Source organism: Centruroides vittatus, unplaced genomic scaffold, assembly GCF_030686945.1.
Source record: "Centruroides vittatus isolate TY-2023 unplaced genomic scaffold, ASM3068694v2 contig_337, whole genome shotgun sequence".
In the NCBI taxonomy this organism is placed as follows: Eukaryota; Metazoa; Arthropoda; class Arachnida; order Scorpiones; family Buthidae; genus Centruroides; species Centruroides vittatus.
Window position 1 is genome coordinate 733,482 of NW_027122161.1, and position 144,179 is coordinate 877,660.

General features: G+C 31.9%; 5 protein-coding genes across 11 annotated transcripts in view; 4 read left to right on the forward strand and 1 right to left on the reverse strand.

The window, feature by feature from the left end:
* The window catches only part of LOC136974034 (patched domain-containing protein 3-like), a 14,306-nt gene extending 7,192 nt beyond the window's left edge, over positions 1-7,114 (forward strand). The window contains exons 2-5 of one of the 2 annotated variants that reach the window (XM_067268809.1): positions 2,229-2,710; positions 2,793-2,933; positions 3,012-3,128; positions 5,818-7,114. In XM_067268809.1, coding sequence (XP_067124910.1) covers positions 2,229-2,710; positions 2,793-2,933; positions 3,012-3,128; positions 5,818-7,112 — 2,035 coding nt within the window. In that variant the 3' untranslated portion in view covers positions 7,113-7,114. Of the gene's footprint in view, positions 1-2,228; positions 2,711-2,792; positions 3,129-5,817 lie in introns of both variants that reach the window. The other variant, XM_067268808.1, reaches the window with a different exon arrangement.
* A 12,570-nt stretch (positions 7,115-19,684) lies between these two features.
* Positions 19,685-45,131, reverse strand: LOC136974036 (patched domain-containing protein 3-like). 2 transcript variants are annotated; one of them, XM_067268811.1, is made up of 5 exons: positions 44,873-45,131; positions 24,026-24,560; positions 22,770-23,248; positions 22,292-22,624; positions 19,685-20,933 (listed from the first exon to the last, which is right to left on the reverse strand). In XM_067268811.1, exons 2-5 carry the CDS (start codon positions 24,541-24,543, stop codon positions 19,687-19,689), a joined length of 2,577 nt encoding a protein of 858 aa, XP_067124912.1. In that variant the 5' UTR covers positions 24,544-24,560; positions 44,873-45,131; the 3' UTR covers positions 19,685-19,686. The 2 variants fall into 2 exon arrangements, with proteins under 2 accessions (XP_067124912.1, XP_067124913.1); XM_067268812.1 differs by lacking the exon at positions 44,873-45,131 and adding an exon at positions 44,586-44,690.
* On the forward strand, positions 36,942-38,363 carry LOC136974020 (uncharacterized). The gene has a single exon (XM_067268788.1). The coding sequence runs from the start codon at positions 36,942-36,944 to the stop codon at positions 38,361-38,363; it is 1,422 nt and encodes a 473-aa protein (XP_067124889.1).
* A 9,800-nt stretch (positions 45,132-54,931) lies between the features above and the next one.
* On the forward strand, positions 54,932-57,344 carry LOC136974049 (patched domain-containing protein 3-like). Of its 2 annotated transcripts, none has more exons than XM_067268825.1 (3): positions 54,932-55,360; positions 55,437-55,769; positions 55,978-57,344. In XM_067268825.1, the coding sequence occupies exons 1-3, from the start codon at positions 55,006-55,008 to the stop codon at positions 57,270-57,272; spliced, it is 1,983 nt and encodes a 660-aa protein (XP_067124926.1). In that variant the 5' UTR covers positions 54,932-55,005; the 3' UTR covers positions 57,273-57,344. The 2 variants fall into 2 exon arrangements, with proteins under 2 accessions (XP_067124926.1, XP_067124927.1); XM_067268826.1 differs by having other exon boundaries at positions 55,473-55,769.
* An 11,317-nt stretch (positions 57,345-68,661) lies between these two features.
* Positions 68,662-98,616, forward strand: LOC136974032 (patched domain-containing protein 3-like). Of its 4 annotated transcripts, XM_067268804.1 has the most exons (6): positions 80,639-80,678; positions 83,806-83,923; positions 94,437-94,952; positions 96,323-96,810; positions 96,883-97,215; positions 97,288-98,616. In XM_067268804.1, exons 2-6 carry the CDS (start codon positions 83,904-83,906, stop codon positions 98,589-98,591), a joined length of 2,661 nt encoding a protein of 886 aa, XP_067124905.1. In that variant the 5' UTR covers positions 80,639-80,678; positions 83,806-83,903; the 3' UTR covers positions 98,592-98,616. The 4 variants fall into 4 exon arrangements, with proteins under 4 accessions (XP_067124906.1, XP_067124908.1, XP_067124905.1 ...); XM_067268805.1 differs by lacking the exons at positions 80,639-80,678; positions 83,806-83,923 and adding an exon at positions 68,662-68,942; XM_067268807.1 differs by lacking the exon at positions 83,806-83,923 and having other exon boundaries at positions 80,559-80,678.
* The last annotated feature ends 45,563 nt before the right edge of the window (positions 98,617-144,179 follow it).

Below are 144,179 nucleotides of genomic sequence, written 5' to 3' on the forward strand. Positions count from 1 at the left end.
GCAATTAGCAGGGTTCACCCCAGGCGAAGAATCATTGCCGCTCAGCGGAAGGCACTTCTCATGATCACTAAGGCGTACCGGATGACTGCTACTGTTAACCTTCAAGTTATTGCCCGCCGCCCCCCAATCGACAAAGTGATTAACCTCCACCAACAACTCTGGAACCTAAAGTGGGGAAATAACACTGTATCCCACGGTGAGATCATCTCAGCAGATATAATTGAAAGGCAGATTCCTTTTAGCCAATCACAAAACCCTAGTGTTCCTCTTCCAATCGTTGAAGATTTCACAGATACTGAGCCATCGTGTACCATCTTCACAGATGGTTCTGGCATTGACGAGCAAAAAGGCTGTAGCTTTGTCTGTTATGTAGACAACAGCGAAGTGTTCAGTAAGCAGTATCGCCTGGATCACTTGTGTTCTGTCTTCCAGGCAGAACTTTTTGCGATAACTCAAGCTATTAAATGGTGCAATGATACCTATACAGGATATAATATCACAATCACCTCTGACAGTGCCTCTGTGCTGAGTCTCATCAAAAGCAACAGCCCTATGATTGCTGAGGTGCACAAGCACTTACATGATTCTGAGAACCGTTACTCTTTAAAGTGGACTCAAGCTCATGCCGGAACTGCTGGAAATGAGAGGGCAGATGTCCTTGCAAAGAAGCAGCTAGAAGTGATTCCCTCCCTTTCTCTTATAATAAAATTCCTCTTAAGAAAGTTAAGAAATTACTATTCAAAGATCTCACCGATTGGCAACATGAATGGGAGGAAGACAATCATACCATCACATACAGCTTCATCCCAGATACACAACAATATTTTCTCAACAATTGGATCAATAACGACCTTTACAGCGTACAATTTTATACAAATCATGGCAGGTTTAACGCTTATAAGCATAGGTTGTCCATTGGAAATTGTAACAAATGTAATTTCTGTGATAAAATCGATGGGAGCTACCATTATATTTTCGATTGCCGTATAACCGAGACCGAGCAAAACGAACTTAAATTAACTGTTATCAGGAACGGTGGTAGTTGGTCTTGTCAACCCTGGGAACTTCTTAACACGCAAGAAATGTATGACCTCTTTTAAATGATTATCAAGAAATATATCCGGGCCACGACCGTCAGGTAGGAGTTGCAGCAACCAGGTTGATTGATCTACCAACTCTTTGCATCTTCTTTATGTTAACCTTGTATTTATTTTCCCTTCGCGTCTCCACATATATCCTTGTAATCACACTTGTTGTTGTGCCTTCTTCTCTTGCCAGCGCTGAGCACGCTACATGTAAAACAACATGAACTTGTTTGTAAATAGTTTAACTCTGTTAACTCAATTCACACAATTGAATGTCTTTTCTCTACCGATGTACAAAATTTGTTATTCTGTTACCTCTAGTCTTCACCTGATAATGCATATGCGGGATCAGGCTATGTATGTTTAATACATTAATAAAAGATAAAAGTGAAGTATATCTGAGGTACGAACGACTGACGCAACATATCGCTGTACACGATGCCTATGACTGAGATTTTCATGCAGGAGGATGTACCGTAAATGTTGCATTACATGCTCCAAACGGTGTAGTTTGGAACCAGCGGCGGCAAGGAACTATTTGCATAAAAACGTGTGGAAACAACGCATAGATATACATCAACACAATGTCGATATATTCCATGTATTCCTTCAATGAAATTATTAAATCAGGGCGTTATTTTTGAATAACTTTCCATTTCGCAATCATCATTTAAAAATTTCTATGAAAAGGATATTTTTGCGATATAGTATAAAGTGTCAGTTTTTCCTTACAGATAAATCTACAAAAAATAAACTTAAAATCTTATTTTTAAATTTTCAGTCTTTTTTGAAAGAAATTATTCTGTAAAAGTTATTTTAAAATATCAAGTACAACTTATACCACTGACTAAATGATACCACAAAGATAATTATACCTCGTGTATGGATCTACTGATATAAAAACAATAGTCCAAAACAATTCTTTATATTGAAGCAATGATACTGTAGTACTACTCTCTGTATTAATCTCCAATCTTATAACGACGAAGAAGACCATGTACAATTATGGTACCTGTACATAGTTTTGATTATTTGCGAGTTCGCTAGCGATGACATAACAATAAAATGATAATATATTTTTCACCAGAATACGTCTATTTGAATAGATTAACAGATTCAATATTCCTATTTCTTTTGAAACAGGTATCCGATGGATATAAATCCATCGCAAATTCATGTAGACGCTATCAATTTAGGAGGAGTTTCAACTGACGAAAACAGTTTTATGACAGATTTTCAAGCAGTTCGTTTGCTCTATTTCGTCGATTACCATAATTCCAGCAAACAGGAAATGGCTCATAAATGGGAAGAAGAATTTCTGAAGACACTTGCTCAAAATTCCTTCGTTCATATCTGCGTATCAAAAATGAGTGGAATTAGTATCGACAATGAAATAAATAATATATTGGTAAATATTGTATGGCATCTTATTATTAGTGGAACGTGTATGACAACATTTGCAAGTGTAACTTGTCTGACGAAGGACTGGGTGACAAGTAAACCGCTGATTGGTGTTTCCGGGTGTATCTCATCTCTTTTTGCAGTGGTAACTGCTTTTGGCGTTTTACTGCTGTGCGGCATGAAATATACAGAAGGAAATATGGTTGTTCCGTTTATAGTTGTAGGTTGGTGTATAAAATACATTTTTTAAAATAAATTGATTATTCAATATAAATAAACTCTCAATTGGTTGAATGTATTTTACAGGTATCGGACTAGATGACTCATTTGTTCTGCTAGCTGCTTGGAGAAAAACCAATCCCAAAGATTCTGTTGAAAAGAGAATGAGTACAACGTACTCCGAGGCTATTGTATCGATTACCATAACGTCTTTGACTAACGTTGCTTGTTCGTTAATTGCGTTAACCACTCCGTTCAGAATTCTGCATATAATTGGAATTTACATGGCTTTGAGTATTTTCATAGATTACATCTATCAAGTTACATTCTTCGGCGGATGTCTTTCACTGGATGGTTATAGAGAAGCCAAGAACTTGCATGCTATACTCTTCGTTCCTGTTAAGTTGGAAGAACGACCATCAGGTAACATAACATATAGTTAATCGTTAAATAGTCAGTTAACTTTCGTATAAAGAATGGTGTTTTACGTTTATGTTTATCGTTATAATGTTTCCTAAAATTGTTCTCAACCACATTCAAGACTTTTTGGAAATTTGAAGCTAGTTGATTTATTTGAATTAGAAAAAAGTATTCTTTTTGTTATAAAAATACTAAAAAATGAAAAATAGACTTTAATCAAAGAAACAACTAACGTTTGTAACTAATTGAAAGAATGAAATCTTTATTCAAAGATATATTTTAATGACTAAAATTCATTTAATTTATCAAATTAGAAATTTTTAAAAATATGATTATTATTCAATTAGGTTATTAATATAGCGCAAAGCGGCCTATGTTTAAAAATCATACTTTTAGTAATGATATTGGTAATCTTGTTTGAAGTATTTTGTATCCCTTCGTACTACGAATGTCTTTTTTTACACTTATTTGAACTCTTAACAACGGTCTTGATTCCTCAACGTCTTCCGTTAATTACTTCTTTTAGTGAAAGCTGAAATATGCAGCTTGGCTTTAGTTATTTAGTTATTTAGTAATTCTGGTAGATAAAGGATTTCCCATCGAAAATAACTGATAGCTAATCAGTTATTTTCGATGGGAAATCCTTTGTCTACCAGAATTAGTATCGAAAAATCTGCATTGCTTTGCTAACTTTTTCAGTAGGTACAGAAATTGTTAACGCATGCTGCAACAGAATCATTAAAGCATGGAAGGCCAGTAAAACATTTTTTTCTCTCCCCATCTTTATCATGAGGTAAAACTGGATGTAAAGTATTGACTTGTAAACAAGGTTGTAAATAGAGAGAGAACAAAAGAAATGCCAATTTTGCTAATTGTATCCACGTGTGGTCCGGTGATGACCACTTGCCAGGTGGTGACCACCTGGACGTAAACAAGTGAGTCGGAATATTGGCGGACGTAAATGTAAACTTCACTGTCATACGATAAAAGTGGACTTGGGTGAAAGCTGTTCGCACAAGGAAGGTTTTTTCGAAGATAGAGTCGTTCGAAATATGGGTACCACTATAGTTCTTTCTCTATCCTAACTTTCTCTAGAACAACCGTTATTTGATATTTCATTTGTACAAAGCATGTATACGTTCATATTTCAAATGCTTTTAATTTCTTGATCTCATGTATTTACTCTTTATTTTGCTAATCCTATCTTTACATCAGAAAGTTTGGCCACAGATTACATTTCATTATACATTATCTCACTTGAAGTATTTACCTTTGAAAATATCTCATATTCTAAATATGTCGTCTAGCTGTTTGTATGCATGCTCTTAATTCCAAAATTAAATCACTACTAAATCGGTGTTTATAAACATTTAAAGTGGATCATTCTTTACTATTCGATTTCGAGTTATTAGATAATATGAATCAAAGAAAGATAACTAATTACTAATTACTAATAATTAAAAATTTAACATAAATGTTTGTTTACATTTATGTTAAATTTTTGCCCTCTATTATCATATTGAAAAATGTTAAAATTACACAAGCCTGTATTATATGCTTACTGTAATTAATTAATTACTGTATACTTCAAAATATTTTCAGTTCTTGTGTGAGATATTTTGAAGATTACACTTAAATATAGGCTAAATAGAAGTAAGGATATTACATAATTCTCCCAATTCTTTTATCAATATTGACATTATTGTATTATCTAGTGAAATTAAAGACGTAATTTTATCCAAGGTTTTTCATTATTCTGATACCGTCATCATTAAAGTAATACGCCTATTTAAAAAGTACTTAAAAACTACTTACTAAATACTTAATCGTAATGGATAAAACACATATTATTGTGATTTTGAAATTTTGCGTGAGTATTCCCACTGAATACAGAGAGAAGCCTTGCTTGTTCCAAGCTTCTTCTATAATTAAAAGTAATTAATATAAAGTGCCTTCATATTTTCGATTACGTTTAGAAATATTATTAGCCATTACACTAATGAATTTGAAATTATAAATATTTTAAAATAGCAGTTAAGCCTGGCGTTGCTCAGGCAAAAAAATAACAACATCAAAATTAAGATTACTATTTTATTTCGTACTTTTAACCCTCCTAATATAATATATTATAGTGTTTGATTTATAATTACAAAGGTTACCTTACACAAGGGTTTATCACTCAATCTAACACATTTTAAATATTCTTTAAATTGTGTATAAAAATTTCTAAGTTAATTCTAAGAAACTGTTCCATTCACAGCAAATATCGAATGGTAATCTGCCAACCAATCAAATTTCGTGAAAAACGGACTGAATATTTAAACTCCACCGTGGAAAACCACACTAAAATCATATTTTGTGCAGGAGTAACCTTGTATTATGTAATTTTTCTATTCGAATGCCACCATAGCACTGGTCCGATAGAAAGAAGCAGCTGTTTCGTAAGGGAGTCGAAATTAATTTGACCAAAAGTAGTGGTTGATCTCCTCACGGAACAGAGGATGGTCAGCGACTACTACTTCATACTGGTCTACTATTAATCTTTGAAAGGCGATTCGTGTTGAATAAACAAATTGAACAAATAAACAAACAAAAGAAACATTTTCATTTATATATATAGAAAATAATCATATTTTTAAAGTTATTAAAACTAGATGAAAAACTTTATCTTGTTTTATTATTTTTCTAATAGGTATTCTGGGATTTATAAAGTACGGCTGTTATTCAAGCAAAGATATTGAAGACAATACAACAATGACTTGTTACAAAAACCATTTAGGAAAGATTCTAACGTTCCCAATTGTAAAAGTCACTGTTATTATTGTTTTTCTATTGTATCTCGCTGGAGGAATCTATTTTACGAAATACACACGACCAATGACAGGTATCTATGCAGCATTTAACGACAATTCTTATATAATAAATTTCTACCGTGATGAATATACGTTCTATTCTCAATATCGACATAGAGTCCAGATAATTGTTACATCATCATTAGATTATTCCAATCCAAACATCCAGAATAATATAGAGAAATTAACGACAGAACTGGAGAATTCCCCTCATATGGCCGGAAGTAATTTCACGGAATCGTGGCTGAGACTATATCTAAAATTCATTAAAAATCCACAGTTTTGGATATCTCTCAGAGGATACAATTTGAGTCGACCCGAAGACTTCACCGATGCTTTACGCAAAGTATTTCTGAAATTCAAGTGGGCCAAACGCTTTAACGAAGACATTGTATTCAGTGAAAATGGCACCAAAATATTAGCTTCCAGATTTTTTATTCAGACAAAACTGACTGATGATTCGCTGAAAGAAATCGAAGTTTTTACTAATCTGTGGAATGTAATAGATAAATATAATCTTCCGGTATATTGTTACAATTATCGATATATTTTCTTTGATTCTATCTTCGAGGTAACTCCCACAACCACTCAATCAATAGTCGTTAGTTCTTGTATGGTAATTTTAATATTTATCATTTTGATACCAAATGTGTTTTGTGCATTTTGTATCGCTCTCACAATTGCTTGTATTGAAGTAATAACTATAGGATATATGTCTGTATGGAAAGTTGAATTCCATCCAATAGGGACAACTTTTTTAATATTGATCACCGGATTTTGTACGGATTACGCAGCTCATATATCGTACGCGTATGCAAAGAGTAAAGGAAAGAATCCGAATGAAAAACTACAAGATTGTTTAGATACCGTTGGTCACGCAATTGTGCAAGGTTGTCTTTCTTCACTTTTGGGAGTTGCTCCGTTAATATTTGCTCCGTATGAATTTTTGAAAGATACGTTTAAAATATTTATCATATTCATTGTTTCTTCCATAATTCAAGGGTTGTGTATTCTTCCAGTTATGCTGTCATTATGGGAGAGTTTACTGTTATTATTATATAAAAGTCACGAGAAGCGGCGTTCAGACAAAGAGTATTCGAATCTTCCGAATACGAATGAAGAATTGTTAAAATAAAAAATAATTATTTAGTCATACTTAAAAAAAGTGCGAAAGAAATGAAATAATTTTAGAAAAATTTTTTAATGAATTATTTTAATATCTTATTAATAAAGTTATATCGGCTTCGTTATAATGAATCGATTGAACAGAAGCAAACTTCTCATAAAAAAAGAAATGATACTGGTGATGTTACTGTGGCATTCAAATTTGTATCTATGGCCTGAAATACTCCAACAACTCACAATTAGCTAGAACGGCCCGGATAAAGGCAATTCGGCGAACAGGCCGTTATGCTTTTCTCAGTTGATGTTACGGCCTGTATCAAACTCCGTCAGGGTGCTTAGTATCTTTCGATATGTTGTACTAGTGTGCGTAGTCTTGGGTTCGCACCCAACGAACGAGCTGGTGGAGTGAAATTTTTCTAGTTTTTCCGTGTGTAACACTTTATATGGAGCCCAGTTTCTCACGTAAGTTAAACACGGTGGCCACAACAGAGATGGTTGCGTTGCCGTATCCTATCAAATCTAACCTGGTATGCCTAGAGTTCGAATGCTCTAAGGAAAACGTATTTCACCGATCTGTGGAATTTCTATTCGATCTGAAAGATTTTTAACTTTGCACCGAAAATCTTCGTAGGCCTAATATGTAGCAAATTGCTTATATTATTGCTATATTGTGGATTGATTTACGAATTTTCTCCATTGCAGCTACCGAAATTAATATTTTGCTGTTTGTCCTTTCTATTGTTAGTTGCTTCATCAATAGTAACTCCTTCTTATATAATTGCGAATAATACTTAACGAATGATTTTCTTATTTTCCATGATATTAATTTAAGTTTATTTTAAAAATGACGTTACTGAAATTTATCAAAATGAGTTAAATTGTTTTATTAAAACGATGAGTTTTAGGAGTCTGTTACAAATGTTTCGGATTGAGCAGATCTTTATAATAATAAAATTATCGGGTTGAATAAATGGCTTTCGTAACGCTCATTGACCTTGGCAAAACATGGAAGATCTGCTAGGTAATGATGTCTCCCGGAATGATTTTCTGTGGGAAACTAGTCCTTATTTAAGTGTTGTACACGTGAATAACACCCAAAAAACTCTACGTTGCCAGCTCGTTGGGTAAGAGACGAACTCACGTTCAACCGGTGTTTAGTGGATGAAACTCGGATACCAATGGGCTGGGAACTGAAGATCGAAAGTTAAAGTTAGAAGTTAATCAACAAGCCTTCGCGTTCTAAAAATAAAGTAAATGGTAATTGGTTAGCTTCTAACTATGACTCTTCATCCTTGGTTATAAATACGGCTATACACTACATTACTTCATAGCAAAGATTGTGAAATAAATTTATTATTATTATTGTAACTTTCAAAGTGTTTTGTATAAAAAATTCTGCATTATTTACAAAATAAAATCTATTTGATAAAAAAAGTTTTTAAACAATAAGTAAATGCATTGTAAATGATGATTTAAACAATAAAATTGATTAATGTGTCTTCTAAGCGAGTGAATAAACTCGCTTAAAAGGTACAGTAATCTATGTGTTCTGCGTCATCAAGAACTAAACATCGCATAATAATAAGATTTATTCACTACTTATTCTATAGTAATAATTAATTATTTATCCATTATATTATATTTTGTATTTATAGTCACAATATTCATATACCTGCCTAAAAATTTACATGTAATAATATTATATCCTATTTAATATAATTACTACAATGTTGGATATACATTACATGTACAGTACATAGTATATAATGGTGTGTATTGTGAAAAGAATATTTTAATGTTATATTTCCTATTGTTTCATAGCGTTGGAACACTACTGATTTATCAATGCTGGTAAGAGTGTATACTTAAAAGTAATTGTTAACAAATTTTAATAAATTAATCGCCCCTCTTTTAGATATGTATCTGGTGTCAATCAATTTATATCACTTCGCAGAATTACATTAATGGTCTTCAAACACGAGCATTTTCATATTATTACATATTAAATACGTTATTACAACAACTAATTCACAATGAAACGTTTTATATTACAGAATAAAAACAGAAAATGTCACAATATCGTCTAATAATATTTTAGTTTCAAAAAGTCACGTGACTTCCGATCCAGGTCGGACTTTAGTATATACAGTAGCTAATCGGTCTCTGGTGGCGGGGCCGATTCGACCCATAATGCAACGCGTGCGTTTTTACGGCGAGGCAGATTATAGACGGCATAAACCTTGTTTAACATAGCGGTTTTTAAAATTCCAAACGTTAATTTAAAATTGGGGTAGGAATGCAAAGTATGGAATTGCACGGATACAAATTTATAAAATCTATAATTTTTTACATCATTGGTGTTAGTATACAGACTGTCAGATATTATGATTAAAATGAAAATCATCACAAAAGTATTCCATCTGAAAAACAGGAAATACAGTAAAACCTGTCTATGGCGACCGCCCACGGTTCCTTCAAAAAGTGGTCTTTTAGACAGGTGGTTGTCCAAACAAGTGGTGCCGTAATATCGTCCGTATTTCGTGCTCTTTTCTCATTTCTGCTAAGCAAAACTCGAGGTTAGCAAAAAGAAGCGAATTTTTTCAACGATAGACCTATATTGGTATTGTATTTTATTCTTATAGGATAACTCGACTTACAGGAGTCGTAGTGATTTTATGACAGATTTAATATCAATATTTTAAAGATTAATACAATACTCGCATTTTCTCGATTATAATGCACACTTTCTTTTTTCCGACACAATTAATTCAACTCGGTTCTTTTCGTTCGCTCCTCAGTTACGTGTATTACGTCTTCGATATACAAGCGTGCCGTATCTCTCCATCACTATGGTTTTCGTTAGTTTAATCTTATTTTAACTTTAAAAATACTGTATTTTTTAATATTTAATATTTTCTTAAGTACAACAGTAAAAATGATTAATTAATAATAGAACGATTTTATTACTTTTTCTCATAATACGATTTTATTACATTCCGCGATTGTCCAATGACAATGGCGGAATCGAAAAAGGAAGGTTGCCTGCAAAGCTGATTTTTGCATTAATGCGTTTATTGTTTTCGAATATTTCGCATGCGAAAATTACTTGGGTATTATTTTTTTTATAAAAAATACCGCGGAAATAAGGTAGGTTGAAACAGAAACTATTTATCGCATATGTACTGTATATGAGCGTCAAAATAAATAAATTTTATCAAACGATGAGATCTGCCGATTAATTATAATTGTGTACACTATTTTATACCCTTAAGTAAAATACTGTAGGTCTACGGTAAAATAAATTTCGTTTTCCCCACAGTTAAACTTCGCCGCTAATTGCCGTTGTGATAAACCATTTTCACTTTCTCTGATAACTTTAACCCGATCTTTTAACGACAGCACTTTGCATTTCTGTCATTTTTCGGACAATTTCGAACAAACTGAAATGAATTTTTTTTGTTGCTGACTAATTCATTAACACATGCACCTAATTTTAAGGGTGGGAGAAGTGCCAGAAGTGGGTTCGAACAATAGTTTACACTAGATATATTCGCGGAAGTAATCGCTTATTACAGTTGTTGTATGTTGTTTCGGACCAAAACTCGATGCCCGCGTTTGCGTTACACAGATGGTCGTTTAATACGGGCAACGTATACGAAGACTCTATGTATAAACTATTCCGTGCCAGAAATTTTTGTCCGTTTTGACAGGTGCCCGTTGAATGCAGGTGGTCGCCTAAGCAGTTTTGACTGTATTCATTAAACGAGGAATTTTTAAGGACACTTTTAGAATTCTCTCTGCCTTGATTGAACCCATTGTCTCACATGTTAAACAACAAGCAATATGGTTACAATATCAGACATGAAAAAACAACACAGTTTACATTTTGTTTATATTTTGACAGTTTACAGTTTGGCCTAGACAGATGCAAAACACTTTATATAGAAAAAGAAGTCCTGAAGAAAGAAAATTTTGCACTTGAAAATGGAGACGTTATTGAATCCATGGAAGAGGGCGAGTTCTACAAGTATTTAGGATTCCAACAGGCCAAACTAACAGAACATGCACAAATAAAGCAAAGATTAATTAAGGAATGCCAAAGCTATTCTTATATAATGTTAAATGCTATTCTCAGAACACAGTTAAATGCAAAACACGCAGTTAAAGCAATAAACACATATGTCGTCCCAGTACTCACTTATTCTATTGGACCACACAGATCTTGAGCAACTCCATAGGAAAACAAGAACACTTACGAAGCATAAGCAACATCATACTGAATCCACCATATAAAGATTAACCCTACCACGTAAAAATGATGGACGTGGCCTGACTGACATAGTAAACCTAAGAGGAAGCAGGCCACGATTAACGTTCGATGCAAACTGGAGGTCACGTTATTTCAATACAAAATATTTTTCCCTGAAAGGAGTTAGTTAGATGACCGGCACACCTCCGTTGCTAACGGAAAAGTATGATGTGTAGGGGCAAGACACAGCAGTACTGATTTGAGGGGAGAGCATATACTGTATTTTAAATTGAATAAATGAAAAATATCATAAAAAACTATAGCCTGACATTGTGACGACGTCACAATAAATAATTGCTTATTTTTAAAAAAGTTCTCCTTAATTAGCCTATTCTGTATTCTTATGTTTTATTTACTCTTATTAAACTTAATAATATGACAAAACCAATGACTAATTTTTTCATTCATACGGATACATAAACTGGTAATCGATGACAACAAATTGTTTTGGACTCTGTTTGGTTTTAGTGATCTTGTTTAACTAAAAAGAAAAGATAAATCGGGTGTAAAAATAAATCTCATCAAAAAATTTAAAACAGAGAAAGCAAATACTTATTTCGGGTTGTTTTAAATCAAATACTTAAGATTGTATGCATTGCGTGTTCATGTACAGTTCGTAGAACTATAACCGACAGCAATTTCTTACATAATAAGGTTATTGGTAGCTATTACGTGGGTCAAATCTGTATATTAAAGAATACATTTTTCAAAAAATTCTTTGTTTGAGCTCTTGGTAGTAATGGAGTATCACCCCTTTAATTTTAGTAGAGGTGTTTATGAGCTAGTCTAAAAATTAAAGTAAGTGACTAATTTAAAGGTGTCTTAATATTTATCATTTTCTAGTTATTATTACTGTATATTAATAGCTTTTATTAAAAATTTAATATCCTCACCAGGAAATACGAGATAATTAAATTTTTAATAAGTTATTTGTATTCCATTGTTAATTATGCTTTCAAACAATTTTTAAATTCAAAATTAGTTGTTTTAATAACGGTATACTTATTAACGATAAGTTAATTAGTAATAATTAGTAATATAAAGTATGAAATAGTGCTTTTTTCCTCTTTAAGAAATTATATCGTTCAATTCGGAACCCTTGTGTCGACAAACTTAAATTTGCCTACTTCAGGTAAAGTACGAAATACCTTTTGGAGTTTAATTGCAATAAATATGGACAAAATTAGGTGTGTCTCAATCAAAACGTTTTCGATAAAAGTTTATTATTTTGTAATCAAAATCTGAAAACGTAGAAAAATTTGGGCGTTGCATTTGAAATTTCGAAGTTGTCTCTCGCCTCACGTAAGATAGACCAGAGTTCATTTCTACGGCATTAAAAAGGTCTACAGGAAATATTAAAGTTTTATTCTTATCAATTTTTTAGTTAGAAGAATATTTTTCACTAATGACTCGTAGCATTTTACGCGGAAAACCTTGTTCAATATCTGCGTATACAAATACGAAAGTCTTTTGTACTTTTTTCATTCTAAAAGTATTGCGATTATAGTAATTAATTTTGTTACTGTGTAGAGAATCGAATGGGACGTATGCTGTTGGCCATGAAAATCACTCTCGAGGTTACTTATATTGTAACATTTTAATGAGTACAAGTAACGTAAAAGTTCCAATTAATCTAAAGTAATTTTTCTGATTCAAGTAAACACATTTAGGACTGCATAATTTGCAACTTCAAAATCGTGAGGAATAAAAACCTTACTTGATGAACTTTTCGTTCTTGCTATTATTCCTATTTTTATCGACGTATTTTTTATTACAGATTAATGTACTGTGGAGTTGAGAATATAAATAATAATAATAATAATAATTACTGTTTTTTTCCTATTCGAAATCTAATTTTAGTTTCTAGAATCCGTTTTTTTTTGTTTTGCAAATAATTTAACAGGACAACTAACTTAAACGGACATCTGTTGGAAGCTCGCCCCCCCTGTTGGCAAAGTGGTTGTCGAGTTAAAGTCGTTAAACCCGTGATTTATCCGGTAAACAAGATCGAGATGGTAAAGAAATGGGTGCGCGAGACGATTTAATTGTCACATTCCCGACCTAATTGACAGATCCCCGATCGTAGATCGTGGGAGCAACTGAGGGATCGACCGACCGGGGTAAGTTTGGGTCATCGGGTTGCACCGAGTTCAAAGCGGAATCTGTCCGGCTTTCCATCGAAGGAGGCGGTATTCGGAGCCGAGTGGTCCCGGCTGCGCCTTCTCCAAGTCAGGAAAACACATTTAGATGTAATTTACGGGACCGTCGTCCGGGGAAGGGCTTGACCCGACTCGGACGGGGAGCGGCCCGGGAGGGGGAGTTCGGGGATCTTCGGCGACCCCGCGGCCTGAATCGCGTCCCTGGGAACAGACCAGGGACCAATAGAGAGAAAGAAGACCCTCGTTCGGACCAACCAAAAACTCGGGATTTCGGGAAAGAAAGGTTATAAAAAGCCCGAGACTCCCGGGGCACGGAGAGGCAGAAGTGAAGGTTGAGAAGAGAAGACCAGAGTCGACGGATATCATATACCGGACTTCGAGGACTTCGAGCGTTTTTTCACCCGTGAGTGACTAAGATTAAGGGATCCAACTTCCCATCGTGGTTCTCCGAGGGACTTTTCTCCCCAGCTAGCCTCCAGTGGGAACTTTCCTCTACGGTAACGGACTCCAAAACGGACGGCGAACCACCTACCAAGAGGAACGGACCAACGAGACGACACTACTCTTATTGTAAGCATGTTTCTGTCAAAATAAACGCGTTAAAATGGAAAACACGGTCTCAGTGTGAGTCGTCTTTGCGTTCAGCAAACCACTACCCCCATACGGTAAAGGCCCTTTCGAGGCATCCTGACCTAAAGCGAGTCGGGTCAACTTCGCCCCTTTCACTAAGAGGCGCAAATCCTCACAGTACAATACGTGCAACGATTTTAAAGTACAACTTTCAAAAGTCTCCTTTACTTAAATACTTTCAGCTTTACTTTGCGATCTGGTTTCCCTACACTTTTACAGGAAAAGCAATTATTCTCCCATTTTCAGAATTTTTTTTTATTTAAACAAGTTTTATATCAAGTCTTTCGTACGTTAAGAATAGCAACTTCGATCACACGCGGGGTATTACCTGTCTAAAACGGATGACTTTTCAAATATTAATAGTAGACGAGTACTAAGTAGTAGTCGTTGACCGTCCTCCCGGAATAGAGAAGATCAACCAGTAATTTTGGTCGAATTACTTCAACCCCTTCCGCAACAGTCCCATCTTTCTATCGGGTCAAGAGGTATGGTGGAATTCGAATAGGAAAATTACGTAATGTGAGGTTGCCAGCCCACATAAAATAAGTTGTTTTCCAAAGTTAAGTGGTTTTCCAAGATTCCGAGTTTAAGTATTTAATCTATTACCATTTGAATTCGGGTATGAGTAAAACAGGTTGTTAGTTCTAACATTAGAAAGTCAGTTCTAATGTTATATATATATATATATATATAATTAGTTACGTGTAAAATTTGAAAATAATGACGATTAAGGATTTACAAATGGAGTTAGTCGATTTGGCCTGTAAACGGCTCAATTATTACAAAAAAAAAAAAATGTTTTTAGCCGTTGGTTTTATTAAATTAATTAAATATCTACTAATGTGGAGTAGATAATAAGGAAATATCACACCTGTGATAATAAGCACAAACACTCAGATATCAATGTAGTACTGTACATTTAATAAAACAAAAGGAGTGTACATTAAAAACTCGATTAAATGAGTAATTAACATGAAATAACCAAAACGCATTTCGGACTATCGGAATAGTCCCTCTTCAGATGGTATTAATATAAGAAGGTTATAATGCTGAAAATTATACAAACAAACAAACTGCTATAAAGATATGATCAGTGAAAATTAAATGGGTGCAGAGGAGACAGGCTTCATAATGCTACAAGGTAGCTTGACGTAATAGTAGAAAAATGGAATTTGAAGGTGGCAATACTACAAGGGGCAGCGTTATGAAGGACATGTGGTACAGGCAACATCTGGTGACTAACTTCTTAATGGCCAACCTTCATTCCATCACCTCTTAATTAGTTTGCACGTGTTATTACAGTTAATTTTATGTTATAGTGATATAGAACGCAGGAACAAAATGGAAACCTCGAATGTTTTATCTAAAATAATAAACGAAGACAGAAAGACATATTAGTCACACATATAGAAAATAATAAAAATTTGACAACGAATTTACCAGAAAAAACATTTCGATATGTGGAAAGAATCAGTTCAAAAATTAAATGCGTATGTTGGAGCTAAAAAATCCGTTGTGGAATGGAAAAAAGTAAGTACAGTGTTTTAATTTAATCCTTTCTTCAGTTTTCTTCCTTGATCTATTTCTGAAAATGTTCAATGAACTTAACACTTCTGATTAATATATAATCCGAATATAGTGTCTTTGCTCTTGATTAATAATTTATAATAATTATAATAATATAATTTATATTATATAATTGGTCGAAAAATTCGTTGCCTTCTTAAACATCGTCTTTCGGCTATTTCTAATGCTTCGATTGCGACAAGAATAGCATATCTGTCAGCCATTTTCAATTTCGTGTAGCGATCTCACATGCTCGACTCAACGTGAGTAACAACTCACACGGTGAGATGGGAAAGCACGTGAGTTATAACTCGAGACTACCAATTTGACGTCAGAGTGTGAGATGGTACCACGTGACACCTTCAACACGTTGGGAGTTGTAACACGAAAAACTCGAGACTAAGGGCCCTGGTGTTTTGTGATCGTGTCCAGTAGTCTAAACCCACGACTTTCCCGCCGGACCGCGTAACAGCGCTCCCACACGCCAAGTTTTCCTCGTATCCGGTGTTTTGTGGTCGTGTTCGGTTTGAGTCTACACTGCTATATAAAGGAATATAAATTATATACAATTTTAGTACTTAGATGTAACGTACAGAGTAAGGTTCGAAATAAATAGTGAGAGAATTATGTGGACGATAATCATTTTTGCATAATTTGGCCGCGTAAAATGAAAAAATAGACATATTTATACCGAACGGAAAATTTAATTCGGTTTTTTTTTATTGTTGTTAAGCAATTGTTATCATTGTTACGAAATACATTGTCGTTTGCATTGTACTTGAACAGTGGAAAATTTGGCAACGAATTTACTAGAAGGCTAAATGACGAATTTTACAATAAAAATGGAAATTTTAGGGGGGGGGGTTGGAAAGGGATTACATTGTTGTGGAGCAGAAAAATTGATTGGGAAGTGCAGGAAGTGCGTGACTGTAAGAATAAATGAATGGACGCGTGTGCGATGGACTGGAACACGGTCCGGTGCGTCGTTCATATTGATGATATTTCTATTTTTGGTTTTTTGGTGGCCCAACGGGGTTCTTCCAACGGGACAGTGGGCCCTAAGGCCGCCGATAAAGCGAAAATCCCAAAGGGGACCCGGAGGGCGGCTCAAGAACAGGATAAGCCCGGAGAGCGGCCCAGCTACAAAAGAAGTCTGCAGGGCGGAACCTGAATTCGTATCTTAATTAGGATGTAATCGACAAACTGCGAACCCGCTGTTGGTCGATTACATCCTAATTAATATACGAATTCAGGGCTAAAAGCGCAGGGCGCCGGATCCTCCCAACAAGCAAGCAGTTGACCCGAGAAACCCCCCGGACGGGTTAGAACCGTGTTAGAATGAACCCGTGCTATAAAAGCACCGTGTTATAGGGGGATGTTCCCAATTCTCGAGCCGTGTTAGAGCGAATCCGTGCTATAGAAGTACCGTGTTACACGAGGGTTACCTGTATATTAATGGTCAAATATATTAATGGTTAAAATAAAATTAAAAGGCAATCAATTAGATGAACAATATTTATTCATAGTCTACTTAATTATAAAAAACGGGGTTAATGTTACCCTAGATATCGAAGGTGACGGCTCGTCTCCGATTCCAGCGATCAGAAGACAGGAAACAGTGGGGACGTACGTTCTAACCTAACCTAACCTATTCTAATAAATTACCATAATTATTAGCAACCAAATTATTAGAATAGGTTAGAACGTGCGTCCCCACTGTCCCTGTCTTCTGATCGCCGGAATCGGAGACGAGCCGCCATCTTCGATACCTAGGGTAACATTAACCAAAAAATGGTATTAATTAGAAGTGACACAACACTTGTACAAAACTATAAAATAAAAATAAGCTAATCAGTATTTATTAGTTTGTATTCTTTTTATTAAGCCATGCACTTTTAAAGGTAATTAAATTTCGAAAATATATTCAAAAATTCAAACGAAATAATAAAAATAACTTTTAAAATCAAACTAAAATTAAAAATGAACTTATTTGTGTTTTATGATGAACTTAAATTAACCATTAATATACTTGAATAATAATTCTAAACTAGTTTGGCCTGACACGCTTACGCCAAACTAGTTTGGCGTAAAATCGGGTTTTGCCGGTAACTGGTCTACTGTATATAAAATATCGAATGATGAAGTATCACGTTTAAATCTTTGCTCTTTTACACTTAATTGGTCGTTTACGGGCTGGACAAGAGATATTCTAAAAACATTTTGTATTAAGAGAAACCGTCAAAAGGACTTCCTGTAAAAACGTAACACAATTCCATTGTTCTATTAAAACTACAATACAGGTATCCCTTGATTAACGCGGTTAATTAATCCCTCGATCCTACGCGTTTATCAAAATCCGTGATATCTTATGGGCATAAAGGCATAGGATAACATGTCACTGTTGAAACGTTTAGACCTACACTTTTTATCAAAGAAATAAGCATAACGTGTCTGTGTTTTACACTAGTAAAAATTAACATATGTAAATAGACGTAGTATTTTCATACAGTATTGTTTCTAATTGTGTAGGCCTAATGTTTATTTTACCTGACCAATAATTCGGACCTACCAAAGATAATTTCACTACACTCGGAAATGACATCATATTATAAATTTTGGGCCGAATATCTAGCGAAGAGAGGTGTGTATGATCATGATCTTTATTAGTTCTCTAGGGGCAAATCTTAGAAGGTCGCTACTCCCCTCATTCAGAGCTAGAATCCGACGCCTATTCTTATTTATTTATTTTTTCATTTTAACTCTCTCCGCCCTGTGAGCACTAAGATGGTCGTTTTTAATTACGGGTACGGTCCAAGCCCTCAATGGGACGGCCGGGTGACGATCTTGTGCGTAACCAAAGGTTAAAATCAGCATTAATTAATTCTAGCTGTCTTTAAATTGTATGGCATTCTTCGTGGAGGAATAGAGGACGATGGGCGCAAAAATTGAGCATATCGAAAACATAATTCTCCATATTCTAACTGACGAGATTTTAAAGAAAACTTTGCATATATTTTGTTCCTCACGCATTGTCGCAGGAGTAACAATTGGACGGAGATGTTCAGCTCAAAAAACAAGGCTTAAGATTAGATCACCCAATGTACTCGTCTGATTTTTCACCCCTTTATTCCCAAAATTTAAAAAATTGAAATTGAAAGGCCAAGGATTGACGACATTTCCGAAATTGAAACTGCTTTAGCCAACCAACTGAACACTATTACAAAAAATTCAGCAACCAGCAACTTTTTAAACTTTATTTTAAAACTTTTTATATTAATCAATTGTTATAAAATAGAAAAACTAATTTTGAGAGTAGGGATGAGTTTTAATAAAATTGTAAATGCTAATTACTAGTAAAAGTTTCATTAAGTCCGACCCTATTCGAGATATGACACACCTCTATCTCCCACCTCCCCGACCTTTAACCACCAAAATTTAATAGAATCAATGTCTGAAAACTTATAACTGATTAAATTCGTTATTATAACCGTTTAAATGTAGAAGCGTATTTACATAAGCCATAAAAATAAGTATATGATAAGTCATTTGTATCCAATATTCATCTCATAAGTAGAACTTTGTATTTTACACATAAAAATATCGATTGCATCTTTAAATAATCAAGTTTCTGATCCTTTCCTACACTGATATTTAAAATTTATTCTATTTTTGTAAGGACAATAATAATACTTTTTCTATTAACTATAAATCAAAAGTCAAAGTCGTGTGTTAAATTAATAAAATTATAGATGATGTGGATGTTTATGGTGCTGCAGCGCCCTTTGATATCAAAGCAATATGACTTTGTTAGTTTAAAATAAAGTTAATAATGTATATCGCATGTCTTCATTTTTGAAAATATGTTATAATAATATACGAACAAGAGAATTTACTTCAATAAATTATTTTAAAATTAACAATTATTTAAAATAATTTTTTATTGACGATTTGAAATACAACCGAAAGTCATCCCACAAAGACAATAAAACTGGTAAAATAAATAAACCGTAAAATATCGCAGAAATTATTACAATAAGAAATATCTTAAATACGCTTACAAAAAACTCATAGGGAGCAGTTACCAGTAATGCAACTCCTATAATTGTCGACAGACATCCTTGCACGATAGCATGACCAGCAGCGTTTAGAGCATCCTTAATTTTCTCATCCGAAGTGTTTTTCTTGCTGTTTACATACGCATACGATATGTGAGCCGAATAGTCCGTACAAAATCCTGTTATAACTATTAACAATATCATAGATACTTGATTTATACTTATTCCCCATATTGTCATGTAACCCATAACAATGACTTCAATTGAAGCAATTGTGAAACCAATGCATATTGCACAAAATAGGCTGGGAATGAAAATAAGAAACACGAGAATAATTAAGCAGGAACTGATAGATATTGCTTGAATTACAACAGGAAGCGACGTAAAAATCTGATCGTAGTAAACATATCGATAATTAAAACCCTGAATGGGAAGATCGGATGATTCTGTTAACATCCACATGTTAGAAAACATTCTATTTTCAGCACTTACACTGTCGAGTAGACCCGTTTGAACAAAAAACCTCGAAGCCAATATCTTTTTGCCATTTGCACTGAAGACAATGTTTTTTCTTAAAGCTTGAAATTGTTTAATTTTTAAAAATACGTTAGACAAAGCATCTACAAAATCTTCAGGATTACTCAAATTATAACCATGAAGAGATATCCAGGAATTCGGATTTTGTATAAATTTCGAATATGATCTTAACCACGAATTAGTAAGATTTGATCCAGCCATGTAAGGAGAATTTTCTAGCCTAATCATAAATTTTTCGATCTTATCTTGTACTTCGGGATTTGAATAATCTAATGGTTTGTTAATCAATAATTGAATTCTATCGCGATAATTTGAGAAATATTTAACGTCGTCCTGTAAGTAGTCAATCATATAAGATTTCTTGGAGAAATAAATCTTCAAGTCGGTAGAAGTGTGTATATATTTTAAAGAATAAATAGCGCCACTAAGATAAGCAAGAAAGATGCAGATGATAGCAAATTTTACTATTGGTAATGAAATAATTCTGCCTAATTTTTCTTTATAGAAATTTGTTGTGGTCCTCTTTTCTCTGATCTTTTCCGGAAGAAAACTACACGTCATGAGTGCTTGAAAGCCTGTAAATAAACAAGGCATACGTTTTCATTATAAACATTCTGTTATTTTGGATTAATTAATCGTGATTAACGTTAAATTTAACAGTTTAATTTATGACTAGTTTTTTAAAGTTATAAAATCAATATTATAAACAATGTCTGGTTTTAAGCAGTAATTACAATATTCATAGTACATTATGCAATTAGTTTATAATATAAGCGATTATGGCATGAATGGTGATTTGGCACAAGAAAAGAACGAGTGGGCCGAACACTGTTTGAAGTAGAAACTGCTTTCAGCAAGAGCCTCAATGAGCTTTCGGTATTGCACATCCAGAAGTATCATCCATGATCACAATTGAAGAAGGTTGACAAGGCTCTAGAAACGTGAAAATCTAGAATACGGGAGCGAACGATAAAATATTAACAGCTTTGAGAAGAGTCGGAAGAAAACAGGAATCGGACCTCACGTTATTTTGAGTTCCTCTTCCTCCAGTAGTGACTCTGAGAATTTAGACTGTGGCAGTCATCTGAGCAATGTACTTGCTGAAGTGGAACTCACATCTCATGGCGAGCCTTATTGAAAAAGAGGAAGAAAGGAGTTGTCCTAATCGAAAAATATGACCAAGACGAATAGCAAAACCAATTTCTTCCGCAGGTTGTTAGTGATCACAAGAAGAGAGATCCAGACTTTAAGAAGAGAACGAATGCCAATTACAATTAATATTCCACTATGTGAAATTATGATGTTCATCTTTGGCATAGAAATTACCAACTGTGAATTTTAAATCCTTAATTCTGTATTATTTTGTACTTTGCTTAAAATAAAGAAAATTTAATGTTACAGACTTTGGTAACAATGTCTAAATTTCATATAAATTTAGCCGAATTTTGTAAATATTACTTTTTCAGTAATGAAAAAAGTTAGACAGGCCCCTTCTGAAAACTATGACTTTTGTTTTTAGCCCCGTTATAATGATCACACTTATATATATATTATGTAATATAGAAAAAGAGAAAAAGAATATATAAAAAAATATATATAATATTTTTCTTCGAAGAAATAACTTTTACTTATATTTAAAATTAGTTAAAATCAAATTAATTTAATTAAAAATAATAAAAATATAAGCAAAAAACTAATTGCATAAAATAATCTACTTTTTAAATTCTCTGTCCATCCTATGGCTATTTTAATAAATTCTTCAATAAATTATAATTGAATCTTCTCGAAAAGATCGTTCTTTAACACACAATTTACCAAAATTGGCCAATTTTAAATAAATTTAATTGCGAATTTCTAGCCAGGAGCTTTGCGTGCTATTTTCCTCGAATTATTAAAATTATAATAAATTTTTAAAATATTAAAATATAGCTACCTGAATTTTTATTCCATCTAACAGGAGAATAAGACACTGATTGTCGAATTTTAGCTTCAGCATAACCGCTAATTGCAAGGCATCCACCAAAAAACGTTACTTGAAATATATAATCCATTAACATGCTTAAGGCCATGTATGTACTCATAATCTGAATTACTTTATAATTAGTAGTTAATCCAATCAACGAGCAGATTATATTAGTTAATGACGTTATAGTGATAGATACTGCTGCTTCAGAATATGCTAAACTTAGCCTTTTCTCTACAGGATCTTTATAATCAGTCCTTCTCCACGCTGCTAATAGAACAAACGAGTCATCTAATCCGATACCTAAATAATAATATAAAGTTACTCTGTAAAGATTCAAAAATTATAATGGTGTTCACGCTAAAATACTAAAGGATCAAATTATATACAGTACACTCTCCCATGTGAGCGAGAGTTGTCCGGATATGAGAGAGTCTACCGTACTTACCTAAGACAATAAAAGGAATAAGACTATTTATTTCGATAAACTTCATTCCACAAATGAGTAAAATACCAAAGGCTGATATAACTCCAAACAAAGAAGAGGTACATCCACAGACACCAACTAGAGGTTTACTCGTTGCCCAATCCGTTGATAAACACGAAACCATCACAAATATTGTTGTTATGATTCCGCTGATGATAATATGAATTATGATGTTCTCAATGAAATAATTCGTTTCTATGTTGATGCTTAATCCGGTCATTTTAATTACATTAATATATTTGAAAGTAAAATGAGATTCAATTTTCAGAAATTTCTCTTCCCACAGTTTGGAAATTTCTTGATTAGTAGAATTGTTATAATTTACAAAATATATTAAACGAACCGCTTTAAAATCTGTTACAAAATGGTTTTCATCCGTAGATACTCCACCCAAATTTAAACTATGCCTGACAATATTGGAATTCCATTCTATGGGATATCTGTAAAGAAATTCAAAAGGAAAAATACTGTTAACAGAAATAAATCATAGAAAAATAATAAAGAAAACTTTAAATATTTAACGTTGATTGCACTCTATTTCTGGCAGATGGTGTTAAAAAAATAATGCCGTTTCCTATGGGCAAAATCGTTTTTGAAAAATTGCCGAAAACGAAAGCAAATGAAACCAAGCAGTTTTTTGCATTCAAATCTTATTTAATTTTTCTATTAACAGACGGTTGAGAATTTTGAAAATTGTATTTGTTAGTTTTCTATGAATTTGTAAAGTCGTAGATATTCGCTAGCGATCCCCTACAACTTTCCTTTCTTTCCTATTTATACCCTCTCTTCCAGTAATTATGACCCCATTTGCAACCCACATCTTTGAGAAAAAGTTTCTCATCGATATCTACACCAAAACAGAAGAGAAACATTCCCTTGAACTTGAAAATCATTTAATTGTGTGTATTTCGAATACAGAGCCCAGATTTGAGAAACAAGTTTCTGAAAAAAAAGCACATGTTCCACACTAATTTTTTGCTGTAATTATAAGATAAAAGCATATCAGTATCGCTGTTTTTGTTTTATTGTGTAAAACCTCTGGTGAATTCCAACGCGGTCACCACCCACACTTTGGGATCCGCGGTTCTAGTAGATTAATTAATTGACCCGGCAATTTGGTTTCTTACTTTCATTCAAAACGAGATGATATTATTCAAAGATTACATGGGACCAGCAACTTAAAAAAAGTAACACAATAAACTGAAAAAATCACCTACCTGATTTTAAAGTTTTTACTTTTAATTTCTTCTATTTTATCTTTTAACGACAAAACATTATTTTTAATGCACTTTCCGTTGGATTTTCTACATATATCCAAATATGTTAGAGTTTTTCCTTTCCACTGAACAGATATATTGAAAATTATTTCATTTAACGTCGTCAATTCCTCAAAAATCGATTCGTTGAGCATAGATTCTCCATATTTGGGTGTGACTACAACAACGCCACTTCCTCGGTATCTCGTTATGTGTGAAACATCAAAATCAGTGACATTTTCTGGAAATAATCTTTCTATTTCCGATCTGGCTTTTACGGTTTTTCCGTCAAGTGGAAGAAATAAATATTCTGTATCATCAAACACCTTTAATCTTAGGATTCCCAAACACATCAGTGCAGTGAAAAGAGAAGGAATGATTATAAAGTATAATGGATGCCGTCCAATTTTTAAGCCCAACCATTTGAAACTGGATGATACAAATCGATTAACAGCATATAAATCACCTTCACATGGCATCTCGGAATTTTATATTTCTACAAAAAAAAACAATATTAATTTAATAAGTTCGGTTTATTTAATGCTTATCATTACTGTTTGGTCGCGCGAAGAAGACATTAGACAACAATGCGATAACGTCAAATGGGAAGAATCTATTTTTAAAAAGGGGTGTTGCCTTGTTAGAAAACCGAAATAAAGTTACAATTCCAATACTTTTTTACCTTTATCGAATTTAATTTGATAAAGGGCGATCTACCAAGGAGTAATGCCTTCCGGGAGAACTCTCTAAGGAAAACTTTTAGACACGTAAATAAAACCCGGGAACACCAGGCCAGCTTGTTGATGGGAACGCGATATTCTCGTATATAACAGCAAATAGAGACTAGTTTCGCATAGAAAATTATCCTGGTTGATCTCACTTGTTGCATTGCCTTACCCCACATAACTAAACCAATCTTCAGATAACGAAGCTACTGATAAATCGTTACAATCAAAGGTTTAAGTAATTTCGCGCAAACATGTTTACGTGAAATTACTTCCTCAGGTTTACGAATAACAATGAATAAAATATTTATACTAAATTATGTAAAAAGTAATAATAGAAATTACATAATTTAAAATAATACCAAACAGTACATTATAATTTTGAACATAATTCATTGTTCCTATCATTTAAGCCGGATTAACGAACCTCTAGAGTATTAAAAATGACTTATTTCTCCTGTAAATATTCTGCATTTAGACAATAATAAATTCTGATGATAATACAGCAAAGTTTCTATAGGATACAAGTAAAATTACTCATGTTTATTTTTTATTATAAATGATTTAAGATGTGATTTATATATTTATACAGAATTTGATAAGGTAGTGTATATTTAGAATAAACTATACTGTCCTAGATAATTAATAATTGATAACAGATAATTCACAACCTTTCAAACAGAATAATTCGGACAATATCAATCCTATTACAATTAAGTTTGAACCTTTTATTGTGTTAATTTAAAATTCATTGATTTCAAATATGTAAACATAAATTCTTTCTAAAAATATATTTTTATCCACCCCAATCGGGGCTTTTTACTTTAAATACCGGTATAAGTAAAGCGTGTCACAGTGAGAATATATAGATCGACAATTTGAAAACTACACTCGGTAATTCGCATTTACTGATTTTAAATACAAAATCTAGTCAATTAGCAAATTATATAAATTAGTCAACGTATCACTACAATTACAGAACTAGGCTTTATTATATCGTAGAACCACTATATGTTCATTTATCCACGTCAATAAGTATAAAGTCCAAACGTAGAAATAAGTATCAGGGATAGAATGACAGTTTGATATTGTAAACATTGGATAAGATTGTTTTATATAAAAGTTTGCGTCTAATTTTTGTTCTGAACTATTAGACAATATCTCAAAATGAGTAAAGTTTAAGAAACAAAATTTGGCACAGTAGCGTGTGTATAAAGGGCCTTAATGCTATTCAATTTTGGTTCTTTATTAAGGGTCGACAGAGTAGAGACATAGAAGGAGACACATGTCGTATCTCCAGTGTGGTCGAACTTAGTGAATATTTTACTCGTTATTAGCCTTCACATTCTTATAATATAATCGAGATGGGTTAATAATAATAATAATAATAATAATAATAATAATAATGGTGGTGGGAGAGCCCAGTAATTTTACTGATCCATAGGGCAATGCAGGCTGGAGCATAAGCTCCTGGTAGGGACACCCATGCCAGTAAGGTCTATGGGGAAAAATGAAGCTAAAAGTGACCACGCCCACATTTTGTGGAGATATTCATCATGGTAATAACTAGATCAAAGTGTGATACCGGCTCGGACGTCGCCCGGGTTAACAAGGTCCGCGTTCGTGAGTTAGGCAGAGGCTCACGTTCGAAAAATAGGTCACAGTCTCCCTTGGTTACCGGTGGCGAAAGCAGCACTGGCCCAAGCATGGCTACTGCAATGCCCTCAACAGATGTGAGGAACCAACCCAGCCTTGGTGTTTCTGTGGCAATGCATCCACAGACCACAAAGGCTGGAAAACCACGCCAACGGATGAAATGAACAGTAGAAATGAACGAGTTTATCATCCGTACTTATTACACCATCACAAAACTCGAAACAAACATGACAGCATACAGACAACAACTACACCATAGATTCACACAACAGTATCCTCACCTCACTGTAACCGAACAAAGGGTTGTTGATCAAAAAAGAACAATTATACACAACAACCTTATTCCACAAACAACACTTGAACTTATCAAACAACAGGTTGCTGATCAAATACATCAACAGACAGAAACATCTAACATTAATGAAGATCATGTAACCTGTCAGGATAATCCAGCAACAAGCATTGATAATAACACACATACAACAATTACCACTAATGATACTACAGACACTTCCTCATCCATCACTGATAACATAGACTTGGATTTAGTTAATACGCTCTCACTTATATTTCAGGAAACACTCACTAAATATACAGGTACAGATCCCACACAACGACCACGAATACCAAAAATCAACACGTCAAAGGAAGTAGGAAAAACACTAAATTATGTAAACACTCACTTACTACCACACTACATTCATTCAATTTCTACACTCGCAGACATTCATACATTAGTTTATGCTGGGGCAGTCACAGTAGTGACACACCATGGACTGAAAGTACAATCACAGACAAATACACAGAAAACACAATTCTATCACAAGTCTGCCTGGCAGAGAAGAATAGAAACACAAATAAATGACATTAGACAGAAATTAGGCAGGCTAACACAATACACTAAAAACAACATAACACCCAAATTAAGGAAACAGCTCAAAAACATTTTCAAGAAAATAAAAACACACACAAAACATGAACATCACAACACACGCATTACAGAATACATTGATACACTAAAACAAAAACTTGCTGCCAAAGCACGTAGACTCAAACGTTACAAAACATGTACACTACGAAAACAACAAAATAAATTATTTACAAACAATGAAAAACTCTTTTACAGACAAATTAATAACAAAGCAAACACTGATACACAGCACAGTGGCACACCAACAGAAGAAGAACTCACAACATATTGGTCTTCTCTTTGGTCCAGTGCTGTCTCGCATAATGCTGATGCAGGCTGGATCGAGGAGGAGAACAGAAACTTGCACAACATACCAACTATGTCCTGTGCTGAAATAAACATACATGATTTCCAATACACTGTCAACAGAACACACAACTGGAAGACACCTGGTGTAGACAACATTCACAATTTCTGGTACAAAAAGTTCACATCACTGCACCAGGAACTAGCTAAACACCTAACACACATTATCATCAATCCACAGGACATGCCAAATTTTCTTACTCAGGGCATCACCTACATGAAACCTAAAAACAACAATACCACCGACCCCATACAATACAGACCAATTGCATGTCTTCCAACACTCTACAAATTATTGACATCCTGTATCGCAAACAAAATATACAAACATATTGAAGAACACGACATTCTAACAGAACAACAAAAAGGTTGCCGTAGAAATCACAGGGGATGCAAAGAACAGTTACTCATAGATTCAGTCATTCTACGGCAAGCACACAAACAACACAGAAACATACACATGGCATATATAGACTACAGAAAAGCATTCGACAGTGTTCCACACAGTTGGCTGCTACATATTCTACACATGTACAAAATACATTCATCACTCATTGCATTCTTTCAAAACACTATGCAGCACTGGAGAACAACACTACATTTAAGTGTTAGTAACCCTTCCATACAAACAAAGCAAATTTTTATTAAGCGAGGAATTTTTCAAGGAGATTCCTTGAGTCCTCTCTGGTTCTGCCTAGCCCTGAATCCATTATCCAACATGTTAAACAACACGCAATATGGTTACAATATCAGACATGAAAAAACAACACAGTTTACACTGTCACATCTCATGTACACAGATGATATAAAACTTTATGCATCCACACAAAAACAACTTCATCAATTCCTACAAATCACACATTCATACACCAAGGACATACAAATGGAATTTGGCCTAGATAAATGCAAAACAGTTCACATAGAAAAAGGAATCCTGAAGAAAGAAGATTTTGCACTTGGAAATGGAGACATTATTGAATCCATGGAAGAGGGCAAGTTCTATAAGTATTTAGGATTCCAACAGGCCAAACTAACAGAACATACACAAATAAAGCAAAGATTGATTAAAGAATACCAAAGTAGGTTAAATGCTATTCTCAGAACACAGTTAAATGCAAAACACACAGTTAAAGCAATAAACACATATGTCATCCCAGTACTCACATATTCTTTTGGAGTTATACATTGGACTCACACAGATCTTGAGCAACTCCAAAGGAAAACAAGAACAACACTTACTAAGCATAAACAACATCATCCTAAATCTGCCACAGAAAGATTAACCCTTCCACGTAAAGATGGCGGACGTGGCCTGATTGACATAGTTAACCTTCACTACAAACAAATACAGTCACTGCGAGAGTTTTTCTACAAAAAACAAGAAACATCACAATTACATAAAGCAGTAACTCTAGCAGACTCGAATAACACACCATTAAACTTACACTCACATCATATGGACACAACACAACATATAAAAAGCATAGACACCATTAAGCAATCGTGGGCTCGAAAGGCACTCCATGGCAGGCATCCTTATGATCTGGCCCAGGATTTTGTTGACAAAACTGCGTCAAACAGCTGGTTAGCACGGGGATGCCTCTTTGGGGAGACGGAAGGATTCATGATCGCCATACAGGATCAGGTCATAAATACTAAAAACTACAGAAAACACATACTCAAAGATGCAACACTCACAAATTACACATGCAGAAAATGTCACGTCATGCCAGAAACTATACAACACATCACCTCTGGTTGCAAGCTCTTGGCACAGACAGATTATTTACACAGACATAATCAAGTAGCAAATATAATACACCAAGAGCTTGCAAAGAAACACAAATTAGTAGACATCCACAAACCATACTACAAATACATTCCGCAGACAGTATTGGAAAACAACACGCACAAAATGTACTATGACAGAGCCATAATCACAGATAAAACAATTTATCACAACAGACCAGACATCACACTCATTGACAAACACAATAAAATCACATACATTATAGACATATCCATTCCAAACACTCACAATATACAAAACGCATGCACTGAAAAAATTAGCAAGTACACAGAACTCGCCCAGGAAATAAGGCATCTGTGGAGGATGGATAGGGTGCTTACTGTACCTGTTGTTTTCTCCTCTACAGGTGTCATGCCACACGCACTACACAAAAGCCTGGGCACATTACAATTGAATAGAAACATATACATCACACTACAGAAGGCCACTATATTGAATACATGTCATATTGTGAGAAAATTCCTGAATACAGACACACACACTGATACACTTCTTTAATTTCTGTTTTGGTTACTATGCCTTGACTTTGGTCCGGCATAGTACACAGCCACCGGTGTTAACCGAGTATATCTCACTTAACCCAACATAATAATAATAATACTGTAATAATAATGATGATAAGTTCAGAGTTCAAACGGTTAAGAGTTGAAATTTGGTACACAGTTAGGATATATCATAAGAATGTACACTAAGAAGAAATTTCTCAAAATTTCTCTCGCGGGAGGGAAGAGGGAGAGGGATAAGGATTACCCCGAAGAACTCCGTTTCTACCGTACTATTTTAGATGCGGTATTTTGCGTTTTTGTGAAAAATCGAACATACTTTTGGACCCATCTAAATATTCTCTAATTATTCTCTGAAGAGAGAGGACCTAATTCTTGCATCCAATGAAAACAGGTAAAATCGGCTATAATCTAAATATCTTAATCTTCGTTATCGTTACTTTTTGCGTGAGCAACATCTGGCTCATCTGCTAGTCTTTTTCTTTTTTTTATAAAACTCGTCTCTAGCCTCAAAATTAAGCTTGAGTTCTAATATGAGAACAGACAGAAAAGGAAATCTTACAAAATTTGAAGATGATATTTATTATGCACTAGAAAAAATAAATCACATTGACCACTTCAAGTTTGGATGTTAAAACGGCAATACTGCACTATCTAGACATTGTCCAAAATACAACATTGATTGTCACATTGTCACCAACCAAGTTTCGGTAGAGCGTTTATTTTCCGCTCTCAAAATTATTAAATATGATTTAAGAGCATCAGTGAATGCTGACTTAACAGAAGTGATTTTTTTTTGTAAGAAGTAATTCAGTTTATAACAGAAATGAAAAATAATAAATTAATCAACGTGGCAAAACAACCTCTTTTTTACCAGTCTAAATGTTATATTTCTCATTCTTGACTTAGTTTAATGTATCTGTATACTTATATATTACCCAATATACCCGTATATTATGTACTGTACTACATTTTTATTAAACTAATTTGTTTGTATACGAATATATTTACTATTTTTATTCATACACGCTTGCCAAATACCAATGCCATCATCAAAAGAGTCAATAAATGTGAACTTATATATTCAGTAGATGTGTCAAATTTTAATGTTAAATTAATTTTTTAAAATCGTTTTATTTTGTATTTTTTTAAAAATAATCAGAATCGTCATCATTATTACTTTGCCGGCTGTTATACAGTATAGGCCTATAACAAAGGAAAAGAATGACGATCGGTCAAAAAATGACTTTCTCAGATTTTTACTCTTTTGGATTCGGAAAGCCTCGAAACGTAGAGAAGTGCAAACAATGTTAGAATGTGTACCAATACTACCAATTGATTTAGTTCAACCATTTCAAGCTTAATAACTCCTGTGTTAAACCATCCGACTCCGATTCAAAACCGTGCCTCCCATACAGTCTAACATTTTACAGGAAAAAAACCGAATCTTTTGCATATCTCGACATTTCGAGGTGCCCTGGGTCCAAAAATGCAAAAATTTGGGGTGGGATCATTTTTTGAACGATCGCTACACTTTTCGTCTGTTATAGGCCCTATTTAACAACAGAAAAGTAAAAATTATCGTATTGACTCATTACTTAGAGGAATATTTTAGCTTTGGAATAAAAAATTTCTACATTCTATTCTTATCAGAACTATATTTATTGATGCTAATATTCTGAGGTCATGACGACGAGAGAATTTTCGGGCCTACTTTGTTAACAAGTCCGCCCCTGGTCAGAGTCGAAGTCGTGTAAAAATCTACCGACTCCACAGCTCTGATTAGAATCCTATTTAACTCTTCTATTAATGTACGGTTCAGAATTTTTAAAAATCGAAACCGTTAATTTTCTACGACTTTAAAACACAACGTGCTTTGACACTAAAATGCAATCTATAGTGTATTTTCTTAATTATAAGTTTGTACACGAAACAATAAGATTTCTTAAAGAGGAAGAGAATTCTACTATATACTTTACATTAATAACTTATTATTAACAACAAACTAATCATTAATAAGTATACCATTATTAAAACGACTAATTTGAATTTAAAAAGTTGTTTTAAAAGCATAATTAACATTGGGATACAAATAACTTATTAAAAATTTAATTTCCTCATCTGGTAAATCAAAGCTATTAATATACAGTAATATAAACTGGAAAATGATAAATATTAAGTCACATTTTAAATTACAATCAATTATTTTAAGTTGTGAGCTATATCATAAACAACTATACTCAAATTTAACGCTTAACGCTTTAAATTTAGAGGTAAAAATTATTTGTAAAGGTTTAAGTTAAGCATTACCTTTCAGACGAAATTCTGCAAACAATACTTGATTTCCTATGTTATTACATTTCATAATCTTGATATTACTGAGGTATTATTTTATGAAAAATTGTTTTTTATATATGATTAATTTGACATTATAAAAGTATTTACCAATCAGAAAGTAATACTTCTACTTTATTTGTTCCAGGCAGTTTTCGAGGAAATCAATTATCATATATTATTATTTTCTTAGTAATGCTACAAGAACAATATCTTATTATTACTTTTCCGGCTCTGTTGTCTATAATAAATAGAAAACATGGCGATCGATCAAAAAATCAACAACTCAAGTATTAAACAAATAATTTAACACATTTTTTTAAGCAAATGATCCGACATTGTCTATCATTTATTTCCTCTGTCCGTATACTTTTGTGACGTAGTATAGTACTATATACGGAACTCTATCCATTATATTTTTGTATCCTACTTTGACAAGACCATCCCACAAAATAACCAAGTTTTGCAGGTGGCTATCTTAAAAAGGTTTTACGGTATTTAAAATAGAATTTCATATCGATTAATTCCTGTCAACGTTCGATTTTCTGGCTTCATATGTAGCGTCTAGCAAGAAAGTTTAAGAAATTAATAAATTAAATATAATTTTAAAAAATATATGTTGTATTCACTGAATTACTGCGACAATAAAATAACGCAAAATAGATTCGCCATTACGCAGGTAGCACATAGCACTTGCCCGCGTGGAGTGTAGTGTTTTGCCCCCGTACATCATACTGTTACCGATATCAATAAAGTCGTGCCGGTTATGTATCTAACTCCGTTCAGGGAAAACTTTTAAAATCAAAGTAACGTTACTTCCGTTCTAAAGCGGAAGTTTGTATATAGTTAATCTGGGCATCTTGCTCTATGCTTCTTACATCTGGTCTCGACTTTCATCTAACGTCTTCTCGAGATTAAGCCAACATTAAACTAGAATATTGGAAGCCATTTCATGCTTCAAAGTCGTACGAAGATAAATAAATATATTAATAAAATATAAATTTATTTTTATTTAAAAATTTCTTAATTGTTAATACCGTAATTAACTTCTTAGTTCATCACCACTAAATCATTTGTGCGTGTATCAAATACAAAGTAGGCCTAACTAGATTTTTCTACAGTTGAAAACAATACATTTCATTCTGTTAGGAAAAATATTTTGTTAATTTTAAAATTTCTATACATTTCTAAATTTTAAACGATCTTTTACGAACAATAATTACCACTTAGCGATATTTAAAACCTGCAAAATACGTCAGTAATTACAATAAATGCTGGATATTTTCTATTTGATGCATTGATATAATTGAAAACGTATGGAAAGTGTTCCTGATTTCTATCTGAAAACGTTACGCTTCCGATAAACATAATTACCGAAGAAAAGCGCCGAAACGATTCCAAATCTAAACATGGATCTTACAGCGATTAATGCTTACATTTAAATTTCTAATTACCTTACTTCACAGACATTAAAAAAAAAAAAAAAACACACATTTAGTATTTGTTATAAATCCTCAATATCAAGTTCATTACCGAATATCACGTCATTAACAGAAATACTTAAAGATTTCTAAACACGATGGCTTAAACACTGTCAACAAGACAAATTTTAACACAAGAATTTGAAATTACAAAGTTACACTTCCGGCTTTAAAGTGTTTTTAAAACTTTTAACGGCGAATCATTCATGTTTTTAAAGTAATTTTAACGGAATTTTTAAAAGGTGAACGTTCAGACACACTTGTCTTAAAACTTGATTTACACTTAATTAAAATGATTAATATAGAAATAGAAATAGGTTAATCAGTGTGTTTCAAGAGTTGTACTATAAATGTTTAGTTGTTAAGTCATTAATAATAATTTTAAACGGTTTTCGATCGATTATTTAATTAAATTTATTATTAAAAATTATTTTTGTTTAAATTTTACGTGTTATTTTTACGTCATTCTTATAGTCACTACGTAATAAGCAATTTATAAAGTTGATAAGAGAAAGTTAATGCTGCTTCTACGTTAAAAATTAATAGTGAGTGATTCATCATTATCTTGAAATAAGCATAAAATTATTATTGAAATAAAGTTACAACTAGGTTATTTAATTTTATTTGTGTAAAACAAATGTTACGTGAAATAATTATAAAACTACAATACAGAATGCATATGAAAAATATTTCCTTATACATTCTGTATTTTATAAGTAACTATCATTATTAGTCATGCTGTAATGTCAATTTAAACCTTTATAACGGTAGCTAGTATAGAAAAATAGAGCGTATATTGCCAGTTGGCCAAACCTTTTTTTTATTTAGTTTGAATTGATGGGATAAGAAAACGCAACACAAAAGCACATCGAGACGTTCCTAAGATTTTCTTGGGAACATCTCAATGTGTGTGGCCGAGCATTATCTTGTGGAAAATGAATGTTTGCAGTCATGCCGTGAAAACCAACAGACGATGGCGCAAGATTTACAGAACGTACTACTGTGCATGCAATTTATCCAAGAGCCATACTGTCGTGCTAGCACACCCTCTTGCCTTCCCACGTTCTGTCCTGTCCTTAGTGGCACGGATAAGAACCCGTGGGCCATAACCCTTGTGCCCAATACCAATATGTCGATCCAGCATCATCCAACTTACAGCAGCGAATATATTGTGACCATTGAAGTTCAGTTAAAAGAAACTAGAATAATTATTCTTAACATATACTTCCCCAAAGGTGCAGACAATGATAATTTTATTGAGGAACTTCAAAAAATTATAGATGCCTTTCAGGGCACGCATATTCTTGTCTTGGGAGACACTAATGCTCACTCCCCCACTTGGGGAGGAGTTAATCTGGATGGTCGGGGTAGGCTCCTCGAGGAATTCATGCATCGCAATGCTCTTCTCTTGCTTAACAATCCTATGTCTCCCCCTACTTACTGCTCTGCACGCGGGTATTCCTGGATCGACTTATCGATTTGCAGTGCTGGCATGTATACTAGCATCTCCAACTGGAATGTCTCGCCTAATGAGACTCTGAGTGACCATGCTCATATAACCTTTGAAATTATCTGCAAGGAAGACGAACATAGCGCTCCGAGCAGCGTCTACGTCCCCAAAAGAGCCAACTGGAATCGAATTAAAGAGTACTTAGAAAACAATCTTCATAATCATCCACTTACCAACCGTAATGAGGCGATAGTCCAAATTGACGCGAATATTGACACAATCCGCAAGGCCTGCGAAACGCTTATCCCCAGAGGCACTTCCTCAAGGAGAAGAACTCCCTGGTGGACTCCCAGGCTGAATGAGTTACGTAGGGAAACCAACAAGCTTCGGCGCATCTTTCAAAGACACAGGAATGACAGAAATAGTGCCCACCATAAAGAAGCTTACCTCAGTAGCCTCAGAGACTACAAAAACATTATTAAAACAGAAAAGTTGCGCAAGTGGCGCGAGTTTTGTACGACCACCTCGAAGGATCCGTGGGGCTTCGTTACAAAGATGTGTATGAATAGATTACGCAAGGCCCAAATTCTGACAGATACAAGCGCTAGTGACCACCCACTGACCATAATTCAGACTTTGACTAACCAGCTTAACAAATTTTGCCCTGTAGACAATCCCATGACCGACAACGACTGGCAGCGTAAAATCCGCGCTGAGAAAGATAATCTAGTGGACAGCGAGAACATACCGCTTTTCACTCAGGAGGAGATACGTATGGCATTTTATACACTAGGAAAACGCAAGGCCCCTGGCATGGATGGGATTAACGCAGAGATTGCGACCAATCTGTGGGAAATAATTCCAATGCACCTCACCAATCTATATAATAACTGCCTAAGTCATGCCATATTCCCAAAAGCCTGGAAAAAGGCCAGAGTATTTCCCGTGCCCAAACCGGGTCCTAGCAAAGATGTCAGACCCATTTCCCTGCTCCCTATATTAGGGAAAATATTGGAGAAACTAATTAAAACTAGATTGGAATGGCATGTGGAACACTACCGCCAACTAAACGACAATCAGTTCGGCTTCCGTCACCAAAAGTCAGCGGAGGAAGCCATAAACCACACAGTTAACAACATAAATAGCCTCCTGCAAGTCAATAAATACGTCCTGGGGGTCAGCCTTGACATTTCCAAGGCATTTGACAGTGCCTGGTGGCCCCTAGTGACATTTCAGCTGCGTAATATCAGGTGCCCACGCAACTTACTGATCCTGCTTCAGGATTATTTTCGGGACCGGATAGCCATCCTGCAGTACGGGCAACACGAGGTGCAAAAACAGATAACTAGAGGCTGCCCGCAAGGGTCCGTGTGCGGGCCCTTGCTCTGGAATATCACCTTCAACGCCTTCTTGGGTGAACATTTTGGGCAAGAATCCTGTACCGCTTATGCGGACGATGTCTTTCTGTTGGTGGGCGGCAGATCGAGAGCAGATCTCGAATTGAAAGGAAACCACCTCCTCCAACTAGTTAGCACCTGGGGTACCAACCATAAACTAGACTTCAACCCGGCCAAAACAAAGGCAATTATTTTCAACTAACCGAGGGGAGGCAATCTCTACCTCATACTAACCCGTCTTGAGGATGAATGGCAACTCCATTAAGGTAGAGAAACACCTCAGGTACTTAGGCATCACTCTGGATTTCAAACTTTCTTGGGCTCCACATATTGAGCATATCTCTAGCCGCACGGGCCTTATTTTTCAGGCGTTTGCTCAGGTGGCCAGGAGAGACTGGGGCCTCTCTCCTGAGGCCCTCTCGACTATATATGACGGTATCTTTATCCCAATCGCTACCTATGGGTGTGGCACATGGGGTAGCGCCATCTCAAAGGTTCACATCAGAAGAAAACTGGTTTCCGCACAGAGGCGAGCTCTTCTGTTATTAACTAAGGCCTATCGCACCACTAGTAATGTTAGCCTACAAGCGATCGCACGGAAATTACCCATAGACATTGAGATCTCTATGAAAACGAAGATGCAACAAGCCAAATGGGGAACGAATATTCAGATAGGCGACATCACAATTGAATCTGCGGATATTGAAAGGCCTCACCCATTCGGTGATACCATTACCCCCACTTACAACTTCTCAAGTAGCTGGAATAACCTTAACAATGCCAGTATCCAAATATACACCGATGGCTCAGGTATTGACGGTGGTGTAGGTTGCGCTTATGTTGTTTATGACAACAGTGAGGAAATTCACAACCAAAAATTCAGACTACATCCGCAATGCAATGTATTCCAAGCGGAGCTTCTGGCAATCAGCAAGGCCACGAACTGGATTAACAACACCTACTCGAATTTCAAGATCGACATCTACACTGACTCGTTATCTGCCCTTAAAATGATCTACAGCATCAAGCTCCATCCACTTGCAGTGGAGATACGGAACAACATCTGCGTATCCAATAATAACATTCAAATATTCTGGGTCAGATCACATCAGGGTATGGAGGGGAATGAGCGGGCGGACGCCCTTGCAAAAGAAGCTGCCCTCGACCCAAACATCTCTTACGACTACGGCAAAATCAGCCAAGGGACTCTTAAACGGCTTCTGCGGGAGGAGGCCATAGATACATGGCAATCTCACTGGAACGAACTTGGGCACCACATCATTAAGCAATTCATTCCTGACCTCCGGCAACACAACAAAATAAAGTGGTTTACCCCTGACCACTATACTACTCAGTTTTTGAGTAACCACGGGAAATTTGCTCACTACTTGGCGAGGTTTGTCAATAGAACGTCTGACGAGTGCCCCACCTGTGGGGTTAGAGACGGAGCTAACCATTACCTATACGACTGTACTATAACTGCCAAAGAGAGAACTGAAATGAGTCTTCTCCTGAATGAAATTAACATAGACTGGCCCTGCGACCTTACCGACATTTGGAAAAGTCAAGAGATCTTCCACGCCTTCAAAAGGCTCGCAAAAAAGACGATTCTTACTAACAATCAGCTGCTCCAAGATGGGGCAGTTGGGGGACCAAATAGCTCCTGAGGGGCTGCGCTTTCGGGTTTTCCTATCCCCTGCTGGGCGGCAATGCCGCCCTTCTCTTTAGGTACAGGGGATGTCATCTTGTTCTTTCTCCACGCGATACAAGCTGTAACGCGGTGATTCGTGAAACTGTTTTATTTTATTGTTTTATCCACTCTATATTTTCATCTTGTCTCTTCAATGTAGCATTCTGTAGCGCCAATTATATTGTTTCCTACGCCCTGGTTGTGCCACTGGCAGGTACAGGGCATGTAAAATAAATCTTTACGTCAATAAACCAACAATACAATACTGTGCATGCAAATTTATCTATGCTAATTACTTGCTAATTGTACGGGAGGAGACAGAGTTCTGGAGTTTGCGCCCGCGGAATGAACTGCTCCAGTGAAATTTTCCTGGTTTTTTCCGTGTAATAGGAACCTAGTTTTTTCAGAAGCAGCAACCAAAATGGTTGCATTGCTGTATATTATCAAACCAAACCTGCTGCGCCCGGAGTTCAAGTAATTATTTCCGTAAAAATGTATTTCACGAACATAAGCAATCTCTAGTTGATCTGAAAGATATTTAAGTTAGCTACCAATAACCTTATTATGTAAGAAATTGCTTAGGCCTATATAATTTTCTTATTCTTTAACAACATGATTGATTTACAAATTTTCTCCACGGTAGCAGCTTCCGAAATGAATATTTTTCTGTTTTCCTTCCTTCTATCGTTATATTTTTATCAATAATAATTTTTCCTTACGGATAATAGCATTCTTATATAACTGCGAATAATAGATAACGAATGAACTTCTAATTTTTATGATATTATTTTAAGTTTATTTCAAAAATAAGACTGAAATTTATCTGTATTATAAACCTGTATTATATTATTAAATAAAGTTTTATGTTCTTTCTGACAATCTCTTGTTAATTATCTTTATTATCGTTATCATGCCGGGAAAAAATTCCATTTTTTTGAATGTGCTACACTTAATAGAGAAATTCTACTTGTAGAGAAAAATCTGAAGGACGATAATTGTTACGTATTACGTATATATGGAAAATATTGAAGATACAGTTTATAATGAAAATAGATATGGAAATAGTATTATAATAAGAGCTGAAAACACTATTTAAGTGTTTTCTTTTGATGTAATTAACACCTTGAAAAAGGTTTAACTTAATTGATTTCCTCAAGTAGAAGCAGGGCCGGATTATCGAATAGGCAAAGTAGACAAATGTCTAGGGCCCGTAATTCGGAGGGGCCCGGCTTCAGTGCAGAAGATTAAGATTTATCTGTTTCAAAAGGAGTGAAACGTTATTTAAGAAATTAGACAGGACAAAAAACGCTGTATTTAACAATTCCTACTAAGCTCCGCTCGACTAGCCATTATCTAAAAAAAAAGGTCAACAGCCATCCGTGCGTCAGAAGTAATGTGCGCCACGAGATCTCTCGCACCATCTAGAAATATTCCTAGGGCCGCCTCTCGTGGTAGTACTGATGTGTGGTTATGATTTATTTTCTAAATCTAAACTTATACGTCGCGACATCGCATATTCGATGTAGCGTTCAAGTTGCTCGAGTGCGAAGATATTACAATTCAATAGTGTTTTATAAAAGAGTTAAAAAGGGTGACACTACGGTGTGACTTGGGGTGACACCACGATATCCGCACCGGGTGTCACCCATGCTAGCTACGCTAATGTCACATTATATAAGATTTGTTTAGAAGCAACTTATTTAAATGGGGCCTTAATTTAAATTTTGTCTAGGGCCCGCTAGAGGCTTAATCCGGCGCTGAGTAGAAGTTCTAAAAAAATTCAAAATTGGCTTGAACAATAGAGTAGAAGTATCTCTTTCTGATTGGTAAATGCTTTTATAAGTACAGGGGAAGGTTAATTACTGTAATATATATAGAAACAATTGTCAATAGGAAATCTTCTGTAATATAAAAATTATTACATTCGCTAACACTAAAGAGCATCCGTTATTGGCAGAATTTCGACTAAAAGGTAATGCCTAGGATAAAACATCATATTTTGAAGTAAAAGTTAAATATAAATCGTTAGAATGTTGCCTTTCTTTATTAGAATAAGTATTATTATGACTAAAAACTATAAAATTATTAATTAATTTTGTAGTAGGTATCAAATATTGTTTAGCATTAGATGTTACTTGTTAGTAATAATAATTAAATAAATAAATACATCAAAAGCTGAGGCAATGAATGTTTCGCACCAATTAATAATGCATTATATTATTTTAATATTCGGATATATAACTTTTATCCATTAATCACGTACTCGGAATGTTTGATCATCACGCATTTTAATAAACTAATTATTAAAAAACGTGATATTTTCTGTTGTTTTTTATGTTATGTATTTAAATAAAGAACATTATCAGTGTTAAAACTAAGATAATTTAAAAATTTGATTCATTTAAACTAGTTACATAAAAGTTTATAATAAAATTTATAATCTTTTATTTATAAATATATTAATTTACTCCATAAACCGGTAAAATTGAAGTACAACGAATTTTTATTTTCTATGAGTATTCTCACACAAAACTTTTCCTGGTATCAAAATCTTAATTCCATGTTTTTTACATTCAATTAAGATTTTGATACCAGGAAAACTTTGAAAACGTGTACAATTTCTAAATTATATTCTGTATATATTAATAGGTTTACACTTGTTTTATAGCAAATAATAATATAATTTTTTTATAAATTAATAATTGAAGAAAATAGGTGAAAAATACGTTAATTTTTTAAAAAATATTTATAACATATTCGAATCTGTATATTGAACAATACATTTTCTGAAAAAGCTCACAGTAGTCACACATTGAATTTGAGTATAAATGTTGATGATCTAGCCCAAAAATTGAAATAATTGATTGTAATTTGAAGGTGTCCTAATATTTATCATTTTCCAGTTTGTATTTTTGTATATTTTATTTCAGCTTTAATTTTCCTGATGAGGAAATTAAATTTTTAATAAATTATTTGTATTCCAGTGTTAATTATGCTTTATGTTAGAAAACTTCTAAATTCTAATTAGGCGTTTTAATAATGGTATATTTATTAATGATCAGTTAGGAATTAATAGTAAGTTATTAATGTAAAGTACGAAATAGTGCTTCCCTAAGAAATTGCATTGTTCAATTAAGAAAATATATTATAGACTGGCAGAGTCGCATGTGTCGACGAGCTTAAGTTTGCCTACTTTAGGTAAAGTACATATAGTGGCGTGTTATCCCATGGGCAAAAAAGGAAATTGCCTGGGGGACCCACAAACAGAGAGCCTAAATCAATCCTTTATAAACTCATTACAGTACTAAGAATATGGAAAATTTAAATTTCGCCATATTTGGGGATTCTAGATAGTGTGGTGCGGGTGCAGGCTGCACTAGCAGCGTTAAAAAACGAACGAGAATATCAGGGTATTCCCCAAAATTGCCCGAACAAAAATGTTTGAAGTCAACACTGTACATAGGGTCCCCTAATTTAAATTTACCTGGGGCTCCATGAATTTATAATGCGCCAGTGAGTACAAACCAAATTTGTACAATTGGTACAAATTGCTTTTAAGAGTTTAACTTCTTCCGTGTGACACGGCTAGTTTTTCCTATATTCGTAAAACAAAGGCAAAACTAACCACGTCACGGGGAAAAAAGTTGTCGGTAAAAGTTCATGATTTTATTAATCAAAATCCAAAAGTGTAAAAAAAATAAATAAAATTGGATGTTCCATTGAAATTTCGATGTTGTTTGTCAACCCTCATAGAAGGAGGGATAGGCCAAGGTTTATTTTTTACGGCATTAAAAAGACCCCTGGAAAATATCAAAGTTTTATTGTGTTAGAATCATATTTGAGGAATAAAATCGGGATTTTTCGAGGTCACGTAAAACGTAGACGCTTCAATTTTATCAACTTTTTCCTTTTCCTATTATTCTTTTTCAACAACAGTATATTTTTTTTTGCAGATAATAACATTCTTATATAACTATTGTCTTCGTAATAAATATAAATTATGAGTCAAAAACAGAAACATTTCTTTAAGTGATCAATACATTTAGAAAATATTGTCAAATCATAAGTAATTTCTTCCACGTTTCCTGATATAAACAGCATATCGACTTGTTTGTGTGAAAATTTTCGAGGAATTTTTTCAAATAATCGTAGTGAATAAATAATTATTATAGTAGACATGAGTCAGTCTGAGCTGAAAGAGTCTATGTCAGATAAAAGGGTGGAAAAAGTTTGTAGGACTTCACATATGGATCACAGTAAAAAAGTATTTAAAAAAGTAAAAATAAATATCCAGCGACGAGTTGCTTAACTTTCCCGGACATTTAAAATTTCGGTTGCGCCATCTGTTATGATATTTTATTTATAAAGTTTTTATTATTATTTTTAACTATTATAAAATGGAAAAAGCTAAATTTTAAGGATAGAGATGGGTTTTATAATTTACACAATTCACCACTGTCGCCCGTCTAACCGTCTGTCTTTCCATAATCTCTAGTACGGAGTTTACATAAAATAGCCACCTGGAGCATCCTTTTGGTAGATTGCTATAGTATCGTGTTTCCTTATTCCATCAAACCAAACTATAAATAAAGTTTAGCTAACTGACACATAGGCGCCATTTTTGTTTCCAAATTGCTGTTACAAAGGCTTAAATTAACATTATAGCATGGCTAATAATGAAAGTTACTTGTGAAATACAAAATAAATAAAAATAACATTTCATATGCATGTTTAAAGCGCGTAAAAAATATTTTTATAATTTCGTATCTTATAAATAGTTAATCAAAGTTGAACACACTAACGCATTCTTATTTCAAGTTACATTTTTTTTACGCAAATAAAATTAAATAACCTAGTTGTAACTTTATTTCAATAATAATTTTATGCTTATTTCTTGATAACGATGAATCACTCACTATTAAATTTTTAACGTAGAAGCAGCATTAACTTTCTCTTATCAACTTTATAAATTGCTTATTACGTAGTGACTATAAGAATGACGTAAAGAGAACACGTAAAATTCAAACAAAAATAATTTTAAATAATAAATTTAATTAAATAATTGATCGAAAACCGTTCAAAATTATTATTAATGACTTAACAACTAAACATTTATAGTACAAATCTTGAAACACACTGATTGACCTATTTCTATTTCTATATTAATCATTTTAATTAAGTGTAAATCAAGTTTTAAGACTAGTGTCTGAACGTTCACCTTTTAAAAATTCCGTTAAAATTACTTTAAAAACATGAATGGTTCGCTTAACCAGGGTAAAAGTGTTCCTGATATAAACCAAGAACACTTTTTATACATTCTATTGTATATATGCTACACACAAATGATTTAGAAGTGATGAACCAACGTGCTGACAATTAACAATTTAGATTATTTTAAAATAAAAATACACTCTTATTTTATTAATATATTTGTTTGTCTTCGTACGACTTTGACGTGACTTCCAATATTTTAATTGGGCTGCAATTTGAAAAAAATTGTAGATCTATTAATTCCCTCTGTCTACATGTCTGTCTTTCCGCAATCTCGGAGTTAGATATATGAAAATCGAGACCAGATATGAAAAACCTAGTGATTGGAGTCCCGAATTAACTATACACAAACTTCTGGTTTGCATAGAAAGTACATTATTCTACTCCTTCTCATCAACTAAAGACATTCATTATCGATTGATGATGGAATGAGTAATAGAATAATGTTATATGAGAGATAATTAGACGTCAGTAACATTGTTAACACGCTTGCTATTTTGTCGACATGTGAAATATGTAAACAATTTAAAACCATAGTAGTTTATTGTATCCAATAACAGCAGCTATTATTCGAAGATACAACAGTGTTCAATTATATAATAGCTATTGTTATCAAGTAGCCACATAAAAGTTACGTAATAACTATTCTTATTGATGTGTTACTAAGGAAAACACATATAAAGTAACCAATCTCCCATAACGATTACATTAAAACCTGCCTAAAAAGGAAAAGGTTCCTCGGATCAGAGCGATTTTCTATAGTAAAAATTAACTTGTTCAAAACGAAAACCTGCCAAACCGGAAAAAAATATTCGGTACGGAACGAGTCTGGCTTACGCAGGTTTCACTGTATTCTTCAAATGATGCCAAGTTCTTAAATGTTTTTAATACATGAATAGATAAAGGCTCAAATAGCTAATACATTTACCTTTGATTCTAGTATGAAACATTGAACCTACTTTTTTAAACATTAATATTTAAATTTAAACTTGAAATATAAAAAAGGAGGAAAATTTAGCGTACTAAAATAAACAGTCCGAACGAAAGGTTATTCACTACTAAAATATGCTAATCTATTGTCTTACGGTATCCATTATATTAGTCTTGGTATGTTTCAGCAATTTTCTAACTCTTATATTAGAAATCTAACATATTTGGTATGTTTATATATAAGAGATAACACTAGAATTGCTGAGAAAAATAAATTTTACTCACTTGTTAAGTAGTTAAAGCCTGATAGTGTTTTCACTACATGAATTTATACCTCTACAGACCATTTCATTAACGTCGAAGGGGGTAGCAGTCATAAGTGAAGACAGCTGTTTCAAACGTCCATTTTCCTTTTATAATACTCCTTCTCCACCGAGTTTTCTTCTTAATTTATAAGTAAAATCTGTCTATGACGAATAGACAAAATACCAATTAAAAGTTCTAATTCCTTTCGATCGATAAACTAAATTAAAAGTCTGGGGAAGAAGTTTAAGCGTGCGCGCTGTTGGCACTGTCCTAATTACGTTTTTGAAATAAAAACAGCTCGTTACGTAGACAATACGTCATTGTTTGTATCGGTACTACTGTTAAGCGCTTAAGTTATTTTATATAAATAACAAATGAAAAAGCTTGAAAGGTGACTTCGTTATTTTTAACTTTCCGTTTTATTTGTGTCTGAAAAATTTGAATCAGTGATGCTCAATAGGCACAGATTTTTCAACTTTTCGCCATTTCAAGGTTATCCTAATTCCCTTACATTAAATATTTATATAACAGTTATACTGTTTATAAAATTCGTAAGTTAATTTTAAAAAATAAAATAAATTTCTATTTTCTAATTTATTTTATAAAACACAGTAACACCCTCTATCTCGCCACCCCTTGACCTTTAACCATAAAGGTTGGACCCCTTGTATTCAAGTTACCGTGCCAAATTTCGCTTCTTAGTGTTTGTTCTATGCTGCTGAGATATTTAACGAAATAGCGACCAACACACCACATACACCCATGGAATTTTCCCGTTTTTTGATTTATTTTGGGTACAGGAATCTTAAAACATCGAGAATGACAGTCAAATGATTTAACATAATACTTATACACACACATTACGTGTTAACAGTATACTCAGGACATTAAATTACCACACAGAAAGCTTTTTCTCTGCGTGTTATTCAAGATAAATCACGTGAGCTTTGAGTGAATGTGCGAATGATAAACGAACTCGGAATAAAGTTCCACAAAACACCATTGAAAACTGCTTCACAAGAGGAGGTTTCGGTCAACAATTTATTGCCAATGATTTGTGTGCAGACACTTATCTGGAGATGGTTCTTTACTTCAGGAATGAGGATAGAAGCCACGAAGACGTGGAAGTAATCCTGTGAAGGAGAAATAAGTTGCTCCTCCTTATGTAGGAAAGCAATTGAGCTTTTAAGAAGCTTTCTAGAAACGGCCTCATTCACAAAAATAAAAACGTTAAGGATTTTTCTGTATATATAGATGTTAGCGTGTATAGAGGCACGATTTTCCTCACCCATTTTGAAGTTTAATAACTCCTGTGCCTTTCGTCGAAAATTTCTGAAATTTTGCAGGGAAATTTGTACGTTAGGTAAAAATTTTTCCAGAAATATTCAAGAAAATCGGATCATTCGTTCGGGCGATATGGCACCAACCTCCTTAATACTTTCCGAACCAATCTGAAGACTTAAAAATAATATTAGCAATTATTAGGAACGAAAATAAATAAAAATTGCCGGGAAAAATAGCAATAACGTTGCAAGTTTTTTAAATACATAAATTGATTTTTACGTTTATTTGTACAGAATCGATTAGGCTAAAAATCGATATTTTAAATTTCATTCTGAAGAAATTATACACACATAAACACTTTATTAATCAGCAAAATTTTGTGAATTTTTAAATTCAGAACAGACATTGTTCTGCCTATTTTACAAATGAAATAAATTGTATTATCTAAGAAAATAAATGCGACCTGCAAAGAGTTAATTACTGTACAGTGGGATATTTATATGTGATGCAGAACTTTAACTAACATACAGCACAGAAATAGAGACTTACCTATTGTATACACTTTACAGTGTACTGTATCTAGTGCCTTATTTTTTAATTAAACAATAATACGTTCAGATTGTGAGGATGCTCACAACCTGAACGTATTCCTCATCTTCGTTAGATTTCTACTGTTAGTGGGTTATCAATAGTAATAGATAACTATAACGAAACTTCAACTTCATCACACAGTACAGAACATCGATTGTAAATACCATTAAGGTCGATGAACTATTGACATCGACAAACCCCTCCACTCGTCTCTACATGTATCGATTGACAAGTACACGTAGACAAGATGATGATGCAAATACTTACTAATCTGTTTAGTAGGGTCATTCGACTCGAGAAGCATCCGAGTTCCACGTTATCGACACTACTCGACGATAACTAATAGAAATTTAGAACACTCACTCGATTTACACTCAACGTATGTGTAAAAATAATAGACATTTGTGACGTATGCGAAAAGAAGTCCTCGTACAATTACTCGACTATTTGAATTATTGTTACGGTTCATGGGACAGCATCCGAGACTAATTTTTGGTAAATTGAATATATTTTTATAGGAAAAGCAAGACTTACTTTTCAGGCTGTTATATACAGTATAACAGAGAAAAAGTATGGCAATCGGTCAGAAATTACCCCACCCCCAAAGATTTTAGCAGTTTTGGACTCAAGGCACCTTGAAACGTTGAGGAATGCAAAAAGAAATTACGTTTATAAAGTTTAGCATTGTACGCTTGGGGATTGAATAAAATACATAAAGTCTGTTGAATGAATCTCAAACACTGTGTAGTAGAGATAACAGAGACTTATCAAACTGCTACTGAGGGCATCAAAATGACACTTCTATCAACAGTATGTCCAAGAATAAAGTTGCATTCTGTCGATAGAAATGGCATGTTGATACCCTACACAGTATTTGAGATTCATTCAACAGACTTTACGTACTGTATTCAATACCCAAACACTTATTCATCAGGAATCATCGAGACAAAAAGGTGTTATATACTATATAAAGTCTCTTCCATGCAATATTAGTGTTTGTAATGAAGAGTATAATAACATTTATTCATGGACGATGTAGAGCGTATAAAAGAGACTACTGGACAAATAGCGTCATCTGTAGGCAGAAATTATTGTTACATATAAATAGCGTCATCTGTAGGCAGAAATTATTGTTAGATATATATTTCCTGTTAATACAATAAAATCTTACATGTTTTTACTTTTTAATTATTCAATTACTAACATTACACGGTATTTTTCTTTTAGTAAAATTGGAAATAATGTTAGACTTTAATTTTTTCATATCATTAAATTTAATTTATAATAAATTAAATAAATTATTGAGTGATCTGTACTTATTTTACTACAATGTAATTTTTAGTAAATTATTTGTCTACTAAATAAATAAATAAACTTTGAAAATTTAGTAGATTTACAGTAGTTTCTATCTTTATTATATTAATAAAATGCCTATTAATTACAGACAGGGTGGAGTGGAGCAGCAATCTAAAAAGCAACGAATAAGAAATTAAATCATTTAAATTTGCAGGTAGTCTATAAGATAGATTTTTAAAAATACAAGTGAAGCATCTTTAGGTCTTCACTGATCCAGTTTAGAAGGAATTGTCCCTCAGCGAAGAGGGGTATGATGTCGTTCAGGGTGAGCTGAAAAGCCTAAAAACACTATGGTTTATAAAGACTTTTACATCTTGAACTCCAAGGAAGGAAATATAGTAAAACCTGTCCAAAATGGCACCGTACGAGTCCGGTTTGCACAGGTTTCATCTTACTACACAGTGTTCAGTAGTTTGTAGAAGTAAATTTTGTATACACTCGTTATCTGTCTATATTAGCCAATTTTCCATTTAATACTTAATATTAATATTAACAGTACGAAATACTCCATTCCTTTAATAACATTGTACTTTAATCTTTTATTACTCTATAATTTAAAAGAAAATGTTCAGAACAATTTTGATTTATATCAACAGAGTATACGAGAATTCAAATAAGAAAATAATTTGACTTTTGAATCTTATATACAATTTCTTCAATTTAACTTATAGCATTAATGAGAAACCTTCATAATGAAAACTGAAATAGAATAGATAAGATAATCTTTTATCTAGCTCAAACTATTTGATAAACTGACATTTTTAATCAAGTTTACAGCCCTTTATCAGATATTAATCAACATATCAGACACATTGATAGTGTGTGACCGCTTTGCTACTGTGAACAAGATCAGTGCTCTTTTATAGCACACATGCAACTGTATCTACACAAACAATTAGAACACGTTTTCATGACGATGGACGGACTCAGATGACCTGATAAACCTAACTTATCTTGATGCAGGAGTTTACGGTGCTGGACACTCAATTAGAGAAATCTTCTGTTCCCTGATGAATTTTTTGCTTCAGTTTAGGCCAAAATGCTAGAGAATAGTTTGAAGACGTAACCACAACGTTAAGTTGAATTCTTTACCAAAGAAAGTCATAGAGGACCAACATAATGGTTTGGATGACATCATATATAGAAAACGGATATCTCTTATGAACACTCTAGAAAATTTGACAGCATAGCAATATGTATTGATTCTAGACCCTGTAGTATGACTGTTCTGAAAAGTGTTTCTGGCACGGTCTTTCAAGAGGACAATGTTTACAATAGGTTTGTGTGTGCAATCATGCTTTAGATTTTTTGCCACGATACTCATACTCTTTTCGATTTATATCCATTGAACACATATGAGACCCCACCAGTAAACAATTGTACTTGAAGACTTTTGCCTCTGACTTGAATGCCTTCTATACTCAGCTGGTGCAACATGGCAATGACTGATCATTTTTTTTTTTTATGATACGCTATGGTATGTATTATAGCAGGGTGCAATAACGAGGATTGCGTTTGATGTACGCATATTGTATTTGTTTTAAATAAACGATCCACTTACCATCTCTTGTGCTTATTTTTTAATGCCTTGTATATCCGTGGTACATTTACCCTTTCAGTGAATTTAATTAATAAGTTTGTGTTTTTCCATTCAGCATCAAAACTATGGAGTTTAACACCATTTCTCAAATTATTCTTACAAGAGAAGAATGACCACGAATACATCAGAAAGCAGTGGACACTTTTAGTAATTATTAACTACTTTTCCTTTTAAATTTCACTACTTGTGCAATATACAGAACAGATAAAGACGTTGACAAATCAGATTTAGTAAAAATATTTTGATTACGGAAGTAAAATAAAACAGAAAAAAAAATCTAGATCATTTCGGTTCGAAGGTTTGTACTTTAACTTAATAACAATATGATACAAGACTGTCCTTTCTGTAAACATATTCAGATTTAAAAATATAAGTTGCTTCATAAACACAGACGTATTACCCATTTTTTTTTTTACCAGCCACACTTCAATCACTAATAGCTATTTATTTAATCTTATCTTAGGCTTGATAAAAAAATACAAGACCAAATGATCAGCATGTTAACATTGCGCGAAAACAACCCTCTCTTTTATGTAAGAAGATTTTAATTCTGTAAATTTATTTTGTTACATTCAAGAAAGAAAAGATTCCATTCATTCTTCCTCTTGTGTTTCTTCAAACAGAATGTATTAAGAGTTGTTTTTAATAAAAAAATTAATCTCTTATCATTTATCTATTTGGGTTTATTAATGATATACGCATTCCAAAGGACAGTTCTTCGAAGATGTACGTAAGTGATTATCAAAATTCTATAATCTCTTATCGTGTTTATGTAAAAATAACCTGTATATTATATCTTAACATATGATTCTACAAGTCATTATAAGTAATAACGCTGACATGCACTATAGGCAAAATTTAATTTTCGTGTAATAATTGCAGAATGATGTTAACCGTAGTAATTAAATTATGTGAATATTGATGAAAATACTTTCATTATTTAATTTATTTCGATTCTAAAAGGTGGGTTTATATTTATAATTTTAGGTTAACGTCAATTTTAGCTCATTTAATGAATATATATTACAGTAAAACCTCGACTTAACGGATTCGGGAGAGGGTTTACCCGAATGCTTGTGTTAAAAACTGACAAATTAGTTAGTTTATCTGTTTTACTTATGTAAATATACTTTTTTTAATTAAAATTAAGTATGTACGAGGAGTTCAATATGACAGAAAAGTACTTTTATATGTATTATTTCTTATATACTTTCCGCAGTTACGAGACTGTGATGAACAAGTAATAAATCGTATAAATGAACAAGAAATAAATCTAGATCGTAATAAAGAATAATTTTTAGAAAACCTGTTAATTTAATTAGGCCTACATATAAAGTATATTTTTAAATTAACAAGGTGTTAATTTTAAGAATGCTATTTAAGAAAAATTAAATAAGTTTTCATAAAAACAGAAACGTTTTCTCTACTGAAAATGATATTTATTCCTACAGTTTACAGATTTAGTAAGTGTAAAATAAATTTAAAAGCTCAAAAATGCATGTATGTTACAGTGAATTTGTTACGTAAATCTAACAAGATTAATTTACTTATCTGATAGATGAAACCTTTCCAGTAATGTATAAAAATATTGTTTCTATGTAGGGATATAAATTTTAATCTAGAAGGAAGTTTACCTTTAATTTGTGACCTTTTTTTGCACTTTTGTAATTTGAGAATCTCCTTATATTTTAAAGGAAACAAAGTCTTTTTGCTTGTTTAATCTTGTTATTCATTATAATACAAGTTATAGAAGTACTTATACGTTTATTTATAGTAAACTGTGTAGTAATATGAACTTTAAACAGTTTAAATGAAGTCAAAGTTAATGACATTTAAATTAACGAAAATAAATATATTTATATAAGATAAGAAAGCTTAATATGTTGTTTTAAATATTAAATACACTCTTAGATTAAAAAAAGTTACACATTCACATGAAATTGTCCGATTACTGCAAAATGCGGCATATAGTTATATTGCAGACAGGACAGTTGTGGTCCGATTGCATACCAGATAATGCCACTAGAGTGTCATGCAATCGTCGACCCAATAGCCTATAAAACGGTTCGAAGAGGCTCATATTGTTCAGAATTTTCATTGTCCTGTTCTTTTAAAGTTTTCAGAACCCCCAGGCATGTTTATGTTTATAAAAATACTATGCACAACTGATCGATTTTGAAAGGCCGTACCATCGGGATGAGAGAAACAAGATAGCAGTTTCGAACTGCCTGCCAATGACTGTGAAAAGCTGTTAGGGGCAGTCGTACATGGCGAGCAGGCAGGTTCTGAACACCCCAGACAGATAACCAGGCGAGATCGTGACACAAGCACAAATCCACATTGTGCAGTATCCAGAGACAGGTAAAAGTCTCTCTGCAAAACCCCTCTCTCTTCTCGTGCCATTGGCAGATAAGTTCAAAGACAAATTTGCATGCATTTGGCAACTGCTACTTGTCCGCTTGCCATTAGCTGTCCGTTTGATTTGCTGCAGTATCGTGACAGATCAGCATGAACCGCTTAGTCTGGCAGCGTATAGCCTTTAACGACGATTCTTCTTGGGGATCGGACGACCGCTTCTGTTACAGTGTGCAGGATTACTGATGAGTGCTTCATTCCTCCTTTTCCGTTGAGCGGCACACTACCTCCACTGCTGGCGTGTTGATATGGAAACCTCTTGTATGTGCAGGACTGACTTAATTGGCGAGGCTTCTTGAAGTAGGTACGATAATAATCGGTTTTGCCTCAGGTGTAAATTGCCATCGAGCCCGCACTGTACACGAGAGTCTGTCAATGCCTAGCATTGATGCAAAAAACATTGATGGTACAGTGGTAGTTTCATAAAATTCTGCACTGTCATATGTTGACATTCATAACAGGGATGCAAACAGTCATTTTCCAGCAAAATAATACTCGAATGTACACAGCTAGTTTTCCAGGACTGTTACTGTCACGTTTCTATGCTTTTCAGAACCGGCTGAAACTGACATCTACTAGTATGAGTAATCAAGCATTTGTAACATCTCCAGGAAAATATATAGCAAAATAGCATACTATGCCTGTGTATGCCTCATGTATTCAGATAAGAGGAGATCCTATAAGGTACTAAACGTTGAAACTGTACCATTGTTGTACAGGAAATTGTCCCGACGGCCGGATGGCCGAGCGGTCAAGGTGGCAGCCTACCGCTCTGAGGGACCCGGGATCGAATCCGAACGGGTCGAATAATCCCCAGGAATTTTTCGGGGGTGGTCCGTTCGGATATGTCGGGCCCCGTCCCTCACCACCCGGTCGCCCCATTGTGGGCCTGGCCGAACCCATAATGGGCCTTCTAAAAGAGGCTCTCTTAGTGCCCACAGGGCGAAAAGAGTTAAAAAAAAAAAAAAAAAAAAGGAAATTGTCCCTTTGCTATGATATTGTAATTATTTATTACCATTCGCACTAATAAAGATTTATTCGGTTCTAATGCCTCCTGTTTGGTGGTAACTTTTTTGTCAATGACTGTATTTCGTTTTACCATCATCATATGCTATATTATTTAATAAAAATCATTAGTAAAGAAAGCTTATATCATATAACGTATATTTTCCTTCATCCCCTAATCCCTTAGTAAACCGTTTGGGCATTCAACTTAGATCTTAATCTTTAACCTTTTATTTCATTTGCCTTAATACCTACTTCTGTAATTATCTAATTAATTTTCATTTGTTACAGATACCACTAAATACTGGAAATGGGTTGGAAAAAAGAAAATGTGCATATAGTTCAAAAAAGTTTATCATTTGTTTATCGAAGAATGGGTTTGTGCATCGGACGTCATCCATTATATTTTGTAATCATTCCTATTATTTTTACTGCGTTTATGTGTTTAAATTTATTAAAATTTCATGTAAATTCGGATACAGAAAGCTTATATCTTCCATCTAATGGTAAAAGCATGAGAACTAGAACATTGATTGAAAAATTATTTCCACAAAATTTTGACGATTTCGATATTTCAAGAATGACAAGAGTTCGAGGGAATTTATTTGTCATAGCTTCAGCTATCGATGGTGGATCTATGCTACATGATTCTATATTCATGGAACTGCAAATGCTAGATTCTGTAATTAGGAATATTGTACTTCACTGGAATGGAAATAATATAACTTACAATGATATATGTAAGAAATCCAAAGGAAGATGCTTTAATAATGAAGTTTTAAATTTAAGAAATAAAATACAAGATATAAGGAATAAAAACTTTCGAATCAAGTAAGTTTTTTAATTTTAAAAAACACTGTTTTATTGTATACTTTCATTAATTATTAAGTTGTTAATTAATGTATGTGGGAAATATTTTGGTTTTCGGTGTTTTGAATCTTTTCGTCCTGTAGACACTAAATGAACCTTCTCTCTATTTCCTTCATAAAAATTTTATGGCACGGCAGCAATATGCATCATTTTATTGTTGCCGTGCCATAAAATTTTTGTGGCACTGCTTTATGGCACGGGTGCCACCAATACTGTTTATTCATGATTTTGAGTTCTCTAAAGTAATAAAACTATAAACAGCACACTAGATCAATCATCCACGGTACTTCTGGTTCCTTTAGAAATTAGGAGGTTTAGGGAACCAGAAAGAGTCTAAAAATGTGCTGTAGGTAATATATTAATTAAAGAAACGAAAACGCTAGATTTCCTCTTAGTAGATAAATTTTGAAGTGAAATTTCTTTTTGAAAATCGAAGCCAGATACCCAAAAGAGTGTTATACAAACTTTGGTTGAGATTTGCCCAATAACTGTTTCTACAGGGAACTCTAAACACTAGTTATTCAAGCACGGAAATATTCTTCATTTAGTAGTAATTTAAAATTAATTAACACATGTTATAATTTTTCGGTTAAATTTACCTATGGTATACAAAATGGCGGCTCGTCTCTAATTCCAGAAAACAGAAGAAAGGAAATGATGGGGACTCACGTTCTAACCTAACCTAACCTATTCTAATAAATTACCGTAATTATTACCAACCAAATTATTAGAATAGGTTAGAACGTGCGTCTCCACTGTTTCCCTTCTTCTGTTTGCTGGAATTAGAGACGAGCCGCCATTTTGTATACCATAGGTAAATCTAACCTAATTTTCTAATTACAATTTTTTAAAATCTTTTTCTAGATATCCTGTGGATAAAAATTCGACGCATATCATTATATACCCCACTCTGCTTGGAAAAGTTTCGACAGATAAAAATAACTATATAAAAGATTTCAAAGCACTCCGTTTGATATATATTATTAATGATATGAATTCTACAATACGAGAAATCACAATTAAATGGGAAGAATGTTTTGTACAAACCATTTCTAAAATGGTATTTTCTCATATTTGCATAAGCATATTTACTGGAATGCTTTACGAAAAAGAAGCCAGCAACATATTTCCACACGTAGCTCCATTTATTGTCTTTAGTGGCGTATTAATGATAATATTTGCAGTGTTAACGTGTCTTACAACAGACTGGGTTACAAGTAAACCGTTAGTGGGTATTGCTGGATGTTTCTCTGCCTTGTTTGGAGTCATGACAGCTTTCTGTCTGTTATTCCTCAGTGGTATGGACTATATAGATTTGAGTATTCTGGTTCCATTTTTAGTTTTAGGTATGTTTTATTTATGCCTATTTTTAAACTACTTGATATAATTTATGCTAAATTTGTCTATAATTGTATTCTGTAGGTATCGGAATGGATGATTCTTTCGTTCTATTGGCAGCATGGAGAAGAACTAACGTTAAAGATCCTGTCGAAAAAAGAATGAGTGATACCTATTCGGAAGCAACTATATCAATTACAATAACGTCACTGACGAATATAATTTGCGCATTGATTGGTATAAGCGTTCCTTTCAAAGTAATTCAAACTATAAGCATTTATATGGCTTTAAGTCTGTTCATGGATTATGTTTATCAAGTGACATTCTTCGGAGGTTGTCTCGCAATTAGTGGTTATAGAGAAGCCAAGAATTTGCACGCTATATTTTTCACTCCAGTAGCTAAAAGTGAAGAAGCAGGTAATATTTTTTATGATTACATTATATATTTTAATTAATTCGTTTGTATATAAATAAAGCGGAATTGCACGGTATCGAATATTTTTTCCGCTCTTGACAGGTTTTATTGTACTTGTAAAATAACGTGTATATATAGTACTATGAAATAAGCAATAACCTATATCTTTCATTCTTGTACAGATCATTTATTTGTTTATTTTTCCAACAGGTTTATTGAAATATTTGAACTGCTTCTGTTTATCAAAACCAAAAAACGAGAAGACACCAACTAACTGCTGTACAGACAAATTAGGAAAATTACTTACAATTCCGAAAATTAAATTCCTCATCATGGTTTTGTATATTCTATATCTGGCAGGAGGAATTTACTGCTTAAAATATTTACAAGAATCGATGAATGCGGAGATAGCATTTCGCAAAAATTCTCATTCTCTCAAGTTTTTGAGTGATTACGCTAAATATTACCCCAAATATCGTGACAGAATACAAATTGTAATTGATTCACCCGTAGATTACTCAAATCTTGCCGTTCAGTCGAAAATAAATGAATTAACAGTGCAACTAGAAAATTCTCCGTATATGGCTGGACCTAATTTCACCGAATCCTGGTTGAGAATGTATCTTACATTTATTCAAAGTTCATACTCGTGGATAGCTCTTCAAGGATATAACACAAGTGACCCGGAAGATTTCATAGAAGCATTACGTAACGTTTTTCTAAAATTTAAGTGGGCCGAGGCTCTAAATCAAGATATTGTTTTCAGTGAAGATGGGAAGAAAATATTGGCATCGAGGTTCTTCCTTCTCACCGAATCCACCGATCATCCGAATAGAGAACTAGAAATATTCGATAACATGTTGGAAATAACTAACGAATCTGATCTACCAGTTCGAGCCTTCAATTTTCAATACATATTTTTTGATGTTGTCCCTTTAATAATCCCTACAACGAAACAATCTTTGGTAATAACTTCTTGTTCGGTTATACTCGTATTTATGATATTTATGCCAAATCTTTTCTGCGCCGTAAGCATCAGCTTTACCATAGTTTCCATCGAAGTGATTACAATTGGATACATGTCATTATGGGATATTCAGTTGAATATGTTTATTATGATTTTATTGATTTTCTCAACGGGATTTTGCACAGATTATTCTGCTCACGTATGTTACGCCTTTGTGAATAGTAAAGGAAATACTTCGGATGAGAAACTGAGGGATGCTCTACATGCTGCCGGATACGCTGTTATACAGGGATGTTTGTCTACGTATATAGGAATATTTACGATAATATTAGCTCCATATGCTGTTTTCAATGATACTTTTAAGCTGTTTACCATCATAATAATAACGTCTGTTTTTCACGGATTATTTATTTTACCTGTTATCTTATCTTTATGGGATAACTTCCGATCATTCTTATTTACAAATCATAAGAACAAGCAACCTACTTCTGCAAAGGTGAATGATGTTCCTAATGTAAATAGCCATTTATTTGAATGAAATCTCTTTATTACATTTTAAAATAAAGTCTTATCTAACGGTAGTCAATTAAGAATAGTCCAGAAGGCAGCAATTGGGCATGCCAGTTATCCCAATTCCCTCAGCCCGATGATGTGGCCTTTCTCAACTCCATCAGCTGTGCATTTTGGTGCATTTGACTGCATCGTACAAGCATGCCTGCAATTAGAAGACCTCCAAACAATAGGTCACTAAAAATTCTGAACACAATGATCCTCTACGAACATTTCTACGTGATGCTTAAGTAGTGGTATTACTGTGATATTACCTGGTGTGCAATCGGACCACAGGTGCAATCATTTACACACGTATCTACCCGAGAAACAGCTGTATGTTAAATTTTGCAGTAATCAGACAATCCTATCAGTGCATTTCGGAGAGACATACTTAAATAGAAAAATATTTTAACATAATTTGTAAAATTATTTGTAAATTTACGCGAAAAATCTCAACCGTTCATTATAATTAAGTATAATTTATTAACTAAATAAAAATTGTTCTGGATTTTTTGTCTTTATGCATTAAACAGATTTATTGTACACTTAATACAAAATTTAACTGTAAATAATAATATAGATTTCTTACAAATCAATTTAATAAGCGCTTCAAATTAATAAATAGTCAAAAAGGAACAAACTTTACAGTAACCCTTTTTATTTCAACGTATTTTAGCGAAGTCTTAGCAATTATACAGTTAATATCTGGACAAAAATAGAAATAATATCTTTAGAAACTTTGAATATTAATAACTTTAATCTGTTTTTTCCTGTTATCTCAAAAAAATCTGTGTTGTGCACCACAAAAAAATTATATAAAAAATGTCTATCTATAAAGTGGAATAACCCATAATAAACTGTTAGTTCTCACAGTTGTTTTGAATAATATAAAATGGCAATCTATTGTATTTTTACGTGTTTTAGACGAATATAAATTCGCTTACCCGTCAAAAGATGGCGCTACTGTATTAAAAGTACTTTTACTAAAATATCTCGTTCATTTTAAATAAATGCAGTAAAATCTCTTTACAACTGAACGCCAACGGGATGGCCACGTGGCATTTTAGGAGTTTCCTTTACGTTTGTAACACTTAAATAAATGCTACTTTTCATTAGAAAGTCTTCCAGGGAGGGATCTTCCACGTGTTGCGTTGTCGTATACAAATAAACCGGCTATCAAACCAATTTATTACTTAATAGAAAAATACTGATCAATCAATCTAAACGTCTAGATGGAGATAATATCTGTGCCTGAGGTTTGCTTTAGCGATTTGGGGTAACCGCGAATACTTTCTCGGGACATTCATGGACAGTTTTGTCGTCTCCTAAATTGTCTCGGGGTTTACAGTTTTAGGTTGTCATGATCAGGATCTGCTGTTGATCATGGCAACCTGAAATCGTAGTGATCCTGTCTTCCTATTGTTTGTACAGTACATATGTTCTGAAGTGTTTACAACAACATATTAAAAATTACGCACCACCTTGAGAGATATTAGCGATTGACTGAATAATGACGCAGCTGGCTAGAGTTACTGAATTAGACTGTGTTGATAAATTAAGACAATGCAAGTCTTCGGCGATCTTTAGCCTCCGGGAAGACATTCTATGGAAAATTAGTCTTAGTTTAGATGTTAGAAAGGCGAAGAAAACCCGGAAAACCCCACTTGGCCGGCCATTTGGTCAGGTACGAACCCGCGACCAATGTTCAGTGGTTTTACCAACTAGGTCACTAGAGAGTCCTATATTCATAAAACATATTGCAACATTCTTCGTTATGTTCCATCACTGTTTTTAAATCCAGATTTAAATTTAAATTTGTGTTGAACTGGAGGCTATAAACATTTCAGCTATATATACAAAGCTACTATGGTACCCGACACTTATAGACAAGGATTCCATGTACTGTACATAGAATCCTTATTTATGGATCTAATATGATGAAAGTTGCGTTATTCCTCATCAGGATATTAAGCCAAGATGCCCAGGAGACAAGGAATAAAGATTTCCGAAGATGGGGAGAGAAAAGATGTAGAAGTTAGCAGGCGAGTAACTAACATAGACACTATCGTAACAGAAGGTATGAAATAATTTATTTTTTGCTCTTCTTGGAATGAATATAAAAAGACAAATACGGTTATTGTTCAGTACAAAGATTATATCTGATTAGAAATGGTCGGTTATTTGTAGTATATTTTCACATTTTTGCACATAATTATGTACGAATGTACAGTTCATAACGGTGTGTTTGTATAGAAAAAAAATGAATATTTTAAGCAAAAATCCTATTATCCGGACGGCCGAAGGTCCCAATTAATTTGGATAAGTGGAGTTTTACCGTATCTTTGTCGATCTAGTCGATCTTCCTACAAATTTTGCGAAGTAACAACAACATTTTGACTAACTTTTTTCACTCTACAGGTATTAAGAAGGCCTTTATTCGTTCTAACCACGGATATTTTATAATAGGCGACATAATTTTCACTAAATTTATATTTAATCCAAACAAAATAGGCTACTATTTTCATAAATTTATGAGAGTATTATTTATAGAAAAGCCTTTGCACACCGTAACAGTTTCTAATGAACCTTTTAGAATATAATTACTTCCTATATGCCTAAATGATTTCCTGTTTACAGATCTCATAAGCTTATGGTATTATTACAGACCACCCTTCTATACTTTCTTATACATTGTGATCTACAAATATAATTTACTGACATACTGTAAACGTACTTTTGTAAAGTAATTTCTGTCAATATTTTCTTCTTCTATACTTACAAATAAATAATAGTAATAGAAGACGGGTGTTTATTTTAATTCAGTTTGTAATGCTTCAGAGAAAACGAAACTTTTACATCTTTTCAGGCCGAGATCTTGTATGGACCTGGCCCTTTAGTTTCTTTTTTTTAAAAACAAAATAAATACTAGAACGTTTCTTTATTAATTAACATTTACTTAACGTTAATCTTAGGGTTTCCTTGTTTTAATTTAATTTGCCTAATTTTAAATTGTTAAATAATCTGCCTAATATTTAATTTGTTTTGATAAAATATAAGGTTTCTACTTCAGAATGCTCATTTGAAAACGTTTGATTCTGCAACTATGTATGAAGTCAGATAAGATTTAAAATGTTTAATCTTTGTTATACTTTATCTTTCAAGATGTGGAAATGGAAGTTTTTTTTTATAAGAAAAGGAAAATCTATATATTTAAGTAAAAAAAAGGAAAAACAAACAATTGAAACGATAAGAATCTTTAGCGAGAGAATGTAACATTTGCAGTCGAATTCATTTTGGAGAGCAATGATCTGTGGTTTATTATTATAAGTCACTATGAAAATAACGTGTACAGTACACTTCCTAATCTCATTTCTCAACATTATACTTCCAAGTATACGATTTAATATTTTTTATTTATTTATTTTTAATGTTTTATAGACTAAGTGAATAACATGGACTTTTATAAAGATTCATAAATCACTTGTGTATTTTTGTTTTTACTTCCCAGGCTGGTATATAAAATCACCCCCAAGTCTTTTACATTTTCAGGATCAGAGGATGATAGTGTGTAGGGGTGATAATTTTTAAAACAAATTTGAAGCTTAATAACTCCTATTCCTTCCGTCGAAAATTTCTGGAATTTTGCAGGAAGGCTTGAGTGTTAAGCAGAAATATTTCTAGAAATTTTCAGGAAAATCGGACTATTGGTTCTGACGGTATGGCCTTACCCTCTTAATACCTCCCGAATCAGTCTGAAGACAGATTAATGGAAGCAACTATTGGGAATGAAAACGAATAAAAAATGCTAGAAGAGTCCAGCAACAACGTTGCCAGCGATTTTCATATTATATATTATTTTAGGAATTTCAAATTTAATATATTTAGTAATATTTTCAGGCAGGTTATTTTATGTTATACAAATAAAAAAATCCGTTAAAATAATAGCTGAAAAAATTAATAATGAAATATATTGGAAAATATAATTTTTTGATAAATAAACAGTAAAATAATTAAAATGTTTAAAACTCTTGTAAATCTGTTCATGGATAAGTCAATGCTACATCTTCAATGTTCTTGTACGAAGATCTACAATGTTCGATCTTCCAAGTGGGAGATGGCTGCCGAGAGAACTTTCTATGGAAAACTGACTGAAGAAAACCCAGAAAATTCCCACCAGTCCGTTGGTGAGGCGCAAACCCGTCAGTGGTTTTCTCCACTCGGCCACTGGTTGGCCATTATGTAAAAGTGAAACCTCTAAACAACGGCCAGTGACGGAAACATGAAAAATTTCCTGTTGAGAGCGGCTTTTGCTTGGAGGTAATTTTGTGTTCATTTTTGATCAACATTCACAATAAATGAGCCGTTATTGGAAGTTCGACTATATTACATTTGTTGTGTTGTACTGTACATGTATTCAATCTGATTTTATTTTACTTTACTTATTTATTTTCTCTGGTATATTGTTTTTTACTTAAAATAATTTATTCTTCATCAGAATACCAAATTAGTAAGGAAAAAATATAAATAAATAATGAGTAAAATCATAAATTATTATTAAATTATATATATTTTTATAAAGTAACCTGTGGTTATTTCCTTAACATCTCTTATCAAATAAAATAATTATAATTTACGAAAGTTAAGGTCTCTTATAAGATAAGAGACACCAATTTCTTCAAATTATAAGTGTGTCCTCGATTTCCAAGTACTCGATATAAGAAAATTCGATACGCTCTTCAATCGATATTTCCGATAATAAAATATTCATAAGAGTATGAAAGTGTGAGGGTGAAATTCCCATGTACTACGATTAGATGAGTACACAAATTACAGAAAGGGCGCAGCCAAACGTACCCAAGCAGAATACAGAGCTACCCAAAGAAAATCCAATAGTACCCACAGCTGCCCAAAAAGGATTTAGAAGTACCCACAGCTGCCCAAAGAAGATCCAGAAGTACCCACAGCTACTCAAAGAAGATCTAGAAGTACCCACAGCTGCCCAAAAAGGATCTAGAAGTACCCACAGCTGCCCAAAGAGGATCTAGAAGTAATCACAGCTAGCCAAAGAGGATCTAGAAGTACCCAAAGGAAATACAGAGATACCCAGAGGACCCTCTTTGAATTTTACAGATTTTGGATTTTGGTATTCATAAAAGATCCATAACTTCTTTGAATTTTAAATTTCAAACAAATAAATTTTATTTTATTTTTTTGTGTGTGTGTGTGTGTCACTGGGAAGGATTTAAGTCCCTGTAGCCCTCCTCTTGAATCTGCCACTTCATCGGTGATTACAGTTTCATTTTACTCTATGTTACTTCTTTTCTACTTATTTATTGTCTTGACTACTGCGGGAATTGCGAGAATTGTACGGAAAATTGCACCTATTTTAGAATTAATAAATAACCTATGAAGGGGTGGATATTTCCGGTCCATGCCCAAAGAGTCTATGACACGAGTTCCTGATCCAAGGAAGGTTTGTTGGTTATTTTCTAATTTTAAAACGAACATTACCCTCGTATTTACGCGATTTTGGAACGACATAAACTGGCAAATATAAGTCACACTGTATTATTTGCACACAGAAATAGTTGAAATCTAAAAATTTTCCAATTTAATTCAAAAATTTTAATTAGTTTATTCTTAATTTTCTATTTTTAATGATAATTTTTCTAAAAAAAGGTGAACGTCTTTTATGCAAATAAAATTTATTTGTATTCCGAGATAATCTTTGTACTGAACAATACTGTTTTTTTCCATAATCTATATTGCAACCAGTTTTGTATTTACGTATATTAATTAAGCTTTAAATTATGATCCATTTTTAAATAGAACGAATATACTTTGTTATATTTAAACTTCTTAAATCAGTTATAAATAAGTTTGTCAATATAATTTATTATTTAAGAGATATTTTCATCGCATAACTGCCAATAAGAACGAGTTGTTTATTTGTAATATTATGCTAAAAGTTTTATGTATTACGGTTTTAAAATAGAAAAATTGAAATAAATAGTTCAAAGTGAGATGACCTTTCTCTTATTTCACGTTTAAATATATACTTTTTTTACATTTCTAATGACAATTTCCTTTATACATAATTTATTATATTTTTAATTGTTCTATGTTTATCAATTTAAAAGAAATATTTAAAAATTCTATTATATTATTATAGAGAAAATTATTGTTTTTTACATGTGGGTATGTATAAAGGAACAATGTAAGGATACTGTTCTCATATCTAATAATAGTTATAATATTACTTAATTATTATCATTTATTCTAACAATATTTACTGTATAATTATATAATTGTTTATACAATAAAGAAACTTAAAAAAAATTATTTACTTTATAATTATAAACTTATGTAATAGAATTTCACGTAGATTTCAAATTAAAATCATAAATATGTTATATAAAATAGGCTATGATTGGTGACATAAAGCAACGCAGTACTTGGGCGATCTGTCATGGGTGGGGTGTTTTCAGGGTGGATTCTTCTATAATGAAACTGGCCTAAAATAACGTTGTTGATTTGAAATGGCTTAAAATAAGAAAATTTTTAACATGGTTATAACCACTTTCCGCCATAAAACACGCAGACAGATTCATTTAGTGTGATAACCTCGTTTTTAGGAACCGATGTTTGTTTTTTTTTTATTACTAGTTTTTACATTCCACTTTCTCTCTCATAGATTCTATGGATTTAGCCATGGATTATGAAGCCATTTAGTTTTGTCTTCTTTCTTCTACCATTGAATCTAAACATTGTAAAAGATGTAATTAGTCGAACTCAATGTTCAAAAATGTGGAGATTTTCCTTTGGAGGGCATGGAAATCCGACTCTTAGGAAAAGGGAATGTTTTTGGCATCATCAATTATTGTGTGTCAAAAACTGTTAAAAAAGCACATAATATATTAATTTAATTCTACTACATGTCAGTAACGAGGAACGAACTATTACCTGTATAGAACACCACAAAGTCACATTTCAACAATTTCGTGAACAGCAAGAATGAAAATCTACACATTTTTCACAGAAGAAAAACCAAAACTGAGTAATAACGATTCCACAGGTTGATGACAAAATTGTGAAGTATTATATTTAATCTACTTAAAGCAAGTTCGCAATGCTTCTTTAGAGAAATAAGCCGGAGGTCCTACTTAGCAGGGATCCGATTAGTTACTTCTCCTCTATATATTTTATTATATATAAACATTTACGTATTAAATTATAGTTTATAATGTGTATGATTAAAAAATTTGACTCTTTCTATTCTCTAAAATTTTTAAACCTATATACAAGAAATGCAATGGAATGAATCATTTTTAACCAATGTTTTTTTGAGGCCCTCGTACATGGGAGACTAAGGATAACACGACACTGAAGCTTTTGATTTTAACTGTAAGGTTATGTTTAATGAAAAACATAAATATAATAAATTTTTATTTATGAAAGAAATATTTGTGTTGTTATCATCTTAAAAAATTCAATAATCTTATTTATAAAAGTGTCATTCAGAAATATAAATGAATTCATTACTGATCTAATATACAAGAAAGAAAGTGTTTTTGTTTCTTCTGTTGGACACAGCTTGAGTAATAAAACTTTATGGAGACAATTCTTTCATTCAGGAGGAGGTCAACGGTTATTTTTAATCGAGGAAACTTCACCCTTCTGCCCGCAAAGGGCCCCTCATCTGTCCATCCAATGTGATTGTGGCATTCAAATAGGAAAATAACTAATGTATATTGCGTGCAAGACCAATTGTACTTAAGGATTTTCGAGAATGCTGACATTGGAACTTTGGTCAGATTATAATCTTAAAAATTTATATATATATATATATATATATTATTAATTTGAATGATTACTCATGTACAGTATTATCTATAACAGAAAAAAGTCAATCGAATAGATGTAAATTTCTAGATTAATGTTTTCGATAGTTGCAATTATAACTCGTTATGTTAATTTATTGTTTATTTTATATTTAATCAAAATGAAAAAAAATTAAAACGGCAAATATTTACATGTATAGACTATAAATTATAATGTACTGTACATGCTTCTGAACAAGTTAATTAGTCCCTTTAGTGCCCACAGGGCGAAAAATGGTTTTAAAAATGTTTATTAAACTTTTTTAATAGCTGTAAAATCGGCTTATAATTTTCATACAAATATAATAATAAATAATAAAATATTTTATATGAAAAATATAAAGGAACGAAATAAAAATTACCATAAATTTTATTTAGTTCCTTATAGTTCTTTGCCTGAAGACTGCAGGCTAAATTGTAGATTGCTATCGGAATTTCAAGGGATAAAGTTTATAATAGAAAACTTAAAATTTTAAGAATGTATATACAGGTTTATACAGGTTAACGAATAGTTTCAAATAAATGATATTATATGAATATATAAGGAGAAAAAGTAGCAAAAAAAAAGCTTAAATTATGCCCATAAGCAATGAGGAAAAGTCGTATACAAGCAGGAACAAGAAACTATAAAGGATATTTTTATTTTGTGAGAATAAAGTTAATTATTTAGCTAGAAAAATTACAGATTTGTTACATTCTGATTAAAATATTTATAATTAAATTCAGGTAAATTCTATAAATATGGATAAACAAATAATTTAAAATTCTGTAAACTACATTCCTCTAAACTATTTATCTTTTGCAGGAAATAGTAAATATATATATATATATATATTTAAATTTTACATCCTTATTAAACTATAAATAAATAACTATTAATGGAAAAAAAGCCTTTATTAAAGTCGATTTTTAGAGAAATTTAAGAAATAATTCAATCTGTGTACAAGATACAAGGAATGACTTTTAAAATACTTTTCAAATTATAAGTACAAAAGCTTTTTTAAAGCTTAAAATCTTATAATTAGATTTTATAATAACACAAAAATCGAATAAATCTGATCTGAAAATAAATTAAAAAATAAATATGTTCAAGAATATAAATTACTTGCATTGTTAATTATTTAAAAAGGAAATCCAGTTAGAAATATAGAATGGCAGAGTAAACTTCTTATATCTTATAAAATTAAACCATTAAAATATTGAAATAAAATTATAATTTATGATCACAGAATGTGTTATATTTCTATACTACATTTGTTTTTTTATAATAAAAACAATTTTATATACATTCACAGACAATTATCTCAGTATTCTTAACACAACTTTACATTTTCCTCCATGTCTTTTAAAAAAATATTAATGCTTTTAATGAACACATATTCAAAAAATAATTCCTTATTTATCCCTGAAAAGTATATCAGTAATATTATTTTTATTGTGTATATTTGTCTAACATGGTGTCTTGCATAAATGATTAGTTTTACAAACAAAAGAAAGAAAAAAACACACCTGTTTAAGTAGTATAATAGAATATAGCAGTATAATCTATCATTCCACATGACAATATCAGAGAAATTTAAACATAGAGACAAAAGAAACCCCTGAATAAATTAGGATAGTTGAATAAGATTCTGAACTACATAAAAATATAAATGAATTTCACAAAATATTAAAGAACATTTTATAGTATTTATTTTATACAAATTCATTTTACTAACACTCATTCTTGTATTTAATTTTTGGATAATGATATCTGGTTAATCTATTTTTATTATCAGGAAAACTCCATTCCTACTTACTTCCTCGTAGTCCTGATAATAATTTCGGATTATATAATTTATGAACGGAATTAGGAAAATCTTTCTTAATGCTAAGATGAGAAAAGGTTCAGGAAACTTGAACATTTTTATCATATAATTAATTAATATTATTTTATATATTCTGTACTGAGAAATTGTATATATTATAAAGAAATATGTATCATTTCTTAGCATATTTTCAGATTTAACGTGTAAAATATATTGATTTATATAATATTTTATAGAAGCTCTTACAATCAATATAATAATTTAATTATAATTATAGGGTTTCACTAGGGTTTTAAATATACATAATAACTTATAATAAAGGTTTGAATGACAAATAAAGGCTTATATAATATAATAAAGGATATAAATAAAGGCTTTGAACAATTAAACTAAAAAAAATGAACAGAAAAGAAACTGTTTATCCAAATAAGTTTTAGTTATTTTTAAACACATTGGTTATAAACTCTAATTAGATAAAATTCTATTTAATTTTCCTTTAATTCATTGAAAATTCCCTGAAGCATATATTTTTTATATAAATTTTGCCTTATCTGTGCAGTTATTCAGGAAAATATAACATATAATATAGATACAATGAAATCTTATTATCAGTAACAGCTCAGTTATTAGATAAAATGTTATTCTGTTATCAACTACTAAAAACTTTTATCTGCATAAGTTGATTAATCAAATTCAAAGTTGCTTTTTTAATATATATTTTTTTAAATAAATGTAGTAACAATTTTCATTTTTAAATTTAGATAAAAGGAAATTTTTATTTCCTTTTATTCCTAGTATTTAAAATATATTATTTATATACAAAGACGGAAGTTTCTTGTAACGTTTTTGTATTTCGTTAATGCCCCAATTTTAAAATCAATCTCTCTAAAGTTTACTTTTATATTGTTTTATATAATTCAAGTATAAGTATTATTGATGGCTGACAAATTAATATTTTGATAGTATTAAATGAGAGAATTTTATCTTGACTTTCCTTGATAACATTATTAATCATTGTCCTTTTTACTTACCATTAGTTCTTTATTTGACTCTCATATTTGTTCTTGTCATTTCAATGTAAACATCTCACTTACTAGAATATCATCGTGTTCTTTTATTCATCAAGTCGACATTTTATAACTTATTTAATAGTTTATGTACAATTGAATGCTTATACTAGACCACAGAGGGGGGCAAATGTGACACTTTTTCCACGTTATCGAGTCAAATTCTACAAATTATAATAGTAAAAGAGATTGAGATATGTAACTTACACTCCTCAACCATGGGATGCTTTGTCTGTCTTTCTGTATTGATGTAGTACTGTATTTTATAATTTATTTGTCTTGGACTTTACCATTTTAAACTTTGAATATTTTTATAGTTTCTATCTCTAATTAATATATAAAAAACAGCGAAACGAACGTATAAATAACTATCACTAAGAATAACACTTACGCGTAAGTCACTTGAAGTACTAACCAATTAAAATTGAGATCCTATCTTAATATTAAATAGATAATTATCAATGTTAAAATTATTTACAAGATAAGAATGAATACGTAATTTCCTTCTTAGAAATATAATAAACTAATAACAGTATGCGGAGTTAAAATGTAAACAATACCTTCGTCTTAATTCAGGTTAATAAGAAACGTCTCAAGAGTCAATAACTATAATGCCTGTGTAAGACAAGAAAAGTGGATCGTGAACAATCAAATAAGGAAAAAAGTTCACGAACCCGATAAGTTGGTTTATTTAACTCGATTTTACTCCGTTCTCCTCTCTTTATTCGACACTTTCCTAAACAATATAACAGAATATTTTAATGAAGTAACAACTAAACAAACGTTTTACTGGCCAACGTGATGTTTATATTAAGCAATTGTATCTTCCTATAACTGTACATCACTGTACTACATCTTTCGAGGAAAACTATCTCGTCGCAAGCATGATCTGTTGTTAAACGTAAGTTTTATGGTTTTTCTGTTGTTTAATGTTTACATAAATAAATTAGTAGTAACCTAACGGGAATATTTTATATATTTCTTTAATAATTATCATTATAATTGTGTACGTTAATAATTTTAAACTCATTTTTTTAAATACCGGCGTACATATTTGAGTAATTTCTACTATACCTGTCAACTTTATTATGCTTATTTTTAATAATATAATTAAAATAATACGTAACTTTACACGTACTGTACATACTTTCATATTGTTTTTGAATCCATTTCCTACTTTTACTTTCAACCCATCCCTGTTGTTACTTAAGGCACTTAGGTGTATTTTAAGTTGCATCCTTGTGTTAAATATATATATATATTAAATCAAATTTTTAATTTATATGATAATTAATTAAGTATTATTCGACCTAAATATTTGAAAAATTTTTCCTCGGTGATTTCATCTCGTATTCTCATTACTTATTTAAAATTATATTGTGTAAGTTAATTGTCATGTCAGGTGGTGAATGGTCTTTCCTTCGATTTAAAGGAAGTTAAAAGAGTTTTATGGAGCATTTTACTATATTTAAAACAGTTATTATACCCGTCCGTTCATAAAATTTTAAAGGAATGCCATCATAATCGCATACTTAATTTTGTTTTATTTATGTAAAATAATATGCACTTATAACACTCATTAATTATATATATTTATCAATGTATACTAGTTTATTAACATAAAATTTTTGTTAAATAGTGATTACACTGCTTAAACATATAAATTAATATTCATAATAGAAGAATAATCGCTTTCCTGATCTTAAGGAAGTGTCATTTCCATTATGTTGCATTGATAAATAATGTATAGAACGAGACTATTATAATAATTATTGAAATAATTAATAGCTATAAACTATAAGTGAAATTAATTGCGAAATTATCCTTTCTTGTAAAAACTGATTAAAACATGTAAAAAGTTTAATTTGTTTTTTCCCGTCTTTTGTAGAACACACATTGTGTTATGTGATTTATAAAATTGGCATTAAATAAACACACGCTTGTCCTTCGGAACTTTTTTCTTCAATTACAATATTTGATCTCCAACATTGTTTTCTATCCTTCAATTTGTTTTCTCTAGCGTAATGCATTCGTGACTTATAAATATATTGTCTTATTTTATACGATTTTTATATACTGCAACGACAGAAGTCATAATTATAAATAGATCTTAATGATTAATATTAAAAATAATGCTTTATATATATATTTTTTTCAAACTACGTAGACGTTACTTTATAAAGTTGACAATGACACAGCTTTTCTCGCACTCAAAACTACGTAAGACTTATATATTGTGACGTCGTCACAATGCAATGTTTAATCATCTTCTAATTCAAAAAGTCACGTTACATCCGGTCCAGAACGGAAGTTTGTGTATAATTAATCGGGATCTTCGGCTCCTAAACTTTCTCGATTTTTATCTAACTCAGTTCTCGAGATTAACAAAGGACAGACAACGGACGATAGTGCGAATATATACGTCTGTAATTTGAAAACTTCGCTTTTAGTGAGTTAAAAACTCATATAAGTTATAATTTCATTACTTTTCATTCGTGATATGACCCTTACCCTCTCTATTACCCTCCTGATTTCATCTCCAAAACATACTAGCATCAATTCGCTGAAATTCTAAATTTGGCAGGAATACTTCTATGCATATTACAGAAGTATTCCTGCCAATTTTCAAAATTTTCGTCTGTTGGGTCCTGAGATACAGGCCAAAACACACATACTTTTCCCTGTTGTTCTACCATACAATAGCAGGGAAAGTAAAATTGATTGGTAAACCAAACATCAAAATTATAGGTTCTACTTATATGATAAACTAAAATTAAGGTTATTTTTTTAAATAAATAATTATCTGATTAAAATAAACCGGAAAATTGTTATACTAGTTGCTATTTACGTGGTGAAAAATGTATGACGAATTTTAATTGGGTAATTAGCCTTAATTTGCACGAATTTCACCTGTATGCAAGCGCTTCATGTAACACAATCACGCTACAGATACTAATTTTTGTATCACGATTATATTTTTAATATATATTTTAATTACAGTTTATCATTGTAAGAGGAAAGATAAATATACGGTACAATAAAGCTTGTCTAAAACGGAACCTGGGTGAAACGGAGCGATTAATAACACGCAAACCTGTCTAAGCGGGAAGAAAATTATTCGAAAGGCAACGATTTTCTGTGTTAAAAAAAAACCGGAAAAAATATTTGGTACCGTGCGAGTCCGGTTTACACAGGTTTTACTGTACATTACGTTATCGCTTGTTATCTTTTCTATTATATAACGAAATAAAATAGAAAAAAAGACAAGTTCAATATATATTATGTAATTGTACAAGGATATACAGTAAAATTTCCAAGTGATTCTAACCATTTTAATACCTTAATAACGTGATTACATCAAATTTTAGTTACAATTATTTCATGCAATATTGTTATCAAACAGAATTGGGCAAAGAAAAATTGCTGTATTGTCTCCTTATACCTTACAGATAAATCTGTTTGTCTAAAAATTACAATAAAGTACATTCGTACAGGATCATTTATTTTCTATTTTTCTGCAAGATGAATGATCTAGTACAATGATCTCATGGCAAACCTTAAAATACTACATGTTAAATCTTTTGAAAACGTTTTTTTAAAGTTTATACGGGAAGAAAAACGTATACATTGTCTTCATACTGTTAAATTTTCCTTTAATTAAAAGTATTTTTACTACAATAATTACCACCTTTTGTAAATTCAAACTTCTCTGTAAGCGTACCCATTGTAATTAATGTATAAATAAGAAAAGAATATAAAAAAATTAAACTTAAAAAAACTTCTATTAATTCTTTAATTGATGATTTAAAAGTAACATTGTTCTCATTGAAAGAGTTTTCATTATTTAACTGTAATATCAAGTTGAAAGTCAATGACACTCGTGTTTAACATTACTGATTTTCCTCTATTATTAAATCAGAGTTACTGAAACAAACTAACGGACTAACTCACGTAAGTAACAATAAAATAAATTTTATTTATAATAGTTACTCACAACAAAGACCCTCGATATAACGCGTTACAATAGCACGTGGATATCCAATTTATCCCCCAGTTTCTACCGATCCTGCTGGTTTTACTTTATCTCATTAGTACAGTGGCGCGTTATCCTACGGGCAAAAAAGGGCCCCCACAAACATAAGACCCCAACCAATCTTTTATAAGGAAGCATTCCTCGAAGAAAACTGTATGAAGTCAACACTGTACTGTACGTGTGCCCCTTATTCGAATTCACCTGGGCACCACGAAGCTATAATGGGTCCCATTAAGCTGTAACATGTATTAGATGTTAAATTAGCAGTTAACAGTGCAGTTGAATTAATTCAATTTGCAATACTCTGCGAGACGTGCCTACACTTTATGCGTATCACTTCATAAACACAACACTTGAGACGGAAAGAAATCGAAAGAAAGCAGACGTAGGGATGTCTGACCGTGACCAGAATGGACTCATGCGATTAAAAACAGGTGGTTCCTCTTTACAACGCTGTGGCATTTCGAATCTCACAGACAGCGATATATCGAGTCACTAGTGTATTTTTTACATTAGTTTCCGCGTTTTTTCCTTCTGTTTGATCCATCGATATGATATAAAGTATAACGAATATTATAATGAACAATAAGGAATAAATTAAATAAATTTGTTTTGAAAAGATTTTAAGATAATGTCAACTGATTAAATCATCTATTCATTATTATACTAACGAGGAAATACAGGCGTGTATTGAAGTTTAAAAAGTAAATTTAAATTAATTTTTTTTAAGTTACAAAAATAGTTAAGCTGTTCTTTTTCTTTTTAAAAAAAAATTTTAGTGAAGAAACTATGAGGTATAGGCCTACTTTTTATGATGTTATATCGAGGAAGAAATCATTAAAATTGTATTTTTACGTGTTTTTTTTTTCTTTTTTGGTATACATAACGATCATTTGTTAGTAATGGCCACTTATTACACTAGAGTCATTTACATGAAAGCGTTGTTAGGATGGAAGCGTAATTTCAAATGTTATTTATAATGTGGCTGGTGTTAAAATACTCTTTAAGTTTTGCAAAAAATAAATAAATAATTCGAAATGAACTTATTTTCATCAGTCTAGTGACCTACTAAGTGCCAAAAATGTTTGTAATCGTTCCTACCGTCTTTTATATATGTATATAAATCTACAATAAATATTCAGTTTTCTGACCTAAAAACTTGACTTTCACCTTTAAAAATAAATACATATACAATAAATAGTATGTGGACGATTTTAAATAGCTTTGAAGTAAATTTGTGTTCTATTTAATTTAATTATTTTATTATTTATGTATTTATAATTTCATAACCATTCGTTCCGGATACGTCAGGCCCCTGCCTCCCCATTGTGGGCCTTGCCGAATCACTATGGGGTATGGAGAAAGACCCTTTCAATGTCTTTAAACAATATAAAATAATTATAAATATCTGTTGAAATTCTTATACATTCATAACAAGTGCTTAATGTCTTAAAATATTTATAACCTAATTTAAATGGTAGACGATAAGAAAGCAATTGTATTATTTTAAGGAAAAGCATGGTAATTTACTGTATATAAAAATACCTTAATGACTACTTAACATCCGTTACTGATAAAGTTAAAATTGTATCAATATGTCTGTCGTAGCATTTGCATCTGTATAGAAGTTTTGACACACTACTGTATTAGCCTATGTATTATACTATTAATGCATGTCTGATTATAATCTATATTAAGATAACATACTGACAAACAGTTTATTTATATCTAGTTTATTCACAGAATGCAGTCATGGGCGTTCGCAGATGGGGCAAACGGGGCACTTGCCCCTCCCTGAGCTCGAATATAATTCCACAAATTATAATCGTAAAAGTGATTGAGATATTGAGTGTTTCGTCACGTATTCTTACGTTCATGTATTCATGGAACACTAGAGTCTAGACTACGGGACGAGATACACGTAATTGATAATCGTTAGTAAGAAACAATACTTCCTAAATGCTAACACTTAAAGGAACAGGAAGACGATATATCCTGGATATATTGTCCTTCACCATCCGGTCACCCTCATTGTGCGCCTGACACAACGGACTAATTTACCATAGAAGACACACTTCCTTTAGCAGTTGTGTTGCTTTGCCTTAAGGTCTACACTGCCTGTGCCTGCGATCTGGGACCCTAGATATGGCTCAAATTTAAATTTCTGTATTCTTACTTTAGTAATGAGTTTATAAAAGATTGGTTTGGGGCCCCAAGCAATTGCCTTTATTGCCCATCGAATAATCTCATCGATTCAACCTAGTTTTTATATTATTATTTTAACTTTTCCTCCTTTTCAACACAAAATCGACTTGATAATAAAAATAATCTATTGTTTTATAGGTAAGTTATACCTATATTTTCCATATTACATAAGGAAATCGCTCGATTATCTTCGAAAATTTCTTATTATATGTAACTAAGACATCATTTTACGATGTTAATCTATAAATATTACAGTAATTGTACAAATAAAAACCTTCATCTACGTTCTAGTTTTAGAAATCATGCCACTATTTCACATACTCTACTGCGTAACTAACAGCAACAATACCAGTCACAGCATCGTAACGATCTTGCGATATCTCGTCTACTTGTAATACATCACAATTATATAAGTAATGTCATTTTTATTGTAAAATTTATCTTGTGAGCATTGATAACAATATCCATTATGTTAAAAATTGCCAAAATTACTATAAAATAAGGAAAGATCTGTAGTGTCGTAATAAAGTGATAAATTTTATATCATAATAAACTTTTAAAGCTGATTTGTTCCACTTCCATACGATGATAGACCTTGACATTTTATAGGAATATAATTCTATGGTATGAAGTGTGATCTCGGACTACCAGTTGGAAAGTTTGTTTAGGTTTAGGTGTATTCGTATACGGCAACGTGTCTATCGAGGGGGAATGCCTCCCGGGAGGAGGTCTTTTATGGAATACTGGCCCGTATTTAGGTGTTATTAACGTGAAAAAAACCCGTAGTCGAGGTGTGAACCCGCGACCAAATACCAGATTTCGGTGGTTTTATCCATTCCGCCTTGGTGGGAATCGTGAATTTGTTCAAAATAATTACTTTTAATAATGTTAGAGCGCTAATTTTTGATGTTATAAAGTATTTAGGTCAATAACAGAACATCAATACCATACTTTATCATGTTTTCGATAAATATCTTCATCCCAAATCTTCAAAATTACAGTAAAACCTGTCAAAAACGGAACCCGAATGAAAAGAAAATCTGCCTAAACGAAAAAACTGAGCGATTTTTTGTTTTTTAAAAAACCTGTTTAAAACGGAAACCTTCCAAACCGGAAAAATGTTCGATTTCGGTTTATACAGGTTTTACCGTATGTAGTTATTTTAAAGGCTAATTATAAAAATTACGTGCAGTTTTGAGTTTTATCATATTAAATAGTTCAATGACTACATTTTATTTGTTTTAGAAATTATAAAATTTATATTTAATAAAAATGCAAACAAACAACGGCCACCACCGTACAACGTCCATTTCTTTTTAATACGTTCTATCAATGGCTATTGTTCAACAATAACAAATTACCTCAAAGTATTATTTTCGTTATCATAAAAATCCAACTTTAGTAATACCATAATGAGAAAAATTTCCCTGAAAAATCCTCCCTGAATTAATTTTTTGAGAAATCTTTTGCATAGTCTATAAATAAAAGCTTGATATTTAGACAATAAAGTTTTCGAAACGACACATTTGTTTAAGTGAATTTTTTGATTTTATAATCCTTTAAATACAGTCAAACCTCCGAACAACGGACAGTTTCCGCTCTGCTGGCCTTTATGGATTTGGCCAAGTCCACAGAAAATTAACAGAAACGAATTTATCACGCTTATTTGTTTTTTGATTTATACTTTTATTTTTATAATAAAAATATAAATTATAGAATCAGATATATTTCTCAATGAAAAAGACAAAAGAAAAAATTACATAATAAGCACGAGACATCATTATATACTTTAAAAGAATATAATAGAAATGATAATTAGAGAATACAATTCGTCGACATAAAGAAAAACTCTCATAAAAGATTATAAGTTCTTTTATGGGGAGGAAACAATTAATAACGTAATCATATGACTGAATATCCTAGAATCGAAGTGTATTTACGTCATTTTTATTTTATGTTATACAAACAAATGATCCGTCTACGTCAATATCATGGATTACTGAACAGCTGTATGAATGTCACGCTGTTCGACAATACAATTCATTATAAAAAAACAATACTAAAACTTCTAAAACATATGTAACATTCCGACCTACGCATATCTAAAATTGTTTATACCAGATTCGAATATAATAAAAATGCAAAATTTATTATAAATTTCTTTTATTTTATAATGTGACTAGTCAGATTAGAATAACTCTCACAAGCCCACTGGCAGAAGTCGCGGGTTCACGCCACTGGCCATATGGGGTTTTCTGGGTTTTCTTCACGTTTGTAACACTAAATGAGGAACAGTTTCTTATAAAACAATCCCGGGAGGCATTTCCCCTCGGCAGAATAAAACCAAAACCAACCTAACCCTCATTTTATAATAAAGGTTTACACCTCCGTAGCCTCCCTCAGAATATATTATTCAATCCCGATGTATGAAAGGTTGTAGAATTGTGTAGACACAAAGCTATTCAAGTGGAATTTTCTGTGTATTCTTTACTTGTCTAACATCCAAATAGTGAGCAGTTTACCACGGAATATCGTTTTCATCAATTCAATCTTATAGCTAGGATCGTTGAAAGAAGATTATGTTACACGCAATGATACCACACAGTTACTTATGTTAACAGTAAATAATAGTATACTCAGTGAATTTTCGTCCGATGGAGAATTTTTTATAATTAAAATAAAGACCAAATCTGCCCAAAAGGGACTACCATTTATTTTTGGTGATCCCTTTTGGGCAGATTTGATCTTTATTTTAATAGTATACTGTCACTTTTTGTGTACTTCCCGGAGGTACGTGTCTCACCGATTAAAAACTGCTGACTTATATAATTAAAGCAGGAAATTCTTAATGGTGTATCAGTGGCACGTTATAGCTTCATGGGGCCCAGGCAAATTTGAATTAAAGGGCCCCATGTACAGTGTTGACTTACGAAAATGGTCTGTGTTATGAAATAGGAGATTTTAATTGTTTACTGAATCTATAATTTCATACAAACATTTAATGCCATAATTCTATATTTAACTGTTATTTACGTAAGTGAAATTCCCGTTACAAAAATGGATGTTTCAGCATGTATATTAATATTAGGAACTGACATAAGTATGACAGTTTATATATTTTAAGTAAAGCTGGCCACATCGTTGCTGGACATTCTTTATTTATCTTCATTCCTAATAGTTGTTACCATTGCATACCTTTAAGTCTCTAGATTGGTTCGGAGATACTAAGAAGGTGCAGCAATATTTCTTGAACAGATAGAACGATTTTCCTAAAAATTTCTAGAAACATTTCACCTTAACACGGAAACCTTCCAGCAAAATTTCATAAATTTTCGACAAGTGGCACGGGAGTTATTAAAGCTACAAAATAGTTTTTCTCTATCATATATAATAGCATATTAATTAAAAATTGAATATGTACAACTTTATAAATAAGTTAAGCAGATCATTTAAATTCAGTAAAGGCGGAAAATGTAAAGAAATGTAAACACTCCACCTTAATAAATTGGGCAAAAGTCCAAATTACCGACGTGATTAATTACCTACAATGTAAAAGTAATTTAATACATTTTGTAAAAAATTTAAATTTTCGTTAATCTTGATAATTCACATTCTACTTGTATAAAGTATATTTAATTATTTATTACAATTGATAAGTATTTAATATTTCACAGAGCTCTTACGATATATTTATTTTATGATCTAGATATTACTAATAAAGCTGCAGGTTTTCCTGGTTGCAATAATTAACCAGCCAGATTTTACAAACCATCTTACGATAGTCTAAGTTGATTATAAGTAAGTACTTGACATGTAATATTAAAAATTAGTTTATATACTAGCATACATTATTGTTTATTTTTATAATTAAATTTTATTTTCGAGATTATTTAACTCATTATACAGCTTTCTAAGATCTTTGTGTGTATAGCATTAATATTTTTATGATAAGGTAATAATATCATAGATTTAATACAGCCCATCATATACAGTTTCCATACATACAATTTACAGTTTCCATACATAGCAATATCCCAAATATTTTTAAATCTAGGATTATGGCAACATGTGACCTTGTGCTACGATTTCAAGGTGTCCGTTTTTATAAATTATAAAATTAAGTTTATATGTGAAAGTACAGTTCTAAAGTTGTCTTGAAAAGTCTTACGGGCCACTACTTATGAACATCAGATAAGAAAACTATCAAATATACATTATCAGGTGTCTCATTAAACACGATATTTGGTGCAATTGTACTCATATTATTACTTTATTTTCACTTCTATACAGTTAATTGTCATTTTTATAGATTAAAAAGTTAAATAAGGTAAAGTTCGTAAGTATTTTTTATTATATTTTAATTACTCAAATTAAATTTGACCTGAGATTTGGAATTGATAAATTTCGAATTCAGTTTTGGCCCAGCTTCGGAAGAAGGTTTGTCATCTTGCTACTTATTTTATACAGTATTAAACCTGTTAATTAATATCATACAACTCAGATATTTATCTTTTAAATATTTATATTAAATATGTTATTAAAATAGAAGTTCGTTAATCCGGCACATAATAATATAGAATATCTATAATCCGAATGTCTCTGAAAAGTAGCCGATAACATAAGAGCAGTTTCTCATACTCGGAGCATGTGTACTTTGGTGAATCATACGGGAAAGTTGGGTAATTATGCGCATCGTGTTATTCAGGAAATCACTATAGAAAAAGGAAATTATAGTGTTACACTTTATTAATGTTCTGTTCGATATACAGTATAACTCGGTTGAGAAGTTTTCCCGTGTTCTCGAGAAGTTTAATTTCAAAAGTCCCGATTTTTCCCTCTTTAGAGATAAGGTATGTAATTTTTTCCCCTGTAAAGTATTTCATTAAAAAATTTCTTCTTAAGTAGAAGGAAATCCTTGTCTAAAATGAAAAAATTGACTCGATTAAGACGTTTTTCAAATGCATCCCATCGAAAATTTCGCACATTTAATTGCATATGTGCAATCAAAATATTTTATATCTGTTGTTTGTTTGTTGTATACATGCATTCACTTATTTATTCTTCCTTTTGATTTGGTGCAACATGGTCTTTGTAGCATGCGTACGACGAATTTGCAGGAATTGTCTTTATGCCTCTACTAGAGTTAGAAATCTATAACTTGCGGCTGCCACTCTAGATCCTTCGCACTTGTAGATGGCCGAAGTTGATGTCCCATCTAGTCCCGCAAATGTTCGATGGGTACCACACAGATAACCATCGAGCGTTTGCGACAAAATGTAATGGGCGGTCGAGCATTATCTTGATGGAAAATGTTTTCAGCCTTAGCATAAGAAGCAACACGAGGGCGCAAGATTTCCTTAAGTAACCTATGTGCCGTCAATGTTCTCGCACCAACTGTAACACGATATGACTCCTCAGATCAGCACTTCAGCAATAGAGCAGTGTGCCATTCAACTATAAAGACAGGATTAAAGCACTCACCAATGACCCACCATATTTACACCATACAGGTCGTCAATTTCCAGACAGAACTAGGATTCATTTCTATCCTGAAAATCAGCCTGAAAACTGTCAGATGTGCAAATTGTCTGGATTGTTTAGTACTGGATTACCTAACAATCGAAAACAACAGGCACACCGAAAATTCTGAACATAGTGAGCTTCTGTGAGTCTTCTTATAAAATACTGGAGTAGCGATTATAAGGCACTAGAATGCATTACCTGTAGTGCCAGCAGAACACAATTGTATCTGTCTGACGCGTGAGATAATTATATATCGAGTTTTGCAAAAATTAGACAAATCTATGTAAATACATAAGAGTATTTTCTATAAAAGAGATCGATAAAAATTTTATATTTCGTGTTTGAATTTGTGCGGCTGTTGAGAGTGTATACAGCTTATTTTACTTAAGTTAATGGACAATTGTTTTCACTTACGTTAGATGTAAAAATTAGAAGGACATGCAATGTAAATAAAATATAAACTGCTCTTCGTAATAGAATAGCACAGAAATTGAAAAATACGTGGTATTTATCAATCAAAATTTTAATTACCCAAACAATAAATAATTATTTCTGTTTGCTTTCTCGATATATATATATATAATGAAATAAATAATATTAGAAAATCACGATATCAAAGGTAGGTCATGAATAAAAAAGCAGTCATTATTGTTAACCTTTTAAAACTGATTTTTTTCGATAATATTCACAAGAACAAAAGATTCCTTGTGATCTTATAGTGTAACCCATAGACAAAACATTCATTTTATATTCCAGAAAAAAAAAAAAGATATTACTACCGGAAAAGTTGCAAGTCTGGTTGCGATAGTAAGCAAGTCAGTTTTTATAGAACATTAAAACAGAGATATATTTTAAAATGATTTGAAGTGATGTTAAGTAAGTAAGCTATTTAGTATTTTATTAATGAAAAGAATGTATACGTTTTAATATATTCTGCTGTTTTAATATTTATTCTATATAAATTAATAATATTCTCATTAATACTTATACTAAATTATTACAAACTATTAAATGTAATAGTAACTATATCAGTACTGGTATGTAGTGCAAGACACAGAAATGAATTACGGTAACGTTTTCACAGAACGAGAATGAGCGAGATGATGCGAGACTTAAAATGGCGCGGATTTATCAATTGTCAATTTACATACTTTTTTTTAACTTTCCAATACCGTAAACCTGGAACCGTGTATACGGGGGTTTTCTGTAGCTTAAAATCCTTTGAATGTGGATACAGAATGGTATTTTTATATTAAAAGTGATTTCTGAAAATAAGGAAATTTAAAATGTATATATGTACAGTACATAGGTTATGTATGGCGGATTATGTTATTATTTTGAAGACAAACTTCTAAAACTTGTAGTCTTCAGGCTACACGAAGTCTTAGGCCTATATCTTTCAAGTGCAGCTTGATAAACTAAATATAAAATGATAAGATTAATGTGAGCAAAAGCATTTAGGAATTATGAAATAACGTTTCGTTCCTTTTTTCAATAAAGACACCCATCTAAATATACGCTTAAAACAAGCACTCGAGCAACCTGCAATGTTATAAAATCTCTCCGAAATAGGATGTGGACTTCCAATTAAAAAATATCTTACACTTCTAAACTAAGTGTGTATTGGAAGCTATCAAGCTTAAGAAGTCTCAAATGGATCATTCAAAAATCCCCGAAATTAGTTGCTAATTAACATATCTTGAGATATGAATTTTCTGCAATTTATACACATATAGATTAAATTAGTCTTGAATATCTACCAATGACCGAGTGGATAAAACCACTGTAATATCGTGGTTGATCGCGGGTTTGCACTTGACCAATGGACTGGCGAGTTTTTCGTGTGTTCTTTACTATAGAACTCCTAAAGTCCTCCTGAGTGGTACCCCCTTGTCCGAGCGCCAATGAATTGTATTGCCTTAATCCATCAATTTAATTTAATTCAATTTCGAGTATAGAATATAAATATTCTGTGCATTTACAGAATATAAAAAATTTAACATTAAATATCATGTCCTTGAATAACTAGTTTTTTTTTCAAAATTTGAATTAATGTAGCATACCGTTATAACAAATATTCGTTTATGCAGTGCCTTGTTTAATTTTGACGTAGGTATTTTTTTATAAATTATGTGTTATTCTTTTCTGTTATGACATTCGTAAGAGCATCTACCTTATGCATAACCTCATTATTATCCATCAGTTTTAATATAAAATTTTCAAGAAGCAGACTATTTTGACTTGTTTTGTTTAATAATTTTTAAAAAGGCATAATGTATGTAATATCTCGTACTGTACATCCGTAAAATAAATAACAACACAATGTAACAATAATGTAATAATAAACGATGCCATTGTTACAACCGTGACACAAATAATCGAAGAAAAATAAATAAAAACATAATAAGAATTCGAAACCGATCTAGAATAAAGAGGAGGAAGAAGAGAAAGCAAACACGTTATTTCCATTGTCAATGTTCTCGAAGCCATTGTAAGCCATAGTTGAAAAATTAGAGCAGGATACAGCAAGATTTTGACACGAATTGTGGATATTAAAGTTTTAATTTTTATTTTTAGAAAATCATAAACAAGATGAAATACACGCATTAATTGAGTTTGAGTCCTACGTTAAAAATACCTTATGAAATTTCTTACTGTATACTTATACAACCTCATAATTGCAATCACTTTTTCTTTCTAAATTTTAATTATAATTTAAATTTTCACATAAATCGATAGCATAAAAATTTAAACAATATTCCTCAAATCTGTCTCTTAGAACCATTTAAACGACACAACAGTAGCCGAGTGAATGAAACTATTGAACATCGGTCGTGGGTTTGCACTACACCAATCACAAGCGTGGAGTATTTTGGGTTTTCTTCACGTGTCTGAAATGTAAATAGGAGCCAGTTTTTCACAAAACGTCCTAGAGGGAGGCAATTACTTCTTGGCAGATCGCCCGTGCGTTGTATCAAAGCATGTTTGGTTTGATGTTGCATCAAACCAAACCGCACGGGCGATCTGCCAACGGGTGCATCCCAACATATTTTCGGGGAAAAAATAAGAAAAAAAAGAGGATTATTATCCTTACACACTGATTAAAATAGATCGCCCAAGTGTTGTGTCGCCTTTCCCACTAATCCAATCCTCGCTTCATTGAAGTTACAACCTAGTTCGATTATCTTTAAATTTATCGAAATATAGACCTGTTTTAGTAAGTGAAAAAACGCATCTATAAACCTAGCCTTTTATTCCCATTCCATACTTTTTACATTAGTACAATCTGCGATTATATCATATTAGCCCAGAACTTGCATCAAATGATAAATGCATTTATGCTAAGTATGAGTAGAGTGGCAAGGTTTAATAATTAAAATTTAAGGTTATAATAATTAAAATTATTTTAATCTTGCATGCCTTATGACAAACTTTGAAGGGCATTAATGCTACCAAGCTCATAACTTTTAAATGGAATTCTTAAGATGACATATAACCTTGTAAATAACATGATTCTAGTGAAACATGGGAATAACGATATAACCTATTTTTATATTTATATTTACATGATCAGAACTTTCTACATTATTAAAATAATTTATAGTAAAACCTGCGTAAACCGGAACGGCACAGCATCGAATATTCTTTCCTGTTTGGCAGGTTCCGTTTTGAACAGGTTTTAATATATTTTAAATCGATTACTTTTACTATCATCTGGCATTATATTTCTACAGATTTTTATATTGATTGAAATGAATTATTGAATAGTATTTTAATTACAAGTTCAAAAACACGCTTGTAATTCAATACGTTAAACATAAGTAAAATTTAAATAAATAAATATATATATATCAGATTTGTTTATATTATAAAATCTCATTCTTTCTCTAAGAGGAAAATTAACACAAAAGTTATACATGGTTGGACTGTACGAAGGTCATACATGTTTGTCATGTGACCCGTATTCATTTTTAAAGTATTAAATAATTCCTCATGTCGGTAGATGCTGTTTCACATTGGCTTTTTGATAACTGATCGTTGCTCTGAGTGAAAAACAAATTCATCCAGATCTACACTAATTTTTACAGATTCATAACAAAGATGGCTCCTTGTAATATAAAGTAAGAATTTACTTACATATATATTTTACTTATATTTCTATATTTGTGTTAGATCTACTCAGATAATAATTTATTTCTAACGTCATGTACAGTATATATATATTGAAATATTAATTTGTATGTCAATTTTATCAATCATTTATCGTATTCATACTGGCAGTTATAAGTTGAAGTTTCAATTTAACCATTTTCGGACTTATTTGCCTTCTAACAATGGTCAAACCTGTCTGTAAAGTACTGATTCTTTATCTGAATCTAAATATTGAATGATAAAGTCGATATTAAGTCGTTATCAATTCAAGTTTTTTTTATGATGAGAATGAACAATTGATATCTTAAATAAAATTATGTCTAAAACAGAGATATTCCGGGAAATAACAGGAAATTCCCATTTAGTTTTAAAATACAATCAAGAAAATGGATGGAATTTCCAGGTTTTATGGAAGCGTACATTTAAAGAATAACCATTAAAAATTTGATCCAGATCGGTCGAAGTGTATTGGGAAGAGAGACAAAGAATAGACACAAACATTCTAGTATATATAACAGAATGTTTATGTATCTGTTCCTTGTCCGTCTGTGTGTGTATATATATATATATATATATATATAGTTATAGTTTTACTTATGTCTCAAGGTATAAGGTATTGTCATATGCTATTTGTTATTTTGATTTGATTTTCTTTATTTCAAATTTAATGGGTGAAGTTCTCAGGTTAGCGATTTTTGTTCGCGAAAATAAATTTCTTGTAGAATATTTAGTTATTTTCTTTTTTAATGATAAATTTTCACATCAAACGTGATTGATTATACTAAGTAAAACAATGAGGAAAAAGCTCAACCAATTCAACGACTTAACCTTGAATTTACTGACTTTAATTTGTTTAAAAATCGTTTCTTAATCGTTTAAATGCCATTCTTGTTAAATTTTATGAGCTTTTATTCGATCCCTACAGATGTTTCATAAAATATAATTTTTATTTTTTATTGCAGATTTTATATGCTATAAAAAATCATTAACTAGGATAAAGCTTGATAAAGATTCAATCCATCAGTAGAGAATATTTTCTTATAAAAAATCAAAATTTCTTTTTAAAGAATGTACTTATTGTCATTTTTAAAATTCTCGTGATGTTTCGCAATGACAATAAATCATTAAATTTAGAATAGGAAAATAAATTCAGTAAATATTATTTATTTTATTTTTAGGTTATATAAAGAAGGAATTACATAATTAAGTAGCATCAATGACGAATGTATTCATTTATTTCCGTAATAAAAATAAATAAATATACAAAATAAATTACATCCTCTTATCTTTTAATATAAAATCTCCCAACACGGGTTCTGTCCAGGTAGAGTTTCCTGAATTTCTTCACGTGTAGCACCTAAATAAAGACCAGTTTCTGATAGAAAGTTCTCCCCTCTTGGCAAGTATCCCATCAAACCAAACTAATCAATTATATATATATGAATAATAAAAGGAATATATCATCCTTATACACTGATTTACAAGTAATTAGAATTTAAACAAACATTAAATGAATAAACATTAACTTCTATAAGTGCCTTATTAAACTAATTGACTAAAAACAGAACACTTTTATGAATAAAATTGTCCATAAAAATACAGAACAATCTTATTTGATTGGATAATAAGACGATTATCTAATTTAATAAAATTACAGGTAATTTAAAGATCGTAAGTATGGATCGTTTGTAACTCGAGTGTTCTTGAATTATATACTGTAATAGTATACGTAAGAGCACTTAAAAAATACTCGAACTTTATTAATAGTACTTGAACGAAGATGCTATTATTAATACTATATATGTTCGTTTTTTATATATAGAATATTTCTTTTAAAAATAGACACTTGTGAAATTAATCCTTAATTCATCACTAGATTGATCCTACTGTGAGCTCATAGTAATGAGTCAAGGCACAACTTCTGAGCCTGTACGAATTTCTTGGATTTCTGTTGTTTAATGCCTTAAAATTACAGATATGCCCTCTTAACGAGGAGATACGTTCTGAGAAGTACATCATTAAGCCATGGTAGACTGTAGTTACGCAAGCATTATATAGTATAGTACACGTACTAACACAATCGTAACGTAATGATATGAATTTGTATATCTAATTATAAAAAAAGGTACAGGCTGTAACGAATTTTTTGGCTGCATATGGGGTCCGTCGTTAAGCGGCGTGTAACTTTAATCTACATTTATGCATATATCCTAAAAAGTTTATTAATAAAACTATTTGGGACAATTTAAAATTGTCATCACAGGTTTATTATTATTTTATATTATAAATTAATAATGTAATACAATTTGCTAATTCTATGTAAAAATCCAAAAATTTGTTCATGTAATTGCATGATATTTTGTTTAAAAATTCTACAGAAATTCATTACAATTGTAAATTTTTGATTTAAAATAGTTACGTCGTTATTTACGTCATAAACGGAAGTTTGTTTTGTTGAAAATAAACGTAACATTATTAATGATCTTTATTTGACGTCATGTAATATCGTTAGAATTTCTAATGATTTTACACACGTCTTGATTTGTAATATATACGACTGGAGCTCTCTATCTTCCAAGAAATCTTCTGCTATCATACTTTTATTCATTAACCAGTTTTCACAACGTTATAACTTATTTTACTTTTTATTTACCTACAACATCTCATTCCAAGTATGTTTACAAATTAAGAAAATTCTCCCTCCCTGTATACCTCAATTATAGAAAAATGCATATCATTTGAGAAAATTACAATAAAATTTATAAATTAATTTTAATTTCTGAATTTTTATATATTTAATGTTAAAATGAGTAAGAATATACAATTATGTAAGAGACTTAACTTATCCGTTTATGAGAACGTGAGACATGGGTGATGTGCCTCTCGTCGGGACCTTCTATGAGAAACTGACCCTTAATCACGTGAATAAAGCCCGGAAAACTCCACGTTGTCCAGGTGCAAACCCTCGACCAACTACTATGTTCAGTGATTTTATCCACTCGGCCACTGATGGGCACGAAAAGTGGCGTGTTATAATTTCATGGGGCACAGGCAAATTTCAATTAGCGGGTCCACGTACAGTGTTTACTTCAGACATTTTTCTTTGGGGGATTTTTTTGAGAATTATTTTCTTGTAGAACATTGATTTAGGACCCCCTGTCAGTGGGGACCCCAAGCAATTGCTTTTTTTGCCCATAGGATAACACGCCACAGGCAGGAAATAGAGGTAAACATAATGTTAGATGAAACAATCCTAGCCAAGTAAAGTGAATACCTAATGTTAATTCTACTTCAACTTTTATAATTAATTTATATGTATCGAGTTGAACTATTTCATTTAAAAAAATATTATTTTTCAAAATCTCAGAGCTGTGCAAGGTTGCTAAAAATCCAAGGCAGTCTCGTTTACATTGAGACAGGTATAGGACGACTGGGAAATCCCGGACACAAGGAAAAGCTGGACATGAAATATCGTAAAAAATAAAAGGTTGAGTAACTTCTTTTTGTCCAAAGCTGATTAGAATCAAACTTAGAGATTTGGGACAACCTCGGACACAAGTTTATGGTGTCCAGAATTGTTCCGTAGATTACTTTACAGTATATTTACTGGGATATTCTCGTGATACTCTATACAATTTTAAGTTGCAACCTAAAATTGTAGAGTAATATGAGGAAACTGAAGATCTGCTCTTAACCGTCTCAACCTAAACTAGTAAAGTAACCTGTTGAGATGTTTTTTCCCCTTATTTGAGATGTTTATTTCCTTTATTTTATTAATTGACGAATCTATTATATTTCATTTCCTTATTTCGTTTCCCAGTAAAATCTTTGGCCAGTTTCTGGCCCGTCCATCATTGCCTCAGGTACTGCCTACCTAGCCAGGTGTTACTCCGCACCATAGAAGAATATCAGACACTGCACAGTTATCTATTATTTTATTTTTTGGGGAGAAAATAGGTTAGATTTTTCAATATCGTACTCCATATAGATTTGAGTACCAATTAATATAAAAAGATCTACTTTTACTCTAACAGGTCTCGTGATACAGATTAAAATTTAACAAGATTCCCACAATCTTCTCTATATACAGTAAAACTGTGTAAACCGGAATTGCACAGTAGTGAATGTATTTCTTCTGTTTAGACAGGTTTCCGATTTTATTTAGGTTCCGTTTTGGGCAGGTTTAACTCTATATTTTTTTTCTTTACTTTTCTAAATTTCATTCTACTTTGCAGATCGGAAACCTCTGTAGCGTGTCCAGTTGATCCCTCCATGAGAGCAAAGCATAGAAGATTTTGTTTTTTTCATAGAAATCAGTTAAACCATTATAGACTTAACCTCAAAACGACAGATGTGGTTTCTATTTAATTGGTTTAATTGTAACATTGAAAGTTATAGCATATAAATATATTGTTTAGATTTAGTATGTGAATGTTTTATGCAAAATTTTTGTATAAGGAAATAACCTTAAAATCCATGTTTAGTTATTAATTTTTTTATATGTCTTGCTTGTAGTGTCCTTGAGACTCGTATGAATAACATTTTGATGGATTGACTGAGTGATAATGTAGATTTTAATTTCTTAAAAATTTTTTAAAATAAATATTTCTCTCAAATGATATTATGAACACCAGCAAGGTGAAATATATATTGTTTACTTCAATTTTTAATTGTAATCAAAGCTTATTCTAGCGTTGTAATATATTATAAAGTTTAAACAATTTAAATACATTTAAACCTGTGTAAACCGGACTTTTACAGTACCGATTATTTTCCCGGTTTGGCAAATTTTATTAAGGTTTCCGTTTTGGACAGATTTACTGTAATTACAGTACTAATTAAAAATTTATTTATTACTGTTACGAGATATGAGTTAAACGAAAGAATTTTATATTATGATTTTGATTACTGTAATTGTGTATTGTGCCTAATAGTGACTTCCTTTAACCTTTCCTTAGATTTTTTATAGTAAATTAATAATTGTTGAGTAACATTCTTGTAAATTACATAATAAAAATCTTGCTTTATGTTTAATTTAATCACAATTTTCCTATATTCCTTTTACATTCATTTTCTACTTGATACGTTAACCTCCTCGTATATTTAGGTTTTGGTCAATTAGATCCATGTTCTAGGTTACTAAAGTTAGTATTACCAGATTACTAAAGTTTTGATGCCCTATAAACTGCCCTATAAACTGTAAGTTTATAGGGCATCAAAATAAATATAATATTTATTTATTTATTAAAATATATTTAAAATATTATATATATATAAAATATTTTTTATATATGAATAGTTGTAATAATAGTTTTATACAATACATTAATTTAATGTTAATAGTTTAAAATTACTTTTAATATATTTATTTAAAAAATAGTCCGTGCAGCGAAAGAATAGACCGAACTGGAAGCATCTATTTCAGATGAAGCTGACAAGTGGGAGTTGATATATCGATCACAGTAATAAAATTTGTAAAAAAAATGTGAAATAATGAAATTATTTATGATAAAGATAGTAAAAAACGTGTATAAAATGTAAAAAAAAACAAAATATTTGAAAGAGAAAATATCCTTGTAAGAATTCTCACATGTCCCCTCCATCCCTTTCATCTAGCATAGATTCTTTCAGCTCAGATTGATTCATGTCTACTCTTTCGCTACACAAACTATAACAAATTTGAATGAAAAGTTTGCTCTGCTTTATATTAGTACATTTAAACTATTTTTATCATTCGCAAAGGCCTATAACCAAATATTTATGGTGTTTTAATTGTACCCAGGTAATAAATCATATTATATATAAATAATGTTTATTGTTTTCTGAATTCTTTTTTGTAAAGGAGGAAGCCACGTCAAATAAATAATTTGATTTAATATTTATACTATTTTAGATAATAATAACAGAAAGATAATCAATATAAAAGATAAAGTTTTCTTGTTAAAGAGAAGCATAAATACACTTTAAACGCATGAATGAATACTTTCGGAATGAAAAAACTGTATCAAGTTTTGAAATATAAAATAATATATTTTAAATATTTTATTCTCCTCTTCTTTTTAAAAACAATGGAATGATTTGGATATACAAATTTATTCGAAAATTTTACAATTGTTAGAGTGTTAAATTATCAGTTATTACGAACTGATTTATTAAATATTTGAATTAAAAACACTTTGACATTGAAAATTAAAAAAATAATTTAAAAAAAAACTCACTGGTACATAACTAATCCGTTAAAACAGCGCGTAGAAATTCTATTTTTAATATTTTAAACAATAGAAGTTTTGAAATTTAATCGATATTTAATACCTAGTCTGTGAATTTTGTTTCGAAAACTTTCCTCCCATTCCAAGCATTGTTTCCACGTAGCATATTTAGTATTTTAAAAAATAAAATAAGTCACAAATTGCATATATTTTGTCAGACAATGAAGTTTTAAACTTGAGGAAAAAATGTTTTTTCCAATGTTAATAATTGCTCTGTAATGAACGTATCTTGACAATGTCATTATTGTTAATGTAAATAAAGAATATATATATACAGTCAAACCTGTCCAAAACGGAAAACTGTCTAAACAGAGAAATGAAGCGTTAAAAAATAACTGAAAACTGCCAAGCCGGAAAAATAATCGGTATATTACGAGTCCGGTTTACACATGTTTCACTGTAATAGTCATATTTTTTCAATATTTAATCCAAATAACACACTGATTACTTTCTAATATAAAATATTTATTACTAAAACAAATCTATTTTTCTGTTTAAAATTATTCTACATCATTTCTTGAATGCCCTAAAGTCAGGTCTTCATCCTTAACGTTATTTTAATGATTATTGCAATGTACAGCACTCTTTATATAAAAAGTGAATGGGGAGACGTACTCGAAATTCTCAATTTCTCTACAGAATTGTTAGGGAAAAAAGTTCTTAATGAATGATCGTTTTGAAGACAATACGAAGTGAAATCAGTATTAGTTATTTAAAGTATTATGTAGTTGAGTTTTGGTTGCGTAATGCTATACAATATACACAACACATCAAACTGATGTATACTTTACAGATAGAAGAGAAAGGAGAGACGTCACACTTCACAATTGACAAAGCATAAAGGTAATATTTTAGGATTTATATTTATAGAAAAGAATCTAGTACTATTTATTCATTGACTTAAACTGAAATAATTAAATTTATTGTAGAAGTCATATATCATCTCTTTAGTAATGAAAATTAATTTAACGACGCTTAAATGTTAAAATATAATTTTTTCTTATAAAACAATAATTTAAATTGCTCGAGGCCTGTAAACTCACGAGACCTGTCAAATGACTGCTGATGTAGAAACTGATTACGTCCTTCACAAAGCTATAATCATTCCATCAATGTGCAATAAAAAATCAATAAATAGAAACATATGTTGCATGTGCATAACTGTATTCCATCAACTATTAAATGCTGAATTAATATTTTATTCAAATGACTGGAAGACTGATTAATAGTAGTTGTTTATAAGAGTATAAAATACAAATTTTAATAAAATTTCATAAATTCCCTTTAATTATCATCTAATTTACATTACTATTATTCTCGAAAGTTAGAGTATTAGCATTTACTTAAGCGGTCTTATATTTGTAGTTGCAGGGCCGACGAGTGAGAGGATGATTTGGTAAAATTTTCCAGGCCCGTGATTCGCAGAGGCCCCACAATTTGTCCGGACATGATTAATCACCATAAATTTTTAAATAATGTATTTACTTGGGGCTTATGTAAATTCTCTCTCCTGATGAAACGACTCTCTCGAGACCCTCGTATAGTAGCTTCACCCTGCTAATAGATGTTAAATATATAACTCATGCACCTAAATATTCTTTAACAGTATTGAAAAATGTCTCTTATAGAGTTAAAAAATTTTATTTTCATAAGTAATTCTTAAATGCTCACAAAAAAACACGCGTGTTTACACAATGTCATCAAGTCAAATTTATTGTTTATCCTAATTGGACTAAAAGCTTTTGAAATTATTCTGAATGTAAATTCCTTTTATAGTAAGCCATAAAATTATCACAAAGCTATGACAAAACAATACTTTATTATTTTAGAAATATAAAACTTACCTTCAAGGTGAATTAGTTATCAATACATATAGAAACATGTTTGTTAAGAAATTATTATCATAAATTTAATACTCGTGGCTTATTTTATCATCAAAATTACTCATTGTTATAATAAAACGTTTAGGTTTTAGCCGTGTGACGTATACATTAATGAAGATTCAAATTACTAAAAAAACGTCCTCAACACAAACAGAATTTCACAATCGACTTCACGCTAAATTATGAAAAATCCATTTGTCAAACGTCAAGAAAAGACTTATATTTTTCGAAGGGCATTAATTTTTTTCTTAGAACTATAGCAATGAAATTCCTTCCATCACAATACGTAAAAAGCTATTGTGAAATGACAGTTTCCTTGGTTACAACCTGCAAATTATAAAATCGTTAATGTAAAGCGTAGATAAGTGCTTCAAAATAAGAAATTTTATTTTCTGGAAAGAATTCCCAGCTTATTTCACGATTTTTTCCTAATAAAATTTTAAATTAAGTATTTATTTCAAACTTAAAACAGAAGTCGTTTAGCGTGTAAGAAAATAGTCTTATATTTTTTTACGACACCATTTCTACTGTCAATATTTGTTTATGTTTACATTATCTTGCTTGAAAACGGAAAAAAGGTAGAATAACACCATGGCTACTTCGCTTCAATAACAATAGTACACGCAAATATTTTTAGTGGTAAATTAAACGTCATATTTATTTACATGCTTTAGATGTGTTATAATTTATTATACCCAAATGTACAAATAAACATTTAAATTTTGAAATGCAAACTAGTGTGTTCAGGAAAACGTTTAAATTTTTAGTAACCTTATTTCATTTTTCAGGTGTTACAGCCATAAAAAAATGTCTGTTTTTATTGTGAAAGTTTTCAAAAATAGTTTACTATATTTTTATTATTATCATAATAAATTTATATAAAGCTATTTTTTTTAATCAGGATAATCTGTACAGTTAGGAATATACTGTATATACTGTTATTCTAAGTAGGTTATTTATATTCCAGTTATTGACTATTTAAATATTTACCGTACACAATGAAGGGCAGTTACGGTATCAACCTACAGCCGAAATCGAATCCGGGCACGCAACTTCCTATGAAGTTTTCAGGGGTGATCAGTCTCGGATATTTTAAGCCCTCCTTGCCACTCGGCCTCCCCATTTTGAGCATAATCGAGTCCTTGATGAGTATGGTAAAAAGGCCCTTTTAGAGTCTTCAAGATGGAAAGAGTTTGAAAAAAATCCCTTGAAATTTATTACTAATTTTTAATTATTTCCAATAAATCCAGAATGAAATTTATTATTTTTAGAATTTTTTAGAAGAAATTTACATTGCTTACTTTTCTAAAAAAAAGAAATTTGGATCATAGATACTTTGAATACAGTTTCCTTTAGTTTTATTGATTATTAATGACATAAAATTATTTTTTTTTATTAAAGATATAATTATTTCCATTGTCTATGCCTAATGTTAGAAAATCATATATTGTAACCGCAGTAAATATAGTGTTATTAAAGCTTTTCTGCCTAAATATATTTATTATAAAATTAAGTACAAAAATGTTTTTTATGAAGAAAATTTAATTATACCTATAAAAATTTATTGTGAAATAAACACTTGAAATCATAAAAATACGATTAATTACTTATTGTGACTGTATACTTTTCCTTTAACAATAATCCCTGCCGGTCATCTATTTAACTCCTTTCAGGGGAAAATATTTAAATTCAAATAACATAACTTACTGTTTGTTTCGGAATCTTTGATACAGTTAATCGGGGTCTACCACCCATATGGTTTTCATATCTGCTCTCGTTCTTTATCTATTTACCTCTGTTTTTGAAATTAAGGAAAGACGGACGGACGGACGTCGTGTGTGCGCGCGTGAGTGGACGTTTATTTTGTTTAATATCTCAGGATGGGTTAAAGGTTAATAAACAGAATTTAGTATGGTAATTTGTATGTAAGGGGCATTGATACTATCAAATTCTGGAGTACGAAAGTTAAAATGGTGAGGAAAAGTGGTCATAAGACTGAATAAAAAGTTTACTCGAAATAAAATGAAATTTTACTTAAAAAAAATGATGATTTTGTATTATAAAATTTTACGAAACTGGCGATAAAAATTAAAATAAAAATTCAGCAACGAGCTGGCTTGTCCCAGAGATAATATTAACTGCACCTTTCACCACTGTTTTCATTAGCGGCTAATTATATAAATTGTCATTCCCGCTTCTGAGAATTTTAAGCAGAATTAAGCAAAACGTTTATTATTTCCTAGTATCTAAAGAGTGTAAGTACATGTATAGCTATAAATATATTCATTTAATGAGAAGACAGGTGCTGATATTTTTTATATTCTTTCCAGAAACAAGATGAAGTACGATTTCATCCACAGACACTTATCACGATCATTCAGAAAATTAGGCTATTGTATAGGAGAACATCCATTAAAATTCTCATTAATACCATTGTTAATAATAGCCATATTTTCGACAGGACTTTACAGAGTAAAAATATTAAAAAATACAGAATATATGTACAGTCCTTTAAATGGAAGAGCAAGGATTGAGAGAAATGCAGTGGAATCTATATTCCCTCCAAATATGTCTGACATTGATGTTTCTAGAATCACAAGGTTTGGAAGGTTGGGTTTGATGATGTTCGAAGAGAAAAATCAAGGATCTCTTATGAAAGAAATTTTTATGGACGAGGTTGTTAAAGCTCATAAAGCTGTCGAAGACATGAGTATTATTTGGAAAAATAAGACATACAGATACTCGGATTTATGTGCAACAACCTATCAAGGTCAATGTCTTAAAAATGATTTATTGAATCTTAAAGGTAAAATTGAAGATATTAAAAATAAGAGAATCCGAATAAGGTAAAATATATTTAAAAGTATTGTAATAAATTTTATATTATTTAATAAATATTTAAATTTATTTATTTATAAGCTTTAAACTGTACACTGTTAAGACAGATATAGTTCTAAATCCTATTTTGAATGAAGAAAGTGTTTAGAGGAAAACCATTCTTTTTAAATTTTTCCTCTTCTAAATTTCGCCCACCATTGATAATTAGTAGTTGATCGTAGATTCAAGGGTGGCCACGTGGAGTTTTCCGAATTATCTATACGTGTCTAACACCTAAATTGGAACCAGTTGCCTATAAAAAAAATCCCCCTGGAAGACATCTACCTTGGCAGATTGCCCACGTGTTGCATTGTCGTATCTCACTAAACAATCCTGTTAGCATATATAAGGTATTAAATTAAATTAAATTTAAACTAAAACTAAATAATTGAAATTGGACATTCGCATGGCCGAAACGGTTAAGGCTCCAGCTTACTGCATGGTTCAATCCCGGCTAACAAAATAAACCCTAGGAATTTTCGGGGTGATCTTCCCGGCTGCTTCCAATCTGGACCAAAATGGATATGATTAAAAAAGCCCGTAATCGTGGGTCTGCACCTCGTCAACGGGATGGCCACATGTAATAATTGGGAGGCATGCTCTTGGCAGATTGCCCACGTGACTCGTTGCCGTATACAAACAGACACACTTTTTCTGAGTGATCTGTCACATCTCATAATCCCGAGTAGTACGAACAGCTCTACAAACAAATTGAAAATTTCACATAATTATATACTCGTTCAGTATATATCTCACCGAACATACTTGTACTATATAACGTCCTCGACACATTCGTGTTGCTACATGAGTAACTGTACGTTGTCTTTACCTGAGAAATATTTCGAACTGAACAGTAAACAGATACTTCAGAGGCAGTGGGCGTTATACCTTTATGCGGTCAGGCGAATTTCAATTAGGGGGCCTTATGTACAGTGGCATCAGATATTTTTTCCAGGGAATGTTTTCTTATAAAAGATTGGTTTGGTGCTCCGGTCGGCGGGGTCCTAAGTAATTGCTCTTAGAAAAATGCACCACGGCCTTCAGAACACTAAAGTATCTTTGTCTCTACGTCTGCTTTTTACCCACGTGCCATAAACTTTGACTTGAGACACTCTTCGTACCATACACTCATTAACTGAGAGTATATTCCATTTAAATCTTGTTCATTTTATAAAGGGTATTTCTCTAATGTACACCTTCCTTCAGCTTACTTTTCCATTTTTGAATTAACATTGTTTTAAATGCTAAAATTTCAAATATAAGTATAATTTTTATATTTATCTATTTAATTATGACTACTCAACACATATTTTTAGTGTAATTTCATTTATTATTTCAGATATCCTTATGAAATCGATGACATAACGCTTAATACTATATTTTACGCCTACTCGTTGGGAAAGGTAACCACTGATGACAATGGTTACATTCAAGACATAAAAGCCATGAGATTATTATACTTCCTAGATTATAAGAATTTAGAAAGGAATATGTTAAGTTTAATGTGGGAGGAAAAGTTCTTAGAAACTTTTAAAGCCTACCATTCAGATTATGTCAATATTTATTTATTTGTTGGGAGCACGATAGATAATGAGTTCAACCGAATAACAGAATCTATATTACCTCTTCTTTCCGTGGCCATTACTGTCATGGTAGTTTTCGCTGTAATAACATCAATGACAACAAATTGGGTAACTAGCAAGCCTTGGATAGGTGTTGCTGGATGTTTAACATCTGCTGTTGGAGTATCTGGAGCATTTGGACTTCTTCTATGGTTTGATATAGAGTATTTTGATTTAAATATCTCCATACCCTTTCTTCTTCTAGGTAAGTAAACGAAAATAATGAAATTCTAAAAGTTGTTTAAATTGATAATGTTTATAAATTCGATTTTTTTAGGTGTTGGTCTCGATGATTCGTTTGTTCTCTTGGCAGCGTGGCGAAGAACTGATCCAAAAATGAGTGTCAAAAAAAGAATGAGCGAAACTTACTCGGAAGCAGCAGTCTCTATCACGATAACTTCACTTACAAATTTCCTCTCATTTTGTATAGGAATGACTACAAGTTACCGAGTAATACAAAATTATTCCCTTTACGCCTCCTTATCGATTGTCTTCGCTTATTTGTGCCAGATAACATTTTTTGGAGGAATCTTAGCCATTACTGGATATAGAGAAAACAAATGTATTCATTCTGTTTTTTGTATACCCGTTAAATTAGATAAATATTCAGGTATGTTTATTATTATTATTATTAATTCTAATAAATGTATTAAATGAATATAAATTTATAATTATGTTTCAGGATCGTTCCTTACAAACCTGCTTTATATCGGTTGGGTGAAGGAAGGATCAACTGAATTTCATAACGAAAGTGCTATTTTGAAATTTTATAGAGATAAATTAGGGAAAATATTAACAATGCCTCAGTCAAAAGTTATCGTCATTATATTAACTATAATTTACATATCTGCAAGTATTTTTTCATTAAAGTATTATAAGCAAGGTATGAACTATAGCAACGTGTATCCATACTCATCGTATGCGTTGAATTATACAAATAAGCATTATGAATATTTCACAGAATATCCGCATGTTATACAAGTTGTTATTAATAAAACATTAGATTACTCTGACTTAGAAGTTCAACGAAATGTTCAACAAATGATTGATAATTTTACAAATAGTGAATTCATGGCCGGAAAAGAAACTACTGATTTCTGGTTGAAATACTTTTTGCTGACTTTTAAAGAATCGAGATTGCGGTTCTCTTACAGTGGTTATAATCTGAGTATTTCTGAAGATTTCATGGAAGCATTTCGCGATATTTTTTTAAAATTTCCTACTTCTCATAGATTTAATCAAGATATTATCTTTAACGAAAATAAAACTAAGATCCTGGCTAGTAGATTCTTTATTGCAACCAAAAATATCCTGAATCCACACATGGAAGGAAAATTATTGAGTTGGTTGTGGAAAACTGCGGATAATTGCATATATCCTGTATATATCCACAATTTATGGTTTCTAGTATACAGTCAACACGTATACGTTAAACAAACAGCATTACAGACGTTATGTATAGCTGTTGCAACTATAACAATTGTATTTTTCTTATTTATACCAAAATTTAAATGTGCCGTATGTGTTGCCCTTACTATAGCATCGATTGAAACTGGAGTAATTGGCTCGATGTTTGCATGGGGTGTTAATTTGGATACGATATCAATGGTATGTCTCATAATGGCCAGTGGATTATCAGTTGATTATGCTGCTCATATATCCTATGCCTATATTACATGTAAGAAAGAAAATCCGGATGATAAACTTAGAGAAGCACTCTATGCAACAGGCCATCCCATTTTTCAAGGTTGTTTATCTACTATTCTTGGTGTAATTGTGTTAGCTTTTGCCCCTTCTCATACGTTTATTATATTTTTCAAAATCACGACTTTAGTAATGGTATTTGCATTCTTTCATGGGATTTTCATTATTCCTGTTAGCTTAAATGTTTGGGATATGGCTTGTATGAAATTGCAGAAGAAAAAAGAAACAATAATTGATATTCCAGAAAACGATACGCTTATGGAAAACCGATCTAACAGTTAAAAATAAGTAATTATATTACAGAAAATATATTAGTTCGGTTTATTTTCCCACATGAGATCATTTGAAAGTAAAGAAAATTAATGATTATAAATACCTCTTACATATGAAACAGGTAAAATTAAATATTGTAACAATAGAAATTAAAAAGTAAATTTTAAAACTGCAATATAATGAATATTTGAAAAATCTCTTTATTATCGAAGAAATCTCTTTGGTATCTTCAAGAAAACATGAACAACGAATAGTAATTACATATATTTAAAAACTTATTGATAATGAAGTCTTAATCTATATCTCACTTTCATATTTCTTTGAAATAAGAAAGTGTGATGTGGATTGACACTTGAAACTAATATAAGATATGGAATTTATTGATATAGATCCCGAATAACAAGGAATGTAGAAAATTAGAGCTACTTATATGCGTTATTGAAACCACTTGTGTATGTTACACGGTTGCACAATCAAAGAAACGATGATATAACAAATAGGTTAAAGGTCGAGAATAAAGGAATACCAATAAAAATGGCTGCAGTATGTTAACAGAATGGCAGAAATTAGTTACTCAATGCTGTTCTTCAGTATCAAACTGTCCGTTGATGTTTATGTTGATGATGATGACGAATTGCTAAAGAAATATATATTACAGCAACAATAAGATTGTTAAATAGTGTTTCTGTATATTAATGAAAATAACAAATAATTTTCATTATTTATTACTTAATAAATACCAAATGACAACACAAATTCAACAGAAACCAATTTAAGAATATTGAATATTTAGTTATATAATGCAGCAAAAAGAAATTTAATCTTCTACATCAATTGAATTTCGTAGATTATTTCAATAGCTGTTGAATGAATTTTAATGAAATAGGGTCCTACTAAAAATCGAAAACGATACACCAATTACAGTTTCAGAAGAGCATTTGAAGGCCCAAACGAATCTTTTCCTTATATTTTGATAAATATACAATAGAGGAACGAATATCTCATTTTAAATATTCTACATAATGAATATTTTTGTATTACATTCTGTTATTATTTTGAAAATATACCTGTATATTCTTCATATTTATTGCAATTAGCAAAAAGATTTTTGCTAAATTATTTTGTGAAGGTTAAATCAAAATTTTACACTTCGTTTTTTACTTTATTGTTACTTTATTTTTTGTTAAATATTTTTATAATATTATTTTGATAAATTACTGATATATATTAAATATAATAAATGTTATCACCCTCTGAAAAATAAATCTGTATCATTGAAGATATATATATATTTGAAATTAATATAGAGAATTAATAAAATACATAATTTTAAGAAGTCTGTCAGTAACATGATTGTATTTTATGCATAATTTACTGTTTATCTGATTTAATTTCTCCCTTTAATGGTTGTAGAAAAATTATTTAGAAATAAAATGATTTTATATAAATCATAAAATTTAGTTTTAAATTGCTTAATATATATATATATATATATATACACGAATTATACCTTTGCTATTCGAATCGTATTTCTTACACTGTAAAAGACACTTAAATATTCCGTACTGAAATATTTTATGTATAAAAATATTCAATTTATTTGTTTATATATTAATTTATTACAACAATTTTTCAATTATTTATATTCGTAGATCATGTTCTATTTTGGCTTGACCTGTATATGCATTAAGGTGTGGTCAGCAGTTCGAGTGTACCTGCTGACAGGAACCAGAAATGTGTCTATTTTGCTATCTTAGTAGTTTGTCTCAATTTTTAATCCAATAAGATTCTTATTTTTCTACTAAGAATAAAACGTACGCAGTGAAAAATTGATCGCAACACTTCACTTCCATTAGGCACCTTTCATAAGATGGCAACAAAGGGCAAAGATTCTCATGTCACCTACACACGATAAAAACCAAAAATCTGCTATAAATTAATTTTTATTTATAAAATATTGTATATTTTTATCTAAAGCAGTTATAGGTATAACATCGGACAGAAAAGATGGACGAGAAGAGAGGAATCTTTTTATTTTACGAATATACTTTAGACTTACCGCACTTCCACACATACACAGCAATATCATGCTCTAATATATATCGTCTTCGCAGTTTTAAAACGTCTTGCTTCTCTTATAAGAGCTTCTGTTATATGTGCCAACTTGTTTTACTGTGCCAATGTTAATATAATGGTACAGTAACTATTCAGTGGCGTCTCTGTAGAACCATTATTAAAAATAAAAAGCCAAAATTAAAAATAGTTTTAGGTACTTTGCAGGATATAGTTCCAATTTAGAGGGCATACTCTTATACTCGATTATAACAGTATGCTCTTATATTGTTCTAAATATTATAAAGGAAAGCAATTGTGGCTTTTTCATTCATAAGTTATTACTGAGAAGAAAGTGTGTACGTGTATGAGGGGCGTTTTACAGATAAAGAATACAACTGTCATATTAAAACTTTTCAAGTGAAATGCTACTCTTTCATGCGTTTACATTATCATTCGTTATGGCAATGTGAATCTAAGATCATGTTAACTGAATCGAAAATTCTCTAAACTTTCGAATTAATAAATGAAGGAAATTTCTCAAGATATCAGAAACGTTTACGTATAGAATTTATATAGATTAATAAATCGATAAAACTGATAAAAGAATCTATTTTCGTGAATTCCATAATGTACTTTAACAAGTAAATTTATCTCTATATATTAACGTTAAAACTTTAATGTTTACAAAAAAAAAAAAAAAAATATATTAAATTGATATTCATAAACAATTCTTCCAAGTGTTATTGATAATTTCTTTGACATGAACTGAAGCGAAAATATTTAAAAATACTTTAGCTTCGGTTCACGTCAAAGAAATTATAATTTGAAAGGAGAAACGAATGCCAATCTTTCTTCTAAAAATAATAAATTTAATCCTCCTGAAACAGGAATAAAATTCGTTTAGGTAATTTTGTGTTAAAATGTTCTAAAAATGTGATCAGGAAAATTTTGCAAAGTATTATTTTCAACTACGAAAATTGGGAACAAAATACTTATGTAACTGTTTCCTACATTTTAACAATGTTGGAAATAGGAAGAAGAACATTTATAAAGTCACGATGCTGTTCATCGTGTCTGAAAATAAGAACACGTTCAACGCTAACGATGAAGATATTGTCACTAGCTATTATATTATCTACTGTACTTCTTTATAAAACACACAAATGATCAAAATATGGACCGTATTTGATTCAAAACAACAATTAATATCTATATGTAAAATACTTTTAAACAAATATAGATAAACTAAGTAGTATTAAGGCAAGTTCTCTATCGTGGCCTTCCATGTTTGGATTATCATTTTGAGCTATTATTTCTAGCTAAAACCTAGCAACATTTTAATTCATTGCATTTATAGACATTTATAGACTTAACAAAGGACAAGTTTGTCCTTTGTTATGTCAGCTCACCACTGTCCGATGTCTGTCTCCAGAATGAAATTAGATACTTAACATTTATTACCAGATATGAAAAGGTTCGGGCAAGAAGCCCAGATTAACTATACAAGAACTCCCGATTAAAATCGGAAGTCAGGTTATTTCAATTCAAAAGTTTCCCCTGAAATGAGTTAGATAGATGACCGGCACGACTCTATTTCTAGCAGGAAAGTATCATGTACAGGGGCAAGACACAACTAATTTGAGATGGAGAGCGTATATTTTAAATTAAATAAATTAAGAATTGTCGCCCTAAATCATTAACTGAGAGTAAATAATATATTTAAATGGTTTCTAAATTAATATATTAACCTGAAATAAGGAAAAATGCACACGTTGATTGAAGTAATTTCATTTTTCCCTCTTAATTAATCATAATCAAACACTTTTTTAAAAACTGAATCAGATTTCTGACAGGTAGGAATTTCTAATTTAATAACTGATGTTTTCCCTTACGTATGTTTTTTAAACGAAATAAAAATAAATTTAGAAACATTAATATAAGGAAATAAACATTAGATTTAAAAATAAGGAAGTTAAAATTTAAAAAAAAGTAAATAAAAAACATTAATTTGGATTAAGATTTGTGTTTGCTCTACTGCCCGATAAACTTTGAATTGATCATTTTAAATAATTTTACCTCAATTACATTGATTTATATACAATTATCGTGTACCTATTTAAAAATTAAATATTTTGCTAATGGATTCGATTCTGTTGTCATATTTTTCATGTAATAAGTCTGAAGGCCTCACATCTCAAGACCAGAAGGTCCATTATAAAAGCTAAAACACGATTATGGACGTATTAAACAGGAAATATTGTATTTAAAATTGAACGTACAATTATTTTAAATAATTTATAATGTTAAGAATATTTTTATATGTGGAAACAAGAAAAATATATGAATATGAATACTGAAAAATGCCACAATTATAAATGGATAATCGGAGACATCCATGAATTACGTGTATGTTTTATATGGGTGAGGGAGCCGCAATAAAAGTACATAATTGTACAGATAGAGAGAGAAGTAGTCGAGGTATTTTCTATATGGACGTTTTCGTGGTATTAGTGGTAACTTGTCATGTGAATAAATATCATTTGTAGAACTTTCTTCAATGTCAGTGGTCCATTGACTTTATTGTACAGTACGTGTAATTAAAGAGGAGGTAGTTTTCCAGAAGTATATCATTGTACGCAAGAAGGAGTGGATCATGAGTACCTGAAAACCTGTACATTTGTTTATGGATGACCCCATATCATGAGAAACACCAGTGAAAAACTAATGAATTATTTTAAGAAAAGCAAGTAAATCTTATCTAAATATTCTGGATATTTTATATCAAATTTATTTATTCGATTATACAATTTTTATCTTATTATTTTAAAGGATTATTAATAAAATAATAATAATAATAATAATTCTGGATAACGATTTTCGTTCGTTTACGAAGTAAATTTACGTTCACTATTTATTATTACTCACGTTTATAAAGTTAAATAAATAAAATATAATTTTATTAAGTTTTAATAAAGAAATTTCAGTGTTTGCTTTGATATATGCACGACATTCTTTTATATTTTCTGGTTTATTTACGATAAAGGAAGTTATAATTTTAGTAAATATATTTATCTCTACAGAAAATAACCATTCAACCTATAAATAAAAAGATATGAGAAGGAAAATTCGTTGATAATTTTGCATTGTATCTAGCAATTAATGTCATTTAAAATATAATAAATTAAACAACATGTTTAAGTTTGTCATCAAGCATATTCTATAAAAATTATGGCATATTCTAAATTGTTGTGAACTATAATTTAAAAGGGATTCATTTCTCAGTACAAAATTAATTAATTAATTTAAAATTTAATCATTTTTATGTGCAATACTTTAATAATAATATAATTTTTTGCAATTTATTCAATTATTTTAATGCAGTTTGTTTTCTTTTATAAAATTCTCTCTATAATCTGATAAGATTCGACGTTCTAAACTTAGTTACTTCAGTACAGATAAATAATAATGAAATAATTAATACATCAAGTATAAGCGTAACCAGAGATAGGTCCGGGCCGCTTCTTTTTATTGTTTTAAATAAACTTTAATATTACATACGTACCTGTATACATATGTATAAGTGTTATGGCTGCATCCGTAGAGATGAACGATGATTGAAAGTTTATACCTAAACATAACACAGTTATAGTGTGATCTGATCAGTGAATTCTAAATTTTCCATTATATATGAGCCATAATTTAATACAATAGTTTCCGCGTGTCACTCACAGCGTAACTCAACACAAACGTTAGCTGTACTAGCAAGTACTATAATAGTACGTATAAGCGGTGTCGCTTATACTTACTATTATAAAAAGAGATTTTTAACTGTTTCAGGCAAACATTTGTACCTATTATTTATTATTTTATTATGATCATTAATTAAACTTGCCTACTTTTTATACTTTATGATGTGTTTTACATTTTCGATAATGTTTTTTGTAATGTCGGGAAAAAGTAAACAGTAGGGTGGTGCTTCTATTGTAAGTGTTTCTTACAAGTAGAAGGGAATGTTAATTATGTTCATCCAACATTTGTGTTTACGAACGTTATTTCAAGTTGGATTTTACCACAGTTGGTAGCGAGTTATTCTGTGTATTGATATTTACAGTAATATAAGCTCATATTCTTTAGTTTTTTTAGTTTTTACTTTGTTTATAGATCTGGCACGTGAAGTTTTCCGCGTTTTCTTTGTATACGGCAACGCGACATGGGTGATCTGCCAAGGAGGTATGCCAACCTAGCGGTGTTTGATGGAAACTGGCCGTTTAGTGTTACAAACATGAAGAAAACTGGAAGACCACGTGACCACCCACTCGGCTATCGATGGGCATTTTTTTCACGTGTCTAACACCTAAACAGGAGCCAGTGTCCGGTAGAAAGCCCTCTCGAGAGGCATCCCCTGTTTTCAGATTGTCCATTTGTTGCCTTGCTGTATTCCATCAAAACCTAAATAGGTTTAGGCTTCATTTGATTTTTAAACTAAACTTTCATAGTTATACTATGTATGAGGAAACTTCTTATGAATGGAAACTACGTTGGAGCTTGAAGAACTCGCTGGTGTGTAGGACATGAACAAGAATCTTGATCGCTTGAGTTTTAATCGAAAGTGTTAATCGAAAAGCACGAAATAAATTTCATGCATGACACAAGAGCAAATTAAATTAACAGAAGATATTAATTCTTTTAAATATTTATTTTTGTTAATTGAAATTTAATGATCTTTATTATACTAGAATTTGGTACAAGTACTTGAATATAAGTACTTTATTAGGCTAAAAAGCTATAAAATATATTTTTAAAATGTTTAATATTTCAAATACTCGTTAGGAATATTTTTCTTTCGAATATTTGCAAAGTCAACCACTCGTTATAAATGGAAACGATGCCCATTACAAATACCAGGAAAAATGACTTTATTTCCTGCACGATTGCTACAACAGTGAGTATTAAATTTGTCTAGACTATTTAGTATACTACTATCGTTTAGTTTCAAATCACGACAACGGTTTTTCCCCTCTGCATTGCATTAACATAAAGAATTTTATCATAAATAATGTATCATTAAACGTCTTCTATTTCAAGGATGGTCTTTTGTTTAAGTTATACATTCTTCTAAATAAATATAGCACTTTAAAAAGTATTTTTACTACAATTTTTATACGTTTTCTCTACTGAGAAACAGTGTTCTTGTTTCTGTTTTTGATTATTTTTTAAATAGTACTAAGTTGGGAAGGGAATAGAATTTTAAAATGTTCGATAAATTAAAATATAAACATATTATTTATAAAAAAAAATATTAGAAGATTTTATTAAAAATAAGTTTAAATTCAGCATTTTTGTTTTAAAAGATTTCATTAGTAAAAAACAAATATAACGTAGGTCCAGAGACGCCCGTACATTGAAACACTTGGGGCACTTACTCTTTTCTCTATTAGTAAGATTTATTCTTACTTAAAAGACTTCGAATACGCACGCCTTCACAATGAAGCGATGTGCCATGTGTTGTATATTGACCTTGACAATTGACAGATTTTGTCTCCCTGTAGCAGTGGTGGCGCCATCTGGTGCAGTGAAAATAACAGAAATTGATTCTCGTAGCCGAAGCAGAGACAGATTATCTGGTCTCTGAAGGCTTATCTGCTCTCACCTGTCTCACCACTCTGAAGGCTTATTGCTCTCTTATTGCTCTCACCTGTGCACTCATTAGAAGAGCGTATTCATAGTGCTCTTATGTAGGCTCCGAGCAAATAGGTTGACTATGCGCGAGACGACTGCGCAGCTCAGGAAGTTGCTCATCCTGTGACGTAAGAACGTCTAATCGTCATCCAGGTGGATTAGTCTGATTTCGATCAACAGGGGCGCGGAAATCGATCGGAGGGACGCGTTACAGCACCGTAGATTGATAATACTACTCGCTTATTGCTTTTCTAATGCTTAGCATCGGCCATTTTTATTTTAAAAGCGTAAATGTGCTTACAACTGATTATCAGAAATTATGATCGAATCTGTTATTTTCATACTTTTTTTTCTTTATTACGTTTTATTTACGTTTATTTCTATGTAATTAGAGACGATACAGCTTTAAAATAAACAGATCAGGTTCCATTTCTTAATAGATTATCTCTATTGACGTCGGTTTCTTTGTAATCGGAGAGGAAGAGATTGTATGTCAATTTCCAGTGTGTATTGCTTTTGCGGTAATCTGAGAAGTAACTTGATAAACCGCCAAGTGTTTTATTACTGTTTAAATAACTGCTCCCCCACTTGTTATTCTTAGTAATTAGAGACGGGTAAGATTGTCTGTCAAGGTCGGTGAAAGTTTATTGCTTTAGCAACAGGGTGTCATATGAGCTGCCACCCACTCCCCGCTGTTAATGACAACAACGCGCTAAGAGTTTTATTATTTGTAAACAAAAACTCCTTTCCCTGTCAGAACTGGGTCAGATGTCAAGGTCACTGATTAACTGCATTGAACAGAACATTGTCCTTGATATTTAAGAATCCAGTTTTGTCAGAACTGTTTACTTTTAATACATTTCTTATAATTTATTTCTGCTTCGTTTATAAAATTGTTTTTATCATGTTTTAAATCGATTTGTTTTAAATTATACTTTTATAAAGTTTATGAATTAAAGTGTAAAAACAGCAATGAAAATGTCGTTATTTCAAGATATATTTATTGATTATACAGTTCAACTTTGCAAAAAATGTTTTCATATCTTTTCGTTATTATATATATAATATCGCCATTTTATAAAAGAGATGTTATTGAATCGTATATTCAATTGTTATATTGTATTGTATTTATATTTATATTGTATTCGAATTGACCTTTTTACAATTTGTAATTATTCGTGTATCACATTATATTTCATTTATTTAATTCTATACTACTTGTAATTATGTAAAAACTATTTTTATATCGTTAAATTTATTTTCCGTTTATGTTTTGTCACGTTTACGGTGTTTAATTATTATTTTAAGCTAATGCGACCGAACCTACGAATGGCGGCTTCTAGCCATCACATAGAATTTCTACGGGAAAGACATCATTGCAGGCATAAAGTTGCCTCTGTCAAGTTGTTTATCTGGGAAAGATGCCATTCAGGAATCATTTTCGACTTATTAAAACAAAATAAAAACACACGTTTTAAAATTTCTAATGAATATATATTTTGAAATAATCAAAAGCTATACTTTTTTCAGCGCATGATTTTGAAAGACTTCTAATGAAGGAGTTAAGAGCGATACATCGCATTATCACCATCAACTACTTTCGGGTTCTGAATCGAGGAACACACGATTTGTAATGTTCACGAAGGTAATGAATCCTTCACTCTTACATTTCGGCCGATGAATATAGAACATTGTCCTTTCTTGGAACTGATCTAGTCTCCCGTTACCTGCATATAGAAACAAAATGAATTGGAGAGCAACGACAGGAAATAGGGACAAATCGGAATGGTTAATTCGGAGACCCACTCTTTAAGATTCCAATTTGTTTTTCTAAGTAGACAAGTTCAACTGAGAAGGTGACATTCCTCACTGTTTTCAACACCTACGTTTCTCTCCTCAACATTTTTTCCTTCTGAATTTGATTTTCTTTCCCCTTTTCGCAAACTCACCACTTTATTATTTACTGGTTAAGTTTTGCAAGTGCAGAGACAAAACAGAAAGTGTATTGGTTTGTAATTATCCAATAAAACATTGGAAAATTTCCTTGAACCCGATTTGTTAAGTGGTGTTAGCCACACCTTGTTCTACTTGCTTGATTGGGCATTCTTGTTGGTCACAGCCTGAATAAAGCGTATTTTAGAAATATTTGTGATGTGATTCGCGATTCTGATATAGTTCGGTAACGATTTACGGCCAATACGCAATCCCAAGATATTGAAAGCCATGCAAACAGTTTGAGTAACAACTTAAAGTTCACCAGTGAAGAAGAACAAAATCAGGAATTAAATTATTTGGATATTACTATATTGAGAAAGGAAAACCGATTGCTGTTCCGTAAGTACGAAAGATTATGTAATACAAAAAGACTATTAATTATAAATCATATTGTCCCGTAGAAACCAAGAAAAACGTCTTTATTATGGACCTCAAAAAAATAATGAATAGGACATCCTTACAAGAAGACATAGATAAAGAAATAAAACAACTTTTTAAAAAATATTTATTGAATAATTTATGATTATCCAAAGAATTTATTATGTAAGTGGCACAATCAATTTGTAAATTACAGATATAATGTAAAGAATCATATTGATAATATTATATATGTTAAATTTCCGTATGTACACAAACTTTATGAGAGATATAAATTAATTTTTAAACAGTATTCTATATGTATCGTGGCGAAACAAAAAAACAAATTGTTGAATATAGTTAATGTCATAAACAAAAATGATGCCAATATGTTAAACAAAGTTGATGTTGCAGGTGTAATTTATAAATTATCTTGTACTTGTCCACAAACGAAGTCTTACGTTGGAGAAACCGGAAGGAAGTTGGAAGTACGTTTAAAAGAGCACGAGGCAGCAATAAGATTAAAAAGAGAAGAATCGCCGTGGTACCTACATTATAAAAATAATTTTTGTAAAATAGATAGAAATAATATAAAAATACTTTATAAAGAAGAAGATTGTTTAAAACGTAGAATAATAGAACATTTTTGTATAAATGAATATGCAAATTTAATTAATCTGAATGACGGTATGCAGATAGATGCATGCTGGGAAAACATCATCCAGCATAAAAGGAACGGAGGTTACCAAGACTCAACTACCCACTGATGAGGCGTTGCGAAATGCATTTGGGAAATAAAATAAAGAAGTTGATCAAAGTATAGCATTTTTTCGTCCTTTATTGTCTAAATAACTCACTCGAAATCGGAGTTAAAGAGTAGCTTATTTTTACTTGGAATCTAAAGTTTTTTAGAGTTTTTAAAGAATTAAGGATGTAAAACTGTACATAATTGCATTTTATAATTTTTAAATAAATAAACTGATAACAACAGGAGATGGTGTACTTAGGTTTCTTCTTATTTCAGTGTTCCAGTTCTAGTAAAACACAACATAGGCTAATGTGTCGGCAACACAGCGAACATATTTATACAAAAATGCAACGTATTGATTATCTGCAAGAAAATGCAGTTATTAATACATCGCGCATAGTTTTCCGTATTGTACATGAACATGTAATGCCTACAATCTTAAATATTTGATTTTAAATTAATCCAAAATGGGCATATGCTTTCTCTGTTTTAAATTTTTGATAAGATGATATATCCGATTTACCTTTTCTTAAGAGGATCGCTCGAACCAAACACATCCCAAAACAATTTGTTGTCATCGAATAACATTCTATTTATCCCTATAAAGAATAGGTTAACTTGTTGTTGCGGACTTAAACAGCAAATTATGTATATTCTCCACGATAGGATGGAGTAGAAAGTAATAGACACTTACATAATAAAAACAATTGAGATGAGTTTTTACACCTGTCGCAACAGTACAACATACTTAACCTTGTACAGTACTGTACGTCACGAGAACGCACACTAAGAAGGGATTTTTTGAAATTCCTCCCGACGGGGGAGAGGGACAGGATTAAGTCTTAACATTTCAATCAACAATGGAAGTGTTACGTAACAATGGAAGCGTTACGTAACAATGGAAATGTTTAGAGCCTCAACAATTAAGAGTTGAAAGTTGAAATTTGGTACACAGTTAGGGTACGTCACGAGGACGCACACTAAGAAGGGATTTTTCGAAATTCCTCCCCACGGGGGAGAGAAACAGGATTAAGTCTTAACACTTCCATCAACAATGAAAGTGTTAAGTAACAATTGAAATGTTAAGTAACAATGGAAGTGTCAACAATGGAAGTGTTACGTAACAATGGAGAACAAGAGAAAGCGACGTGCAAGATTGACCGGCGCTGGAGAAAAAAAAGGAAGAAAGAAAAAGAGTAATATGTTAGAACATATTCAATTTTCAAATTTAAACGCATTAGTTCGGTTTTTCTCGACCTTTCTTTAGAACATTCGATGAAAATTGAACAATATAATCAGAGCACGTCGTGAAAATCGAACAATATTAGAACATTCGATTTTCAAATTCGACCTTTCTTTAGAAATACTTAGTTCGTTGATGAAATTACTCTTTTTTGTGACTATAACGTAATAATCTTAATCTTCGCTATCGTTACTTTTGCCCGAGGAACGCCGGGCCTACCTGCTAGTCTATATATATAATCGAGACGAGTTGATAATAATAATAATAATAATAATAATAACAGTTACTCATAGATTCAGTCATTCTACGGCAAGCACACAAACAACACAGAAACATACACATGGCATATATAGACTACAGAAAAGCATTCGACAGTGTTTCACACAGTTGGCTGCTACATATTCTACACATGTACAAAATACATTCATCACTCATTGCATTCTTTCAAAACACTATGCAGCACTGGAGAACAACACTACATCTAAGTGTTAGTAACACTTCCATACAAACAAAGCAAATTTTTATTAGGCGAGGAATTTTTCAAGGAGATTCCTTGAGTCCTCTCTGGTTCTGCCTAGCCCTGAATCCATTATCCAACATGTTAAACAACACGCAATATGGTTACAATATCAGACATGAAAAAACAACACAGTATACACTGTCACATCTCATGTACATGGATGACATAAAACTTTATGCATCCACACAAAAACAACTTCATCAACTCCTACAAATCACACATTCATACACCAAGGACATACAAATGAAATTTGGCCTAGATAAATGCAAAACACTTTACATAGAAAAAGGAATCCTGAAGAAAGAAGATTTTGCACTTGGAAATGAAGACATTATTGAATCCATGGAAGAGGGTGAGCTCTACAAGTATTTAGGATTTCAACAGGCCAAACTAACAGAACATGCACAAATAAAGCAAAGATTGATTAAAGAATACCAAAGTAGGTTAAATGCTATTCTCAGAACACAGTTAAATGCAAAACACACAGTTAAAGCAATAAACACATATGTCATCCCAGTACTCACATATTCTTTTGGAGTTATACATTGGACTCACACAGATCTTGAGCAACTCCAAAGGAAAACAAGAACAACACTTACTAAGCATAAACAACATCATCCTAAATCCACAGAAAGATTAACCCTTCCACGTAAAGATGGCGGACGTGGCCTGATTGACATAGTTAACCTTCACTACAAACAAATACAGTCACTGCGAGAGTTTTTCTACAAAAAAACAAGAAACATCACAATTACATAAAGCAGTAACTCTAGCAGACTCAAATAACACACCATTAAACTTACACTCACATCATATGGACACAACACAACATATAAAAAGCATAGACACCATTAAGCAATCGTGGGCTCGAAAGGCACTCCATGGCAGGCATCCTTATGATCTGGCCCAGGATTTTGTTGACAAAACTGCGTCAAACAGCTGGTTAGCTCGGGGATGCCTCTTTGGGGAGACGGAAGGATTCATAATTGCCATACAGGATCAGGTCATAAATACTAAAAACTACAGAAAACACATACTCAAAGATGCAACACTCACGAATGACACGTGCAGAAAATGTCACATCATGCCAGAAACTATACAACACATCACTTCTGGTTGCAAGCTCTTGGCACAGACAGATTATTTACACAGACATAATCAAGTAACAAATATAATACACCAAGAGCTTGCAAAGAAACACAAATTAGTAGACATCCACGAACCATACTACAAATACATTCCACAGACAGTATTGGATAACAGCACGCATAAAATGTACTACGACAGAGCCATAATCACAGATAAAACAATATACCACAACAGATCAGACATCACACTCATTGACAAACACAATAAAATCACATACATTATAGACATATCCATTCCAAACACTCACAATATACAAAACGCATGCGCTGAAAAAATTAGCAAGTACACAGAACTTGCCCAGGAAATAAGGCATCTGTGGAGGATGGATAGGGTGCTTATTGTACCTGTTGTTCTCTCTTCTACAGGTGTCATACCACACACACTACACAAAAGCCTGAGCACATTAGAATTGAATAGAAACACATACATCACACTACAGAAGGCCACTATATTGAATACATGTCATATTGTGAGAAAATTCCTGAATACAGACACACACACTGATACACTTCTTTAATTTCTGTTTTGGTTACTATGCCTTGACTTTGGTCCGGCATAGTACACAGCCACCGGTTTTAACCGAGTATATCTCACTTCACCCAACATAATAATAATAATAATCAGTGCAGAGCCCAAACGGTTAGGAGTTGAAAGTTGAAATTTGGTACACAGTTAGGGTACGTCACGAGAACGCACGCTAAGAAGGGATTTGATACCTTTCCACGGGGGAGAGGGACATGATTAAGGCTTAACACTTCCAACAACAATGTAAATGTTAAGTAACAATGGAAGTGTCAACAATGGAAGTGTTACGTAACAATGGAATTGTTAAGAGAAAGCGACGTGCAAGACTCAGATGCAGTTTTTTTCGTTTTTGCGGGAAATCGAACATATTTTTAGACCATCTAAAAATTCTGTAATTAGTCTGAAAACAGGGGGACTCAATTCTTGCATTCTGTGAAAACGGGTGAGGTTGACTGTAACGTAATAATCTTCATTTAAGCTAAAACGGTTAGGAGTTGAAAGTTGAAATTTGATACACAGTCAGGGTACCAGATTTAAGTACGAAAGTCTTAAATAAGAATGGAAGTGTTAAGTAACAATGGAGAACAAGAGAAAGCGACGTGCAAGATTTACGGGCTCTGGAAAAAAAGAAAAAGGAAATAAGTAATATGTTAGAACACATTCGATTTTCAAATTTAAATAGATTAGTTCGGTTTTTCTCGACCTTTCTTCATTAGAACATTCGATGAAAATCAAACGATATAATCAGAACACGTCGTGAAAATCGAACAATATTAGAACATTCGATTTTCAAATTCGACCTTTCTTTAGAAAAACTTAGTTTGTTGATGAAATTACTTTTTTTCTTTTGTGACTATAACGTAATAATTTTAATCTTCGCAATGGTTACTTTTGCCCGAGCAACGCCGGGCCTACCTGCTAGTCTTTCTATATCTGGTCTCGGCATTCATTTAACTGTGTTCTCGAGATTAAGGAAGAACAAACTGACAGACAGCAGACAGTGGGAATTTATAGGTCTAGAATTTTTTTTAAATTGCCACTCAATGAGACCTTTCGAATAAAAATCCAGTTTTAAGACAATTTGATCATCTAAAAAAGCTTTTTTTTTCATATGTCGCCTAATATTTGAAAAGAATCATGGACCAGATTTTAATCAAATCTTCATATTATTCTTGATGTAATTAACACCTTGAAAAAGATTTAACTTAATTAAATTTAAAGTACAGTTCGAAGGAATTTGGCAGTTTGAATTAACATTCCAATTTCCTTCAAAACTGGATTGATCAATAAAGTAGAAGTATCGATTTCTGATTGGTAAATACTTTTATAAGTACAGGAAAAGACTAATAACTGTAATCTATACAAAAGACAATTTTCAATAGAAAATTCTCCAGTAATCAATATATATTATAAAAGTAAGTGTATAATGTGCGTGCCGCTAAAACTCAAAAACGAGTCCCGGTACGATCAAGGGAGTTATATGGTGTGGTAGTCCTCTATCCCCCATCCATGTAGAAAGTTCCCGTTTTTATCTGAAGGACGTGCTGTTGAAGATATAAGGGCTGGAAGTTTTGCCCTCTAGAAATTTCCCACTGACCAGTTTTTCAGTAGTCCTAAGCGTTGGGAAGTATGCCAATGCTTAGGACTACTGGAAAACGACAACCACTGGGAATTAACACTACAAGAAGCCTCAATCACAGCCTCAGCTGAACAAATCAGAGACTTATTCGCCATAATTCTAACAACATATAACCCATCCAATCCAAAACAGCTATGAGACTCCTTTAAAGAGAGTATGAATGATGACGTACTGTACCAGATCCGACAATCTCATCCAGAACTGGCCATCGAATTCAACGACGACATCTTCAATGAAACACTCATTCGCCTAGAAGCTAAATGTTTAGCAATAAAAAACCAGACCTTAGTACAACTTGGGACGCCACGAAAAGATGCTTTCAGTGTGCTAAACTTCGAAATTACAAAGGAAAAAAGCTACATCAACGAACTACTTCAATACATTGCTCACAACAAACCACTCCTCAATGACAATCAAAAAAAAAAAAAAAATTTACAACGTTATCATGGACCGGATCAACAACAACACTGGCGGAATTATTTACTTGGACTCACCAGGCGGCACCGGGAAAATGTTTCTAATAAATCTATTGCTGGCGGAAATACGCGATAAACAACACATCGCACTTGCACTGGCCTGGCATCATTCGGCATTGCAGCCACACTTACGGAAGGAGGATGAACTGTCCATTCGGCCCTACAACTACCGTTGAATATAGCCGAAAAACAATTCCCGGTATGTAAAATCTCAAGAGGATCTGGACGAGGTGGACTTCTAAAACAAGCTAAAATTTTCTTCTGGGACGAATGCACAATGGCACATAAAAAATCACTCGAAGCCATGGACAGAACATTAGAAGACTTGCGAGGAAACTCTGAAGTGATGAAAAGAGCTCTACTCATACTCTCGAGAGATTTTCGACAAACACTTCTAGTTATCCCCAATTCAACACCGGCAGACGAGATCAATGCATGCTTTAAAAAATCACATCTCTAGCCACACATAGAAATAGTGCGACTAACAAAAACTATGAGAGTTGAACTCTCGAAAGACGAAACAACAGCACATTTTGCTCAAAAACTTTTACAAATAGGCGAAGACACATATCCCACTGACCAGACAACCAGCCTCGTTGAACTCAACAGTGTTTTTGCAACATAGCCACTACTGAAAACGAACTCATCGACCAAATTTATCCAAACATTGTTCACAACTATACCAATCTGGAGTAGCTATTTCAAAGGGCAATTTTGGCAACTAAAAATAATATTGTCGACGATATCAACTTTAATATTCAAAAGAAAATTCCCGGTGAGGAGAAAATATACAAATCGATCGACACGATGGTAAACGTCGAAGAAAGTGTCAACTTTCCTACAGAATTTCTAAACTGTTTGCAAGTACCAGGAATGTCACTACACTGCCTTCGACTGAAAATTGGATCTCCGATCGTACTACTCAGAAATCTGAACTCACCAAAACTATGTAATGGAACAAGGATGATCGTCAAACAGCTATCGAATAACATCATCTGACTGGAAAGAACAACGGACACAGTATTTATCCCCAAAATACCACTGATCTCTACTGAACTGCCATTCCAATTTAAAAGACTGCAATTTCCAATCAAATTAGCCTATAGTTTTACAATTAAACAAAGCGCAAGAACACACTTTAAAACATTGCGGCATCAGCCTAAAGACTCCTGCTTCTCTCACGGTCAACTATACGTAGCTTGCTCTCGAGTAGGAAATTCGAAAAATTTGTACATATATACTCCGGATAACAAAATGAAAAATGTTGTTTATAAACAAGTATTGTAAATAGTTAGAATATGTTTTCAATAAAATTTTTTACCTCTTATATTTTAAAGTTTATCCTTTTATTCAAACTACCACACAATCTCATATCAACTCCCTGAGGGAGTTGATATGAGATTGTGTGGTAGTTATTACGCCTGAAGCCGCTTACCCCAGCTAGTTATTAATAATAAGTTATTAATGTAAAGTATGAAATAGTGCTTTCTTCCTCTTTAAGAAATTATATCGTTCCATTAGGAAAATACGTTATAGTCTGTATGTTAGTGGCAACGTTCCTTGTGTCGACAAACTTAAGTTTGCCTACTTCAGGTAAAGAACGAAATACTTTTCGGAGTTTAACTGCAATAAATATAGTCAAAAATTGGCATGCCGCAGATAGTTCTCGATATTATTATTTTTTAATAGAAAATCCGAAAACGTAAAAAAATTTGAATGTTGCATTTGAAATTTCGAAGTTGTCTCTCGCCTCACGTAAGATAGGCCAGGGTTCATTTCTACGGCATTAAAAAGGTCTACAGAAAATATTAAAGTTTTATTCTTATCGACTTTTTGGTTAGAAAAATATTTTTTTCTCTATTGACTCGTAGCATTTTACGCGGAAAACCTTGTTCAATATCTGCGTATACAAATACGAAAGTCTCTTGTACTTTTTTCATTCTAAAAGTATTGCGATTATAGTAATTAATTTTGTTACTGTGTAGAGAATCGAATGGGACCTATGCTGATGGCCATGAGAATCACTTTCGAGGTTACTTATATTGTAACATTTTAATGAGTACAAGTAACGTAAAAGATCCAATTAATCTAAAATAATTTTTCTGATTCAAATAACACATTTAGGACTGCATAATTTCCAACTTCAAATTCGTGAGGAATAAAAACCTCACTTGATGAACACGTGAAATATAGGAGCTTTCGAAATTAATATTTTTCTATTTTTCCTTCTTGCTGTTATCCCTATTTTTATCGGCATATTTTTTCTTACAGATTAATGTACAGTACGTGCAACGATTTTAAAGTACGATTTTCAAAAGTTTTCTTTACTTAAATACTTTGAGCTTTACTTTTCGACTTGGTTTTACCACATTTTTACGGGATCACATTAAAGCAATTATTCTAGGTTGAAATAACCAAACTTTTTACATGATTTTCGTTTTAGTATTTGTTGTATTATAGTGTTTGGTTTATATAACTACAAACGTTATCTTACGTAAGGTTTATCACCGAGTGACCAATCTGACACATTTAAAAAGTTCTTTATTTTTCTAATGTACACAATTAGAAGTATTTTTAAAATGTGTTAGAGTGGGCACTCGGTGTGATAAACCCTTACGTAAGATAAACTTTGTAGTTATATAAATCAAATACTATAATATAATATAATAGATGGGTTAGAAGTACGAAATAATGTAATAATCTTAATGTTTGTACTGTACTTATTTTTCTCCCGGGAAACATCGGGCTTTCCTGCTAGTACATTTGTATATAAACGAAAAGTAATGGTGTGTGGCGCCATCTGTTACCATATTTTGGTAAAAGACAATATTTACATTATTAATTATTACATTCATTATTAGCAAGAATCTTAATTTTGAGAGTATAAATGAGTCTAAGTATTTTAAATGCCAAAACGAGTCAAATTTTCATTAAGTTTGTAATCTTGTTAAATTTCAGGGTATTATTGTGCCGTTTGTAACTATATAAATGTAGTTTTACTTCAAATTTGTGTAAAATTCACCGCGTAAAAAGAGGGATTGGTATATTGTACTGGTTATAATGAAGTTCGAGTAAGCCCCAGAGCAGAAATTAATATTTTTTCGCTTACTCCAAGAAATTTAACCCGGCCATCTGAATTGCGAAGCATTGCGTACTTTAGTTTGCATTCTTATATCTTACGCGCACAAAAGAAGCGTTAGATCTACAGTCCTGTTAATAAGGTAGGTGATCAGTAGGTATAACTATACTCGGGAATGAGGGGAGAGTTTGGTTGACCACAATGAGAATCAAGTTGACGTGTAACTAAGATCTACTGGACATCTGTGTATTTGGCTATTCTTGTTGTATATTTGGTAAATAGTTACTTATGACTTAAAGACTGAAACTAGAACTTCGAAGTCGTCAGGTGTCTTTCCGACGAATAAATAATACTAAAGAATAAGGAAAGAAGCACATTGGGGATAGTACCACTCCGTAGATTCACTTCACATAAATAAGAATAAACAAAAAGCAGATCATTGAGAAAGGTCAGAGCGGATTGTAAATGATTTTAAATTGAAATATCACTATTGATTACTTATTTTCGGTTATATAAGAAAGAAATTAACCAATTGAAATTATTATTTCGGAGATAAAATCTGCACAGTTTCTCTTTCCAAACTGCAAGATACAGAAAGCCTTTGATAAATCTGTTTATAAGTCATTAGAGCAGTACTTACATATTCTTTAAATAAGTGAAATATTATTTAAAATTTTATTAAGCAATAACCTGTATTATAATAAAAACATGTTATAAAAATAATCAGAGAGAATTAACACCTTTATCACTTTATGCAGAGCCGTAACTAGGCAGGTGCAACAGGTGCACCCGCACAGGGCCCACTTGAAAGGGGGGGCCCAAACTGCTGTTCACAAGAAATTATATTTTTAAAATTTAAATTTTTCCGCCTTTCTACAGCGCGGTTTGGCGATTACATTTTGCCTTACTTAGACCCTAGATGTCTGCTCACCAGTGTTCCCAACCGTGGCGACTTTTAGAGGGACGTAGTGACGTTGCGGCAACCGCAGACAAATCAGCCAAAAGTAGCGACTTTTGAAATTTTTTCATTTATTTTTTTGAGAAATTTAAATTTATGTTTATAGTTTTCAAATTTACAAATTTTTCTCTATTGCGCTCTCTGGCAACGACTAATATTATTACGATATACAAAACCGTATTTTTAGATTTTTCTACAGTGTGCAGAGCTAGAAATCTGTAAAGGTAACATTTTGTAACAAAAGTAAATTTGCCCGGGGATTTTTTTAATTGCTAAATTGATGTAATTAATGAATTTGCTGAAATGAAAGCCAGAAAAGTTCAATTAAAATAAATCTTATTAAAAATCTATTGTAATGTATTTGTTTTATTATTTTCCCAAATCAAATAAATTAAGGGGTCTACATTCGAATTCTTGCACAGGGCACAGGAATGGCTAGTTACGGCTCTGACTTTATGAATGATAGATACCATAAGTAGAAACGAAACACACAAGAAATTTCGATATAAATGTAATAAAATTCATAAACTGTATCCCATTTAATGAAATAAACGGACGTCCATTGAAGGAGCCTTCCCTCCTCGTTGTCCGACTTGTCTTAACTTGTTCATATATTTAAAATGTAGTATTGACATTGCTACGAAAGATTGAAACATTAAAAAGTACTAAGACTTTTAAAATTTGGTTGATACTATCCACAATGTTACAAGATGCTTCTACTGCAATAGCGGCTTATGTTTCTTTGAGGCCCTAGGAGCATTTAGTTAAAAGGCCCTTTATGTAAAAGTGATTTTTATATGAAAAACACAATATAAAGTTTTTAAATAATGATAAATTTTTTTTAAAGTGTTTTAAACGTTCAATAAATTTTTAGAGGCATATTATCTTTTTGCTACATAATGTTTGTGGCCCCGCGAGATCACTAGGCCCTAGGCGCGTACCTATTGGTAATTCGCCAATGTCCTACTTATGTAGATTTTTATATCAACAGCGAATGGCATTTGTATTGAACTAGGACGGCAGGATGAAGAACGAACCACAGTTTGTCATCTAGTAAGCTAGGGTTTATTCTAAAAATACCACCGATTTATTTAATTTAAAGACGTATTCAAATTCGATAATATGCTTTGTTTCTGAGAAAATTAAGAAAGAATTGTATTTGTGAGGTTGCTGACTAGGGTGTCAACAGGGTCGAGGGGTCTCGACAACCGTATGTGGGAGTGAATTATTCATTGAGACAGGTTTCCCCCGTTTAAACCGTTTAATAAAATATAAAATTTTCTTACAAAAGAGCTTCTGTGCCTAACAAATACAAGGATCTCTTCTTCAGAATATTAATGAACATTCACTAATTCAAAATTATTGACTTAAAAAATTATTTTTTAATGTGCAAAACATTGAAACGTATCAAAAATATTTATAGATAATGTGAAGTAACAATTCCAAATAATGTTTTCGGCAACAATATCTAACAATCGCTTATAAGAACAATACTGGATTGTTGAAGAAGAATTAGACACGAAGATAAGTTTCGAAGAATTTTAGGATAAAAAGACTTGGATAATCACATATTTGACATTTCTATGCATTTTATTATGAATTTAACTTATTATATAAATGCATAATATAATATATTTATATATTAGGATCATGGATGGAGCATTATTCGTGTTTATCCCTTGCTGTTTTATGTTTCTTGTATCTTAAATTAAAACAAAAACGGGTGAAAACATTCGAAAGAGAGTCGGAATCGTGTTTTGTTTTAAATGAATTCGAATGTCAAATTTAGGGACGAAATAAGGATTTAGGAGTTTCGCTATTTCTACTGGGACACTGCGAAAAAAAATGGGTGATTATAAAGAAAGAAAAACTGTTTGTTTTGTGTTTTTAATGTATTTTTAAAAATTTGTATAACTTGTGTTTGTAAAAATGTTTTGTAGGTAATTAAAACAACCTGTGACCAGTGGGAGCTACGATAGGTGAGGGCACAATGGACAGAAGAAAAATCTAGTACTAGAAATTCCCCCACCAAGCATGACGGACTACTTTCTATGAGAAAAGAGAGATTGAAGAATTGAGAAGAGTACAGATCACAAGAAATTCAAGAAGAGTACCAAATATTTTTACAAATTAAACAGTCTAAAGTGCCCATCGAAGCATAGTTAACGCACAATAAATAATAAGCTCCAAATGGTTAGGAGTTGAAAGTTGAAATCTGGTACACAATTAGGGTACGTCATGAGAATGTACTTTTTTTTTTTAAACTCTTTTCGCCCTGTGGGCACTAAAAGGGCCTCTTTCAGAAAGCCCATTATGGGTTCGGCCAGGCTCACAATGGGGCGACCGGGAGGTGAGGGACGGGGCCCGACATATCCGAACGGACCACCCCCCGAAAAATTCCTGGGGATTATTAGACCCGTTCGGATTCGATTCCGGGTCCCCTAGAGCGGTAGGCTGCCACCTTGACCGCTCGGCCATCCGTCCGTCAAATGAGAATGTACTGTACACTAAGAAGGGAGTTTTCGTTATTCCCCCGACGAAGAGAGGGAGAAAATTAAGGTTTACCCTGAAAAACTCGGCTACTATTGTACTATTTTAGATGCGTTTTTTTATGTTTGCGGGAAATCGAACATATTTAGACCATCTAAGAATTCTCTAATTAGTCTCGGAAGAGGGTAAACCTAATTCTTGCACTCGGTAAAAACGGGAAATATCGGCTATAATCTAACAGTGGCGTGCCGTCATTGGAAGCGGTGGAAGCGCCGCTTCCACTTCCAATGACCTTCCCTTGTATTTTCTAAAACATAAATTTTCATATTTTAACGTACTTTGAATTAATTAATTAAAATTAATATTTTATTATAACCGCATTATATATCTTATTACAAATTTCTATACTACATGTAAAAAAACGATAAGATTGCTATTGTATATTCGAATATCAGTGGCGGAAGGAATGTCGAAACCGGGTCAGCTTCCAAGCAGCCAGATTATAGGCATTGGCGCATGCGCTTTACAGAGCACCAACCGAACGGTTTAGCTAGTGGACGCTATATACGTATAAAGCTTACAATTTTATATTCCGGACAGGTTCTGGGCTGTTAGCCGCCTGCCTGCTAGATATTTGGCCGCCCTCGCCCGATTATGTGAATCATGAGTAGACTAGATTTATAACTTAACCCGACCGATAGGAGTTTACTGGCATGTTTTCATGATAGTTCTGTATAGTTGACAGGAGTTTTAAAAAATCCATATGATATATTTATTCTGCTCGCCCATCTTATATTACTTACGGATTTAAATGTTAAACCGGTGATATTACGATTTAGTATGTCCCATCTGTAAGGGGATGCAGAAAAAAACGTGTACAATTCTAGTACAGTGTTAAAAAATTAACTGTTACTTTGGCAGCATCATTTACAACCAAATTTAATGAATGAGACGTACAAGATACAATAAAAGCTCTAGAATTTATTTTCCTTAAATTTACGATTTATGTATCTGCTGTCATAAAAATTGTCTTTCCACCGTTTTCCCAAGACTACAAATATTCAGGTACAAAGTAACTGGTTTCGACTTATTTCTACTTAAGAAGTAATTAAATAATTAAGAGATCAGGGAATTGGGGACATAAATAAAACCCTGCCGATAGAGCCAGAATTTTAAACAAAACCTTAACCCAACCAATCTCTAGCCGAGTACAGTGGGGAGTGATTTCTTCGTAATATTAGATAATAAAAACAGAAATTTCTCTAGTTCAATGAGTGACTAAAAAGTTGTAAATTTTGAAAATTTTCGTGGACACTGGTCCTAAAACGAATTAGTTAGAAAGCAAATGACAAACAATCTACTTTGTATTAAGTTTAACATATTTAGATTTTTACAGCTATGGTGAAAAACGTTTAAAATTTACAACAACCCTGTCGCGTTCTTTGAGATATACTAGTGATGCGATTTAAGTCATTTGACATTGACCGGTATTGGCACCCTCGAGATTTGGCATTCAAACACTGCATACCTACCTGAGCCGTCTCTGATTCCATCCATTAGCAACTCGTATGGAGCTATTTGATTAAGTGGATTGTTTTATAATTTAAAAAGTAAAGAATATTTTATGTTATTTTTATGTACGTTTTTTTACAAAGCTACATTTAATTATAATTTTCTTCAAAAGTATATTAATACAATTGAACAATATATTGTACCAGGTATGTATATCCAGCGCACATTTTATTTCACCGAGTAAGTTTTTAGAATTTATTTTTAATTTTAGCCCGTATGTCGTGGCTAGCGATTCGGAATATAATTGTTATATTAAAAATACATTTAGAGAAGTCTACAGTTTTTACTCGCTTATCGAACAAATGAATACGAATGGACTCTAGACCAGGGGTGGCCAACAAGTCGATCGCGAACCCAATTTTGGTCGATCGCTCGCGATCTTTTGACTTAATGTGTTACACTTGTAATCGCACGCAACGCGTGAACGTAAAGCCCTGGTCACACTATGCGATTTCCAGCCGCGCAGGCGACCGCAACTGCAACAAGCGCGAGTCGCGCGCGTCTTCTCGTGGTCACACATTGATTCGTTGACGTTGCAACTCGGAACACCTGACCTTATAATAAACCAATAAAATTACAATAGCTTGTTTTTGTCTACTTTCGTGAGTTTACCGACATTTTTGCGTTCTACTTCAGAGTATTTACGGAATTTTAGCTACTTTTCTTATTAAAATAGCAAGCAGTTCCTTTTCTGGAATGAATAAAAGAAAAAAGGCGCTAATTTTGTTAGAGCTGGCGAGAATATACGAAGAGAAAAATAAAAAAAAAACGTTCATGCTGGGTTAAAACTTGACGAAATGAAAATCAACGGGCTAAACAATCGTGCTTTCTTTCACCAGCTGATGAATGAATTAAGGCTTTCGGATGCCGTAGGTTATAGGGGATATATCCGTATGAATACCAATACTTATATATAATTTAGGAGAAACGTTTCGTAGTTTGGCATATCAATTTAGAGTTGCCCATAATTCGATATCAGTCATTATTTCAGAAGTTTTGGATGCTATTTATCAATCTTATAAAAGTGAATATTTGAGGGTAAGTGTTGTTTAGAGGAAAGCTTGAATGATTTAATTCATTTATAATCGATATATTTTTTTTCTTTTATATAAGCATTTATTTTATTCAATTGTATATTATGAAAAGTAATCAAACTTTTTAAAATAAATCTAACAATAACTTTTATAAATTCAGATTTGATTTATATCAAATATAGCATTTAAATGTACTGAAACTGAGTTAATACAATTATTATAATCAAGATATGTTGACAAATATACAACGCAAAGTATGACGTGGCACAAAGACGTTTTCTGATTGGATGCGCGTTTGCAACCGTCGCCAGTAGAACAAACTTTTTGTTTTTAGTTGTGGTTGCAGTCGCGCCGGTTTTCGAGGGGGGATTACCAGTTAACGGGAACAGCCGTCGCGGTTGCAGTCGCCCGCGCGGCTGGGAATCGCATAGTGTGACCAGGGCTTAACGCGCAAACTCAACAGTATGCATGCAGTTATGACTCGACTCAGAAAAACATAGCCATTTAGCTTGAATATTTGATACCTTCATGCCGTAGCTTCTTTTCTTGAAAAAAGAAATTGTGGAATTTATAACTTTTCCTTTTAACAAAGATTTGTGTGAAACGTATTAGCCAAAAAATTTAGACATATTTCATATGGAGCAAAAGGCATTAGAAAATAAAATTATAATTTTACAAACTGATTTAATCTTACAAGCCAGAAAATTTGAAGAAGATTTTTGGAAATACATCAACCGAGAAAAATAGCCCAGTATCACCGAATGTAGCGAATATATTTATACTTGTTTCGGAACTACATACCTGTGTGAATTGGCATTTTCATACTTAAAGTTAACGAAGACTAAACATCATTCTGTCCTGACTGATTCCTACCAGAGTCGGTAGATTAACTGGTCTTTCGACTAATAGTTCAAACTTAGCTAGAGCCAATATTTGCCGCTAGTTGGCGCCACTGTTGGCAGAAGAGCCTTGTTCTTGTTTTGGATATACGGAACTCAGTGATTTCGACCTATAATAATTGTTTTTTTTTAGCTACATAAAAATGCTAACGTGCTTTGTGCCAGGATGCAAGGCAGGATATAAGTCATCGAACGAGAAGAGAGATTTCTTCCGTGTTCCTAGCGATAAGATTGAGAAGTGGATGCGATGCATTCCACGAGACGACAAGATGCTAACAAGTAAATGTTATGGATGGCCGGATGGCCGAGCGGTCAAGGTGGCATCCTACCGCTCTGGGGGACCCGGGTTCGAATCCGAACGGGTCGAGAAATCCCCAGGAATTTTTCGGAGGATGATCCGTTCGGATATGTCGGGCCCCGTCCCTCACCACCCGGTCGCCCCATTGTGGGCCTGGCCGAACCCATAATGGGCCTACTAAAAGAGGCCCTCTTAGTGCCCACAGGGCGGAAAGAGTTAAAAAAAAAAGTAAATGTTATGTTTGTGACGTACATTTTGCGAGTAGATTTATTTTAAAAACCTACTCCCATGTTATAAATGGAGAGAAAGTAGAAATTCCACGAGATCGCTGGGCATTAACGTCAGATGCATATCCATCAAACTTCCCTAATTGTCCTAAGTACATTAGTAAGTCTGTACCTCAAAAACGATCAACGCGATGTCTCACAAGAAATGAAGAACCATCTACGAAGAGATACCGAAAAGTCAATACCAAAGATAAATATTTATATGTTTTTTATGTAATCTTAATCCTTAGTGAGCCATGTAACTTTTTGCCCTTGCCTGAGTTGCAGTGGGTCTCTCGGACCCTGTGTTTTAATATAAATTTTTCGATTGGAAGCTTAAGACATCTAGTCTAAGTAAAATCAAATAAAAAAACGTTCTAATCTCATGTTGATCGGGCCGAAAAGTTGGAAAAATATAAATTTTTCCAGTATTTTTAAGGAACATTTTATATTTAAAAAATGCTAACTAAAGATTGAGCTGGGTTTGTGAGACCCACTGTGATTTACTGAGGGCTATCTCTCTGTGGCCTAACTTTCCTTATAAATACTTTAAGATTAATTGTCTGATTTTTTAATATTTTTTTTTTGTCAATCATTAGATTTGCATGATACACACTTCCAAGTAACAACTGTAGAAAATGAAATAGAAGAACCCTCCACATCTGAAGCAGCACTACACAGCATCCTGAGCATATGTCAATAAAATCTCTGATTGCAGTCTGAATTGTTAAAAGTCAAAGAGGATTTGTATCGGTGCAGAAAGCAAAAGATGATCTATAAGAAGAAACTGAAAACTCTTCAAACAGAAAATCTCAAGCTTCATCAAGAAAATGCTGAACTTAAAATAAAACAGTTGTCAGCTGATAAACTTGATTCCTTACCACCGAGACAGAAACTTGTAATAGAGCACATGCTGAAAGCATGCCATATAAAAAGCAAAAAGGGTATGAGATATGACATTAATTGGTTAGTTGACTGTTTGCTTTTAAAAATTAGGTCACCATCTGTCTATGAATTTTTGAGAAATAATGATTACTTGCCTTTACCTTGTCAGTCTACACTGCATCAATATATCAGAGGCATTAATGCCAAATTTGGATTTGATGAAGATCTTTTTGTTATTTTAAAGTCAAAATTGGAGACTATTCCACAAACAGAATGCCAGGGAGTTTTAATTTTTGATGAAATTACACTTCAAAAACATATAGAACTTTCAAAAGCTACTGGTGAAATGATTGGACTTGTTGATTGTGGTGATAATTCTGTGTTGCCACAGAGTGAATTTACAGCAGGTGATCATGGCCTAGTGTTTATGTTCAGACCTCACTTTGCTAGTTGGGTACAATGTATTGGCACATTCTGTTCAAAAAGCTCTGTCCCAGGTTCTACTGTTGCAAAACTTATTTTGCAAGCAATTATTCATTTAGAGCAGTGTGGTATAATAATTAGTGCAATAGTTTGTGATGGTGCCAGCACAAACAAAGCAGCTTTAAAAGCTCTAGGAATTTGTGCAGACACAAATAATATACAATGTTCATTTACAAATCCTGCTGCAGATAGACAAGTACTGGCAATTATTGATGTACCACATATTTTAAAATGTATACGAAACAATCTTTTGAAAAGTAGATACTTTCAGGTAAAACTAAGAAAATAAAGTGTTTTCACCTAATTTATAATATAAGCCATTGCATTATTCTTCATTTTTACTTTTAGTTTCCTGAAGGAAGGATACAATTACAGCATTTTAAAGCAGTTGTTGATGAAGATTCCAAATTACCAAAGGGATTAAAAGCATGTCCCAAAGTAACTGAAATACATGTTAATCCCAATAACTTCCAGAGAATGAGAGTATTGCTGGCAGCTCAGGTAACACTTTTTTTTTTTACTTATATAATCTGATTTGATAAGAATACTTTTATTTATCTCATTTCTTTATAGATATTTAGTAATACTTTTGCTGATGCTATGCTGTTTTATAAACAGCGTGAGGTTGCTAGCCTAAAGAATGCAAATGTTACAATAAGTTTCATACGTCGCATCAATGCTCTTTTTGATGCTTTAAATCGCAGATTGCCACAGGATGGAATCAGACACGATTCAAATGATCTCAAGGTAATAGTAATGATTCACTAGGAAAAACTACGAGTATAAATGTTTTAATAAACAACTTTTTTAAAATAGGTTATTGAAGAATCTCTAGAATGGTTAAATAGATGGGAAACATTCAGATTACAGATTAAAAGCAGTGATCAAAAGGGATTTTTGAGCCACCAGACAGCAGAAAATCTACGCTTGACGCTAACTAGTATCTCAGCACTCATTAAACAATTGCTTCCAAACTCATATTATATTGTGGGTACCGAGGAGGGACGACGAGGTCAGCCCTCTGTCTAATTTCGGCTAACAAGTCGGAGGGACTTGCCCACGTGTCAGGGAAGGCTTATTTGACGGTAGGAATCCCGTAGGGACGGGACTACGTTTCATCCGGTCGAATGTAGAAGGGAAGGTGGAGTCGTGGTAAGGCGATAAGCGAATATTCGAGCAAACAAGACACCATTTAACAGGTTAACAACGATTTAATGGAAAACAAAATATACGTTACAAGAATCTGACATAAAAGGGTTGACATATAAAATAAGCTATATATCCCTACCACGCGAAGAGAGAGAGAGAGCTCACATAAATGGGTTCCATACCTCTTGGACAATCAGTAATTCAAATATGCTGTTCGTCACGATGATCGAATATTCCTTTTTAGGGAAGGGTCGGTGGCACTTGAGGCACAAAAGTCAAATATATTCCGTAGACACAAAGGGTAAGATCGCGACTCGATCTAAATCGATGATTGACTCCCCTGAGAGGGGAAGGAAGCATCTTATATAGCTTTTTGCTGGGAAAGTTGGTCACGTGCATGTGCTTAGGCCATAGGTGTTCCCGGGATTGGAAACAATACGGCGAATTCGGGCGCTAACTATAAACTTAAGTTGCAAGATGATCTGTACTCAGCGTAAGAACAATGGATAGTTGACAGTTATACGGCCGGGGACGCATATTTTCTCGTCCAGGACCGTTTTTAGGCAGAATGTTTATCATAGGAAAATTTTCCATTCACTATAGGGAACAATTTTATTATAAGTCGTATTATATTCGGATTATATCCAGTATTAAGAAAGGGGTAATTATTAATTCGGATATAATTTATTAAAACTTTACGTTCAAGGGGATTTCCAGATCTCACAATATCTTGACAGCTCACTTTAATCAGGACCCATTAGAGGTAAAACTGACTTAGTGTAATGATTATATAATCTTGTATTAAACTCTTAACTTATGTTTTCTTTTCAATTAGCGTTTCTTTGGAATGATAAGACAAGGAAGTGGAAGCAATTCTCATCCCACAACAGTACAGTTCTTATACCTGTATAGACTGATGACTGTGTACAGTTTGGTTCGTCCTCCCAAACGAGCATCAGTTCAAACTGATCCTGGATCTTCCCTTGTTACTTTAAAAAATCTTCTTCAGAGTTATAAAAAACCATTTAAGGAAGTTCAAGAACAATTGGAAGAACATTTACAAAATTTGCTTTGTAATCCAAGCCTGCCCTGTGGAGATCCTACTGATAATGAATTATTAGATCACGATTATTGTGCACCAGAAACATTTAAGTTTATTTTACATTATTTAGGAGGTTACATTGTTCGTCATCTGCTGCCATCACTTGGTTGTGAAGAATGCAAAAATATATTAACAGCAAAACCTGAAGATGCTGCACCAGAGAAGACATTTACATTCATCAAATCTCGAGGAGGTTTGTTATATCCAAGCTATAAGCTTTGCCAATTGATGTACTGGGCAGAAAGCGAAGTATGTGAACAATTAACAAACCCAAACATGAATGTTTATTTTTTAATAATGGATATTATATTAAATCAGTGTTCTGTTACATTGATGATAGAATGCCACAATGCTGGTCACAAGTCCTACTTGACCTCCAGATTTTTGCACTTTTTTGTTACCTGTCGATTGCATTTTTTCACGCGAACGATTAATCAATTATTTATTTCATCAATTGAAAGTAAAAAACATGGAAAAATTTCTCACTTAAAGTAAATTTTAATAGCGCAAATAATTATAATTATTATTATAATTATAATTATGTGTAATATAATTTGTTTGTATGTATAATAAATTTTTAACGTATAATAAATTGGCATAATAGCACAATTTAATAATTGTACTATTATGTCAGTTTTGTTCCTTGTCATTTATTTAACTGAATATCAATCTTTATTAAATAAACATTTCTCAGCGATGGAAGGTGTTTAATGTTTTATTAAGTGTCATTTATTTATCCATAAACCTGGTTTTGGGTTTAAATAAAAACCTTTTCATTCTTATAATAAAATTCATAGAAAATTATGAAATCAAACTCGAAGGTTATATAACTTTCAATAAAAAAAAATTTTCGACCTCACTGCGATTCGATCTAGCGCTCTTGTAGTGATTGCAGTGCCCCTGGTGGTAACATTTGTCTCTAGTTGATTTTAGCTACTAGCGAAGATAGGTAGTCGAAAGACCAGTTAATCTACCGACTCTGTTCCTACATTGAAGACTCATTGTTATTATCTTCGTCAGGATATACACCTAATTATGACTCCTTGGTTAGAGACGTGCAAACTCAGTCTTTCCATTAATGTTAAGATAATAAAGACAGATTCTAGAATCTGTCTTTTATCTGTAGCTAATTTGAATTAATAAATATTGTTAATAATTACTCATGATGTTTTAATTCCTCTAGACGTGAGTTTTTTGAACCGTTAAATAATTATGTTGATTTTTACGTAGGTAGATATACAGGGTGTTTTAGTACGAGGTACACTCCCACCAACTATTGATAGATTAGCAAAAAATAAGTCTGAACCTTTATATCATTTTTCCATGATAAATTTTCCTGGCCCCCCAAAAAAATCGCTAAAGTGAAATCTTAAAATCAAATTATCAGCCATACTATGCATTTTTATAACAACTTTTTCATATTTACGAACAAATAGTACCACAAATTTTACATTGCAATTAATAACAAAATTAAATTACATTTTAAGTTACTAAAAATCTATCTTGAAAAAGTGTCGAAAAATCGAATTTTTTAGGTACCGCCTGTACGGAAAGAACTCATAGCTGCAAATATCAAAAGTTGGGTCTATAAATTTATTTTCTTTATGAGCCTATACCTAGAAAGATTAATAAGTGATTTAAAAAATAAAAAATAGTTTTGAACATATATTTTGCTTATCTACCCATAGCACGCGGGAGTGCACCTCGTACTGAAACACAGTGTATAAACATAGTATGTATTTCACACCTTCCCTCCCCATTTAGACTATGCCTATGACAACAAGTCGATCGCGACATATTTTTAAGATAAAAAGTAGATCTCACGTACACAAAAGTTGGCCACCCCTGGTCTATTAGACTTGGTTGAAAACGCTTGCTAAATGAAAGCGAATCCCAGTAGCCGAAAAGGTATTTATAGACTGATTTTGAATTATTTTGCTCAGATTGGTTTAGTTTATTGAATTCCTCTTCTATTTACAAACGAATTCTCATTATATTTAACAGCTGGAAACGCCTTCATTGAAATATGAGTGCAATCAATACCTCTTGCAATACGTAAAGAATCGCGTTTGGAGAGACGCGATGATCTCTCGAGACGTAAACAAATTATTATAATTATGAATAATAAGTAAACTTTTGGTATAAAATAGTTTTCGCAAGGTGTCCATTTATCTAATCGCGTGCCGCGTAGTTTTCCAATGATATATTAACTGCTGTAACTAGGGATTGCAATTGCTGGATCCCTCATCCAGCAATCCAGCTGGATCCAGCGCATTCTTCGGCCTGCTGGATCCAGCACTTGGTGCTGGATCCAGCGCTGCGGATCCGCAAATACTCAATTAACTTGTTAAATAATTGCGAAAAAGTCTACGTCGTCGCGTTGCCGCTTTGCTAACTACTAGACTGCTACTAATTACTTACTCACTACTTTACTAACACTAATAATTAAATTACTTATAAATAAACTATACTTTAATCAATCCAGCAAAATTTAATAAAATAATAACGTACTCAATCGCTTTTAACGATCTTCCTCAGTTACAAAAAAATACATTAACTATAGAACATAAAATGTGCTTGGAATAAATGTAAAAAGAGTAGTGCTTAATTACATTCCATTTTTAAACAAGATACATAAATGTACTGCAGGTCTAATAATTTTCGTATTGTATACCGACGTAATCCTACTGTTTTCAAACTTTTAAGAAACGATAAAAAGAAAGAGGATGGGAATTCAACAACAGGTATATATTCGGTGCCTTTACACAACCAACGTTTCAATTCCAAGCTTGTTTATGTGGGTGCAACGATGCGCAGTTTAAAACAAAGGCCCAAGAGCACAAATATACAATCAGTAAGAACCTTGACAACACTGCGCTGGCATCATACGCAAGACAGAAGGATGTTAACGTCTAATGGGATCAAGCGACAATTATAAAAACGACGACGAATAGGCAAACGGTCAAACATCTTGAGAGATTGGAAATCTGCAAGGCGCACATGACAACTGGTTGTATAAACCATAGAGATGCGGACTCATTGTCTACCATGTGGAGATCCTTTTACATTAATTAATGTTATTAACGGACAATGCTGGTTTCATTGGATCTTATATAGGCTACAGAGTGTTTTTTTTTAAACTGACGGTACTCAGAGACATCTGTAGAGCAATCTAACAGCCGAACTGTCGCCAAAATTGGGAGAGTGACTAAGGACGACATGGGAAAGAGATTCCGCGAAGAAAAAAGTAGTACCCAAATTTTTCGGTAGGGGTGGATTTGGCGCTGTTGTAGCAAAACAGCTAAGAATCTGCATAAAATCCAGCTGCAATTAACAAACACACGAATGAATAATCAGACAGAGGCTTCAGTGTAATAACGAAAGTTTAATTAATCAGCAAATAACCTTCTCCCTTCTTCAATGTGATCACCGTCCTGCTGGACAACTCATTGCATCCTGAACACCGTGTTCTCTATGGCCGAACGTAACATGCGTCCGCAGGAATGTTCATCACAGTTCGAGAAATGTTGTCCTTCAAAGTCATCAAGTTTGGGACACTACTAAGATATACCTTGGACTTTAAGTAACCCCACAGGAAAAAGTAACATGGGGTTAGATCCGGGGAGCGAGGCGGCCATGCAAGTGGAAAAAAGCGACTGATGACCCTTTCTTCAGTGAAGTGCTGGTAGCTTTTTCGCTACAACAGCGCCAAATCCTCCTCTACCGGCGAATTTAGGTACTACTTTTTTCTTCGCGGAATCTCTTTTCCATGTCGTCCTTAGTCACTCTCCCAAATTTGGCGACAGTCCGGCTGCTAGATTGCTCTACAGATGTTTCTGAGTACCGTCAGTTAAAAAAAAACACCCTGTATATATTTTTTCCGCTATTTATTTTGTTTATTTATCTATATTTTGTCCGTTTGGGCGTTTTCCGTTAATTTTCATATTTATTCCGAACACATTTTATGTTCTATATTTAATGTTGTATTTTTTTTGTAACCGAGGAAGATCGTTAAAAACGATTGAAAACGTTATTATTTTATTAAATTTTGCTGGATTGATAAAGGTGTAGTTTATTTAACTTATTCTACTTCAGTACATAGTTTTATATACCTGTAAATAACTACAGACTAATATGTAGAGCCTATATATGAAAACTGGTAAGACTGATAGCCACTTAGCCACTGATTATCCGTCCTTACATTATTATAATATATTAATATAAATTAATCAGTAGAATTACCTTTGCTATTATTTAACTTAGATTATAATTATAATGTAAACTAAACATTTAAAGTTAATTATTTCTATCTCAAATGTTAAACCGAACCAAAGTTAATTTTACTACCTAAGTGTGTAAGAAGTTTTACTGATTTATAGTGACCAGTCTAAATAATAAAAGCTTTTAAAAGTATTTTTTTAAATGTTTTATTTCATTAAAAAAAACATAAATTGCAGGATAGATAGATAGATAGATAGATAACATTTTATTGCACCAAAAATACATCCACGCTGGATCCGCGCTGGATCCAGCTGGAATGATTTCAATCCAGCAAAAATCCAGCTGGATTCAAAACACTGCTGGATTGCAATCCCTAGCTGTAACACTACGTTACGGGTTCTCGACCGAAACTAGACACGTCGAAATCTTGTTTAAATTGAAAATATACAGTCAGATAAAAGCACAGTATGAGTTGCCAAGAGTCTTTCCGCCAAAAAACCCGAAAACGTTTACGCCTATCCTCCCGCTACGAGCATTCCAACCAAAATGCCATCTTCTATTTTCCCTACAAAAGGCGCCCTAATATTCACAATAACTCTTAACAATACAATTTTAACAATCGTAGAAACGAGTTGTTTATTCGAAGCGAATATTGTCGGAGGCAAATTTTTGAAGAGCGAATTAATTTTGAGACAAAGAGTTGTAAAAGTAAGTTAAATTATCTTATTTTGTGTTTACTTACATTAGTTGTGTTATGGAAAGTCCTTAATTGAAATCAAAACAATGCTTCAATGCTGATTTTCGTGGCATAATTTAAGAAATTGAAGCCTGCCATTTATGACACTTATTTGTAAAAATTACTCTACTAATCAAATCCCCGATGCCTTTAATTGGTAAAGATACGTTATTTTTAATTATTGTAATTATTTTTACTTTTTCGCTGTTGTATATAATGGAGAAAAAGTACAGTGAGCGATGGAAAACGACTTTCCCCAACATTTTTACACTTTTTGAATTGGAGGAACTGTGAAACGTATAGAAATGCAAAAAAAAAAAAAAAAAAAAACTTAAATCTTCAAAAGTATTAATTCTGTTCAGAGTTTTACTAGAAACTTGGGCGTAAGACTAAGGGAGCATAGATATAACGAAACAAAAGGGTCTAATACTACAATTTTGTCACAAATGGCGCAAGCTCAAGGTTCTGAACTGAAGTGGAACGAGGCAACAATTATCAAACTTTTGTCTTCTCCAACTTTATCAATGACGGCGAAGAAGATTGAAATATATAGATATAGGCTACAAGAAGGCTGTTTAAATGCAAGAGATGCCGAGAGCCTGCCGTCAGCGTGGAAGTTCGTGGTTAAAAAATTTACTAAAAACTCTGACTAGAATTAATACTTTTGAAGATTTATGTTATTTTATTTTGTTTAATTTTATACGTTCTTCCGTTTTCTCTTGTAAAAATTTTTAAAATTTTTGTTTTAAATTTTTTGATTTAAATTTTTGTATTCTATTCATGGAACGTATCTGTTTCATTTTCGTTTTCGACCTGAAGATGGCCTGTTAATCGAGCTGAAAACGTTTGTTTTTTCAATTATATATATTTCTCGGCAACAAATAAGATGTTTTGTTTCTGTTTATTTATTATGCTGAGTACTTTTGATACTCAAGTATATTAGTATTCACATATCTGCATATACAGTCACGTAACTTCCGACAAGATCATTGACACAGAGGATAGATACACTGTGTATTATTGAAACCTATGCTCGGGCTTTTATCAACAGCAGAGCCATAATCTGTGTAATAAAATTGTTTCCGCTGTCTCTCTGATAAAGTCTAGAAAAATCTATCCAAATAATTAAAAGCAAATTTCAAAAAATATAGTAAATCAAAGCACTGTTTAAAAATTGTAGGATCTTCGATCAATCATCCTGTCTTCGGTTGCTAATATATCTATCATTGACCCTGCAGTCAGATCTTTGATTTTGTTTCTTATTTAATTAAAATACTAAAATATCCATAGAATTAGTCTTTCAATTCGACTATCAAGAGACTATTTATACTGGAAATGTTTTAATTTTTTTCAATATTTTAACATTAGTAGTCAGTGACCAATGTCATACTGTAAGTCTTGATACCTAACAACATTTACCCTCATGGTTATACATAGTTACGCACACAATGCATAATTATATAGAAATAATAAGGTAATGAATGTATTCAATAGCAGCAAACTCTTTCAAATATTTGACTACTTATTTACTGAATTTATTCACGTTATTTCTGCCTTTTTGATGTTATACAAAACTAGGTTTTGATTTCAAGCTTAATAATGATTAAACTACTAATTTTGATTTAAGAGGTTGTTACAGACTAAAACACGGATTGCGTTTTTATTATATAAAACTTTATAATAAAGATATGTAATTTTTATTGTAAATTTTCATATTTTAGTGGCTGAATTAAACGTTGAAAAAGATAATAAAAGTAAAGTATCAAGGATTGAACTGAGACAAATGTCTAAAATTTATAAGAAAAAGTCAGTAACAGAAATTCTTAAAGACAACAAATCAATAATCAAAAAAAGTGTGACTACGGAAACATATTCCGTAATTTCTAATGAATTTTCTGTTGTAAGTTTAAAGTTAATTTAATTATTTTTTAATTTTTTTATCATTTGAAAGTTGAGTACTACAAACCTGATAAATACAACATTGTTATATTAATACCAAAATATACATATATATTTATTTATTCAGCACAATGAAGTGCAATTGATAGGACACAAGGTGTTCATTACATACTTTATTTATTCATTGATACGCGTTTTGGGTTCTTCTACCCCGGTTCATTCAGTTTTTAATTCCTTTTTTATTATACATAACACCCAAAACAGGTATCAATGAATAAATAAAGTATGTAGTAAACGCCTTGTGCCCAATCAATTGCAATCCATTGTGCTGAATAAATAAAGCATATAAGAAGACACAATTTAAAATAAGAGAAAGAAACATATTTATTTTATGTAAGTTCACTTCATACTATTTATTTATGAAGTTGTTCCTTGTTTAGTTTTTAAAATTGATAGATTCGTTTCACACAGAATATTTGAAGTATTATTGCTTATATTAATAATACTACGTTTAGAAATAATTGCTTTCATATGATCTGGGAATAGAATATTAACATATTTTGATTCCAAGTCATAAATTAGAAAGACAATATTATTTTGCAATTAAATAATTAAAAGTATCTCTTTGATGGATTTAAATAATTAATTTTACGTCATATCTCTGATTTGAATGAAAATATCCACGATAAAAATTGTTGTTTTTGAAAAGTTATAATGCGAAACGACATTCTTGTGTTTATAAATGTGTACAGATTGCAGATAATTCAACGACAGGCAAACAATGACAACGACCAAAATTCATCGTGACATAGTTACAATGCAAAGCGGCAATACTTTTGTCAGTTTTTTTTAATTTAAAAAAATGACACAACTCTCGGTCTAGCCCAGACCCCGTATATAGTTAATAGACACTTTGGTTCTCTAAGGTTCTCTTAGGGTGGTCTCGGTTTTCATCTATCTAACTCCGTTCCCGAGATTAGCGAAGAACAGTCAAACAGCCAGACCAACGACAGTGCAAATGTATAGTTACAATTTTAAGATTGCAGTTCAGTTAATATACACCTGGGGTGCAAAAGTAGGTATATGTTACTATCGAAAAACATACAGGAAGAAAATAGGAAGAAAAAACATATACATGCCAGTTATAATTAAAGTTGCCCAACTCAGACCTGTCTAGAGCCCATTCTCCTGAAAGTATTTTGATGAAACTTCGTATATGTGGTATATAGACCACGGAGAAAAGAAAAATGCAAAAAAATTTAGTTCGAATTTTTACAACTAGTTGAAAAAATGGCGCATGAAGAACAGTAAAAACAAACTGGAAACAAGCAGAAGATTTTTATTCACAACATTTGTTCAATGTGCAATTCATCACATGTTCAAAACGCTTAACAATGCTTTAAGACGTTTTGAACACGTGATTGATGCAAATGGATTGCACAGTAAACAAATGTTGTGAATAAAAATCTTTTGTGTGTTTTCATTTTGTATTTCTTGTTCTCTATGCGCAATTTTTTCATTTAGTGGTAAAAATTCAAACTAAATTCTTTTGCATTTTTTTCCCTGTGTCCATATAACATATATACCAAGTTTCATCAAAATACGTTCATAAGAACGGGATCTAGACAGGTCTGAGTAGGGCAACTTTAATTAGAACTACCTTGTATTTTTATGTACAAATTAAATCACAAATAAGGAATACGAACTAAGATTGTAAGAATAATAATAATAATGAACAACAAACATTTGTATTTCTCAGATTTTCAACTGCATACCTATATTTGCACCCCCTCCATATTATTGTCAATGAAGTCTTAATGTTTTCATTATCACTCTGCGTTAATGTACAATAAAGGACAATTTGAGCAATATTTTTCCAATTGTCAATTACAACCACTTTTTGAAGCTGCCTGTCATCGCGTTATTAAATTCGTTCAGCAATTACTAAAAATATAACTGTCGAATATTATTAATCAAATTTAATATTTAATAAATGTATTTAAAACTTTTTTTTCAGAGTTCTGCCGAAAATTCGCATGAAAGTGTTTCTTCGACGTCAGCATCAATTGTCAATACAAATATCGAACGTCGTCATTTATTCAAAAAATTTATGATAGTAAAAAAGTTTTCTTCAATAAGAGAAGTCAATTACAAAGAGGATGAAACAAGCCTTCTAGACGACTATTCATCAGAAACTCGTGATAGTGAATTGGGGGCTACATCAAGATATTGTACAAAAACGATTGACGAAATCATGAACGAAAATGCTGATGAAATTGGTACGATGATAAGTTATTGCTTTTATAATACAACGTCTTTCAATTTCTCTTATAATTAAACAGTAAGAAAAGTTTTCGAATCGTCTGTATAAAAATTTTAACATAAAATTAGATAAGTTTGTTAGTATTAACATTAAAATTTGGTAATTAATGTTTCTTGCATTGATAATGAAATTAGAGTGGAAGAATACTTTAGAATTTATTTTACTTAAGCAGAAGTTTCTTTTTTGAATGAAAAGTACTTTAATGTTTGTTGTATCTGTTTAATTAAAATTCTAATTTTGTCACACATTCTATCACTCTGTGCACTTTGTCATTCTTGAATTGCTGATTAGTATTCGAAATCATTTATATCTTGTGTTCACTGCAGACGGATAATGTAACTGTATGTTTCAGAAGCGTGATCGTTTTTGTATAATTTATAGTTAATGGCCGCTTTATATTTTTTACACAAAAAAGAAGGCAGCATACACACTAAACGTACCATATTATATTTTTCAGAAAGATTAACAAACAAAATAAAGAAAGACCTACAAACGACGAAGAAGTTGTTTAAGCCGGAAAAAGTCGTTGATAATATTGACTCATGTTCCAAAATTTCTGATGAATTTTCTGTTGTGAGTTTTAAGTTAATTTAATTATTTTTCAATTTTTTATCATTTGAAAATTGAGTAATACAAATCTGATAAATACAACATTGTTATATTAATACCAAAATCTACATATATATTTTTATATTTATTTATTCAGCACAGTGGAGTGCAATTGATAGGACACAAAGAGCTTATTACATTCTTTATTTATTCATTGATGGGCGTTTCGGGTTCTTTTATCTCTTTTCAGTCAGCCTTTAATTCTTTTTCTCTTATGCATAAAACTGTAAAAAGCGAATCAATTGCACTCCATTGTGCTGAATAAATAAAGTAAATAAGAAAACACAATTTAAAGTAAGAGAAAGAAACATATTTATTTTATGTAAGTTCACTTCATACTATTTATTTATGAAGTTGTTCCTTGTTTAGTTTTTAAAATTGATAGATTCGTTTCACACAGAATATTTGAACTATTATTGCTTATATTAATGATACTACGTTTAGAAATAATTGCTTTCATTTGATCTGGGAATAGAATATTATCACATATTTTGATTCCAAGTCATAAATTAGAAAGACAATATCATTTTGCAATTAAATAATTAAAAGTATACTCTCTTTGATAGATTTAAATAATTAATTTTACATCATATCTCTGATGTGAATGAAAATATCCACGATAAAAATTTTGAAAAGTTATAATGCGAAAAGACATTCTTGTGTTTGTAAATGTGTAGATTGCAGATAATTCAACAGACAGGCAAACAATGACAACGACCAAAATTTATCGTGACATAGTTACAATGCAAAGCGGCAATACTTTTGTCAGTTTTTTTTTATTTTAAAAAAATAACACCACTATCGATCTAGCCCGGACCCCGTATATAGTTAATCGACACTTCGGCTCTCTAAGGTTCTCTTAGGGTGGTCTGGTTCTCATCTCTCTAACTGCGTTATCGAGATTAGCAAAGAACACTCAAGCAGCCAGACCAACTACAGTGCAAATGTATAGTTACAGTTTCAAGTCCAATGAATATACCCTTGGAGTGCAAAAGTAGGTATATGTGATTATGAAAAACATACAGGGAGAAAATAGGAAGAAAAACATATATTTTTATGTACAAATTAAATCAAAAATTAGGAACACGAACTAATAAATGATTATAAGAATAATAATAAATGAACACCAAACATTTGTATTTCTCATATTATCAACTGTATACCTACTAAATCATACCCTCCATCTCATGTTTAATGAAGTCTTAATGTTCTCAATATTACTCTGCGATATCCACAATAAAGGACAATTTGAGCAGTATTTTTTCCAATTGTTCATTACAACCACTTTTTGAAACTGCCTGTCAACGCGTTATTAAATTCGTTCAGCAATTACTAAAAATATAACTGTTGATTATTATGAATCAAATTTAATATTTAATAAATATTTAAAATTTTTTTTAGAATTCTGCAAAAAGTTCAAATTTTCAAGTTGAAAAACAAATTGAAAAAGATATGAACAAGTTAAAAAGTTTTTCTATGCCAGAAGAAGTGGCATATAATAATGAGAGATTTCTGCCAAAAAAAGAGTTCAGTCGAAAATCTGATAAAGAGGTTAGAAAATATTTTCCTGTTTAACCTTTTTCTAGGTTAAATTTATTTTTATTTATTTATTTATTTATTATTCTGGTACAAAGACCCTGTTGTGGGGATAAAACAAAAAACAAAACATAAGCATACATAATCTTACACAACAATATAAACAAATTTCACAGATATATTCACTAATTGTAATAACCTAATAACAAAATTACAAAAATTCATAAATTATTAATATCATTTCTAAACTGAATTCAAATCAGAAAACAAAAGACTTAAAGAACTACATGGGAGAACTATCCGAAAGCAAATTAACAACCAACTAGGTTAAAAAAACTTTCCTATAAGAAAGGAAAAACAACAGTTTAAATCACTTATTAAAAAAAATCGGATAGTCTCCCAAGCAGTCCAAGCAACCACAGGTTAAATAGTAGGCAGGCCACGCCCCAAGACGAAATTTACATAAAATAATCACTACTTGCTTTAAGCCTAAAAACAATTTTTAAAATAATTAAATGAAAAATAAATAATCCCAAAAGTCTCCTCGCGGAATTTTGACAAAAAAGTACAAACAGCGATAATATGAAACGCATCCAATGGCGAGTCAGCTGCCCCACATAAGCAAATGTCTCTTCTGTAATTACATAAAAAACTTAATGAATTACATCTGCTTGCATTAATATGCCCATAACATTAAAAGAAAAATTACTATTATAAATAGAACAATCAAAAAAGGTTTTATTCAAACTCTTATACTACTCACAATAATATCTTAATAATATATCGTTATTCAACTTCAAAACATAGTTATCAAAATTATTTAACTTTAATAAATAAACACTGTTAACATCTTGTAACAAATTATCAAAATCGATTTCGTTCCTTGAACAATTAGCTAACCAATGCTTCGACCAAGGTAACTCAACTTGTTTCAAAACAATACGCAAACAAATCTTACTAAGACTTTCTTCGTTTAAACTCAACGTTCTAAATATCCAATTAACACATTTGTTCAAAGTCAAACAAGATAAAGGAATCAATGAATATTCCATAGACACTAGATAACCAGGAGTACACTTTGGAAGCCCGTACATTCTCTCAATAAAAGTGACTAATACTGTATCCAAGCTCTCCGCCTGAAACCCCCACACCTTGGAAGCATAACAAAGAGATGAACCCACCACGGCATTAAAAACCTTAACTGATCCTTCAAATTACACAACTTAGCAAACTGACACATATGAATAACTTTGTCCGTTTTTATCTCGGCATTAACTTTACAAGACCTCACATGAGTATTAAAATAACCATTACTTTTAAAAATTACCCCTAAATACTTATATTGTGATACAACAGAAATTGGAACACCTCAGAACCACCATTTGTCAGCCTTAGAAGCCTTACTACCATTTCGACAAACCATAATTTTAGATGTGGCAAGATTCAATTGTAAAATAAGGAACACGAACTAATAAATGATTATAAAAATGATAATAATGAACAACATACATTTGTATTTGTCAGATTTTCAACTGTATACTTATATTTACACCCCTCCGTATTATTGTCAATGAGGTTTTAATGTTTTCATTATTACTATGCGATATTCACAATAAAAGACAATTTGAGCAATATTTTTCCAATTGTCAATTGCAACCACTTTTTGCAGCTGCTTGTCATCGCGTTATTAAATTCGATCAGCAATTACTAAAAATATAACTGTTGATTATTATGAATCAAATTTAATATTTAATAAATATATTTAAATTTTTTTTAGAATTCTGCAGAAAGTTCAAATCATCAAGTTGATGAAGAAATAGAAAAAAGGCATGAAAAAGTTAAGAAGTTTTTTTATGCCAGAAGAAATGGCATATAATAATGAGAGTATTTTGCCAAAACAAGAGTTCTCTCAAAAATCTGAGGAAGAGGTTAGAAAATATTTTTCTTGTTTAACCTTTGTCTAAATTGAATTAAACATGTGTTATCATCTCATGGTAAACTCTTATTCATGACCACATTTCATTTTTACTTTATCTTATTTTGAATTAATTGTTTTGAATTAAGTCATTAAATTATTTCATTTTTTTCTTAATATTTATTTTCCGTTAAAAAATCGACTCGCGCTAAATTCGGGGTTTAAGTAATGGAATGTAATATAAACAAGGACATTTTCCTACAGAGATTGAAACGCGACTGAACGTCAGACCTAGCTCGACCGACCACTTCAAAACAACCATGTGATCTAGTTAGTAGGCCTGCGCTTTTGTTTGCATAGCTCTACTATAGTAAAGCTATGTCTCCGCTTGTTCGAAGTTCATTAGTCACGTGATTTTTCGACCGCCTTTTAGTCACGTGGGCTTTCACAGACGCCATTTTTTATCTTAAAATTGTGAAATTTTTGGCTTCGCTCGAAAAATTATTATTACATCTTTCTTTTCTTTATTTTCGCTACTTTTAAACAATGTAAAATATTTCTATATTGACAAAAATGCTTTATTTGTGTCGAATTTAATGTAATTTGATACGTAAAACGCAAAAAATAAACATATCAAATTTCAACTCGCTGTAATTTATCTCATGTTTCACCGATTGCCATCGGGTTTGTTTGTAAATGGGGAAGAAATATGACTCATTCAAGTTAAGTCAGTAGAAATTTCGTACTACTGCGAGAAAATTTGTCAATAGACCCGCTTTACCCCCTAACGCGAAAGTCAATAATGAATAACAGAATTCAATGAGTTCTCATTCTGAAAACAGTTCAGATTCTGAATAAACATTTCCGTTTTTTGTTGTTACTTACGTAATATTAATTTTGTTTTACATTACTTAATTTTATTGACATGAATGTAACCTGTGTTATTAGCTATAAATACCTAAATAAATGCTTATCTGATTGAATTTTACTTTCTTTGAATTCTTTTATGAGTATTATTTTTTTTTTTTCTAAATATCTTTATGAAAATTTTGGAGTCGCGTTAAATTCGGGGTCGCGTTATATTCGGGCTAATACGGTAATTGTTTTGAATTAAGTCATTAAATTATTTCATTTTTTTTTCTTAACATTTATTAAAAGTCAGTTATTATTTTATTATTCATTTTGTTTATTTTTATTTAATTCATTGGGATATAGTTTATATTACTTTACTGATTATAAATTTTTCATATTAATTAAAATGTAATATTTCCAAAATTTTTAAAATAAATATTAATATTTTCGACTTATAAAATTACTTTTCACTTCTTTCAGAAACCAACGAAATGCCTGGATTTGTTCCAGTTCTACTTCCACAGAATTTTAAGTTTTTTCTGTCGCAAGAAATCAAAAGTCTAACTTATTGAAAATGGAAGTGGAAGATTTTGGATATGTCTTTTATCTATTTGTTTTCAATTTCTTTAGTTTTCCTTTTTATTTGAAAAATCAAAGCAAAGTTTTAATTTCTTTCCTTCTTTTTCTTATTAGAAAAAACAAAAAAGTTTTAATTTTTCTTTTTCTTATTAGAAAAAACAAAAAAGTTTTAATTTTTCTTTTTCTTATTTGAAAAACACAAAAAAAGATTAGTTTTAGTTTTTCTTTTTCTTATTTGAAAAAACACAAAAAAAATTAGTTTTAGTTCTTCTTTTTCTTATTTGAAAAAACACAAAAAAGATTAAGTTTTAGTTCTTCTTTTTCTT

Bases quoted from the DNA above. Each gene is read 5' to 3' on its own strand.
- LOC136974036 (XM_067268811.1), bottom strand. From the start codon at position 24,543: ATGCCATGTGAAGGTGATTTATATGCTGTTAATCGATTTGTATCATCC. The intron at 23,249-24,025 runs GTAGGTGATTTT...ATTTCTTTACAG, and splicing joins AGTAAAAACTTTAAAATCAG to ATATCCCATAGAATGGAATT. The intron at 22,625-22,769 runs GTAAGTACGGTA...ATTATTATTTAG, and splicing joins TATTCCTTTTATTGTCTTAG to GTATCGGATTAGATGACTCG.
- LOC136974020 (XM_067268788.1), top strand. From the start codon at position 36,942: ATGAATGGCAACTCCATTAAGGTAGAGAAACACCTCAGGTACTTAGGC.
- LOC136974049 (XM_067268825.1), top strand. From the start codon at position 55,006: ATGAATTCTACAATACGAGAAATCACAATTAAATGGGAAGAATGTTTT. The intron at 55,361-55,436 runs GTATGTTTTATT...TGTATTCTGTAG, and splicing joins GGTTCCATTTTTAGTTTTAG to GTATCGGAATGGATGATTCT. The intron at 55,770-55,977 runs GTAATATTTTTT...TTTTTCCAACAG, and splicing joins AGCTAAAAGTGAAGAAGCAG to GTTTATTGAAATATTTGAAC.
- LOC136974032 (XM_067268804.1), top strand. From the start codon at position 83,904: ATGGCTCCTTGTAATATAAA. The intron at 96,811-96,882 runs GTAAGTAAACGA...CGATTTTTTTAG, and splicing joins CATACCCTTTCTTCTTCTAG to GTGTTGGTCTCGATGATTCG. The intron at 97,216-97,287 runs GTATGTTTATTA...ATTATGTTTCAG, and splicing joins TAAATTAGATAAATATTCAG to GATCGTTCCTTACAAACCTG.